This window comes from Budorcas taxicolor, chromosome 13, assembly GCF_023091745.1.
Source record: "Budorcas taxicolor isolate Tak-1 chromosome 13, Takin1.1, whole genome shotgun sequence".
Classification (NCBI taxonomy): domain Eukaryota; kingdom Metazoa; phylum Chordata; class Mammalia; order Artiodactyla; family Bovidae; genus Budorcas; species Budorcas taxicolor.
The window spans coordinates 62750180-62867838 of record NC_068922.1 but is presented as its reverse complement, the minus strand read 5'-3'; the positions used below and the strand labels follow the sequence as shown (position 1 = coordinate 62867838).

Below are 117659 nucleotides of genomic sequence, written 5' to 3'. Positions count from 1 at the left end.
ATAGAAAAATGGACAAACAATAAATAGACTATGCACAAAAAAGAAAATCTGAATAGCTAATAAACATTTTTAAAAGATGCTCAGTCTTTCTAATAATCAGGACAACACCAAACAATGAGTTGCCATATTTCATGCAGTAGATTGTAAATTCCACTGTGGGTCTCCATCCCAAAGAAATACTAGTTTATGTGCACAAAATGTTGTGTAGGAAAGAAGGTTATTCAAAAGATCTTCAAAAAGTGGAATTAACTAGAACCACCAAAGTGGAAAACTAGTAAAACAAACTATGGAGAATAATATGCAACATTTAAAAAGTAGGTAGATCTACTTGTAATAAAAGGTTGCCAAGACATACTTGTTAACTGAAAAAGCAAATTCAAGTTCCATATAGTTATTCTTTTGCTTTACTTCCAAGTTTTGAATAATTGGATGATTTTTCTTAACACCTACATATGATGTACACTCGAAAATTGTGCTAAATCTAAGCCCACATGCCAGAGCCAGACGAAGTGGATATAAATTATAGCTCCATACTTACCAGCTATACAGACCTGGACAAGTCATCCTACATTTCTAAGCCTAGGCAAGTAGTTCACAATAGTATCTAGCTAGAAACATGGTTGCATAAAAAGTACAATGCTTGGTATATTTTTAAAATGTTACACTTATTATTATATGCACTTTCTTTTTTTTTGTTAATCTCTTTTCCCTCCCAGTACTGAGCCTCTACCCTTCACGCCTGGAAGTTGTTAACACAAAGTAGGTGCTCAAAAAAAATCTTCCTAATGCATTCTATTACCATTTGAATCCTGCCATATACTGCCTAGCCTTGTCTTGGCACTTAGCTATTTGGAATATAATAATTGAGCAACATTTGAAGTATTTTTATGGTGTAGATATTTAAGAAATTTTTGCTGAATTAAAGGAAAATTCAGCAAAAGGAAGGAAGGAAGGGAGTAGGGACAATAATTAACCTGCCTAAGACCACATACTATGAAGTGGTTGCCTAATCAAAGAGGCTAAACATAGAATTTTCTGCCACAATATCACATTCAAGCTGATAAGTATGAATTTATTTATTAAACATGTAGTGAGAAACTAGCCTGTAACTCAGTGGATCTCAAAGTGGGCTACTGTCAAAATCATTTGGAAATGAGAAACTGATTGAGAAACACATACTCACAGGCCCTGTTGATCAGGAAAGCCCCCACGTCTGAAACCACAAGAGCTCCCCTACAGAGGTAAAAGGAAAGGAAAGGGGCTTCCGCTTCTTTCCAAAGCTACCCACTCCAGTATTCTTGGTCTTCCCTTGTGGCTCAGCGGTAAAGAATCCACCTGCAATGTGGGAGACCTGGGTTCGATCCCTGGGTTGGGAAGGTCCCCTGGAAAAGAGAAACGCTACCCACTCCAGTATTCTGGCCTGGAGGATTCCATGAACTGTACAGTCCATGGGGTCACAAAGAGTCAGACACAACTGAGCAACTTTCAACTCTTCCCAAAGTCTTGTCTGTCATTGTCAAGTCAAATCTTCTTACTTCTATGACAGCATCTCCATTGCTCTCAGGCTGTCGGACAGGATGTGAGTCCCATTGTGCACCAGGTCTCTAGCCTCACCTCACCTCTGGGAGCCCGCTTCCTCCCTCCACACTACCAGCCCGCACTTTACTCCTATACACCCGTTAGGTATCAGCTCATCTGGTACTTCCTCAGAAAACCCTCCAGACCTGTCAGACTTCCTAGTGTCCACTCCTGTAGAACTATGCAGCTCTTCTTCATAGCACAGAACCCATTTGTCATTTTGCATTTGTTTTTCCCATTCTTGGATTACTATCCATCTTCCTCTATAGACCTCAAGCTCCATAAAAATTTCCTTTTTCTTGTTTTCCACTATGTCTCCAGCATCTGGGACAGAGATGGCCCACCGTAAATACCTGTTAAATAAATAAGGGTAAAATTAAAGTGGAGGTGCAGAGTACATCATGAGAAACGCTGGGCTGAAAGAAGCACAAGCTGGAGTCAAGATTTCCAGGAGAAATATCAATAACCTCAGATATGCAGATGACACCACCCTTATGGCAGAAAGTGAAGAGGAACTAAAAAGCCTCTTGATGAAAGTGAAAGTGGAGAGTGAAAAAGTTGGCTTAAAGCTCAACATTCAGAAAACAAAGATCATGGCATCCGGTCCCATCACTTCATGGGAAATAGATGGGGAAACAGTGGAAACAGTGTCAGACTTTTTTGTGGGGGCTCCAAAATCACTGCAGATGGTGACTGCAGCCATGAAATCAAAAGACGCTTACTCCTTGGAAGCAAAGTTATAACCAACCTAGATAGCATATTCAAAAGCAGAGACATAACTTTGCCAACAAAGGTCCGTCTAGTCAAGGCTATGATTTTTCCAGTGCTCATGTATGGATGAGAGTTGGACTATGAAGAAAGCTGAGCACCGAAGAATTGATGCTTTTGAACTGTGGTGTTGGAGAAGACTCTTGAGAGTCCCTTGGACTGCAAGGAGATCCAACCAGTCCATTCTGAAGGAGATCAGCCCTGGGATTTCTTTGGAAGGAATGATGCTAAAGCTGAAACTCCAGTACTTTGGCCACCTCATGCGAAGAGTTGACTCATTGGAAAAGACTCTGATGCTGGGAGGGATTGGGGGCAGGAGGAGAAGGGGACGACAGAGGATGAGATGGCTGGATGGCATCACGGACTTGATGGACGTGAGTCTGGGTGAACTCCGGGAGTTGGTGATGGACAGGGAGGCCTGGCGCGCTGCGATTCATGGGCTTGCAAAGAGTCGGACACGACTGAGCGACTGAACTGAACTGAACTGAGGCACAGGCATCTGTGAGAGTACAAAGAGTCTTTCTAGTCAGCCCCCTTGACACCGTTTCCCAACACATGCCCTTGGGAGTCATATAAGCATCATCAAGAAAGGAGAGAATCAATGCATTCACTAAATAAATATTTATAATAGAGAAGACATCTGGAAAATTCCCAACCACTTGAAAACTAAAATATATAGTACTTCTAAATAACCAGTGGATCAAAGAAGAAGTCACAGGAAAATTAGTAAGTATTTACAATGCAAAAATCCTCAACAAGATATTAACAAATTTTATTCTACAATATACAAAAAGGATAATATATCATGGTCAAAGTGGAATTATCCTGGAAGTTCGAAGCTGATTTAAAAACTTTTGTTTACACAAAAACTTGTGCATGGTTGTCAATAGCAGCTTTAATCAAAATTAACAAAAACTGGAAATCTAAGTGTTCCTCACCTAGTGAATGGATAAACCATGGTACAATCATCATTCAAGCAAACATTATTTACCATTAAAAAGGGACACATTTCTGGAAGGCACAACAGCGTGAATGAGGGTAGTGGAGGGATGGACTGAGTGTTCAGGGTTAGTAGATGCAAATTGTTATACATAGAATGGATAAACAAAGTCCTACTGTATAGTACAGGGAACTATATTCAATATTCTGTGATAAACCATGATGGAAAAGAATATAAAAAAATTGTATAGGGACTTCCTTGGTGGTCCAGTGATCCATGCTTCCACTGCAGGGGTCACGAATTCCATGCCTGGTTGGGGAACTAAAATCCTGTATGCTGCAAAAAAAGGATTGAAGATCTAAGATTCCATGTGCTGAAACAAAGGCCTGGCACAGCCAAATAAATAAATGTTAAAAAGTAAAAGTGAAACCATTGAAGTGCAAGGTACATACACACCAATATGCACAAATCTCAAGCATACACGTTGATGAATTGTTTCAGGATTAACACCTTGTAACCACTACTTATATCAAGACAAAGTTCATTTCTACCACCCTAGAAGGCTCTGTAATGTCCCTTTTCAGTTAATACTCCTCCCAGAGATCATCACTATTCTATCACTTTAGCTATATGATTGTTTCTTAACAGCTTTATTGAGATTTAATTCACATACCACACATTCACCCATCTAAACGGCATAATTCAGTGGTTTCAGTATGTTCATAGAGTTGTACAACCATCACCAGAACCTAGCTTTGAACATTTTCATCACCTCAAAGAGACACGCCCCCATACTTAATAGCAGTCACTTCCCATCCTGCACTCTCTCATTGCTCTTTTAAAAAATCAACTTTCCGGGGGACCTCCCTAGTGGTCCAGTCCACTGTCTAGACTCTGCCTTGCAATGCAGGGGACACAGGTACAACCACTGATTAGAAACTAAGATTTCACATGCTGCTGAGCAACTAAGCCCGCAAGCTGCAACTAGGGAGCGCATGAGCAGCAAGGAGAGATCCCACAAAAGACAATGAAGATCCCATATACTGCAACTAGGACCTGCCACAGCCAAATGAATTTTTAAAAAAAAAATCAACTTTCTGGGACTTCCCTGGTGGTTCACTGTTTAAGACTCTGCCTCCATTTCAGGGTGCAGGAGTCCAATCCCTGGCCAGGGAACTAAGATCATGAGAACAAAATTGCGCAGTTGAATCTCCTTGCAATCCAAGGGACTCTCAAGAGTCTTCAACACCACAGTTCAAAAGCATTAATTCTTTGGCACTCAGCTTTCTTCGCAGTCTGACTCTCACATCCATACATGGCTACTGAAAAAAACCGTAGCTTTGACTAGACAGACCTTTGTTGGCAAAGTAATGTCTCTGCTTTTAAATATGCTATCTAGGTTGGTCATAACTTTCCTTCCAAGGAGTAAGCGTCTTTTAATTTCATGGCTGCTATCACCATCTGCCCTGATTTTGGAGACCCCAAAAATAAAGTCTGACACTGTTTCCACTATTTCCCCATCTATCTGCCATGAAGTGATGGGACCAGATGCCATGATCTTCGTTTTCTGAATGTTGAGCTTTAAGCCAACTTTTTCACTCTCCTCCTTCACTTTCATCAAGAGGCTTTTTAGTTCTTCTTCACTTTCTGCCATAAGGGTGGTGTCATCTGCATATCTGAGGTTATTGATATTTCTCCCGGCAATCTTGATTCCAGCTTGTGCTTCTTCCAGTCCAGCATTTCTCATGATGTACTCTGCATATAAGTTAAATAAGCAGGATGACAATATACAGCCTTGATGTACTCCTTTTCCTATTTGGAACCAGTCTGTTGTTCCATGTCCAGTTCTAACTGTTGCCTCCTGACCTGCGTACAGGTTTCTCAAGGGGCAGGTCAGGTGGTCTGGTATTCCCATCTCTTTCAGAATTTTCCACAGTTTATTGTGATCCACACAGTCAAAGACTTTGGCATAGTCAATAAAGCAGAAATAGATGTTTTTCTGGAACTCTCTTGCTTTTTCCATGATCCAGCGGATGTTGGCAATTTGATCTCTGGTTCCTCTGCCTTTTCTAAAACCAGCTTGAACATCTGGAAGTTCATGGTTCATGTATTGCTAAAGCCTGGCTTGGAGAATTTTGAGCATTACTTGACTAGCGTGTGAGATGAGTGCAGTTTTGCGGTAGTTTGAGCATTCTTTGGCATTGCCTTTCTTTGGGATTGGAATGAAAACTGACCTTTTCCAGTCCTGTGGCCACTGCTGAGTTTTCCAAATTTGCTGGCATATTGAGTGCAGCACTTTCACAGCATCATCTTTGAGGATTTGAAATAGCTCAAATGGAATTCCATCACCTCCACTAGCTTTGTTCATAGTGATGCTTTCTAAGGCCCACTTGACTTCACATTCCAGGATGTCTGGCTCTAGGTGAGAGATCACACAATCGTGATTATCTGGGTCGTGAAGATCTTTTTTGTACAGTTCTTCTGTGTATTCTTGCCACCTCTTCTTAATAGCTTCTACTTCTGTTATGTCCATACCATTTCTGTCCTTTATTGAGCCCATCTTTGCATGAAGTGTTCCCTTGGTATCTCTAATTTTCTTGAAGAGCTCTCTAGTCTTTCTCATTCTATTGTTTTCCTCTATTTCTTTGCATTGATCACTGAGGAAGGCTTTCTTATCTCTCCTTTCTATTCTTTGGAACTCTGAATTCAGATGCTTATATCTTTCCTTTTCTCCTTTGCTTTTCACTTCACTTCTTTTCACAGCTATTTGTAAGGCCTCCTCAGACAGCCATTTTACTTTTCTGCATTTCTTTTCCATGGGGATGGTCTTCATCCCTGTCTCCTGTACAATGTCCTGAACCTCCATCCATAGTTCATCAGGCACTCTGTCTATCAGATCTAGACCCTTAAATCTATTCCTCACTTCCACTGTATAATCATAAGGGATTTGGTTTAGGTCATACCTGAATGGTTTAGTGCTTTTCCCTACTTTCTTCAATTTGAGTCTGAATTTTGCAATAAGAAGTTCATGATTTGAGCCACAGTCAGCTCCTGGTCTTGTTTTTGCTGACTGTATAGAGCTTCTCCATCTTTGGCTGCAAAGAATATAATCAATCTGATTTTGGTGTTGACCATCTGGTGATGTCCATGTGTAGAGTCTTCTCTTTTGTTGTTGGAAGAGGGTGTTTGCTATGACCAGTGCATTCTCTTGGCAAAACTCTATTAGCCTTTGCCCTGGTTCATTCTGTAATCCAGGGCCAAATTTGCCTACTATTCCAGGTGTTTCCTGACTTCCTACTTTTGCATTCTAGTCCCCTATAATGAAAAGGAAATCTTTTTTGGGTGTTAGTTCTAAAAGGTCTTGTAGGTCTTCATAGAACCATTCAACTTCAGCTTCTTCAGCATTAGTCATTGGGGCATAGGCTTGGATTACCGTGATATTGAATGGTTTGCCTTGGAAACGAACAGAGATCATTCTGTCATTTTTGAGATTACATCCAAGTACTGCATTTCGGACTCTTTTGTTGACCATGATGGCTACTCCATTTCTTCTGAGGGATTCCTGCTCATAGTAGTAGATATTATGGTAGACTCAGTAGACCTAAAGAATTGCTGGGGACCCTGACTGTTTCTTGTCCAAACCAAATGAATTATTTTTCTTTAACTGGTGACAAGGAAGATGAAAATGGGTGGCAGAGAGAAATGTTCTCTGCCTGCCATCTGCCCTGACCATGCCCTTCCACTAACATAGGATAAACACAAGGCCTGGCCAGGTGACAGTCAACGAGGGGAAGCAGTTTAAAGGTATATGATCCTTGTTGGGTAAACAGGAGTCTGAAATGCTCATGGTGCTTTAGAAAGCCTATCTATACACCAGAGAAATACCTGGCATGGCTGGGAGTTTTCTAATAAGCAAAGTTTTTTCTCCATTGGAGGCTGAAGAGCCCAAGAGCTCCCTGAGGGAGAGATGAACAAGACAAGTTATATCATTAAAATTCACTACTGTTTATGATTGAGGAGGAAGTGAGCAAACTCAAGGTGAGGAATTTGAATACTACATAACACGGTCAGGAAGAAAAGGAAAAGCACTCAATTCTCAACACTGAGAATTAAATTTTTCTCACCATTTCACTGTACAGTCTTCTCAGACCATGCTGTTAATGTCTTCTGCATCCAGCCTTTTTTCACTATTATCTTTTTTTTTCTATCTGTATTTTTTCATGTCACTACCAGCAGTTTTTCATGTCCTAGAAACTACTCATTAACATTCTTTGATGGTCTCACAATATTTTTCTTGTGGTAGAATCCAATTTTTTCAATGACAAATTATGCCTTATTGAACACCACTGTGCATTAGCTTTTCCTCTTTTTTGATTCTTAAAGTAGGTTTTTCAGAGTGGAAGTATTGGATCAAATAACAGCAGGATTTTCAATTTTAATAAATCATTTTTTCCACCTGTAGGGTTTGAGCATGCTCATCTAACAATGGGTATGACAATCACTTTACAGCATTTCCAAATTTGTAGATGAAACTGTGGATGATTGCTAATGGCCAATATCCATTCCCGAGAGTGAGTAAATCCCCAAGACTCAGAAGTGCCCAATAGAAGTAGATGCTACCCCAAACCAGTGCACCTCCTGCCCGACAGGAAATGAGAGAAAGGCTTGCTCCTGTCAACGTCCACAACCAATCACCATTCCATTGACATCACCAGTAAACGCCCCTGAGTCCATGCCTTCCTCTTTATACTTGCTTCCACTGTCCAGGGTGGACAGTGGAAAATTTTTTTTTTTTAAGTTTTTATTATTTACTTTTGGTTGTGCTAGGTCTTCATTGCTGTGCATGGACTTCTCATTGCCGTGCTTCTCTTGTGGCTTAGGGGCTCCAGAGCTCAGTCGGGCTCAGTAGTTGTGTTGCCTGGGCTTAATTGCCCTGCTGCATGTGGCATCTTCCTGAACCAGGGCTTGAACCCACATTCCCTGCACTAGTGGGTGGATTCTTAATCGTTTGACCAGCAGAAAGTCCTCTCATCACTTCTTTATTTATTTTGGTCTCTTTTTAGACATTTTATTATGAACTGCATCATACCTATAGAAATGCACACGGCATTAGCATGGTTTCTAGCCCAGAGCCTGTGTTTCCTTCTTTCGTACACTGAACATTGACTTTGTGCCAAGCATTGTCCTGAGCACTGGGGTTACTACAGTGAAGAAGACAGAGAAGATGAGAAGGAATCAGATTCAAGGTATATTTTGAAGGCAGAGCCAACACTATTTGCTGATGGCTTCTTTGTGTGCATGATTAGTCAGTCATCATGTTCAACTCTTTTGCGATCCCATGGATTATAGCCCACCAGTTTCCTCTGTCCATGGGATTTCTCAGGCAAGAATACTGGAGTGGATTGCCATTTCCTTCTCAGGGGTTTTTCCCAACCCAGGGATCACTGTGGTGTCTCCTGCATTGCAGGCAGATTCTTTACCACTTGGCCACCTGGGAAGCCAGGGCTCCTTTGTAAGGTGGTGGAAAGAGAAGGATCTAGGTTGATTTGAAGGTTTGGGCTGGGACAGCTGAAAGGATGGGGCAGCCGTTGCCTAAGCTGGAGACACCTATAAAATGAACAGACGCATCCTGGAGACAAGGGTGAGTTGTTTTAGGGATGTTGATTTGGAGATGACAATTGACAGTCACATCAAGATTTATCAGAATGGCCCAGAAGTTCATTTGGGTTTTTCAGTAAGCTGGGATGGAAACCCAAACGAACTTTTGGGCCAACACAATACATTTCCAAATAGGAAAAGGAGTACATCAAGGCTGTATATTGTCATCCTGCTTATTTAACTTATATGCAGAGCACATCAGGAGAAACGCTGGGCTGGAAGAAGCACAAGCTGGAATCAAGATTGCCGGGAGAAATATCAATAACCTCAGATACGCAGATGACACCACCCTTATGGCAGAAGTGAAGAGGAAATAAAAAGCCTCTTGATGAAAGTGAAGGAGGAGAGTGAAAAAGTTGGCTTAAAGCTCAACATTTAGAAAACGAAGATCATGGCATCTGGTCCCATCACTTCATGGGAAATAGATGGGGAAACAGTGGAAACAGTGTCAGACTTTATTTTTGGGGTCTCCAAAATCAGGGCAGATGGTGATAGCAGCCATGAAATTAAAAAACGCTTACTCCTTGGAAGGAAAGTTATGACCAACCTAGATAACACATTTAAAAGCAGAGTCATTACTTTGCCAACAAAGGTCTGTCTAGTCAAGGCTATGTTTTTTCCAGTAGTCATGTATGGATGTGAAAATTGGACGGTGAAAAAAGCTGAGCGCTGAAGAATTGATGCTTTTGAACTGTGGTGTTGGAGAAGACTCTTGAGAGTCCCTTAGACTACAAGGAGATCCAACCAGTCCATCCTAAAGGAGATCAGTCCTGGGTGTTCATTGAAAGGACTGAGGTTGAAGCTGAAACTCCAATACTTTGGCCACCTCATGCGAAGAGTTGACTCATTGGAAAAGACCCTAATGCTGGGAAGGATTGGGGGCAGGAGGAGAAGGGGACGACAGACAATGAGATGGCTGGATGGCATCACCGACTCAATGAACATGGGTTTGGGTGGATTCCAGGAGTTGGTGATGGACAGGGAGGCCTGGTGGGCTGCGGTTCATGGGCTCACAAAGAGTTGGACACGACTGAGCGACTGAACTGAACTGACCTGAACTGAATACATTTCTTGCTACGGTTGTTAAACCCCCGGGCCCACCTGGTTTGAAATAGTCTGAATGTGACCTATTTACGCCTTTCAGTCTCTGGTGCAGCTGAGCCGTGTCATGGAGAGGTTGCTAATCTTCCCCTCCCCCTGCACTCCAGGCCTCCCATCTGGCACACCTTCCTCAGGTGTCAGCTGCGCTGGAAGCTGCTCATCTGAGGCGCTGATCTGTTGTGTGACCTTAAACCACCTCTGGATGATGGTGAGGATGAAAACCCGGAACCTCCCCCTCCCTCATCGACATCCGGGCTCGTGGAGGCTCCTGCTGGTGGCCGGCACAGAGCTGGGTGCAGCTGTTTGCTTTACCACAAGGACAATTTGCGCCCACCCCCTCGGTGCTCCAGGGCACAGCTCCACACCTGTTCTCCACCCTCTAGCCCAGGTGCTGAGAACAATAGAACACCCACTCACCAAGGTCATTACCTTGATGGGGGCAGGGAGAAAGACTGCAGAAGAGAGAGCCCTCTTGGGGAAAGGGAGAAAAGCTCAGGGGAGTTCGAGGACCTGAATCAACACAGTCTAACCTACCTTTCTTTGCTAATGGGGATGTTTAATATCTGTGCTGCCCAAGACAGCCACCAGAACACGAGGCTAGTGAGACTGAGGAACTGAAGTTCCAATTTAATTTAATTTAATTGTTGTTCAGTCGCTCAGTCGTGTCCAACTCTGCGACCTCACGAACTGCAGCACGTCAGTCTTCCCTGTCCTTTACAATCTCCCAAAGTTTGTTCAAAGTTATGGCCATTGAATCGGAGATGCCATCCAACCATCTCATCCTCTGTTGTCCCCTTCTCCTCTGGCCTTCGATTTACCTTTAATTGTAATTTAATTGTGTTAAGTTGCTCAGTCCTGTCTGACTCTTTGGGACCCCATGGACTGTAGCCCGTCAGGCTCCTCTATCCCTGTCATTCTCCAGGCAAGAATACTGGAGTGGGTTGCCATTCTCCTCCTGCATTGCAGGTAGATTCTTTACTGCTTGTTTAACTTTAAATAGCCACACATGCCTAGTGGCTGTCTTATGCAACAGCACCAGTTTTAACAGTTGGCTCTGGAAGACAGGAGGGTGCTACTCTGTTTAAGTAGTAACAGTTGGGACTTCCCTGGTGGTCTACTGGTTAAGAATCCACCCTATAGTGCAGGAGATGTAGGTTCGATCCCTGGTTGGGGAACTAAGACCCTATGTACCACAGAGCCTGTGCACTCAGGAGACCATGTGCCACAACTAGAGTATCCATGCATCCTAACACAGGCAGCAACTAAAACTCGATGCAGCCAAATAAGTAAATATTAAAAATAATAATAACTGTCATCTGTTGAGCACATATTTATGCCAGGTACACGGCATGCATTCCCTTATTTACTCCTCTGCTGTTTAGTTGCTCAGTTGTGTCTGACTCTTTTGCAACTCCATGGACTATAGCCTGCCAGGTTCCTCTGTCATGGGATACTGGAGTGCACTGCCATTTCCTTCTCTTCTTGACCCAAGGATTGAACCTGCCTCTTCTGCTCTTCTGTGTGGCAGGCAGATTCTTTACCACCGAGCCACCTGGGAAGCCCCTATTTACTCCCCACAACCACTCAATAGGAAAGGCGTTATTGTACCCATTTTACAGATGAGGAAACTAAGGATTTGAGTGGCCAAGGTCCCAGAATGAGAAAGTGCTAAAGGCTGAAAGGGAACACCCAAAGTCACCTCTCAAAACCCCTCACAAATAAAATAAACCCAAGGAGCCTGCTGGCTTTGCAGTTGTCTAGCCTCTACAAATGAATGGGGTGTGCAAATTGCTACAGGAATGCAAATCAGCCTATGGTTTGGGGGACAAAAGCTCAGACCCTCTGGTCACACCCTGACTCTAGGCTGCGGGTGGGTGGGGATGGAGGCTGAGTGACAAAGAGGGACCTGGGAGGAAGGAGTACTGGATGGGGGTGGGGCGGGCCAGCTGGTGTCGGGACTCAGGACATCAGCTGGCTGGCGGGCTGGCGGGCTCAGACAATACGCGGGGGGCCTAGTCAGAACCCTCCTCCTCGCACCCTGCCAGCTGCCGTGGGCACCTTCTCTGTCTCCAAAGCGGCCTGTGGGGAGCAGGAGAGCCTGGGAGGCTGGTGGAGGATGCTAGGGAGGTCTATCTCCAGTGACCTAGGCTGGGTAGAGGCGGGGTGGAGGCCAGGGGAGGTTAGGTTCTATGGAGGTCTCCTGGGTGCCAGACTTTGTGCTGTGGGATTTGCATATGTCCTTCCGTTGGCTCCTCCCAAAGTCCCCCTGGTAATAATAATAATGATTATTATTAACAATAGCAGCCCAGTGGGTCATGCTGAGCCCGCCTGGCTGGGTTGAAGGCGTTATCTCAGTTAATCCTCAGGACTGCTTTGGGAACCAAGGACTTCATTATCACCCTTTTCCAAAGGAGGAAGAGGAGGCTGCGAGTGGTTAAGTGACTTGCTCAACCTTGCAAATTTAAACAAAAAAGCCCCTTCTTCACTTCCATCTCCCACCCTTTCCATTTAAAACTTTTTTAGAGTTTTGCAGGTTATAGCTGCTTGCTGTATTGTGCTGTTTATACCTTTTAACTGTTGAACAGACCAAAGTCAGAATGTTACTTTGACACTTGAGACTTATATGAACTTTATAAATTCTATTGTATATTATATAATAGCATCCCTAAGTAAAGTTTTTGGAAACACATCCATGCTTATTGTTTACATATTGTTTATGGCTGATTGCTACAACAGCAGGCAGGCTATGTTTTACTATCTGTCCATTGACATATTAAAAGTTTGCTTACCCTATCCTCCCCTTAACCCTATAGATAACTCCAGAGGGAGGTTTGGTCTCCTGAGGGTCTTTCTTCCTCTGACATCCCCTGACCCTTGACAGCTATTGACCCTAGCATGTTACTTTCCATTCTACCAGCAGGAGTGTGATACGGTGTTCATACATTCATTTCACAAGTATATTGAAGCACCTTCTGTGTGCTATGCACTGGTCCTCGCATGAGGTACAAAACAGGTGTAGTCCTTATCTGCAGATATCGATCACACAGCACATCTCTAAATACAAATAGTACAGAGTGCTGTGGACAAGGTGCATGAAAGTTGAAGAGCATTTGACAGGTGAGCCAAGTTAATCTGCCCATCAGGGAGAACTTCCTGGAGGAGGTGATGGTAACATTTGAGGCCTAAAAAATTAGTGGTTCCTGATGTTAGGATATCTCCTTTTTGACTCACCTCTGTCTGTCCTTCATTTCAATTCCTTCCCCTCTCCTTGAAACCTATAGATCTTGACTCAAATGAGAAACCTGTCTTAGGCAGTGAAACACAGATAAAGGAGAGGCATTCTCCTCTCCATTGTAAGTTGAGGCAATGAGTGAGAGGCAGCATGCTGGAAGAGGAAGGTGGATAAATGGACAGTCACTCTTTTAAAAATTATTATATGATAAATGTGTAATAATTAAAAGTTTATTAATTCTGCAGTTGATTCATTTATAAACATTCACCAAATATTAATTGAGCATTTACTGGGCATCAGGCACTGTTCTAGGCCCTGGGAATACTGCAGTGAACCAGACAGATCAAAATCCCTGCCCAGTGGATCTTCTCACATTCTATTACAGGGGGCAGTAAGTAACGAATTTGGTCTGTTAAGCGGTGATCACCACCATGCAGAAAAATAAAACAGAGCAAGTGGCAGACAGACGATCTGAAATAAGGAGGTGAAGGAAGGCCCCTCCTGAGAAGGTGACAGGTGACAGTTTGAGCAGAGGGCTGAGCAGTCTGTGTTGGTATCTGGGGGAAGTATTCATTACCGGAACACTAAGCATGAAATTTGAATCAATGGCATTCTCAAGTCATGAAATTCTAAGTAATAGAATTCTGGGACCATGGAATGCTAATCAATACTTTTCTGGTGCCATAAAATTCCAGTCAATAAAATTCTCTGGTTGTGAAATTCTAACTCATAGAACCCTGAATCTGTGAAATTCTTATCAACTGGGAAACCTCCCTGCAAAACCAGCTACGGAGGGGGTGTGGCAAAACCTTAGTGATCAGTGGGAGTAACCAGGTGAAGGGAGGAAGAATGCTTAGGGGGAGGGGATGCACAGCATGTACTAAGGTCCTGTGCCAGGAAGGTGGAAAAGCTGGGATCTGGAACCTGCCCCTCACCCGGGCATTCAATTGAAAAGATAATCTATTGCAAAAGGATCCATTGCTTCACCTTTGAGTCATAACACCTGAGTTTCATCTGCAGCAAGGCTGGTAAAAATAACAAGCCCAGAGGTACACCTCTGGATGAGCCAGGCCCCAATTCCACATCTACCTTTATTTTCTTGGGCTCCAGAATCACTGCAGACAGTAGCTGAAGTCATGAAGTTAAAAGATGCTCACTCCTTGGAAGAAAAGCTCTGACAAACCTAGACAATGTATTAAAAAGCAACGTATTAAAAAGTGCTATTTTGTAAATAGCACTTTACAAAAGTCCTATAGTCAAAGCTATGGCTTTTCCAGTAGTCATGTATGGATATGAGAGTTGGACCGTAAAGAAGGCTGAGCGCCGAAGCATCAATTGCTTTTGAACTATGGTGCTGGAAAACACTCTTAAAGAGTTCCTTGGACAGCAATGAGATCCAACCAGTCAATCTTAAAGGAAATCAACCCTGAATATTCATTGTAAGGATTGATGCTGAAATTGAAGCTCCGATACTCTGGCCACCTGATACAAAGAGCCAACCCACTGGAGAAGATCCTGACACTGGGAAAGATTGAGGGCAGGAGGAGGGGGCAACAGAGGATGAGATGCTTGGATGGCATCACCGAATCAATGGACATGAGTTTGAGCAAACTCCGGGAGATAGTGAAGGACAGGGAAGCCTGGCGTGCTGCAGTTCATGGGGTCACGAGTCGCACATGACTTAGCGACTGAATGACGAGACAACAACACCTGCAATCAGTCCTGTGGCCTCTGTAGCCTTCTCCCTACTGCATTGAATGAGAGAACTCTGGAGTGACTTGTATCTGGGCTTCAGTCCTGCCCTTCCCCCTTGTGAGTATTAGCCACAGTAGGGTATCATCCAAGACCCCTTCTTCTCCCCATCCCCACATTTATTATTCATTGCTCCATCAGTATTATTATTAATGATAGCAATGGCTGCCATTACCCATGCCAGTCTTGAAACCAAGTGAGCTATAATCACTGCTACTGTAAGTCCCTAAACTGTTTGTTACTGCAAAATGAGTAAGAAAAGAATGTCTAGAAGTTTTATGGCAATTTGACATTGCTCTGACATTCGAGCATGTGATTATTTTTCAAATAATTCATTTTCATTGTATTTTATAAAATGTTGGTCCACGGGTGGATTGGAAACAGTAAGCTGGTCCCTTATCACAGATAGGAAAAGCTCTGCTTTATTCACATTAGCCATTCAAAACTCACAACAACCCTTGTGCAGCTGGTACTTTTTTTTTTTTTTTTTTTTGCTGTGCCATGTGGCTCATGGGGATCTTAGTTTCCTGACCAGGGATCGAACCCGTCCCCCCTGCAGTGGATGTGTGGAGTCCTAACTACTGGCGCGAGAGTGCTCAGTCACTCAGTTACGTCCGTCTCTTTTGCAACCCCATGACTGTAGCCCATCAGACTCCTCTGTCCATGGGATTCTGCAGGCAAGAATACTGGAGTGGGCTGTCATTTCCTCCTTCAGGGGATCTTCCCAACCCAGGGATTGAACCTGTGTCTTCTGTGTCTCTTGCATTGGCAGGCAGATTCTTTACTACTGAGCCACGTGGGAAGCCCCTAACCACTGGATTGCCAGGGCATTCCCAGTTTGTACTTTTATTATTTTCATTTTATAGTTGAAGAAACTGAGGCTCAGAGAAGTGGCATGCACACAGTGCCCAAAACCACACAGCAAGTGGCAGGGAGGGTATTCCAGGAAAGCTGAACTCTTGGGAATATCTCCCTCCTCCCTTCTGGCCTCCACTTCTCTAGCCCCGCTGCCATCTGGGTTCAGGCTCTTCACCATAACCTGGTCACTGTCACCTCCTGGGTACCTACCTGTTTCCTTCCCTGACTCCTTAGTGATGGTTGCAGCACCAAGACCTGCTCTGGTGACATTCCTGCTGCGGCTACCGTTTGATGCCTTCCCCCCCCAACATCTTCTGGGATGCTAAGAATGGTCTATATAGTTGGTAGCCACATGTGGAGATGGGGCATCTGAAACGTGGCAAATGCAACACTGGAACTGAATTGTTAGTTTTATTTAATTATAAATAAGTATGTGTGGCTTATATAGGCTTCCCTGGTGGCTCAGATGGTAAAGGGCCTACCCACAATGCAGGAGACCTGGGTTCGATCCCTGGGTCAGGAAAATCCCCTGGAGAAGGAAATAGCAACCCACTCCAATATTCTTGCCTGGAAAATCTCTTAGGCAGAGGAGTCTGGTGGGCTACAGTCCATGAGGTTGCACAGCGTCGGACATGACTGAGTGACAAGCACCTTCACCTTCATATGTGGCTAATGGTTACTGTCCTGGATAGTGCAGATCTTGAGAGGAAAAAGTCCAAACCTCACACAGCATTTAAGGTCTTCGGTTTTGGATAAGGAAATTGCTGACGGACTTCTGGTCTAGCAGTCATAAAGTGAGGCCTTTTGAGTCTGACAAATCTGTGTCCAGTAGCTATGTGGCACTGGGCATTTATTTAACCTCTCTGTGCCTCTAAGTCCTCATCTGTGAAATGCGACTAAGAGAAGTTCCTACCTCTGGGCTTAATTAGGTTCCACTTACAGTCTTTAGCATACTGCTTCCCTCTGCACCAGCCCACCAAGCTGCATGGCTCCATGCTTTTTCGGTCCTGTCCTCTCTGTCTTTTCTTCCTCTCTGCATCTGGGCAAACTGAGGCTCTGAGTGGGTTTAACTTTCCCAGCGGCCCCCAGGAAGCATCAGGGAGGGTAAGGTTTAGGTCACTAGGCCTCTTTAGACTTTACCACCTGATATCTGTGTGATCTCAGGCAAGGTACCTACCTGCTCTGAGCTTGGTTTTCACTTCTTCAAAATGGAAACAGATCAACCTTACCTCATAGCATTCTTTTTTTTTTTTCTTTTCTCAATAGCATTCTTGAGAGAATTAAGAATGATTAAGAATTAATAATGATTAAGTGAGACAACGTGTGCTTAATACATAGATAACTTCTCAAGGTCAGCTATTATTGTTGTTTTCTCCTTATTTTAATATTTACTTATTTAGACTGTATTAATAATTATTCATAATCTTTCTAGCCCAGCACTCTTTCCCCTGCTTTCAAAGAATGGTTTCTTGGGACTTCCCTGGCGATCCGGTGGTTAAGACTCTGCACTCCCACCGCAGAGGAGGTGGGTTCGATCTCTGTGAGTAAGAGCTCACATGCCACATGGGGTGGCCAAAAAAAGAAAAAGTGGTTTGTGGCCTAAAAAGTGAAAGTTGCCCAGTTGTGTCCAACTCCTTGTGACACCATGGACTGTAGTCCAGCAGGCTCCTCTGTCCAGGGGATTCTCCAGGCAAGAATACTGGAGTGGGTGATCATTCCTTTCTTCAGGGGACCTTCCCGACCCAGGGATTGAACTCAGCTCTACTTGCATTGCTTTACCATCTGAGCCACCAAGTCTAAGACATAAGCTGGCCTTGGAGTCTAAACTGATTACAGAAGGAGGAGCTGATAAGGGGGCGAGGGACAGGCGTAGAAGCTGGGAATCCGGAGGTGGCAATGACCCAGGGCCACTTCTTGTGTGTGTGTGTGTGTGTGTGTGTGTGTGTGTGTGGAGGCGGGTGGGGGGGGGGGTAGTCCTGGCTCTTTCTGGGCCCCAAATGGGTATCTGTTGCTGAGCAGGAGCCTACCTTGCTTATGGCTGGCTGGGCCTGGGAAGAGGCTTTGGGGGTCAAGAAGACCAAGATGAAGGTCCCACAACTGCAGAAGTATCTGCAACCTGGAAAGGTGCCACCGATGATCAGAGATGGCCTAGAAATTATGGCTCTGAGAGTTATGCCCAAGCACCTATGGCAGGTCCAGCCTCCAAGTTGAAGGAGAAGCCTCTCCCTGCGTTCTGCCCAGGACTGGGAGCAAGGCAAGGCCACTTCATTCCCTGGGAGACAGAGGGTACCAAGAATGTGCACTGGCTTAGTGTCCTAATGTGTTCTGAGTTCGAATCCTATGTCTTTCACTTAGGATTGGGGCAGTTGGGACTTTACAGCCATATAGACTAGACACTATTATTAGCTGTGTGACTTTGGGCAAATCTTCTGACTTATCTGAGACTCCATTTCCAAATAACTGAGCAGGAAGTACACTTACTCAAGGTGATTGTGAGGATTCAGAGCTTAGAGTGGTGCTTGGCACAGGACTGTGCTGTGCTGTTTAGTTGCTCAGTTGTGTCCGACTCTTTGTGACCCCATGGACTGCAGCCCTCCAGGCTCCTCTGTCCATGAGGATTCTCCAGGGAAGAATACTAGAGTGGGTTGCCATGCCTCTCTCAGGGGATCGAACCCAGGTCTCCCGCTTTGCAGGCGGATTATTTACTGTCTGAGCCACCAGAGAAGACCAAGAATACTGGAATGGGTTGTCTATCCCTTCTCTAGGGGATCTTCCTGACCCAGGAATTGAACCAGGCTCTCTTGCATTGTGGCTGTATTCTTTACCAGCTGAGCTACCCAGGAAGCCCTAGCACAGGACTAGCGCTCTTTAAATATTAGTTACAGTTATGGAGGTACTCAAACTTTCTGATCTACAGGGTCCTATTCCAGTGAACACTTGGGATTAGGATCAGGTCACATACAAAGCGGAGGCTGAGAGTTTCAGTCTGGGGTCAGGTCCCAGCTCTGCCATATGTGACTATGGGCAGGTCCCTGGACCCTCTGCACCTTCACTTTCTTTTCTGTACAATGGGGAGAACTTTAAAGTTTGGAAGTGCCTGGCCCTCCGTAAAGGGCTAGTGAGGCTCCATTTCCTTCATGCAGATCCTGGTTCCCGACTTTTGCAGGGAGATGTACTGGTTTTCTGGCCAGATTCCTTTCTTTGCACGAACATCCGCACAACTGTTACTTCCTTAATTCTAGAAATGGGATTACTAGGCCTCCATTTTCCCAGGTAACAGAATTGGGGCTCAGAGAGGTGAAGTGGTGTTTGTTCATTGCTGAACAGACCTAACTACTGGATTATGGATTTGAGCCAACCTGTCCTCCTTCCTTTAACTTTGGAAATGTTTTCTTTCTTTTTTTCTTTTTCTTTCTTTCCTTTTTACTTCCTCCCCCCCTTTTTTCAATATAGAAAAGCATATAAGATTATTTGTACTTAAAAAAAAAGCCACTTCAGATACCCAGTGTGTTGTGCTCAGTCGCTTCAGTCTTGTTCAACTCTTTGCAACCCTATAGACTTAGCCCACCAGGCTCCTCTGTCCACGGGATTCTCCAGGCAAGAATATTGGAATGAGTTGCTATACTCTTCTCCAAGAGATCTTCTCGACCCAGGGATGGAATCTGTGTCTGTTGTGTCTCCTGGACTGCAGGCATATTATTTACTCACTGAGCTACCTGGGAAGCCCCAGACACCCGTTAAGATGGCTATTGTTAAATAACAGAGAACAACAAGGGCTGGTGAGGATGTGGAATTCAAACCTTTGTGCACTTACTGCTGGTGGGAATGGAAAATGGTTCAGCTGCTACAGAAAATGACATGGTAATTTCTTGAAAAATCAAACATAGAATTACCAATGATACAGCAATTTCACTTCTGGGTATATACTTAAAAGTGCTGAAAACAAGATCTCAAACAGTATTTGTACACCCATGTTCATAGCAGCATCATTCAGTATAGTGAAAAAGTGGAAGCAAGCTGAGTGTCCATTGATGGATGAATGTATAAACACAATGTGGTCTATAAATACAATGGAGTGCATCACCGACTCAGTGGACATGAGTTTGAACAAGCTCCGGGAGCATGTGATGGACAGGGAAGCCTGGCATGCTGCAGTCCATGGGGTCATAGTCAGACATGACTGAGCAACTGAACTGAACTAACTATTCAGCCTTGGAAAGGAAGGAAATTCTAGCACATGCCACAACATGGATGAATCTTGAAGACATTATGCAAAGTGAAATAAGCCACAAAAGGGCGAATATGGTATGATATCACTTATATGAGGTCCCTACTGCTACTGCTAAGTCACTTCAGGCATGTCCGACTCTGTGCGACCCCATAGACAGCAGCCCACCAGGCTCCCCCGTCCCTGGGATTCTCCAGGCAAGAACACTGGAGTGGGTTGCCATTTCCTTCTCCAATGCATGAAAGTGAAAAGTGAAAGTGAAGTCGCTCAGTCGTGTCCGACTCTTAGCGACCCCATGGACTGCAGCGCACCAGGCTCCTCCATCCATGGGATTTTCCAGGCAAGAGTACTGGAGTGGGGTGCCATTGCCTTCTCCAATATGAGGTCCCTAGAGTAGTCAAATTCATAGAGACGGAAAGTAGAATAGTGGTTGCTAGGGGATGGGGGAGGGAAGAACGGGAAGTTATTATTTAACAGGTATGGAGTTTCAGTTTGGAAAGATGAAAAAGTTCTGGAGATGGAAAGTGGTGCTGGTTGCATAACAATGTGAATGAACCAGAATAGAGAAGCAGAACTACAGAACAGACATGTGGACACAGCAGGGGAAGGGGAGGTCGGGACATACTGAGAGATTAGGATTGACATACATGCACTACCATGTGTACAATAGATAACTAGTGGGAACCCCCTGTATAGCACGGGAAGCTCAGCTTGGTGCTCTGTGATGATATAGATGGGTGGGATGGGGGGTGGGGGGAATGGGAGAAAGGTCCAAGAGGGAGGGGATATGTGTATACATATAACTGATTCACTTCATTGTACAGCAGAAAATAACACAACATTGGAAAGCAATTATTCTCAAAAAAGGAAAAAAGAGCCACACACCTCTACACTTGAACATTATTAAACTGGTAAATTTCATGTTTTATATATTTTACTAGAATTTTTTTTAAAGAGTAAGCTTTTGACCAGTAGACAGTTTAAAAAAAACCCAACAATTTTTGGAAATGAAAAGATCACATGGGTACCTATTTCCCCAAATAATCAAATAGTACCGTTTTAAACAAGTTTTTTCAAATTGTTTTTTATTTTTGTTTTTTACAGAAGTGATAAACCAGTAGAGCTTCCACTCCATTGCATTCCTCTACTCCTCTATCCCACTGCCCTTCCTGCCCTCCACAGGGGAGTTTGGTTTTCATAAATGCCTGGAGTTTGGGTTTCCATGAGCACCGTGCATTGTTTATAATATACTCCTTTTTATGAGTTGTCCTAAAATCAGACACAATATTATTTGTGTGTTTTAAAAGTGTTACGTAATTTGTCATATTGTTCCCCACATCTTGCTGCAACTTGAATTTTTCACCTTATGTTTTTCAAGATCCATCCATTTCTAGTTCATTTTCTTTACCTCTAGTAATTTTGTCATATAAACAGACCACATTTTATTTGTCTATTGTTAACTTCTCCAGAAAGACCACCAGGAAAATCTTTTGCTCTTAGGTAAAGCTGAGTTAATGAAATCTGTTGCAGCAAGGGCAAAGAGTGGGTTTCCCTTGAGGCTCCGCAGTAAAGAATATGCCTGCCAATGCAGGAGACTCAGGTTCGATCCCTGGGTTGGAAGATCTCCTGGAGAAGGAAATGGTAACCCACCACAGTATTCTTGCCTGGAAAATCCCACAAGCCTGGCAGGCTACAGTCCACAGGGTTGTAAAGGAGCCGAACATGGCTTAGTGACTAAACAACAATAAGGGGGAGCAGTATCTCCAGAGAGTCTTAGCAGTGCCTCAAAAAAGGGTGATCAGGGAAGAATACTTACAGGGTTATTTATAGCTTGTGGGATTTTAGTTTCCTGACCAGGGATTGAATCTCAGCCCTCAGGAGTGAGAGCAAAGAGTCCTAACCATTGGACCACCAGGGAATTCCCAAGTAGAAGTCTTTTAAAGCAGAAGACTGGCTACGATTGCGCAAAGTTTGTGACAAAACAGTTTGGAGCTGGTGGACACCTGAGAAGAGGTTCTTGAAACTTCGACAAATGAACTGATGTCTGATAAGAGAGGTATTTGCCAAGGTGAGCAAACTGTTTGCCCAAACAAACTGGTTAGCAAGAATTTCCTGAGGCAAATAGCAAAGATACTTACTGGTTTACAGTCTTATCTTTCTGGGCAAGAATTTCCTGGAACAAATGGTCAAGTCCTGTTGACATAGGGGGGCCTCAGTTCTCAGACCCAGTGACTGAGTAACAGTAAGGAAATGGCCTAGGTTCTTATACAGTAAGTCTCTTGCCTAAGAACAAGTTGCTTTCAGAAAGCACATTCATGAGTCCAATTTGTCAGTTCAACAAAGTTAGCCTAGCTACCCAACTAACACCATTGGTTATATAGCACTACTCTGTAATAGGTTTATAGTACTTTTTACACAAATAATACACAACAAACCAACACACACACACAAATAAACATTTTAAATCTTACAGTACAGTACCTTGTAAAGTACGGTAGTACAGAACAACAGCTGGCATATAGGGGCTGGCACCAAGTGAGCAGGCAAGAAGAGTAACTGACTGGAGGATGGAAAGGAGGTGGGAGATGTTAGAATTGAAGGGTCATCAACAATAGGAGACAGAGGGCAAACTGCAGTTTCACTCACGCCTGACATTGATGCAATGCACATTCGTATCTTTGAAAGTTCGAAACTTGAAGGTTCATATGTAGGGGACTTACCAGAACCTATTGATGGGTGTTTGGGTTATTGCCAGTGTTCAGCTATTACACATGGTGTTGCAATGACATCTTGAGCATACGGGTGAGAGTTTCTCTGGAGTCGTTACGTAGAAGAGGAATTGCTAGGTAGCCAGATATGACTGTTTGCAACTTTCCTAGAGTCTGTGTTCTTTCTAACCTACCTCCCTGACTCCAGAAGAGGAAAATCTCCCTCCGAGACCACCAGAGCAGAAGGCAGGAACTGCCAGGGCTTTGCCCACACTGGCTGCCTGCCCACCTGCCTGCCTGCCCTCCCTTGTTCTAGCAGATTAACAGTGACCTGTGACCCTGACAGGCTGGCCACACTCCCGGCCAATTCCAGCCTGTCGAAAGGAGTCCCCAGGGGTAGTCAGGGCTTGGGGATATGTTGGCCAGATGGGCCTGGGAGGTCTTGGGTTGGGTTCATCCCAAGAGGCAGAGCAGGTGGGCAGCCCCCAGCACCCCACCCCCATTTCCCCCATCATGCATCACTGGGTTGGAGCTGGAGCCAGATGGTGGGGATGGGGCAGCCTTGTAGCTTCTGATCTGACAAAGGATCTTCTATACTGCCCCCCTGCTCCCTGCCTCCCGCCCCGGCCCTGACCAGCTTGGCTAATCTAGTCTCTGGCTGCCCAGTCATCCTCAGCCTTGGCCTGCCTTGCCCTGCATAGCTTTTCTGCTGAAACTGTCCCTCCCCACTGTGCTATTTGTGGAGGAAGTTTCCCAAGCAGTGTTCCTGGAGAGCCTTGAACTTGGAAACCCACTTACTATCCATCTGAGGGTGGGGAGAAGTGACTGAGTATGGCTCTGTTTTTATAACAGGTCACCAATTCAAATACACTAAGAAGATCAAGTGCAATGGGCCATGTAGGGATTGTGGCAAGCCAGTGCCTGGCCCTCAGGGAGCCCTCACTGATGGTCCCTCTGATTACTGCAGATGGGAAAGCTGGAGCCTACAGCGGAGGGTGCTTGCAGGAGAGTCTCATGGATACAAGAATAAGCCTGGGAGTCAGGCCTACCTGAATTAATCCAGATCTATTGCTGAGAATGAGTCCTTGGGCAGATCACCTAAACTCTCATTCCTCATCCAAAATGGGGCTAAATAAATCTTTATCATAGAGAACAGTCCTGAGGGAGAGGGAAGACAGGGCAAGGAAAGCATCTGGTACAGAGTTGGCCCTCAATCCATATGAACTAAATCTCACTATTGTCCCTGGAAACGAGTAAGAGGGTAAAGGTGCTGCTAGAGACAAGAAAGCCTCAGGGTGGGGAGAGGAGGATCCCAGAGCATCTGTAGGTGATTGATTCAGTGCTGGAGTCCTCCCCAAGGACGCCCCCAATTACAATTGTACAACCTTTTTCTTGGCTGTGACTCAGTTTCTTTATCTGTAAAATGGGTTAAATGAGAACTGTTATCTCCTAGGAGGCTATGAGGATGAAATAAGCTATGATCTGGAGGGTTTATGAACCATATTCAGTAAGTATTCATTACTATTAGGAGGTTAGGAGTCACCCCTGCTGCCTCCTCCCCCAGGCTGGGTTTCAGAGGGTCTCCAAGTCAGATCTTGGGCGTAGCTGAGGGAAGGAAGGGAACAAGGCTGCCCTGGTTGGTCAAGAGCCCTGGGTTTCCTCTGGATGCACCACTATTTTGCTGGGAGACTCTAGGTCTCTGGGGAGTGGATGGTTTGGCCTCTGCTGTTTCTCAGGAGTCTGTGGTTCCAGAATAGTCTCTGATGTGGGCAAAAGCATGAAGGGAGAAGGCAGTGGGGAGGGAGGTGAGCAGAGCTGAGGCACGGGGCTGCAGTCAGGCCGGCCCTCCTGCGGTCCTGCCTCCAGGAATCCATCTCTCCGCACAGGGTCTGGGCATGTTTCAACTGGCTCCTTGATGCCAAGCGAAGTCTATTAATATCAAAGTAATGAGGTAATTACTGTGATTTGGAAAAATTACTAGTGAGTGCTTTTGAGGGAATTTCAGACCAGAGAGGAGGGTGAATGAAACATCTGTGTGGAGAGGAAGGAAGGTTTATTCTGGACACAGCACAAGGATGGGTGAGCTCTGAGCCCAGGGGGGCTCCCTCCACTGCTTGGGACTCTTCCTGGAATGGGTGAGGAAGAGCTGTATGTATACATATTCCTCAGGAGGGGCAGAGAAGAGCTGTGTGTGTGTGTGTATATGTGTGTGTGTGTTGGGGAGGGGGCTGGGTGAAGAACAAATGGGGGAACCAGAGGCCAATAGCCTTTTCATACCCTAGTCTGTAACCTCTGGTCCTCATTGAATGATCTCCACCCCCAAGTCACCCCAGTTCTGGGACCACCGGCCAGAGAAGGGTTGCATGGGAGACTCCTGAATCAGAGAAGCTGAGAAGAGCGAAGAAGTCAAGGTTGTCCAAGGATAATTCTTGGACCATAGCATCATTGTCATCTGGGAACTTGCTAAAAATGCAAATGAGTCTATGGCAGACCCACTGAATCAAAACTCTGGGTTTATTAATGGCTGAATGGGGCTCAGCAATTGGTGTTTTAACAAGCCCCTAATAGAGGCCTGAAATGATAGACAGGGCTAGGCTTAGGAATTGAGGATGGAGACTGCTTTGAGAGGCTTTGAGGAAGCTGAACCATAGGAATTGATGCCAGAGTGGATGTGGAAGATAGCATGGTAGGATAGTAGTAGTAACAATAATATTGATAATAATAATACTAACAACTGAACATGTACACTTACTCTGTCTGACACTGTGTTAAGAATTTCTAAGTATTATCTTCATTTAACCCTCACAAAAACCCTAACAGGTATCTACTGTTATAACCCCAATTTTTGGATAGGAAACTGAAGAACAGAGAGGCTGAATGAATGTGCAAGGTCACACAGTGGGTCAGTGATAGAAAGAGTCTTCAGATGCTGGCTTTTTGCTTCCTCTCTTCTGCCATCCTGCTTTGGTAAATCTGAGGAGGTGTTTGGTGGCCAAAGTGAGCAGTAAGAGGAGAGGCAACTTTAAGGGAGGCTAACTCTGACTTCTAATTTTTGTTTTTGCTTCTTTCCCCACAGCTTGAGGGATCTTGGTTCCCCAACCAGAGATCAAGCCCAGGCCACCAGAAGGGAAAGTACTGAGTCCTGACCACTGGACCACCAGGAAATTCCTGACACTGTTTGTTTTTAAATTTACTGAGCACTTACTTTGTGCATTTGCTGTGCATTGTACACTTAATTGTCACCTTGATCCTCTAGGTACTGCAACTATCCCTATTGTATAGATGATACAACTGAGGCTCAGAGAGACAGGATCACCTGCCCAAGGACATAAACTGAGGGGTGCAACATAAATTTAGTGCAAGGCAACAGGTATTTGGAACCCTGACTTTTAATCCAGATAGTCTTGGTGGGTGCTTTCCTGGCTTCTGCCAATCTGGGAGATCCACCCATGTGTCCCCAAGCACCTAGGATAGATCTAGGCACAGAGTATGCACCAAGTGAATGTCCATTGAGTGACATCAATAACATTCATCTAAATGAAACAATCTATAGAAGCCAGAAGAAGGGATTGAAATTTATGGAGTTCTCCCATGTGTGAGGTACCTTACACAGGGCCCATTTAATTCTCTCAGAGCCCTCCAACCTTTTGTTTTATTATCTCCATTTTATAGACAAGGAAAGTAGACTCAAAGAGAAAGCTATTAGAGGTCATATGATGTTAGCAGGGCCTTCCCAGGTGGCACCAGTGGTAAAGAGCTCGACTGCCAATGCAGGAGACATTGAGATGCGAGTTCGATCCCTGGGTCAGTTAGATTCTCCAGTATCGTTGCCTGGAGAATCCCCTGGGCAGAGGAGCCTATAGTCCATAGGGTCGCAAAGAGTGGAACATGACTGAAGCGACTTAACATGCACATTCGATGTTAATGGAAGAGCCAGGGTTGAGGCCAAGTCAGTCTGACACCCAAATGGGTTCTCCTTCCACTGGGGAGGCGGGTGCGGTCTGTGACTGGGGGTTGAGAGCGTGCAGATGGGTTGGGTTCAACAAATGGTGACTGGTATAATACGGTTACAATAATAATTATCACCATCTGTGAAGTGAATTTGTAATTCTGATCTGCGGAAGAGAAGAAAATGCTTCAGAAGCGGCAATCTCAAAGATGCCTGCTTCCCACCCTCTTCTAGATTTCCATCTTTCTTGTGCCAGAGCTGGATGGCCAGCCTGCCCAGGACTCTGCTGCCCTGGCTCTCTGCTGCCCTCTGCTGGCACCTGACAGATGTGGTGCTAGGCTGTGGAATCCGCATGACCCCCAACATCAGCCTGTCTCCTGCGTATTGACAGTGTTCTTTGTGAGTGACCCATACTGGGCTCTGGAAACAGGGCTAGTGAGGCTCTCTAGGGCCTCCCTCCTAAAATACTCTCCTTGTTTCTAATCCACCCCCCCCCCCCCCAATAATGTCCATATTCTATTTGGTGGCCAGAGAGTTATTTTAAAAGCATGAATCAGTCAGCAATTTAGTGGATTAGATAACTCTGAACAACTCTATTTCTTTCTTTTTTTCTGAACAACTCTTTTGCTCAAACAAATCTAAAAGTGCTGGGTAAAACCTAAAAATGCACTATGAGCAGCTAAGAATGAAAGGGGTAGAGCAAAAACTATTTTCATACACAAGTATTTCTGCAACATCTGAGTCATGATGAAAATAAATCAACTCATGAAAATCAACTCATGAAGGATTGTTACATGCAAATCTCAGACATTTTTTGAAAGAGTTATTGTATCATCCATTTTAGACCTTTTCTATCATATTGGAGAACATGAGTCAAGTATGACAGTAGAATCTTTGGTTCTGAAAATTGTAAATTTTTAATTGTAGTTAAACTGAAACTATATAGATACACAGTTTGACTGAGACACAATTTGCATGCATGCTAAGTCACTTCAGTCATGTCCAACTCTTTGGGACCCCATGGACTGTAGCCCGCCAAGCTCCTCTGTCCATGAGATTCTCCAGGCAAGAATATAGGAATGGATTGCCATGCCCTTCTCCGGGGGATTTTCCCGACCCAGGGATCAAATCTATGTCTCATACATCTCCTGCATTGGCAGGTGGGTTCTTTACCACTAGCACCACCTGGGAAGCCCAAGATACAATTCATCTACCATAAAGTTCACTCATGTATAACTCAACCACTTTTATTATATTTACAGAGTTATGTGACTATCACCATACTCTAAATGGATTTTCATTACATTTTTATCACCTAAAGTGTTACTTAGCTATAAAAAGGAATGAAGCTGGATCATTTGTAGAGACATGGATGGACCTAGAGTCTGTCATACCAAGTGAGGTAAGTCAGAAAGAGAAAAACAGATACTGTATATTAACACATTATATGTGGATTATACGAGGAATCTACTAATATAGTACAGAAGACCCCATTTGCAGAGCAGGAATGGAGACACAGACTAGCGGACGGACCTGGACACAAGGATGGGGCGTGGGTGGGATGAACTGGGAGATTGAATTGATGTCTGCACTGCCGTGTGCAGGATAGCTAGTGGGAAGCTGCTGTATAGCACAGAGGTCTCAGTTCAGTGCTCTGCGGTGACTGAGATGGGCGGGATTGGGCGGGGGTGGGGAGGGGGAGAGGTCCAAGAGGGAGGGGATACATGTGTACATATAGCTGATTCACTTCATTGCACAGCAGAAACTAACACAACATTGTAAAGCAACTATACCCCAGTTAAAGAAAGAAAGAACTGTTTCACCCCTTGATAGACTCTCTTCATTCTCCCAATCCGAGCCTAGGCAGCTGCCCATCTATTCTCAGTCTCTAAAAATTTGCCTAGTGATATAGATTTGCCTATTTCTTCCACATAAATGGAATCATTCAGGATGTGGTCTTTTGTGACTGGCCTCTTTCACTTGGGTTTCCCTGATAGCTCACTTGGTAAAGAATCTGCCTGCATTGCAGGAGACCTTGCAATGCAGGGTCTTTGATTTGATTCCTGGGTCAGGCAGATGCCCTGGAGAAGGAATAGGCTACTCACTCCAGTATTCTTGGGCTTCCCTTATGACTCAGCTTGTAAAGAAACCACCTGCAATGTGGAAGACCTGGGTTTGATCCCTGGGTTGGGAAGATCCCCTGGAGAAGGGAAAGGCTACCCACTCCAGTATTCCGGCCTGGAGAATTTCATGGACTGTATAGTCCATGGGGTCGCAAAGAGTCGGACACAACTGAGAGACTTTCAGTTAGTACAATGGTTTTGAGGTTCTTTCTTGTTGTAGCCTGTATCAGTACCTTGTTCTTCTTTTATCGCATTGTTATCCACTCATCAGTTGGTTTCACGTCTCTCGGGCATATACCTAGGAATAGGCTTGCTGGATCATATGATAACAATGCTTCATAACATTTAAGGAACGGACTAACTCTAAAATTGAGATTGTTATTATTTTTTAATATTTATTTACTTAATTTACTTTTGGCTGCACTTGGTCTTCGTGGTTGCCAGTGGGCTTTCTCTCTTTGCAGCAAGCACAGGCTACTCTCTTGCTGTGGTGCGTGGGCGTCTCACCGCAGTGGCTTTTCTTGTTGCAGAGCACGGACTCTAGGGTGCATGGGCCTCAGCACTTGCAGCTTGTGGGCTCAGTAGCTGTGGTGCACAGGCTTAGTCGTCCCTCGGCATGTGGGATCTTCCTAGAGGGATCGAACCCATATTCCCTGCGTTGGCAGGCATGCTCTTAACCAACCACTGGACCACCAGGGAAGTCCCTGGAATTATTTTGTTAAACAACCTCTTAATTTTTTTTTAAATATAGGTCTTACCTTTTTCTGTCTTGTGATCTGAGGGTGCAGTTCCTTGACCTTCACACATATTTGTTGGATACATTGACTGTTTTGTTTGATGTTGACATAGGCTAGAGGTTTTCTTGATTTTTATTTTTTAATAATTTTATTTGCTTGTTTCTGGCTCTGCTGACTCATCCTGGCTGTGCCTGGGCTTTCTCTAGTTGAGATGTGCGGTGTGCGGGCTTTTCATCGCAGTGGCTCCTCTGGTTTCAGAGTACTGTCTCCAAGGCCCACGGGCTTCAGGAGGTTCAGTGTGGTGACTTGGTACTTGCGGCTCCTGGGCTCTACAGCATAGGCTCCATAGTTGTGGCACGTGGGCTTAGTTGCTCTGAGGTGTGTGGGATCTGGATCAGGGATCGAGCCCGTGTCTCCTGTGTTGGGAGGTGGATTCTTTACCGCCGAGCCACCAGGGAAGCCCCCTTGTTTTTGTTTTTTGTTTGTTTTCTTTTCCGACCCTGCCTCATGGCATGATCTTCGCTCCCTGAACAAGGATTAAAAAAATCATTCCTGAATATTCATTGGAAGGACTGATGCTAAAGCTGAAATGCCAATACTTTGGCCACCTGATGGGAAGAACTGGCTCATTTGAAAAGATCCTGATGATGGGAAAGATTAAAGGCAGGAGGAGAAGGGGATGACAGAGGATGAGGTGGCTGGATGGCATCATTGACTCGATGGACGTCAGTTTGGGTAAACTCCGGGAGTTGGTGATGGACAGGGAGGCCTGGTGTGCTGTGATTCACGGGGGGTCGCAAGGAGTCCGGCATGACTGAGCAACTCAACTGAACTGACTGACTGGCAATCTTGAGTCCAGCTTGTGCTTCATCTAGCCCAGGGTTTCTCATGATGTACTCTGCATATAAGTTTAATAAGCAGGGTGATAATATACAGCCTTGATGTACTCCTTTCCCAATTTGGAACCAGTCTGTTGTCCCATGTTCGGTTCTAACTGTTGCTTCCTGGCTTGCATACAGATTTCTCAAGAGGCAGGTCAGGTGGTCTGGTATTCCTATCTCTTGAAGAATTTTCCATGGTTTGTTGTGGTCCACACAGTCAAAGGCTTTGGCATAGTCAATAAAGCAGAAGTAGATGTTTTTCTGGAACTCTCTTGCTTTTTCCGTGATCCAGCGGATGTTGGCAATTTGATCTCTGGTTCCTCTGACTTCTCTGAAACCAGCTTGAACATCAGGAAGTTCACGATTTACATACTGTTGAAGCCTGGCTTGGAGAATTTTGAGCATTACTTGACTAGCGTGTGAGATGAGTGCAATTGTGCGGTAGTTTGAGCATTCTTTGGCATTGCCTTTCTTTGGGATTGGAATGAAAACTGACCTTTTCCAGTCCTGTGGCCACTGCTGAGTTTTCCAAATTTGCTGGCATATTGAGTGCAGCACTTTCATAGCATTATCTTTGAGGATCTGAAATAGCTCAACTGGAATTCCATCACCTCCACTAGCTTTGTTCGTGGTGATGATTCCTAAGGCCCACTTGACTTCACATTCCAGGATGTCTGGCTTTAGGTGAATGATCACACCATCGTGATTATCTGGGTCATGAAGATCTTTTTTGTATAGTTCTTCTTTGTGTTCTTGCCATCTCTTCTTAATATCTTCTGCTTCTGTTAGGTCCATACCATTTCTGTCCTTTATTGTGCTCATCTTTGCATGAAATATTCCCTTGGTATCTCTAATTTTGTTGAAGAGATCTCTAGACTTTCCAATTCTATCATTTCCCTTTATTTCTTTGCATTGATCGCTGAGGAAGGCTTTCTTATCTCTCCTTGCTGTTCTTTGGAACTCTGCATTCAAATGGGTGTATCTTTCCATTCTTCCTTTGCCTTTAGTTCTCTTCTATTCACAGCTATTTGTAAGGCTTCCTCAGACAACCATTTTTGCCTTTTTGCATTTCTTTTCCTTGGGGATCGTCTTGATCCCTGCCTCTTGACAATTTCTCAGACTTTCCTTATTTTTGATGACCTTGACAGTTTTGAGAACTGGTCAGCTATTTTGTAGAATGTCTCTCCATAGGGATTTGTCTGATGTTTTTCTCATGATTCAATTTGGGTTGCTGGTTTTTGAAAGGAAGCCCCACAGATGGATTATCTACAGAAAGAAGTATTTGATTGACAGCTGACTTCTCAATAGCTTCAGTAGAAGCCAGAAGACAGTATCCTTAATGCTGGGGGAAAAATCTGCCAACCTAGAATTTCTACTCAATGAGGCTCTTTCAATAAAAGCATAAAATAAAAATATTTTCAGGTAAAGGAAAACAGAGAGTTTACCATTAGCATACTCTCTCTCTCACTAAGGGAAATTCTCAAAGATTTTCTATTGTGCCTGGACTCTGCAACAAGAGAAGTCCCTGAGCACAGCAACAAAAAGCCCATCAACCAAACTAAAATATATACAGACACATTTATAAAAAATTAAAATATTTAGGGGAATTCCTTGGTGGTCAATAGAAAGTCCTCCTCTACAGAAAATCCCCCCAAAAGATGAAGCCCTCTTCACTGAGCCACCTGTCAGGGGCTCAGTAGTTGTAGCGTGCGGGCTTAGCAGCTACATGTGAAATCTTAGTTCCCCCAGCAGGGATCAAACCTGGGTCCCCTGCATTGGAAGGCAGATTCTTAACCACTGGACCACTAGGGAAGTCCCTCCCTAAATATTTCAAGTACTTAATGAAAATAAAGGGTAACTCCATAAAACAAACCATGTTAGTTCTCTACTAAAACCCTCCAGTGACAGCTTGGAATAACTCTGGATGCCTTCCTTGCCTCATGAGATCTGTAGTATCTGGCTCCCGTGACCTCTCTGCACTTTCTCCCTTGGCCATTAAACTACAACCACCCAAAGAAGCCAAGGTCTCTCATACCTCAGGGCCTTTGCACAGGCTGTTTCCTCTCAGCATTATTTGCTCCTTGTTAACTTTTACATCTTAGTTTGAATATACCTCTTCCCTTGACCACTTTCCAATAGGTCCTCCTTGCTGTTTTCCATTATTGTGCCCTGTTAATTCTTTTCAGGCACCCATCAGTTTTGGAAGTTATTTGACTTGTTTTCTTGCTTAATAAGGGCTTCCCAGGTGGCGCTAGTGGTTAAGAACCTGCCTGCCAATGCAGGAGACTTAAGAAACCCAGGTTTGACTGCTGCGTCTAGAAGATCCCCTCGAGGAGGGCATGGCAATCCTCTCCAGTATTCTTGCCTGGAGAATCCCCATGGACAGAGAAGCTTGGTGGGCTACAGTCTATGGGGTCGCAAACAGTCAGACACAACCGAAGTGACTTAGCAGGCACGCATGTTTGCTTAATAAAGATTCCCCCACTAGACTGTAGATTCCATTATGGCAGGACTATATGACCAGCACCTCATTGGCTCAGACTGAAATTTAATAAATATTTTTTGAGTGAATAAATTCAAAAGCCAGTGCCTGGCTCAGAGTAGAGACTTAATATTTTTGAATGAGTGAATAAATGAACTGATTGGGAGCCAGAATCTTAGCCATTGAACTACCAGGGAAGCCCCACATCAAGATTTTTGGATGCTAACATTTCTTTATTCTAAATTCCACAAGCCTACAATTTGAATTCCCCAAACATTCTGAGAGTCTGATTTTAACTTGGATCTTAGGGTAGCCCAGAAATAGCTAAAACTTTGGAATTAGAAATAACTTGGTTCCTATCCAGGCTCTCTCATTTATTAGCTGTATAATCTTGGACAAACTGCTCTCTGTCTCTGAGCCTTGACCTGTAGAATGGAGATGACAGTGCCTGCCTCACAAGGTGCAAGAAGATTAAGATGTGGTGTGTAAGGGCAGCACTTGGTTTGATTTCTATCCCACAGGATACCACAGTTTTAGATTTTGGAAACCTCCCACCCTCTTTGGATTCCAGAGATCCAAATATCTCCCTGGGTGCAGTATGGTGTCACAGCGAGCTCTGGTGCCAGATTTGCTGGGCTTAGTACTTTCTGTCGCTGAACCTCAGTTTCCTCATCTGCCTAGTGGGGATAATAACAGGACCTATGATTTTCTTGAAGGTTAAATGAGATGATCCACAGAAAGCATGCTGGTCATGTAAACTCTCGTTATTACAGCCTTCACTGGGTCTGGGAGGCCAGGAGTGTAGGAATCTCTGCTATTTGCCGAGGAGCTGAAGCACAGAGGCCTCCTTGTCTGGATGAGGGCCTGAGGTTCTTGGTCCAAAAGCCTGAGCCTGCAGGGCCTTCTATGGGAATTCGAGACTGGTGAACTGATCTGCTCCTCTCTCCTTCCTTTCCCCGTCCCTCTCTCTTATCTCTTGGGAGTGAACTGGTTTCCCTTGGGAGCTCTGCCCTGGGGTTTGGTGAGGAGCCAGTCCTGCCTGTATGTGTCTGGAAGGTCAATTTCTGAGCCACAGCAGAGTGGCAGCTGCGGACATAGTGGAGGGGTAGTGTATTCCTCCAGCTATACCACTGCTGCGAGTGGACTGACGGGGGCACAGCTGATTGGCATTGCCCATACTGCGTGATCATGGAGACACACACACACACACACACACACACACACACACACACACATTCTCTCTCTCTCTCACAGATACACAGAAAAAATACACGTACACATCTATACACACACGCATATATATGCACACACACCACTGTTTTCTCTGTCTTTACATTCTTCTTCCTTCTCTGCTAGCCTCCTTTTATTCTACACACATCGCCCCTCTCCTTCCTCCTTTCTCTTTAAAACCATAGAAAACAGTCCCCGAGGGGAGAAACTCTTTCTCACCAAGTTTGTCTGGGGCTCATTAAGTCTTTTTTAAGCAGGGCAGTACGTGGGGTGACTTTTAAGGATCTGGCTTTAGGATTTGGTCCTGGGAAAGGAATCTCATCTCCCCTCTGGTTTCTTGCCTCCTGCCTGATTCCACTTCCCTCCCCCACAACTCCCCCTCCTTCAGAATGAAGCTTTCAAAAGCCACATAAAATGCTGTTCTCTTTTATCATTGTTTAGCCTCAGTTTTCTCAGGTTCTTCTACAATCTTGAAGCACAACCATATTTTAAAAATATCAATGCATACACACACACACACACACACACACATATATATGTATATGATTCCATAGGAATGTGGGATCTTAGTTCCATGATCATGAATATGTGTGTATATATAGTGTTACATTTCTTTCTATCTTCCTCTCATTCTTCCTTCAGTTCTTTCTCACTTTGTCTCTTTCTTCTATATATTGGGTTGGCCAAAAAGTTCATTTGGGTTTTATCCAATATTTATCAAGTATCGGGTATTTGTCAGACCCTAGGTTTTCTTTGTTTTACTTGTGTCTATGGTGTTTTGATACTTATCACTCTAAATTAAAGCTATTTGACTGATACCTGTTTTCTAAGATTATTATGACTCACTTTTTTGTTTGTTTGTTTTTTGGTTTTTTTTGGCTGCCCCTGGAGGAATGTGGGATCTTAGTTCCATCATCAAGGATTGAACTTGTGTTCCCTGCTGTGGGAGCATGGAGTCTTTACTACAGGACCACCAGGGAAGTTTGATAACTCATATTTTTGAATGCTAATTATGTAGTACAGCAACTATTAAGTGGTTTATTGTGTCCTCACGTCTCATATTATTTTATGTATTCCTCATAATAATCCAAGGTAATTTTAATATTCCTATGTCATAGATTATGAAATGGAAGCTTATATGTTAAAAAAGTCACTCAGGACCACAGAGCTGGAAAGTGGCACAGTGTTATATGTCAATTATATCTCAATAAAGATAGGAAGAAAAGGCACAGTAGGGATTTGAACACAGAAAGTCAGAATCCAAAGCTCCTGCTCTTAAGCACCATGAGATCCTCCCCTCCACACAGTGGACTGTACGTCCTGCGAGGTGAGACACTGGCTAACTTGTTTACAACTACTTATTTATACAATGACCACTGCATCTGGCATAGAGTGGATAGTCAATAGGCATTACTGATTGAGCGAATGAACTGTGAAATCATCCTTTGGTGCTATGTGGGTTGCAGAAAGGAGTAAGGGGGATATAAGCTTGGAAGCCAGACAGACCCAAGGTTTGCATAGAGAACTGTTCTTACTAGCGCTGTGCCTCAATTTCCTCACCTATAAAATGGGGATAATATACAGACTGAGCAGAATTCATGTGAAGTTTAAATGACAATGTATATTGATCAGCCAGCTCATGTACCTATGTGTAGCAAACTGAACAAATGACACCTATTTTTATATGTACATGCGCAAATAATACATCTGCATTATGCATGTAGCCTTAGTAGGTTTTCAGTGGTATAGAGCCACTCCCCTATTGTTGGATACTTGGGTTCATCCCTGCTGCTGCTGCTGCTAAGTCACTTCAGTCATGTCCGACTCTATGCGACCCCATAGACAGCAGCCCCCAGGCTCCCCCGTCCCTGGGATTCTCCAGGCAATAACACTGGAGTTGGTTGCCATTTCCTTCTCCAGTGCGTGAAAGTGAAAAGTGAAAGTGAAATTGAAGTCGCTCAATCGTGTCTGACCCTCAGCGACCCCATGGACTGCAGCCCACCAGGCTCCTCCATCCATGGGATTTTCCAGGCAAAAATACTGGAGTGAGGTGCCATTGCCTTCTCCCTAGTTATTCGCAAATAGATGTTTGATGAGGACAATTTGTATATGTACCTGTTTTCTTTCTTTCTTTATTGGAGTAATCACATAATTGCTTTACAATGTTGTGTTAGTTTCTGCTGTGCAATAAAGTGAACCAGTGATATGTGTACATATATATATATCTCCTCTTCCTCTTGAACCTCCCTTCCCTCCCCCATCCCACCCCTGTAGGTCATCACAGAGCCCCGAGCTGAGCTCCCTGGCTGTACAGCTGCTTCCTTCGAGCTCTCTGTTTTATACATGGTAGTGTATGTATGTCAATGCTGCACTCCCAGTTCAGCTCACCCCCTCCTTCCCCTCACACCTTGTGTCCTCACGTCTCTTCTCTCTGTCTGGGTCTCTATTCCTGCCCTGAAAACAGGCTCCTCTGTACCACTGTACCTGTTTTCTTGTGAGCTTTTTTTTCCTTCCCCTTGATAGTATTTTATGTGGAAGATTCTACTTGCAGGGAATCTATACACTGATGTGGCCCTATTTATTGTCCAACAGCATCCCAGGTTGGAGTGGAAGATGGAAACAGAGTAGATATGAGGGCTGGTTGAGGTCTGTGAGGTAGTGTGTTTTTTCTGGTAATGATCACACCTCATCTGTCTAGTGCCCAGGGTCAGTGCCCAGGCACTGGTGTGAGACAAGACTAGGTTTGAATCCCAGCTCTGCCCTACTCACAAATGTGTGAACTGAGCCAATTAGATCTTCTGAATCAAAATTTTCCTTTCGGTATAACGGGAGTATTCTTAACTGTAGCTACTTCACGAGGCTACTGTAAAGCTAAGAAAACACATGAAAATGCTCAGATCTAGGCCTGGCCAATTCAACAAATAAATAAAAGTGGATTCAATAAAAAACAAAGTGATTATATTGATTGCATAAGATTCACAGAGTAAAATATATTTTCCCACTGATTTAATCCTGACACAGTCCCCGTCAGGGTTATAGGGGTTATTAGGACCCCCATTTCACAGATGAGGTAATTGAGGCCTAGAGAACTGTAGTGCCAGGACCAAGGTCGATATGGAGCTCACAGTTTCTAAACAGGGTTAAAAAACAGGTCTCCAGAGGTCCAGATCCAGAAGCCCTATCTTCCAGCTTTCTTCCCCAACACCAGGAGTTCTGGGTTCTTCTCTGTCCAGTGTGGAATTCAGGCTTTTCTGTATTCGACTGTGAAGAACAGGGGGTTAATCTCTTCAACTCCTTTCCAATTTCGACGTGGGGAGTGTTACCCCTTGCCCAATCCCTCAACAGCCAGCATCGCGCTTATCCCAGAGGGCGGGGCCTGTCAGCGTTAGACACCGCACCCCACACTAAGCCATACCCACAGACCGAAGTTCCTGCCCCACAGTCGGAAACCCGCAAATCTCCTGCACTGTACGCCCGCCTGCGAAGTCCCTTGCAGCTCGATGTCTGCCTCTTAAACTCAAGCCCTGTCCCTGCAGTCCAGCGCTCTGCCATATGCAGCCCCACTCCCGAGTTCAAAGCCTCGCACCACGATCCACGGTTCTGTCTCTTTTTCTCGTGATCCCACGGCTGCGAGCTACGGCCTCGGCCCGCGACGGCTTCGCCCGGCTGTCTCCTGCACAGGATCTTAGGGTCCAGCCCGGGACACGAAGCCGGGCCCCCAGGGCCCCGCCCACCCCACTTCACGCTCTCATTGCCTTAACTTTGGGTCCCGTCCGGACACCCTTATGTCCCCATGCCCATGTTGTTGTCGTCAGTCGCTCAGTCGTGTCCGACTCTTTGTGACCCCATGGACTGCAGCACGCCAGGCTTCCTTGTCCATCACCATCTCCCAGATTTCGCTCAGACTCATGTCCATCGAATCGGTAATGCCATCCAAGCATCTCATCATCTGTCGTCCCCCCTCATCCTGCCCTCAATCTTTCCCAGCATCAGCGTCTTTTCTAATGAGCCGTGTCTTCACATCGGGTGGCCAAAGTATTGGAGCTCCAGCTTCAGCATCAGTCCTTCCAATGAATATTCAGGGTTGATTTCCTTTAGGACTGACTGGTTTGATCTCCTTGCTATTTAAGGGACTGTCAAGAGTCTTCTCCAGCACCACAGTTCGAAAGCATCAATTCTTCGGCGCTCAGCCTTCTTTATGGTCCAACTCTCAAATCTGTACGTGATCACTGGAAAAACCATAGTTTTGACTATATGGACCTTTGTGGGCAAAGTAATGTAGTCTCACAGTATATCCTCTGGCTCTTGGAACCCGCCACAGCCCCTTCTGGCTTGCCGGTGACCACGCCCCTCGCTGTTAGCCACACCCACATGCAGCCCCGCCCACAGAGGCTCCACCCCCAGCGGCCTGGGGTAGGGTGGCGGCTGGCCCAGCTGGGCCCCCGCAGCCCTCAGCTCTGGGCGCTGGGTCGGAGCGGGCCGGGCACTGCGGGGGCAGGGCGAGCGCGGCGGCCCGGGGGCTCGGAGGCGAAGATGGCGTCAGGCAGGCGCGCCCCGCGCACCGGACTGCTGGAACTGCGCGCCGGGGCAGGCTCGGGGGCTGGTGGCGAGCGGTGGCAGCGGGTGCTGCTCAGTCTAGAGGAGGACGCGCTGACCGTGAGCCCCGCCGACGGCGAGCCCGGACCTGAGCCCGGTGCCCAGCGGGAGCCGGAGCCCGCGCAGCTCAACGGCGCCGCCGAACCGGGCGCCGCGTCCCCGCCGCTGCCGGAGGCGCTGCTGCTCCAGCCGCGCCGCGTGACGGTGCGCAAGGCCGACGCCGGCGGGCTGGGTATCAGCATCAAAGGTGGGCGCGGGGGCACCGAGGGCACGGGTCTTGGTGTCTGTGGGACCGCTAAGGCGCAGGGATCGCGGGGGCTGGCAGCGTATTGAGGACGTGGAGTTGGTGGACTTCTGTCCGGGGTGACGGCTTCTGGGAGGACAGAACCGAGGGCACCAGAGCACCAAGGTCGGAGAGGGCTTTGAGGTCTCATTCAGAGGGCACAGGTGTGGACGGCTTTGGGGGCACGCCAAGGACAAGTGGGTGGGGAGTTGTGTGCTGAGGCAAAGAGGTCTGAGACTGATTGCCTTTCAGGAGTTGCATAGGTATCAAGGACAAGAGGGACCCCAGTAGAGCAAAGGATAGAGAAGGGAGACTGAGGCCTGGGGTGCTACTAGGCAAAGGAGGAGGAAGTCTTCAAGAGATAGTCAAAGTAGAAGGGCAGGAGGGGCAAGGTCTGGAGTGGGAAGCGTTGCTGGGATGGCGACTAGGTGGAGGTGCCAACTGGGCTGGGCTCACAGACAGGGGGTCGCAAAGGACCTGGAAATCTGAGCGCCTAGGAAACCTGTATGTATAGGTGAAGAGTCTTAAGTGTCCACCATCACAGCACTGAGATGGGCTTTCAGTCCCCAGTACTGACAGCTTTCTTTAAGGTGTAACCCAGACTGAAGTCCAGAATCACCTGTGTGAACTTGTGTGGTAAGATCCCATGGACTGTAGCTTGGTAGGCTCCTCTGTCCTTGGGATTCTCCAGGCAAAGATACTGGGTTGCCATTTCCTCCTGCAGGGGATCTTCCCGACCCAGGGATAAAACCCATATCTCTCATGTCTGCTGCGTTGGCAAGCGGGTTCTTTACCGCTATTGCCACCTGGGAAGCCCTTTTCCATCTCTGGACCTGAGTTTCCTCAACTATGTAATGAGAGTAATGATAGAATTGGGATGTTTCTACGAAAATAGGTGTCCAAAATACTCAGTCTGCCAACACATAGGTGCCTAGATAGTTACTGCTGTTAGATGAGAGGAAAAATGAAGGTCAAGAAAGACTCCCAAAGTTAGTAACCTGGTGCTGAAAAGTCTGCACATCCCAGCCGCTGCATTCACCATTCCTTCCTGAGGGGGTGGGGATGGTGGTGACTTGGGTACCATTGTGTGCCGAGTGCTATGCCCAGTACTCTAGGCTCAGGATCCACTTCATCCTGACAAGAAGTACTAAAAGATAGGAAGTATAATCTTCATTTAGCAGGTGAGGAAACTGAAACTTGGAAAAGTAAAATGATTTTCCTAGGATCACACAGTCGGTGAGTGACAGAGCTGGCATTTGAACCTCAATTATCCAGCCACTAAAGAGTGTTCAGAGAAGTTGATTTTTCCCCAGGAAAAGGAAAGACAGTATCTGAACCTAGGTCTCCTGGTTCCAGAACCAACACTCTTAACCCTCTGGTAGGCTGCAAGTCAGGCCCTCAGATACCACGCTATTGCTCCATCCTCAAAGATGGAGGAAAGTTTAGAAAAACTCCAAACTTCCATGCAACCAACCAAAGGGATCTAAAAGGGGGGTAATGAGAAAGCCAGGGAGTGGACACCTGTTTTGCCCTCAACACCAGCATGGGTTAGGGCAACAGATCAAGGCAGAAATTGTACACTCTGTGTTAAAGCAGGAAGGAACTTAATGTTCATATAGCATTCCTTTTGCAGATAGACTGAGTCTTGGAGAGGAAGAGGACTTTTCAAGGTCACATAAAGTTATTCCCTAGCTTTACTCCCAGGTGGGGGTAAAGGGACTTTTAGGAGGTGTCAGGGGGAATGCCAGCTCCATTCAATTCTTTTTGTATGGAGACTGGATTCCTGTTGCTGTGTTGATCTTTCCTTTAGGGTCCAGCCCAGCCCAAGGCATCGAGGAATGGCCATGGATTCAAACTGACTTGAAGTCCCTAGTTTCTGGACCTGAGTTTCCTCAACTATATAATGAGAGTAATGATAAGTAATGATAGAATTGGGATGTTTCTATGAAAATAGGTGTCCAAAATACTCAGTCTGCCAAGGTGGAAGAGGGCAGAGAGATACTGGGTTGGCCAAAAAGTTCATTTGGGGTGTTCCATATCATCTTACAGAAAAACTCAAACGAACACTTTGGCCAACTCAATTTAAATAGAAGCTCCTTCCTTTCCTAGGCTTCGAGCTCTGTGCACTGCAGTGGGCAAACTGCTGGGCCTATGTGGGGGTCCAGAGAGGCATTCCAGTCCGACTTCTGCTACCAGTCTGTTGAGTGACCTTGAAATTATGACCTCCTCTCCCTGGGCCACTTGTTCCTCATCTTTGAGGATGGAACAATAGTGTGGTATCTGAGGGCCTGACTTGCAGCCTACCAGAGGGTTAAGAGTGTTGGTTCTGGAACCAGGAGACCTAGGTTCAGATATTGTCTTTGCTACTAATTAGCTGGGTGACCTTGGACAACGGATTTGTCTCCACACTTCAACCTTCCCAATAGGAATCTGAACATGCCTGTGTGATTGGGTATTGTGAAGATGCAATGAGACAAGATTGAAAGCATTTAACACGGTGCTTGGCACTTGGTATGTGGAACTAATGTGAACTGTTATCAATGTTTATTATTTTTAAAGGACATTCAAGAGTTTATAAATAAAGCAATATGGTAAAATGTATTAATATTTGATTTTTTTGTCTTTTTGCATCAGAGATGCAATTCAGATAGGCTTTTGAAATTTCTAGACTTTAAAGCCCTGGTTTCTAGCCTGAGACCTAGGTTGTGAAGCTTTCAGCTTTGTGGCCATAGCAGTAACTGACTTCTATCTTTATTCTCAATTAGAGGTTATCAGTGAGTTCCCCCATTATGGGAAACTCACTTAAAAAATAAGAAGTTATTGAAGCATCTTGTAAGTTCTTCCAACACTGGTGACCACCCAAAGCACTTAACCAAAAGATCCATTATAACATTATAAATTTAGAAAATGCCTTTTAGGTATTATTAGTGCCCCAAACTTCTAAGGCTCTTTTCTGAGATTCTCTTTGCCCCACACTGCTGCTTTCCCAGTACTGGGCTGGACACAGTGGGAGACCTTCAGAAATAATTTTGCCGTGTTGTGACTCGCAAGTGTTGGAATGTCTGCCTCAATTACTTCCTCTTTCTGTGCTTGTCCAGGGGGCCGAGAGAACAAGATGCCTATTCTCATCTCCAAGATCTTCAAGGGCCTGGCAGCTGACCAGACGGAGGCCCTCTTTGTGGGAGATGCCATCCTGTCCGTGAATGGGGAGGACCTTTCCTCTGCCACCCATGACGAGGCGGTGCAAGTCCTGAAGAAGACAGGCAAAGAGGTGGTGCTGGAGGGTAAGCACTGGGGACCCCAGGGGTGTTCAGTTTTTCCCTACAACCCCCCAGGCCAGTGGAGTCTGGGAGGTGGGCAGGGTTGAAAATAGAAACAGAACTTGGAGACCTGCCTTGAGACATTGGTGTGGTGGAGAGAGAGCCGCCTCAGAGCCAGACAGATCTGGACTTCATTTCCTCTCTCCCACTCCCTAGCTGTTTGACCTTGGATGAGTCACTTCATTTCCCTGAGCCTTAGTTTTCTCATTGGTAGGGCAGGGATATAACTTCTGCCTTGCTGGGTCGTGGGACTAGGATGAAAGGTCCATGGTAGGAACTGCCACTCGGTGAGTGACACAGGGGAAGAAATGGGTGGGGACTGGGGAACAGGAGACTTGGAATCTTGCCTGAGAAACCAGGGGAGCTCTCAACTCTGAATCCTCCTATCACCCAGGGGCCCTAGAACCCTGCGACCCATCCTGCCTTGGGAGGGTACTTGGCCTTTATGCAGCAGGACATTGGCTACTTCTAGCTAGGATCCAAGAGGAATATGTTTTGGAGGGGAGGGAAACTTGGTGGCTCCCTGCCCCTCTCCCCTCACTGTGTGGTCTTAGGCGAGACCTTTGCTTCCTCCCGGCCTCAGTTTCCTGTCACTTGTTATAGTCTCTTGCTGGGGTGGTGCCGCTTCTGCCTTTTGCCATCTCTGTCAGAAGGTTTCTGCTTTGCTCAGCCCATTCGTCAAATTCTACTCTGTCAGTTCCGGAAACCATGGGGGCCCAAGGAATGTGTCTTTGGCTCCTGGCCCAGAACAGGCACAGGGAGGTGGCGGGGGTGATGGAGAATGCCACGGCCAGCGAAGCTGCTGCACTGAGCCCCAGGCCCAGGTCCTGATAGGTTGCCAAAGATGTCTCCAAGAGGCAACAGAAACCAACAGGCTCTGGATGCCTGGGTGATCTTTGGCATTCTTGTGGCCCTGACCTCGATTCTCTCTCATTTCGTTTTATTTTATTTTTACATTTTATTATTTATTTAAATGTATTGTGTGTCTATTCAAATGCTGCTGTTGCATTTTTAAATATACACTTAAAGCTGACTCTGCGGGATTGATCCCTGAAAGCTTAAGGATATCAATCATATTTTAACAGCAAAGTTAAATAACGAGATCACACATAAAGGAGATGGATATAGGAGATTTTCTTTCCACATGCCTCATCACTTTGATATTTATAGCCAGCAATGCAGTTTGAAATAGTTGAAATTCATCAAAATGTCATATTTCGGTTGACTTGAAAAGCTCTTTTAGTCTCTGGTGTTTGAAAATTTAGTTCATAGATGGTAAAATTTCTACTGTAGACATGTCTCTAATCCACACTGAGGTCTCCCTCCCCTCCTCATCTTTAGGTAGAGAACGTCTCTTTCTGGGTTCTTAGTGTGGATCATTCTGAGAAGATAGTATCTTTGAGTGTTAGACATTTGAAGCATTTCCTGGTATTGGGGCTAATACCCAAGCCTCTGTCTACCTCATTCACTCCATTCCTTCCTCATTAAAGCCAAGATGCCTTTCCAGAGACCTACTATGTACCCGATGTGCAGAGCATTGGGGTAGAAGGTAAACTGGACCCAGGGCCTGCCTAAAAGAGCCCACTATTGAATGGGGGGACAACATATGAACACTGTCTAAAAATGGGACAACAGAGGATGAGGTGGTTGGATGCATCACCGGCTTGATGGACATGAATTTGAGCAAGCTCCGGGAGTTGGTGATGGACAGGGAAGCCTGGTGTGCTGCAGTCCATGGGGTCGCAAAGAGTTGGACACGACTGAGCGACGGAACTGATTCCACACAAGCCATTTAAAAATCAGCATCTACAATCCTGTCTGCTCTGAAATTAATCTGGCCTTGAGCAAGACCCACATCTTCTCTGGGCCTCAGATCTCATATCTGCTGGGGTTAAGCTAGATCAGAGATATCCAACAGCTTTCATTCTGAGTGTCAGTTTCCTTGGTGGCTCCTGGGAGTTCCGTATTTGGAAACATTGGGAGGTCTTATCTGAACTCAGCAGAAAGGAACTGGAATTAATTTGCAATGTTTAGTGCAGATAGAGAAGGGAAGAGATATGGTATACATACCATCCCAAGACTGAGGGTCTCTGGCACTTGTGTTCTCTAAAACTTTTCTTTGAGCAAGATCTTTCCTTGGCAAGCCCTGTTGCAGGCTGCTGGGTGGAGCCTGGCCTGCCTTTTGCCCAGCATAGGATTTGGCACATAGTAGGGTGGAGAAGGGGGTGGCTACCCATTCCTGTTTTCTTGCCTGGAGAATTCCACGGACAAAGGAGCCTGGCAGGCTACAGTCCATGGGGTTGCAAAGAGTCAGATTAATATTTTCACTTTTTTCTGTTAGTAACTCCTCTCCTGTCCCATCACATTTACATAGAATTGGTATTATTTCCTGCTTAAATGTTTGGTAGCAGTCTCCAGCGGAGAAGGTGATGGCACCCCACTCCAGTATTCTTGCCTGGAAAATCCCGTGGACGGAGGAGCCTGGTAGGCTTCAGTCCATGGGGTCGAGAAGAGTCGGACACAACTGAAGTGACTTAGCAGCAGCAGCAGCAACAGTCTCCAGGGAAGTTACCCTTATAGAAAAGTTTTTTTTTTATTTGCCACACTTTGCAACATATGAGATCTTAGTTCCCTGACCAGGGATCAAACCCAGGCCCCCTGCAGTGGAAGTGCAGAGTCCTAACCACTGGATCGCCAGGGAAGTCACGATTTTAATGTCCTTAATAAGACAATTTAGATGATCTGTGTTTTCCTTGAATGTGTTTTGGTAGTTTGCGTCTTACAAGGAATTTGTCTATTTCATTTAAGCTGCCAAATTTCTTGGCATAAAGTTGTTTATAATCTTCGTGTATTTTTCCTCCCTGTTGGATGAAAGCGCCCTCCTGCTTTCTCTTTCTCTTCTCCTCCCTTTATACTGCTCTACTCAGTGGTTCCAAGGGGATTCTGTCTCATGGAGCAGATAGCTAAGCAAACCTACCAGATCACCATTTTGTCATGGGTGCTGAGATGGAGTCTGCCTAGAAGTTGGAGGAAGCAGTGGTTTCCCCTCTCTAAATGGTCAGGAACGACTTCCTGGAGGAGGGATGCTGGCACCTGAGGAACAATAAGCAGAGGTGGGAATGGGGTAGAGAAAGGGCATTCCAGGAATGGAAGTTGTCAGAGCAAAAGGGAAGGGTGAAATGACTTGCCTTGCCTGGGGAACTGCCTGGGAAGTAATTCAGCTTTATCTGAGCTTAGGTGTGAGGAAGCGGGTGGAGAAAGAGGAGGCTATTCAACTTGACAGATGCTGCAGGGCCTTGAGTGCCAGAATAAAGGAATTTGGATGGAAACAGAGCTATTTCAAGGGTTTTTCAGCAGGGGCTCACACGGTCAGCTTTGGACTTTACAGCATCAACCTGATTTGGAAGGAGGCAATAATAGATGCAGAATGGCAGCAAGGAGGGAACTTCCCTGGCAGTCCAGTGGTTAAAAATCCACCTTCCAAAAAAAAAAAAAAAAAATCCACCTTCCAATGCAGGGGATGTGGGTTCAATCCCTGGTCAGGGAATTAAGATCCCACAAACCCGGAGCAACTCAACATGTGTGCGGCAACTGCTGAGCTTGCGTGCTGCAACGACAAGAGTCCGCGCACCGAAATGAAAGATCCCTCATGATGTGGTGAAGATTCAGTGCGCCCCAGCTAAGATCCGAGGCAGCCAAATAAATAAATAACTATTAAAAGAAAAAAGAATGGCAGCAAGGAGGCTGGGGCCATGAGCAGAAGGGAGATCATGATGGTTTGACCTAAGCAGGCTTGGATAAAAGAAGAGTCTCAAGCTGTGGGGCTTCCCAACTGGCTCAGCATTAAAGAAACCACCTGCAGAAGCCTCAGGAGGTTGAGGCTTTGATCCTTGGGTCGGGAAGATCCCCTGGATGAGGGCATGGCAATCCACTCCAGTATTCTTGCCTGGAGAATTCCATGGACAGAGGAGCCTGGCAGGCTGCAGTCCATAGGGTCACAAAGAGATGGACATGACTGAGCACGCATGCATGCACTTGATGTTGTAGCCTTCTTGTTAGTTTTTTTTTTCTATCTTCCAGCTTTTTCTTAGCTGAAGTCTGTCTCAGCTGCTCTCCAGTAGGCCTGTAGAAGGAGATAATTCCACCCAAGGCAGCAAAGGGCTGGGGGCGAGAACTGGGGTCAAGAATCTTTGAATTGCACGGGTGATCTGAAGAGCCTGGAAGATGTGAGGAAGCTAAGATGCTGGGTTGTGGCTGGTCCTTGAGACTTAGGGTAGTTTGTGGAGAACAGGCAGCTGCCCTAGTCTGGAACCAAAGCTCCTAGAAACCTCTCTGGGCCTAGGCTGCTCCCCAGCACCCAATCAGTGATCACATTGTTCAGAATTTCCCCGCCCTCATCCCACTTCTTAAGGCCACCTCCAAGGAGACAAGGGTTTCCCTGATAGCTCAGTTGGTAAAGAATCCGCCTGTAATGCAGGAGACCCAGGTTCGATTCCTGAGTTGGGAAGATCCCCTGGAGAAGGGATAGGCTACCCACTGCAGTATTCTTGGGCTTCCCTTGTGGCTCAGCTGGTAAAGAATCTACCCGCAATGTGGGAGACCTGGGTTTGATCCCTGGGTTGGGAAGATCCCCTAGAGAAGGGAAAGGCTACCCACTCCAGTATTCTGGCCTGGAGAATTCTGGCCTTTGCGACTGGGGTCGCAAAGAGTCGGACATGACTGAGCGACTTTCACTTTCACTTTCCAAGGACCCATGGCCTATCCTTTGGATGTGAATTTGGCAGGGTAGCAGGGCATCTTTCCTGAGGTCTGGGGCTTGGTAGGTACAAAACTCCCTGAGAACATCCTTGAAGGAAAGCTGTCACTGGCAAACTGCTGTTGCCAGCCAGAACCGTATATACCTGGCCTAAGGGACTCAGCAAGCCCAGCCTGCCTTCTGGACCTTTTCTTCTGTGAGGTCAGGATTTTGCACAAGTGTCTTGAGCCTATTCTCAGTTAAAGGGATGTGTTTGTGATCAGAGTCTGGGCCCAAGCTGGCAGCCAGTACTCGTCTGTCTGCTTCTTAGAGAGGCCCATTGTGTGCACGGATCTGGAGCCAGGCCTTTGGAGACTGTGCCTGGGGGAAAAGGGAGGGATGGTCAAATGCCTCCACTCCCTCCATAGCCCCTCAGCAAGGCTGGCAACAGGGAGCCTTTGATGCATTAAAAAATAATGCTAAAGGAAATGGATAAAGTCAATTTTAGTACTTTGTACAAAGAGAAGGTTCACCTCACATAAAGATCAGGCTTTTAAAAGATACAGGCAGAGAATAGTATGTACATAAAAATACAAAGAATAGTCAGAATTGCTATAATTCCCATTTTACAGACAAGGTCACCAAGATTTGTTAAAAATAAGTAACTTCCTTCAAGTCATACAACTAATAAATTGGCAGACTCGGAATTCAGACCTAAGGACTTCCCTGGCATGCTGGTAGTTAAGACTCTGTGCTTTCATTGCAAGGGGCAGGGGTTCAATCCCTGATCAGGGAACTAAGATCTTGCATGCTGTGCGGTACAACAACAACAACAAAAGAGAATTCAAACCTAGATTTCTCTGATTGCAGAGGCCACTGTTGACCCTGCCTTGGATAATACCCACTTCTCATGGTAGTTTGCAAGATTAAGAAATAAGGCATGTTATGTGCTGAGGCCAGTGTGCATAAGTAGGCACTCATTTATGTTTATTTTGTTTGCTATTTATAAGGAAGAGACAGTGCACTTGAAGTTTATGGCACAGTGTCTTCCACACGGTAAGCATTTGATCAATGTTAACCTTTGTTATCATCGTATGAGCAGCAGCAATTTTTGTTTTCTCCAGTAAACTTGAAGGTCTCTGACAGCAGGAATCGTGTGTAGTTTGTCTCAGATCCCCAGGCCTGGTGCCAAACCTAGATGCTGGTGAGTTTGGGGGAAGTGATCCCTAGGAGGGGACATCTCTGACTCTTTCTACTTTGCCTTTAACCTGTTCAATTGCAGTTGACTTTCCTAAATGTTTAAAAGGGGGTTCCAGGCTCATGCTGGATTTGACTGACTCCTGAGAGTTTCCATTATGAGTCCTCAGAACTCCAAGACCAGGTCCTTGCCAGCCCGTCCTCTGGCAGATGGGTACTGCCAGATATCCTGCCTGAAATTTGGCTCCATATATCACCACTGTCAAAAGTGGGATGTTGTTAACTGATGCAGCTAATGTGAGGTCACCCTGTTCAGTTTAGGTGAGTGTAGCTGTGCCTGAGAGGTGCCTGAGGGACTCTTGTCCTGGGAACAGAGGCGTAAATGGAGCCCTTGTCCAGTCCCCGCCATGACTGCAAGGACCTGTTGTTCTAATCATTGTTCTCAAGAAAACATTAATTTGGCTCTGCACATATATGGCTTAGGGCCATATGATTCCCCACAGACAAAACTTGGCTTAATCCAGCTCTGGCCTGTTCCTTGGATCTTTGATTAAAATGCTTGTGGGACACTGGGGGCAGGTTTTGGCCTCTATTAACAATAGAAGTTGGTTGCTGATGGTAGCGGAGGGAATTCTAACAGTAATGATAAGAATGTTAATAATAGTGATGGCATGTCTGCTGTTTATTGAGCACCTATAATGTCCTGGATACTGTGCTAAATGCTTTCTGTATGTTTTCTCATTGGAGCCTCGAAACCACCCCTATGATTCAAGATACATCATTCATCTCATTGTACAAATAAGAATATTAAAACTTGTAGAGGTGAAGCTACTTGCCCAAAGTTACACAGAGGCAGAGATGGAATTTGAAGTTAAATCTGTCAGATGTCAAAGCCCATGTTCTTAAATGCTTATCCTGCACTGCAAGCCATGTCATCCATGTGAGACTCAGTTTATTCAATTTATTCAACTGTTAAATAGAACAGTTTAACAATGGATCAGTCTCATTGAATCGGTGTGGTTAAGTGATGATGTGTCAGTGAGATTTGAGCTTTCATGCTTGGTATATAGTAGATGCTCAAAAAGTGTTTCTTTCTCCCCCTACTAAGATCCTAGTAGGCTTCTTGAGTTGATGACGGCCTTGTCTTTGAATCCTGGCTAAGATGGTTTGGAATGTGGTAAATTTTTGAAAAATAGAATTTTTAAAATGTCAAAAATAATATACACTTAAATTAAAAAATGGAGAAGGAAATGGCAACCCACTCCAGTATTCTTGCCTGGTGAAGTCCATGGACCGAGGAGCCTGGCAGGTTACATTTCATGGGGTCGCAGAGTTGGACATGGCCGAGTGACTAAGCACAAATAAAAAAAAACCCAGGAAAGTGCAAAGCAATTGTCTTCTCATAGATTAACGTTACCCATGGCTAATATTTTCACACACTTCCAGAGAGAAGTTTCCATATTTGTTTTTATCATTGAGAAAGTTGAGGACCTCTTTCCAACTCAGCTCATGTAGCTCTGTTTCATTTTCTTTAATCATTGCACAATATCCCATTATTGGGATTCAGATGTTCTTTTAACCAATATATCCTGAGCCCCTGTTCTATGCCAAGACTCAATGTAGGCGCTTGGGACAGAGCTGTGAACAGGACTGAGTGATCTGTCAAGGAACTCATTTCTTGTATTTAGCAATACCATATTCAAGGAATTCACGTTGTTTCTAGCTTCTTGCACCATAGACAATGGTGTCATGACCCCTTCGTGCACCTGTGAACATTTATCTGAAGAGGATTCCTGAAAAGGGTATTTATTGCAAGTTCAAAGTGTTCGTGTGCCTTTAGGATCTTGATAGATGGTGCCTCTTATACTGCACATATAGGGCTTCCCAGGCGGCGCTAGTGGTAAAGAATCTGCCTGCCAATGCAGGAGACATAAGAGATGGGGGTGATCCCTGGGTTGGGAAGATGGGAAGTTGGGAGGGCATGGCAACCTAGTCCAGTATTCTTGCCTGGAGAATCCCATGGATAGAGGAGCCTAGCAGGCTACAGCCTATAGGGTCGCAAAGAGTTGGACACGAATGCACAGGGTCTGGAAGGTAAGATTTTATTCCCCAGAGTGTTGCCCCAGACAACCCAGGCAGCTCTGCTGCAGGGCCTGCCAATGACTGGGAACTATTTATAGTCCAGGCTTGCTGGACTAACAGGACCTCAAAGGTCATCCCTTCCCAAGGGATGTCACAATATCCTGAGTGGACAGGTGGGAAGCCTGGACTTGAATCCTCACAATGCCCTACTCAGAGAGCTGGCATATCAGTGCCAATTATACAGGCAGGCAAACTGAGGCTCAGAGAGACCTCGGGACTTGCCAAGGCCAGAATGCAAGTGATAGGATCTGGATTGAAATCTTTGCCTGTCACCTGTGTTCATCTCCTTATTCTGTCATACTAAAAACAGCAGCAAAAATAATAACCAACCACATTACGATTTGTTGAAGACCTGTTCTGTGCCAGGCAGGGCAAAGTGCTTTACAAGTGTTGGATCTCAGTATGCTAGGAGGTAGATATATTTTACTCTCATTTTAAAGATGCAGAAATAGAGGCTTACAGAAGTCAAGTCACTTGTTCAAAGTCACAGAACAGGGAAATTAAACACAAGCCTGCGTCACTTGAGAGCCCAATTCAATGTCTCTAGCCTGGGAATGCTCAGGATTGTCAATATTCATTTATTTAATGTATTTCTTATTTACTGATTACCTGGATATGTCAGGCACTATTCTAGATGCTGGGGATATCCTAATAAATAAAGGAAACAAGCCCCTGCCCTCATGGAACCTACATTTTGTATTGAGGAGAGAGGCTGTTGACAGTAAGCAAGTGGATAGATCATATATTTTCAGGCAGGGGCAAGTAAGTGACCACCCACTGAACAGACAAGGAACAGTTTGAGCTTAGAGGACAGGCTTGAGCCAAGATTCAAAACCAAGACATGCACCTTTATTGAGCACCAGGATATGCACTGGGTGTGCTGTGTTGAGCCAGAATGGATTTATCCCCTTCTCTCTGCAACACATAGGTTCCCTTCCAATTGTCCTGGGCCAGGCAAAGGGTCCTGCCTTGTCTTTCTTCCTTGTGTTTCTTTACTTTTTTTTTTTTTGGCCATATCATGTGTCTTGCGGGATCTCAGTTCCCTGACCAGGGATTGAACCTGAGCCACAGAAGTGAAAGCCCGGAATCCTATCCACTAGGCTACCAGGGAACTCCCAGTTCCTTGTGTTTCTTGTGGAATCTATTCCTGGCTCCTTGGGGTCAGTGCTGGCTTCTTTCCTTGGCAGAGTCGGGAATCGGGGCCTCTGGAAAGGGCAGGGTGTCCTGTGTGTGTCTGTTTCTGCTTCCCTGAGGAGGAAGGGCCCAAGTGTCACTGTTTACCAGGTTCCTGGGCCAGAGGTTTGGCTGGAGAGGGTGTGGACACCAACTGGGTCTATACTTGGAGGCTCAAAGAATCCTGGCCACAGGGCCACATTCTTGCCCTCAGCTCTCCAGGCCACTGCCTTTGGGCAGCCCCGCCCTGCTTGGTCGGGTGACTAAGGCAGACATCACAGGCAGGGAGACCTCAGAGCTAGGCTATTTACGGCCACACTCTGGGGCCTTCAGGACCCCACCCCCACCCTGGGACAGGCCAGTTGGTTTGTGAAATGCCAGCCTGGTTTCAGACATCAGCTGGTGTGCTGTCCGTTTATGGTGTGTTCCTGTGGGCAAGGAGAAGGAGGACCCACTTCCAGGATGGCCTGAGCGAGAGAGGCCTCTAGCAGTTTCTCTGGTTTCAAAACTGACAAATGTCCATTTGCTGAGTACATAGCGTCAGAGATCCCTGCCGAATTCTGGGGCTACAGAGACCAATCAGTCAAGGTCCCTGCCCTCCCAGTGCTCTCAGCCTGGAGAAGGACACAGATTCCCACATGGACATATAGGGAAGTGGGGTCTAGGGACCTGCAGAGGTGGTGGGTATGCAGGATCTAGTGGGCACCTGGGACGGTTTTCTTGAGGGGCAATGTCTGGGCTGAGCTGGGACCTCCTGGGCTGTGGCAACTTCTCCTCGTTGAATGAATCTTTTCTGTCCTGGCATTCATTTCTCCATTCACAGAACACTGATTCTGAGTTCGAATCAAACCCCATTTGTGTCGTCTTTGTGTGTGTGTGTGTGTGTGTGTGTGTGTTGCTCAGTTGTGTCTGACTCTTTGTGACCCCATGGACTGTAGCCTGCCAGACTCCTCAGTCCATGGAATTCCCCAGACAAGAATCCTGGAGTGGGTTGCCATTCCCTGCTCCAGGGAATCTTCCTGACCCAGGGATCGGACCCGGGTCTCCTGCAGGCAGATTGTTTTGCATCTGAGCCAGCAGGGAAGCCCGCTCCCAGTTTGATGAGAAAGAAAGCCCCAACACACAGAAGCAGAGCAGAGTTCTAAGGAGTGTGGGCAGAACCTGTGTCAAGTGTTTTACATCATCTCATTTAATTCTACTGTCTCTCTAAGGGATACATTGTTATTCAGATTGAGGGTCAGGGAGGTGCATTACCTTGTTCAGGGGCTTCCCTGGTGGCTCAGTGGTAAAGAATCCACCTGCCAATGCAGGAGACATGGGTTCAGTCCCTGGGTTGGGAAGATCCCCTGGAGGAGGAAATGGCAATCCACTCCAGTATTCTTGCCTGGGAAATCCCATGGACAGAGAAGCCTGGTGGGCTACAGTCCATGGGGTCACAGAAGAATCGGACTCTACTTAAGTGACTGAACAACAACAACAGCAACAATGGCCACACAGCTAGACAGAGCTGGAATTCAAGCCTGAGAGTGCCTGTCCCCTAACCATGTACTAAGGTCATTCGGTGCAGAGGAAGCTGCATTTTCAAAGCTGTTTGGAAACTCCTACACCTTCTGAGAGCTCTGAGCAGGTCAGTATGATTGGATTAGAGGGCTAGTTGTGGCTGGAGGTGAAGCCAGCAAGGTAGGCAAGGCCCAGGTCCTGGAAAACCTTGAAGTTGGATGAAGAGTGCAGGGAGCCAGAGCATGGCTTTAAGCAGGGGAGGGGCGTAGCTAAATATAGTAGGGAGATATATCAGTTGCACCCTGAGTGGGGGTGGGGGATGGGTGGGTGCTGCATTAGTTAGGATGCTTTTGTCTGCCAGTAATAGGAACCCCATTCAGAGGCTTAAATGTTAAAGAAAATAGGTTTTCTTCCAGAATACCTAAAGTCAGCGTGGCTCCAGGGTAGATTAATTTAAGGCCTTGCATTCCTCAATGTGTGGACCCCAATCCTGTGGTCAAAGTGACTATCATTGCTTTAGAACAAACTCCCTGCTTTCCAGCAACTTCTAAAGGCTAGAGGAGAGGAAGGGAAGGGAGTATATTTTCCCTCACAGCTCATTGGACAGAATTCTATTATCTGATCCTTTCTAGGCCAATCACAAGTAAGAAGGATGGAATGATCATGATTTAGTCAATTCAGTCGCTCAGTCATGTATAACTCTTTGCGACCCCATGAATCGCAGCACGCCAGGCCTCCCTGTCCATCACCATCTCCCAGAGTTCACTCAGACTCATGTCCATCGAGTCGGTGATGCCATCCGGCCATCTCATACTCTGTCATCCCCTTCTCCTCCTGCCCCCAATCCCTCCCAGCATCAGAGTCTTTTCCAGTGAGTCAACTCTTCTCATGAGGTGGCCAAAGTACTGGAGTATCAGCTTTAGCATCATTCCTTCCAGAGAAATCCCAGGGCTGATCTCCTTCAGAATGGACTGGTTGGATCTCCTTGCAGTCCAAGGGACTCTCAAGAGTCTTCTCCAACACCACAGTTCAAAAGCATCAGTTCTTTGGCACTCAGCTTTCTTCACAGTCCAACTCTCACATCCATATATGACCACTGGAAAAACCATAGCCTTGACTAGACGGACCTTTGTTGGCAAAGTAATGTCTCTGCTTTTCAATATGCTATCTAAGTTGGTCATAACTTTCCTTCCAAGGAGTAGGCGTCTTTTAGTTTCATGGCTGCAGTCACCATCTGCAGTGATTTTGGAGACCCCAAAAATAAAGTCTGACACTGTTTCCACTATTTCCCCATCTATTTCCCATGAAGTGATGGGACCAGATGCCATGATCTTTGTTTTCTGAATATTGAGCTTTAAGCCAACTTTTTCACTCTCCTCTTTCACTTTCATCAAGAGGCTTTTTTATTTCCTCTTCACTTTCTGCCATAAGGGTGGTGTTATCTGCATATCTGAGGTTATTGATATTTCTCCCAGCAATCTTGATTCCAGCTTGTGCTTCTTCCGGCCCAGCATTTTTCATGATGTACTCTGCATATAAGTTAAATAAGCAGGGTGATGATATACCATCTTGATGTACTCCTTTTCCTATTTGGAACCAGTCTGTTGTTCCATGTCCAGTTCTAACTGTTGCCTCCTGACCTGCATATAGGTTTCTCAAGAGGCACGTCAGATGGTCTGGTATTCCCATCTCTTTCAGAATTTTCCACAGTTTATTGTGATCCACACAGTCAAAGACTTTGGCATAGTCAATAAAGCAGAAATAGATGTTTTTCTGGAACTCTCTTGCTTTTTCCATGATCCAGCAGATGTTGGCAATTTGATCTCTGGTTCCTCTGCCTTTTCTAAAACCAGCTTGAACATCTGGAAGTTCATGGTTCATGTATTGCTGAAGCCTGGCTTGGAGAATTTTGAGCATTACTTGACTAGCGTGTGAGATGAGTGCAATTGTGCAGTAGTTTGAGCATTCTTTGGCATTGCCTTTCTTTGGGATTGGAGTGAAAACTGACCTTTTCCAGTCCTGTGGCCACTGCTGAGTTTTCCAAATTTGCTGGCATATTGAGTGCAGCACTTTCACAGCATCATCTTTGAGGATTTGAAACAGCTCCACTGGAATTCCATCACCTCCACTAGCTTTGTTCGTAGTGATGCTTTCTAAGGCCCACTTGACTTCACATTCCAGGATGTCTGGCTCTAGGTGAGAGATCACACAATCGTGATTATCTGGGTCGTGAAGATCTTTTTTGTACAGTTCTTCTGTGTATTCTTGCCACCTCTTCTTAATAGCTTCTACTTCTGTTAGGTCCATACCATTTCTGTCCTTTATCGAGCCCATCTTTGCATGAAATGTTCCCTTGGTATCTCTAATTTTCTTGAAGAGATCTCCAGCCATTCTGTTCTTTTCCTCTATTTCTTTGCATTGATCACTGAAGAAGGCTTTCTTATCTCTTCTTGCTATTCTTTGGAACTCTGCATTCAGATGCTTATATCTTTCCTTTTCTCCTTTGCTTTTCACTTCACTTCTTTTCACAGCTATTTGTAAGGTCTCCTCAGACAGCCATTTTGCTTTTTTGCATTTCTTTTCCATGGGGATGGTCTTCATCCCTGTCTCCTGTACAATGTCCTGAACCTCCATCCATAGTTCATCAGGCACTCTGTCTATCAGATCTAGACCCTTAAATCTATTCCTCACTTCCACTGTATATTCATAGGGGATTTGATTTAGGTCATACCTGAATGGTCTAGTGCTTTTCCCTACTTTCTTCAATTTAAGTCTGAATTTTGCAATAAGAAGTTCATGATCTGAGCCACAGTCAGCTCCCGGTCTTGTTTTTGCTGACTGTTTAGAGCTTCTCCATCTTTGGCGGCAAAGAATATAATCAATCTGATTTTGGTGTTGACCATCTGGTGATGTCCATGTGTAGAGTCCTCTCTTGTGTTGTTGGAAGAGGGTGTTTGCTATGACCAGTGCGTTTTCTTGGCAAAACTCTATTAGCCTTTGCCCTGCTTCATTCTGTATTCCAAGGCCAAATTTGCCTGTTACTCCAGGTGTTTCTTGACTTCCTACTTTAGCATTCAAGTCCCCTATAATGAAAAGGACATCTTTTTTGGGTGTTAGTCTTGTAGGTCTTCATAGAACCATTCAACTTCAGCTTCTTCAGTGTTACTGGTTGGGGCATAGACTTGGATTACTGTGATATTGAATGGTTTGCATTGGAAACGAACAGAGATCATTCTGTCGTTTTTCAGATTGCATCCAAGTACTGCATTTCGGACTCTCTTGTTGACCATGATGGCTATTCCATTTCTTCTGAGGAATTCCTGCCCGCAGTAGTACATATAATGGTCATCTGAGTTAAATTCACCCATTCCAGCCCATTTTAGTTTGCTGATTCCTAGAATGTCCACGTTCACTCTTGCCATCTCTTGTTTGACCACTTCCAATTTGCCTTGATTCATGGACCTGACATCCCAGGTTCCTATGCAATATTGCTCTTTACAGCATCGGATCTTGCTTCTATCACCAGTCACATCCACAGCTGGGTATCGTTTTTGCTTTGGCTCCATCCCTTCATTCTTTCTGAAGTTATTTCTCCACTGATCTCCAGTAGCATATTGGGCACCTACTGACCTGGGGAGTTCCTCTTTCAACATCCTATCATTTTGCCTTTTCATACTGTTCATGGGGTTCTCAAGGCAAGAATAGTGAAGTGGTTTGCCATTCCCTTCTCCAGTGGACCACATTCTGTCAGACCTTTCCACCATGACCTGCCCGTCTTGGGTGGCCCCACATGATTAGCTAATGATCATGGTTAAAGCTAATGATCATAGTTAGCTTTAACCAGTTAAGATTTTCCCCCTGGGCTGGGGAGAAGCCCAGCCTTTAGGGCTCAGGGTTCTGTTAGCAAGGAGAAAAAAAAAAGTAGGGTTTTTTTTTTTTAATGGTTTAACTGACAGAGAGGCTGGGATGTGTCCCATTTCTATCATCCCTTGAGACATAGTCTTGGGGTAAGTCATTGCTGTAATGGTGAGGATGAGTCATTTTTAGCCTAAGTTCCCCGTCTTTAGACCTAGGCTTAGTTCTTTCAAAAAAACTCTGCTGTTGTATTCAATATAACTTCTTTTCCAGCACCGTCCCTCTCACTTTCACCCTTGTTTACCTTGAATCCTATCTGAGCAGTCTCTTGTGACAGAAATAACTTCTTATCTGGTTCTTCCAGGTAGCTGGGCCAAGAACTTCTTCCCCCTGCTTCCGGGTCTGTCCACCCACAGCCAGAGCATTCTGACTGGGCCTTGACTGCGGGCATCAGATAGCCAACAAGCCAGATGGCCATGGATGTAGCGGTGGCAGAGAAGAGAGGAAGAGAGGTTGTCCCAGGGCTAGCAGGCATGGGCGTTCTTCAGTACGGCAGCCAAGGGGACAGCTGACTGGGAGAAGAGAGACCAGTGCTTAGGCAAGACATTAAAAAAAAAATATTTATTTATTTGGCTGTACCAGGTCTTACTTGCAGCATGTGGGATCTAGTTCCCTGACCAGGATCAAACCCAGGCCCCCTGCATTGGGAGTACAGAGTCTTAGCCACTGGACCACTAGGGAAGTCCCTTGGGCAAGACTTTCAACCATCTTGACATATACACTGTCCTTCTAGTAGCTCATTTTAGAGACAAGGAGACTGCTGCTCATCAGAATTGGGGACAGTCCAGATGCTGGGTCAGATGTGGCGGACAACTTGGTTGCCTGCCTTTCAACCATTTCCCCTTCTTCCATGCTACCAGAGCCTGATTTAATTGGGTGGGAATATGCTCAGCCCCAGGGCTTCCCTTTGCCAACAAAGGTCCATCTAGTCAAGGCTATGGTTTTTCCAGTGGTCATGTATGGATGTGAGAGTTGGACTGTGAAGAAAGCTGAGTGCCAAAGAATTGATGCTTTTGAACTGTGGTGTTGGAGAAGACTCTTGAGAGTCCCTTGGACTGCAAGGAGATCCAACCAGTCCATTCTGAAGGAGATCAGCCCTGAGATTTCTTTGGAGGGAATGATGCTGAAGCTGAAACTCCAGTACTTTGGCCACCTCATGCGAAGAGTTGACTCATTGGAAAAGACTCTGATTCTGGGAGGGATTGGGGGCAGGAGGAGAAGGGGACGACAGAGGATGAGATGGCTGGATGGCATCTCTCACTTGATGGACATGAGTCTGAGTGAACTCCAGGAGTTGGTGATGGACAGCGAGGCCTGGCGTGCTTCAATTCATGGGGTCACAAAGAGTCGGACATGACTGAGCGACTGAACTGAACTGAACTGAACTGAGGGCTTCCCTGGTGATTCAGACAGTAAAGAATCTGTCTGCAGTGTGGGAGATATGGGTTTGATCCCTGGCTTGTGAAGATCCCCTGAAGAAGGGAACGGCTACCCACTCCAGTATTCTGGCCTGGAGAATTCTGTGCACAGAGGAGCCTGGCAGGCTACAGTCCATGGGGTTGCAAAGTGTTGGACATGACTGAGTGACCTTCACTTTAATGTTCAGTCAGCCCCAGAGGCTGACTTGTGATTGGTCTAAATCAATCATGACTACTTCCTCTTATTAATGATTGTGCTAGAAGTTGGCATGGCAGTCCAGTTGGGCCAATGAAATACAAGGTTTCATGGAAGTATTTACCTCTCTGATAAGAGGGAGGTATGAGTTGACAGTGCTTTTGCTGCCTATCTCCTTCCTTCCTGGTTTGGTCATGTAAGGGATCATCGGCTGGACTGTGTTGCAGCCATCCTGTGGTCATGAGAGGAAGGCCGGGAGAATGGTAGGGATGCCCATCCAGGATCCAATGTCATTGAGTCACTGAACCAACCCTGATATTGCTTTCCTCTAGACTTCTTGTCACATGAAATCATAAATATCTTTCTTGCTTAAGGCACTAATATCATGTATTCTATTATTTGTAGCCAAACCCACCTAATTGATAGAGTAAGAGGGACCAAAATATTTTATTATCAATCAACTTTAATTGATTGGTAATGGCTACCATGGACTTACCAGGTGGCTCAGGGGTAAGGAATCCACCTGCCAGTGCTGGAGACGTAGGTTGGGTCCCTGAGTTGGAAGGATTTCCTGGAGAAGGAAATAGCAACCCACTCCAGGATTCTTGCCTGGGAAATACCATGGACAGAGGAGCCTGGCGGGCTACAGTCCATGGGTTTGCAGAGTCAGGCTGAAGGACTAAGTGCAGGCACAAATATAATAGAAGCTCCTTGCTTTCTCAGGTAGCAGTTCAAATTTGACGTGGCATCTCCAAAGTCTCAGCATCCACTTACTTCTGTTTTATTGGTCAGCCTTTTGGAGTATGGCTCATATTCTCCTGGTCAAGATGGTGCTCCACCAGTCTGTGTTTCAGCTAGCTCAACCCTGTGAGGGGAAAAGGCAGGGAAAGGAAGGGTGTGCCCCCCTTTTTAATGGGCAGGACTTGGTAGCCTAACGCATCTCTTTTGTTCTCATCCTATTGGCCAGACTTGGTCACATGGGCACTTATAGCTGCAAGGGAACCTGGAAATTGAAGTCTTAAGTTGGAAGGTTATCACTATTTTGGAGGAAAATTGGCAGCCTCCACCACGGGACTATCTCACGCAGCCCCTCCTTTTAGCAGACGAGAAGACTGAAGAGAGAGAGGCAAACAAGGGGACAGTGGGGGAGCAGTTCTGTCTCCTGACTCCTGTCTTGGTGCTTGCTCACTGCCTTGTTGCAGTTGTTGCCCATTCTCTTTAAGTAGTCATTTTGAAACTCTAACCACTTATACTTACGGGGTTAGAACTTAGTCATGTGGCCATACCTAGCTGCAAAGGAGGCTGTGAAATGTAGTCCACCAGGTGGCCATGGGTCTATGAATAAGAAAGGTGAAAGGATGAATGTTGGCCTGCATCCAGGATTTTCTACCATGTAGCCCTGTCAGAGACATTAGCCTAGAGGAGGATAGTGATGTCAAAGTGTGTGTGTTAGTTGCTTAGTTGTATCCAACTCTTTGTGACCCCATGGACTGTAGCCCGTCAGACTCCTCTGTCCACGGAATTCTCCAGGCAAGAATATTGGAGTTGAAAAAAAAGACAAAAGAAAAGAGAATACTGGAGTTGATAGCCATTCTCTTCTCCAGAGGATCTTCCTGACCCAAGGATCCAACCTAGGTCTCTTGCATTGCAGGCAGATTCTTTAATCATCTGAGCCACCAGGGAAGGGGAGTGGACATACATTAAAATTTAATGAATTAGTGACAGTTGTTACATGTGGTACATGGGAGCCCACGTCATGGTGGTAACTGCTGACCTCTCCCCTAACCAGTCAAGTACATGAAAGAGGTCTCACCATATTTCAAGAACTCTGCCAGCGGGACCTCGGTTGGCTGGGACTCGCCTCCTGCCTCACCCCTTCAGCGGCAGCCTTCCTCCCCTGGCCCCCCACCCCGGGACCTCCGTGATGCCAAACACATGTCCTTGAAGATGGCATATGTCTCAAGGAGGTGCACCCCTACAGACCCAGAGACCAGGTAAGCCTAGCATAGGGGGTGGCTCAGACAGATGTGCCCTCATGTTAGGTGGTGGGGCCAAAGGAAAGATCCCTTGTGTTGCAAGTGACAAGCACAATGCCCAAACGCAGTAGGTGCTTAAGCAATGCTTGTTGAATGGAGACAAGAGTGAAGTTATGGGGATGATGGTGTGCTTTTCTTCTCTCTTCTTCCTCTGGGTAGTTCACATCTCAGGAGGAACTTGGTCTGCAGAGGAGTCCTAGATTCCAGTCTTGGTTTTCCTTGAACTGGGCCCTTTTCCTCACTAACCTTGAGATTCTCCCTTATGAAAGAAGGATGTCAGACTCAGTGATCCCCTCAAGTCTCTTCCAACTCTGCTGAGGTTCCAAGATACCTGGTAACTTTCACTCAGGGCCATGGAAGGTTACCATCCCTTACATCTGAGCAGCCCTTGACATTGATGATAAGATTGATACCAGCCAGCATTACTGAGTACTTATCATGCACAAATGAATATAACTCTCACAGCAGCCCTGTGAGCAGAGTCCTGTTGTTTCACCCTGCTATTGTAGATGAGGACAGAGGGAGGAAGTAACCTGCCCAAGATCACACAGCCAGGAAGAGAATGGAGCTTGCCTCATTCCAGGTAGCCCTCTCAGCTTCAGAAGCTACTTGAGTGATGGCAGTGGTGAATGCAGTCCAGTTGATCAAATGTCCAGCATTGGGGCGGGGGTAAAAGGCCTGTGCTCTGGGTACTAATTACAGCTGAGGTTTAAGGCCCAGTCAATGCCCAAATTGGCCAGGGAGGTCTGATTAATGTCCAGCATTCAGACCTCCCATCCCTACTTGATGCCCTAGCCCCAGCCTCGCCCATGAGGCAAGAACTAGTGATTCACAGGTTACTTACAGGTGCTCCACTTAGGGACCTTTTGTGTTGGGTGAAGGTGAGGTGGTATCAATACTTCCTGCGACTCATAGAACTTTAGGTTAGTTATGGTTCCCAGCCTGATCCCAGACATCACCTGAAGCATGTGTGTACTGTATTTCTGTGTGTGTGTATGTGTGTATGGCATGTAAATGCAAGTGTTTGTGTGTATATGTGAGCATTTGCACAGGCAGGGATGTAGATCTGTGCATATGTGTTTGTATGTTTTTGTGTTAATATCCATACATGTATATGCATGTATGTACATGTGCTTGACCTGTGCACACATGTGTAACTTGAATATAACTGGGGTTCCATATCAGCACAATATCCCAGTCAAAGGAACACCATTTGGTAACCAAAGCATAATGAACAACACTTTTACTTAGTGTTAAGATTACGTTGGTGTGCAAGCATCAGAAACCCCAACAAGCAATGGCTTAATAAATGAGGAGTTTATTTTCCACATGTTTAAAAAGAAGTCCAAGACTTCCCTGGTGGCACCGTGGATAAGAATACGTCTGCCAAAGCAGGAGACGTGGGGACCTGGGTTCCATCCCTGGTCCGGGAGATTTCTACATGCTGTGGAGCAACTAAGCCCGTGTACTGCAGCTAGTGGGTCCAGGTGCTGCAGCTACCGAGGCCCGTTTGCCTAGAGCCTGTGCTCCACAACAAGGAGCCCTGCCATGAGAAACCTGAGCACCACAATGAAGAGCAGCGCCTGCTTGCAGCAATAGAGAGAAAACCAGCACGAAGTAATGAAGACCCAGTACAGCCAAAAATAAATACAGACATATGTAAAAGAGAAACCCAGCAGTCAGCTATTTATGCTGCTACTGATGGTCAAGAATACCCTCAAGGCATCAGGCTTCCAGCTTCTTCTTCTGCCGTCTTTTACCATTTTTATTAAAAAAATTTTTGTTGGCTGCACCATGAAGCTTATGGTATCCTAGTTCCCAGACAAGGCATTGAACCTAGGCTCTTGGCAGTGAAAGCATGGAGTCCTAATGGCTGGTCTGGCAGGTAATTCCCCTCCTGCCGTTTTTTAGTATGGATTTTCTTCTTCTTGGAAATAGCTTGGTGCCTGCACCTCTATGCATGTGTCCATATTCTAGACAGGGAGAAGGCAAAAGACAAAGGAATTGTTCCCCTGGTATTTTGTTCTATTGCTGCATAAACAGCCATCCTAAAATTTAGTGGCTTAGAAGATAGCAGTTTAATATTTTTCACAGTTCTGTAATCTGGGCTGGCTTAGCCAGGCAGTTCTTCTGTTCCTTGTGCCATCTGCAGGGGCTACAAATCCAAGATAGCTGGTTCACCTATGTGCCTGCTTCCTCAGCAGGAGTGGTTGGAACAGCTGGCGGCTGGCTAAGCATTCCTCTTTTTGTAGGGCTTTCCCACGTGGCTAGCTTGTTTTCCCTCTCAGCATAGGTGACCTTGGGGTAGTTGGATTTCGTGATCGCTTAGGAATGCCAAAATGGCACTTCTGCCACATTTTGTTTGTCAAACCAAGTCGGAAGGTCAAGGAGAGGAGAAATAAACTTCACCTCTCGGTGAGGGAGTGCATATAGGGAGAGATGAGTTTGGTGGAGACCATCTTTGGAAACTAACGGCCCAGCTAGGAGCACTTCAGTTGGGAAGGGACTTCACTTTCTATTTCATCAGTCAGAATTGGATTGATGGCCAGTGCTAGCTGCAGGGGAGATCTGTAGTGGAGGAAGGCAGAGGTGAAGGCATTGGAATGGATATGTGCAAGCCATTCTCCAGTTTCTGCCCCACTTCACTGGTTACAGAAATTCCAAAGGGGGGTGAATCTTTAAAGCCCCACAGAACTTTCGAAGGTCCTTTCCCTGCCACTGACTCCTCTTGGACCTCCTTGAGACCTTCCCTTACACTTGCCTGTGTGGCTTTTTGTCTCCCCACGCTTTCCCTTCACCATACCCTGGCTTTTTCTTTTCTTTTTTAACCATACAGTGTGCCTTGTAGTGGCGCTTCCCTGGTGGCTCAGTGGTAAAGAACTGACCTGCCGATGCAGGAGACACAGGTTCCATCTCTGGGTCGGGAAGATCCCCTGGAGTAGGAAATGGCAACCCACTCCAGTATTCTTGCCTGGAAAATTCCATGGACAGAGGAGCCTGGCTGGCTACAGTCCATGGGGTCTCAAAGAGTCAGACATGACCCAGTGACTAACACTATTACTACTACTACACTTTTGAGTGTGTGTATTTGTGTGTATATGCCTGTATGTGTGTTGGAGAGAGAGATATAGTCTCTTATCCCAAGATAAGATAAGATAAGATAGATAAACCCCATGAGGCCCAACAACTGTGGCCAGAGCCCAGGAGCGGGAGTTGCTCCTGATTCTTTCATGGACATCCCCTGTGGTTTCCTCTGGTTTTGTGGTAGATGGGGGTTCCTTGGCTCAAGTTTTAGCGTTGGGCACCTGTCCAGCGGGACTCCCCTCTACCTCACTTGTGCCTGCAGGTATCTGGAGATCTGCTCGGCTGATGGCCGGGACACCCTCTTCCTGAGGGCCAAGGATGAGGCTAGTGCCAAGTCCTGGGCAGCTGCCATCCAAGCCCAGGTCAACACTCTGACGCTCCGGGTCAAGGATGAGCTGCAGGCGCTGCTGTCAGCCACCAGCACAGCCGGGAGTCAGGACATCAAGCGGATCGGCTGGCTGACTGAGCAGGTGCCTGCCGGGGCCCCGGGGACCCCTCCTCCCCTCTTCCCCTCTCCCAGAGGCGACCCCAATCCCATTTCCCCTCACTGCCTCACCCCGCCTTGGCCCTCTCACCTCTCTTCTCCCCTCCCTGTCCCCGCTCACTGGTGCCTTGCCTCCTGCAGCTGCCCAGTGGGGGCACAGCACCCACCTTGGCCCTGCTGACCGAAAAGGAGCTGCTCCTCTACAGCTGTCTCCCCCAGACCCGTGAGGCCTTGAGCCGGCCGGCGCGTACTGCCCCCCTTATCACCACCAGGTATTTGCGGGTAGGGCAGGCCTGTGTGTTCCACCCAGAGCTTGTGGGAGCGATGCTCTAGATGGACCTCAGAAGCTGGGGACTCCAGCCCCATTCTACGCTGAGTTATTCCCCAGGTGGCCTGAAGCGAGTCCCTGCCCAGTCTGGGCCTAGGTTTCCTCATCTATAAAATGGGGCCTCAGAACAGAAGGATATGAGGTCCTGTCAGTCACTCACTCATTGACACCTGCTCTGTCCAACCTGGTGCTGCCTGGTTCAGATGAAAGACAGTCCCTAGAGGTCTCTGTCCTCAGGGAGGACCCAGCCTGGTGCGGAGACTGGCCTGGGAACAGCCTTTACAATGCAGAGTATAGGAACCGCTTAACTCTACCTGGCCTGCAGGTGGGGGTGGGGCAAGGCTTCAGGTAGAAGATGACATATGAGCTGGACTTTGGCAGATGGGTAGAAATTTGCTATTTAAGGAAGGGTGGAGAAGCATCTTACACAGAGGGAACAATATAGTCAGAGGGACAGAAGCATGAAGAGCTCTCGCAGCTTCACAGAGCTCACTGAGTGTGCTGTAACCAGGGTGTAGACTCTGTCTGGGAAGTGGAGAGAAAGAAGGCAGGGAGTTGGCAGGCCCTGATCTTGCAGAGCTTCTGTTGCGTGGATAAGGACTGTTAGCTTTATCTTAAGAGCTGTGGCAGACAGAGTGAGAAGAGTTTTAACCTGAGAGTGAGGTGTCTCATCGGGTCCTGTTTTAAAAAGGATCTGTGTGGCTGCCGTGCAGAAAATATACTGGAGGAGGGGGATGGGAGCAGTTACGCTGGAGAGACAGTGGAGGTGGGTAGAGGCAGCAGATGGAGAAGAAAGGCCGCATTTGCATTGGAAACACATGGTGGGAAAATTAACCAGGCTTCGTACTTGCCAGATGGGGAGGGTGAGGGAGGTGTCCTGATGAATGGATGAACGGGAGTTTTAGAGCTGGTGTCTGGGTGGGCAGTAGGAGTGAGGGTGGGAGTGCAAAGGGAGGGGGTCGGATCAAGATGTTGAGTCCAAAGTGTCGGTGGGGGGTGGGTAGGTAGGGAGCTTGGGTAGGAAACTGGGGAACTTGTGAGTCTGTTGCTTAGGGCTGCCAAGTAGGAGACTGGGCATCAGAAACAGCTCCAAGGGGGAACTGAAGCTACAAGAGAAAGCTTGTGGAGTGAGGACCAAAGAGGGCGAAGGTATAGAACTCTGGGGTCTGCTGTCCAGAGAGGGCCAGTGAACTGCCCAAGGTTACACAGCAAGTGGGAGTCAGACTGAGAGGTGTGGGCCCTTGTTGCTCATGCCTCCTCACTCCAGGCTGCATTCCAGCACACGTGTCAGGAGCCTGCTGCCTACTAGGGATGAGCAGGTCATGAACGTTCTACCTAATCAAGTGATTCATTAATTCAGGCCACAAATGTTTACTAAGCACCTACTTTGTGCCAGGCATTGTTTTAGTTTCTGGGACTATAGTGGTGAACAAGGTAGACAAACATTTGTGCCCCAGATGATATTCTAGAGAAAAAGGCAATCAAAAGCCAACTGTAACAGTAAAGAGTAAGTATAATTTCTGGTACCATAAGGAAAAGTGTGGCTAGTGAGTGATAGGGGAGAGTGCTGTTTTATTTTTTGGCTGTGTGGCATGTGAGATCTTAGTTCCCTAACCAGGGATCAAACCTGGGCCCCCTGAGGTGGAAGCGCAGAGTCTTAACCACTGGACTGCCAGGGAAGTCCTGACGTGTCATTTTAGGCAGAGAAGTCAAGGAAGGCTTCTCAGAGGAGCTGGCGTTTGAGCAAAGGTCTGAAGGAGATAAGGGAGAAAGCAACGCAGATAATCAGGGAAAAGTTTGCTGGGCAGAGGGAGCAGCAGAGGGGCTGAGGCAGGAGTGTGCTTGGCGTGATTGAAGACGCTAGAGTGGCTGGAGCTGAGGGGGCCAGGAGGAGGGTGGCAGGAGATGGTCTCCTGTGACTCCATCAGTGACCGTCTGGAGGTCCTGTCCCCCCACTGGGTGGAAAAGGAGTCGCAGGGCCCCTTCCCAGGTCACTGCTCCCTTGGCCCAGAACTACTTCCCCGCTGCCCGGGGCCTCATGCTTAGCCCTCTGCCCCCTGCCCCCAGGCTGGTGCACTCAGGCCCCTCCAAGGGCTCGGTGCCCTACGATGCAGAGCTCTCTTTTGCCCTGCGCACGGGCACGCGCCACGGTGTGGACACTCACCTGTTCAGCGTGGAGTCACCGCAGGAGCTGGCTGCCTGGACCCGCCAGCTGGTGGATGGCTGTCACCGGGCCGCTGAGGGTGTGCAGGAGGTGTCGACAGGTGGGCTGGGTGGATCTGGGAGTGCCTTTCTGGTAATGAGCCGCTTGTCCCCAGGGGCATTCAAGTTTCCTTCTTTAGGATGCTTCAGGAGGGGGATCAAGAGTGGGATCTGGGGTCTCCGAGGGCCCTCTGTTTTGGATATGCAGGTGTCCTGGAAGGTAGTGAGACTCGTTTCCCAGGGGTTTTCTTGTCCTGGCTTTGTGACTCCGCTGGTGAGGATATGAGAGGTGGCACTTGGGGTAGGGTTGCCAGAAAAAGTACAGGACACTCACTTGGATTTGAATTTCAGGTAAATAGCAAATAATTGTTTAATTGAAGGAGATCCAAATTACCCATTGCTTATCTGAAATTCCCATTTAACTTGGCAAGAAGTCTGTAGGCATCTAAAGTCTCCAAAGGCCAGGCTTGGTGGGCCTACCTTCACAGGGAGTGGGCCTCCTGTCCAAGGCGGAGTTGAAGATTCCCCTGTCCTCCTTTGGTGCTGCTGGCTGTGGGTCTGGAAGTGGGGTATAGGTTTTCTGCCCACTCATCCTTCTGTGTTTTAGAGTGTGGGGGACTCTCTACAGGGTGGATGTACAAATGGCATGACAGACAGTGAGCTTCCCACCCCCGGTGGCATTCAAGCCCCACTTTTGGGGCTGCCAGTGGGGACTGGAGGGAGGGCTTGCAGTCTCTGAGGTGTCACTGCGCCCGTGCCCACGCCCTCCCCACAGCGTGCACGTGGAACGGCCGTGCCTGCAGCCTCTCCGTGCATATTGACAACGGCTTCACACTGTGGGCGGCGGAGCCAGGTGCAGCCCGAGCCGTGCTGCTGCGTCAGCCCTTTGAGAAGCTGCAGATGTCCTCAGACGATGGTGCCAGTCTCCTATTCCTGGACTTCGGGGGCGCTGAAGGCGAGATTGTGAGTGGAGGGGGTAGAGGGGTGATGCTCTCCTGGAGGCCAGGCTGGGTGGGCTCCTGACCCTTCTTTCCGTTCACCCCGTAGCAGCTGGACCTGCATTCGTGCCCCAAAACCATGGTGTTCATCATCCACTCCTTCCTCTCAGCCAAGGTCACCCGTCTGGGGCTCTTAGCCTAGAGGTGGTCAGATGCATTAGCCCTGAAGAGGGAGTGTCCACCACATGGCCTGACCTGGCCCTCCGCTGATTGCCTGCTTGCCGCTGGGCTGAGGGAAGGGAGAGGAGAAGAGCAAGAAGGCGGAGAACCAGCTTAGGACACAGCAGATCCCACCAGTGATGGGGGAGTGTCCCCGCAGCTCCCCCCATCCCCACCAGTGCCTTTCGTGGAGAGATATTTTGTGTACACAGAAGCCATTCCGAGTCTAGTATGTGCCCCTATGGGGATCCTGACCCCAGCTAACAACTGCTGGCCCGCCTAGAGGCCCCTAAACTGTCCCTAGAGGCCCCACCTGAAGCTGGAGCTCCCTGGGGCCCACGGTGAGAGACAGAGAAGCCTTTCATTCATTTCTCCCCTCAGCTCCACCACCTTGGGGCATCAGGTTCTTCTCTTCAGCCTCTCTCTCCTCCTTACTCGTGGATAAATAAACAGCCTGTGAGCACATAGGCAGCCTGGCCCAGTGTCTGTGTTTTGTGCCTTGGCCTGTGGGTCCTGTGGTGGCCCTTGTAGTCCCAAGATGGACCAGACCGAAGACTGGAGTCCCTTTCCTTAGAGAAGAACAGACCTTTAACCATAGGGTGAAGAAAGAGTCTATTGGTTATCTACTATTGCAGAACAAATGACCCCCAAATTTAGCAGCTTGAAACAATGAACATTTATTATCTTTCAAGTTTGGTGAGTTAGAAATTTGAGAGGGGCTAAGCTGGATTGTTTCTGTCTCAGGATCTTTCATGAGGTTATCATCAAGGTGTCAGTTGTACTCATCTGAAGGCTAGACTGGGGTCAGAGGATTTGTTTTCAATATTTCTAACTCATGGCTGTTGGCAGGAAGCCCTCGTTCCTCGCCATAGTCACCTCATTATGACAATGTGGCTGGCTTCCCCCAGAGTGAGTGACACAGACGAGAGAACCAAGAGGAATCCACTGTGCCTCTTATCACCCAGTCTTGGACATCACATACTGTCATTTTTGCTCTATTCATTAGAAGTGAGTCACTAATCCCAGCCCACTCTCAAGGGGAGAGGAATTAGGCTCTACTTCTTGAAAAAAGGGATGTCAAAGAATTTGTGGACCTATTTAAAAACCATCACTGAGAGCCTCTGGCCTGTTTCCTGCAGAAGAGAGGATGCTTGGTGTGTGCTTCTTGGAATGTTTCTTTGGAAGCTGTACCAGGCAGCTGGCTACATATGAGCCTTACTTGCTTGCATTGTCCAGAAAACCACCATGACAACAGTAATTGTAGCGTACATTCAGAGAGTGCTTGCTATCTGCTCAGCACTCTGCATGCATTTCCTTATGGGGTCCTCACCACATACCTATGTGGTAAGCACAACAATCCCCATTTCACAGGTAAGAAAACAAGGCTCAAAGGGGGAGAGACACTTGCCCAAAGTCACACAGTTATGAAATTCTGAGCTTGGATTCAAACGATGTCTTTCTGACTTCTGACCGCTTGTTCACCTTAGAGACTTTCTGGTCCTGCACTATCCACTAGAAATATAATGCAAGCCACATATGTAATTACTAATTTTCCAGTAGCCACCTTTTAAAAAGTAAGGAAAAAATAGATGAAGATAATTTTAATAATATGCTTTATTTAACCTAATAGAGGCAAACTGTTAGAACTTCAGTACATACTGTACAAATTCATTAATGAAACATTTTGCATTCTTTTTCTCATAGTTAGCCTTTGAAATCTGTGTATTTTATACCTACATCTCTATTCAGAGGTCAGATTTTCATTAGAAACCTTTGATTGGTATTTTCATAAAATTTACAGTTAAAAAAATTAGATTCACATAATCAAGTTATTTCCAAATATACTAAAGTTTTCCAATAACTGAATTGAGTATTGGTGTTTAAAATTAATCAGAATGGAATTAAGTTCAGTTTCTCACTCACACTACCTGCATATCACATGCTCAGTAGCCATATGTGGTTAGTAGCTACTGTATTAGACTAAGGAGTTCTGAGCACCCACATGAGGAAATTGAGGCCCACATGAATTCATGTAACAAGCCAGAACTAGAGCTGGTCCTAGAAATGTGGGGAAATGCAGGTAAGCAGAGATATTCCAGTTTTGCCCACCTCAATCTGCCTACTGTCAACCCACTGTTTATTCAAGAAATATATAGTGCACACCTAGTCTGTATTAATCCTTGGGGCCAGGAGCTGCTTTGCTGGGAGCAAGACTGACAGGTCCCCATGTGCAGGGGAAAGAAATTCAGCAGAAGCTCTCACAATCAAATGTGTGACTCTGATTGGGTAGACACATGGAAATATCAGAGAGGCCAGCTGGGACCTGACCTGCTCTGAGGGTGAGGGCAGGTTTCTCTAAGAGGAGACCTGAAGCTGATGTGCATCTGAAGGAGCATGCTAAAAATCAGACAACCCCAATCTCTGTTGCCCTAGAAACAAGCATTTATTTTCATGCTTCTGGGGCTGCATGTTGACTGCAGTTTGACTCTTAGAAGCTGGGCTTGGATGGGGGGCTTCGGTCCAGGCTGTGGGTTGGGCTGAGGTCTACTCTATGTTTTTCCTTCTGGACCCCAGGATGAATGAGCATCAACTCCCAGGGCAGTATGAGACAGTATGAAATCTGTTATGCATGCATGCGTGCGTAGTCACTTCAGTCGTTTCAAACTCTTTGTGATCCTATGGACTGTAGCCTGCCAGGCTTCTCTGTCCATGGGATTCTCCAGGCTAGAATACTGGAGTGGGTTGCCATACCTTCCTCCTGGGGATCTTCCCAACCCAGGGATCAAACCTGCATCTCTTACGTCTCCTGCATTGGCAGGTAGGTTCTTTCTTACTAAGGCCACCTGGGAAGCCCCTGAAATTTATTATGGAATGCGTCAAACTTCTAAAATCCGGGTTTGTTTTTTCCTCACTGCCCCCAGACACCACACTGGCCCAGGACTCCACAATCCCTGGACAGCTGCCACGGCTCCGAGATGATCCACTTATTTGTCTCCTCACTCTCCTTCCCTCAGTGCAGCATATTTTCCACACAACAGCCACTTTATATGCAAAGAAAGTGAAAGTCAGCAGGGATGACTAACTTGGCCATGGCTATCATAAGCATTGGAGCCTTAATATGAACTCAGCCAGTCTGACTTTGAACTAGTCAGTCAATGATAATAGGGCTTTTGAATCAGACTGGCCTGTGGGTGGATTCCAGTTCTGCCATATATTCGTTGTGTGAGCTTCAGCACATGACTACCTATTTGTATTTTCAGTTTTCTCACCTTAAAAATGGACCAATAATAGCCTCATAAACTTCTAATCAGGTATCAAAGAGATTAGTTGTAACAGGGGTTGTCAGGGCCCCCAGAGTCTTAGTAATTCAGAGTGGCTGGAGCCATTGTCTGCATCTTATAGTCAGAGGGCTTTCTCCCAAACCACAGCCTCCCCATTAACATATATAGGAGTATACTTCCACCATGGCTGCTAGTATATAACTACCCCTTCGGGTGAAATAATTCTGAGATCTGTGTTTTACTGTTTCCTAGATCTCTGCAACAGAATTAAGACTCAGATGCCCACTTCAGTAACTGGCTTGGTAACACATTCTTTATTGGATGTCTCCCCTTCTCTGTCTCATTTTCTGACTACCTTATGAGTGTTTTCTGAGATCACCTGCATGCACTCAAATCCTTTTTTCAAGATCTGCTTCCGGGGAACTCAAACTAATACATAAAGCAGTCATTTATTCATTCAACGCGTACTTATTAAGCCATACAATGAGTCAGATTCTGTGCTAGATCCTGGGGATATTGCAATGAACAAGACAGATTGTGTTCCTGCTCTCAGGGAGCTGAACGTCTAGGAGCTAGGGAATGCTAAGTAAGCAAATAATGCTATCATTATGGATAGCGACAAGTATTGTGAAGAAAATGAAGTGATTAAAAAAAAAGAAAATAATGTGATAATAATGGGAGCATTTTTAAATGGGATGGTCAGAAAGGGTCTCTCTGGAGAGCTGGTCTTTAAGCTGAGACATGCAGGACGAGAAGGCACCAGCCTTGAAATAGTCTGTGGGAACATCCCAGAAAGAAGCTAGTTAATACAAAGGCTCTGAGATAAATAGGTGCTTGGGGTATTGAAGAAGCAAAATAAAATTATGTAGTTGAAGTGTATTCAACTAGAGAGATCATGCTAGGAAAAGAAAGAAATAAATGGGTTGGAGAAGTAAAAGAAAGCAGTAGCTAGCTCATGCAGGTCCTAGGACACAGCAGGAAATTTAGATTTTATTGCAAAGGCAATGCAAGCCACCGGGAATTTTCAGCAGAAGAGTAATGTGATCTGATATTCCTTTTTTTTTCCTGCGGGGCTGGGCAGCTTTTGGGATCTTAGTTCCTTACCAGGGATCCAGATCAAACTCTAGCCCATCGCAGTGAAAGGGCAGAGCCTTAATCACTGGACCGCCAGCGAATTCCTGTGACCTCAGGATAAAAACGAATATATTCCCTTAGGCTCTGTGTGGGATATAAGTCAGTAGGAGACTAGGTTAAAGACAGGAGCAAGGAGACCAGTTAGGCGATTGCAGCCGTTTCTGATGAGATAATGGTTTCCTGAGATAGAGTTGCAGCGGGGGCAGAAAGGGAGGATAGAAAGTGACAGATTCGAGACTTTTTGGACTTAGAGCCGACAGAACTTTCTGACTGCAGAGACTGAGGGGGAAGAAACAAAAATGAGTTTCTCTTAGTGCAACTGGGAGGATGCTTGGGTCTGAGATGGGCAAGACAGGGCAGACACAGGTTTTGGTTGAGGATGTGTGTGTAGAAATGACGAATTCTGTATTAAGTTAGAGGCGGTCGATAGGTACCCAAAGGGAGGTGCCCCATAGACAGTGGAACTCTGGGTCTGTGACTCCAGCAGGGGCGGCAAGAGGGGGTGGTCTCTGCTGGAAACATGAATTGCCAATTATTTATAGCGCAGCGCTGTCCAACAGAAACAAAAAGTGAGCCACGTAAATAATTAAAAATTTCTCAGTAGCCATAGTTAAAAAAGAAAAAAAAAAAGGAAAAAGAAACAGTGGAAACTAACTTAAATAATATACTTAGCCCAATAGGTCCTAAATATTATCTCAGCACGCAATTCATGGGGTTGCAAAGAGTCGGACACGACTGAGCGACTGAACTGAATCAATATAAAAATTATCGATGAGACAGTTGGCCTTCTTTCTTCGACATTCACTGTGTGTTTTACACTTAGAACATAGCTAACGCGCACTCGTTATGTTTCAAGCGCTCCGTTGCCATACGCAGGTTAGGGGTTACCACTTGGTTCAGGGCAGCAGAGGAGGATTTTCAAAGCCAGAAGCTTAGGCGCACCCCGGACACTATAAACGACGCACTTCTGCCGGACGGAACACCTCGGACCGAATTTGCGGCGCAACGGAAGTTGCGTGTATCCGCGCGCAGCCGCAGACGGACGAGCCGGGAGCTTGCTGGTTGAGAGGACGGACAGTCCACGGCTGGAAGCTGGGTAGTCGGGCTGCGGAAGGTGAGCGGCGCGCGTTTAAGGTGGCCGGCGCCCTCGCCTGTGGCCCATGACTGGAGCTAGAGGGGCCACGGTGCCCCGGGAATGCTCAGTGTCCAAGGGGAGAATGGGGCGGTGGTTATGGCGCGCGCCCTGGAGTCAGACTCAGGGGTGTTCTTACCCTAGCTTCGCTGCCTATTCGTTTGTGACCTTGAACAAGTCACCTCTCTTCCCCTTGAACCTTAGCTTTATCACCTGTGAAAAAGTGGGGATGATAGAACCTGCCTCACAGTTGCTGTGAAGATCAAATACGGTAATCGGTGGAAAGCGCCTCGCACCGCCTATCACGTTGTAATCACCTAGTAAAAGGTTTGGGATGCTTTATTGTTAACTTATGTTGACAAGAGGCTACCGAAATCGTTGACATCGTTTTTGTCAACTACAAATTAACGTAGTGCCGCACAGAGGCGCCTACATTGTGCTATGTAAGCATTTTATTTGTATTACCACATTTCATCCTCACAAAAGCCATGGAGATAGATGCTGTGATAGGTCACTATTATTCCTATTTACATATGAGGAAATGGAAGGTCCCAAAACTTTGATTGCAGGTGCCGGAAGTTACCTGGTGAAGCAGTTGGGTCAGACTCTTAAGACCTTAATCACAGTGTTCTATATCCACTATCAGGGAAGTGGCCTTGCTGCAGTCCATGGTATCTCAAAGAGTCTGAACACTGAACAACAACAACAACAACAACAATATCCATCAACAAAGGAGGTGTGGGCTGCAGAAGTGCGGTTATCGAACACTTAGTGTATGCAAAGTTAGGTTTTGATATCATTAATTCTCAGCTCTTTGAGAGGTAGGTATTACCTTTTCCTTATTTAACAGAGGTGGAATTGGTGACTCAGATAGGTATTTGACTTGCCCAGGGTCACACAAGTAAGGGGCAGAAACAGGTGACTTTAAAGCTCACACTGAAAGTCTGCTGTTCCCTGTCACTTGAAAGTAGGTTGGCATTGCTCCTAAGTGCTGGTAGCATGTATGTTAGGTGATCAGATTGGAGAATTAACAAGCCCCGTCTGTCTCATTTTATATGTACAGCACCTGCCATGTTACTAGAATGGGAGATACTAAGGATGTAGAAATGAATGAGCTTTGTTTCCTTCTTTCAGGGACCCCCGGCTTATAACAGCTAAGCAGCAATTAACAGCAAGGTGTGATGAGTCTTGTGAAGTTAGAAGAAGTCTTTGGGAACCCAGAGGAGGACCTCTAGACTTTGGCGGTGGTGGCCTGAAAAGGCTTCCAAGAGGAAGTAAACTAAAAGTAGTGTAGGAGTTGGTTAAGTCAGTTGAGATAAGATGTACCATCCAGAGAAGCCAGCACGTGTAAAAGTCTAGAAGCTAGTGAAGATCAGTACAAAGATGTCTGATGTGGGTGGAGTGAGGTAGTCAGGCTGGAGATGTGGGGTCCATTAAGACTATGTTGTGGAAAGCAAGTCTCCTCCTTTTTTATTAATGCTTTGAGTCACCTAGATTCTTTCCTGGGAGGCAGCCATTGTTTCTCACTCTTTCTCAAGATACTGTGTGCATTTACAAATATGTACCTGAATTTTCATGCTTTCCTTCCTACACAGATCTGTGGATGGCCTACTATATCTAGTATAGCACTTCGCTTTCCTGCTTTTGTCATGCAGCCTGACTTTCTAACAGTTGCATCTTATTCCATTGTATGGGTATGGTATGACTTATTTACCAGTCCCCTGTTGATGACGTTTAGATCTTTTCCATTTCTTTGCTGTTAGAAACGCTACTGCATCAAGTATCCTTAGGCATAAACCTATGTATACGCAAGGGTCTATCTGTAGGATAAATACCTAGGAATGGAACTGCTTGGTCAAAAGGTTTGTGTGTGTGTTTTCTTAATTTTTATTGGAATATAGTTGATTTACAATGTTGTGTTAGTTTCAGGTACAGAGCAAAGTGAATCAGTTATACATGTACATATATGCTCTCTTTTTAAAATTCTTTTCCCATATAGATCATTACAGAGTATTGAGTGGAGTTCCCTGTGCTATATGGTGGGTCCTTATTAATTATCTAGGATTTGTGTGTTTGTGATTTTGATGGAAGGTGGCAAAATGGTCACTGTAAAGGTTGTGCCATCTTCTGTGCCTCCCAGCCATGTGTGAGAGGGTCTGGGTGAGAAGTTTGAAGGCAGTAATGTGAAACTCTTGGAGGGTAGAAGGAGTCACTGATCAGGCCTATGGTGCCCCCATGTTAGATACTTTCGTTTTGAAGGAAGACAGAGGAAGATGCCCTCAGTAAGTGGTTTTCACAGTGTGGGGAGGCAGTGTATCAGGGCGGTTAGGGGCACAGTCTTTGTGGTAATTGTTGTCGTCGTTCAGTGGCATTTGTGTCAGACTCTTTGTGACCACGTGGACTACAGTATGCCAGGCCTCCCTGTCCCTCACCATCTCCTGGAGTTTGCCCAAGTTCATGTTCATTGGATTGGTGTTGCCATCCAGCCATCTCTTCCTCTGACACCCTTTTCTCCTTCTTCCCTTGGTCCTTTCCAGCATCAGAGACTTTTCCAATGAGTTGTCTGTTCGCATCAGATGACCAAAATACTGGAGCTTCAGCTTTATGTTAATTCAGACCTTTGTTTGGATCCCCACCCTGCTGCTTATTGGCTGTGGGAGCTTAGGTAAGTCCTTCACCCTCTCTGTGTCTATTTCCTCCTCTCTGAATGGGGATAATAATACTGTTTGTTGCCTATGTTACTCAAGATTGCTGTAAAGATTTAAAGAATTAATACACTCAAAGTCCTTGGAACTGTTTCTGGCTCGCGGTGCTGCTTTGTTATTTTGTCAGGGCTTCTCATTTCATCTCTGTCACTCCTCTGTTTTGAAAATAGGCTGCCTGGATTTGCATCTCATCTCTAGCACTTTTTATGATATTTGTCAAGTTGCTTCAGTTTTTCCATCTTTAAAATATTATTAAGGGGACAGTATTATTAAGAGTACATTCTTGGGTTTTTATGAAGATTAAATGTATTAATATATTTCAAATGCTTAGAGCAGTGCCCTGTGTATAGTGCTCAATAAATTTTGGTGATGTCTGTCATTCTCTTGCAGACTGTGGGCTCCTTTAGTGCCATGCATCCTTTACAGTGTGTTCTCCGAGCCCAGAGGTGTCTGAGGTGGGGGCCTTTGGCCTCTGTGTCCTGGCTGCTGCTCAGGACCTGCAGGGCACACAGCAGTGTCCCCAGCTCTGCATGTCCCAGTCCAGAGAGGCAGCAGGAGGATGGAGTTTGGAAGGATTTCAGCTCCAGGCTGGCCACTGGACCGACTTTTCAGGATTTTTTAAGAAGTGCTTCAGTTCTTCCAGAGCAACCGTCTTCTTCAGAAGTGGAGGACCCACCCCCATATCTCACGGTGGATGAACTTTTAGGAAGGCAGAGGAGAGGTTGGTTTAACTTTACTTCTCTTTGGACTTCCTGGTTTACTCCCTTTCAGTGCTCATGGCCTGATTGTTAACAGATCTTTTATAGACCTGGGTTTGGAGTTAACAGGGTTAACTCAGTAGAAGGTTAACCCTCAGTAGAGGGTTAACAGAGTAGAAAGGCTGCTAAGTTATGGAATCATCAACCTCTACCAAGCAACAATAATATAAAGAAACCTAACAGTTCTGATGCACGCAACTTGCGGGTGGAAGTCCTGGGGAGTCCTCTCTTTGGTTACCTTTGGAAACCCTGCAATCTCTGTTCTGAGTTTTAGATCATCCTAAGTTACAAGGCAGGTTTCGCAACTGGTGCTATAGAAAATCATTAAGCTTAGGCAGAGGTTTTCTTAGAAACATAATGCACTCAGTTAAAGTGCGTTAAAATTTGAAAAGACATTAAAAGACAACCAGACCTCTCCCTTTTTGCCCTGTTTCAAAAAAAGCTTCTGTTTATAACTCTTAATGATTTGGTCGCATTCATATGGTGCAAATTACTTGTAACATGCTATTTTCATTTAATATTCTTCCACATGCCAGTCTTCATAATTAAAAAATTGTTGCAAAAAATCACATGCTGTACCATGATGTTTTCCAATTGTTGGGACGTTAGGTTGTTTCACAAATTTTTATATTATAAATAACACTATTACAAGTGCCTTTGTATGTATACACACACAGATACACATAGTCACATGATTAGAGATAGTTTTGCTTCTTCAAAAATTTTTTTCTAGAGTAAATGTCTAGGCATTGAATTGGTAAATCGAGGAGCTTGTATACCTCATGACTTCTCAGATTTTTGTAGTCCTTTAAAATTTGTTATTCCCTTTTGTCTCTCCCTGACATAAGTTTTGTGTTTTCTCTTTTTAGACTAAGAAAGTGAGCCAAGGAACGTTTAGAAAATTTCCTGATTGTTTATTTTTTAAAAAAATTACTGCTATTTTCTATTGGTTTTCATGTGATTGTCCTTCAGCTCTTAACTCCATTTAGAATTTATTTGGGTTTGTGGATTAAAGTGTGTTGGTGGGATAGGGATTGATAGAGGGATTTAGTTTGAAGGGGTTTGCTTGGGTGTGAAATTGATGTTCTTAAAACTTGGTGCAGATGTATTTTATGTCATGTTAGCCATGCTTACTTTCATTTAAGATGTTTGGAGTTACTGTAGGAAGTTGCCTCATTTTTATTTTGTGGCTTTATTGACCCTCTAGCCACCGCTGTTATCTCTAGAGGCTGGAGAACCTCATTCTGTAGAACTGTATTTCCTGAGTCTTAGGAGCATGTTTTCCCCATTTTTAAATGATCTGACTTACAGTTGGTGTGTGTAATGAAGTATTTCTTTTGCTCTGAAAGGCTTCATTATTAATAATTTGGGGGTCCATCTGGCAATTAATGGTGTCTCTGAATTGAGGCACCAGGGGACTTAAGCGACTAACTAGGTGCCTCAGGTGTTTCTGGGGCATTTGGGGAGGCAACCTTTTGGGACGTGTGGTCCCCTTTTGTCTTCTTACCTGTGGAATTGCCCTCTCATTGCAGTCTACCTTGAGACCTATGGCTGCCAGATGAATGTGAATGACACAGAGATAGCCTGGTCCATCTTACAGAAGAGTGGCTACCTGCGGACCAGTGACCTTCAGGAGGTATACACATTTCCCTCTTTCCCTGTTTCCTGGGCCTGGGTGAGATTTTGCATTTGTGTTAGTTCTTAGGTGGAGTTTCAGGAACAGGCTGTGGCCTTGTGAGAATGAGTTCCCTTCAGGGAAGTGAGGAGTATGGGACCGAGGTGTACTTTTGTTGCAGTTATTTTTGAAACTTTTATGGTGGTGCCCACCTTCAGGCAAGGAACTAGGTTGAAAATGGGCTGCGAGGAGAAGGCAAATGGGGAGTTAGTGTTTAATGCCTATTGGTTTTAGTTGGGGAAGGTGAAATAGTTCTGGAGGTTGATGGTGGTGATGGTTGAACAACAGTGTGAGTGACATAATGCTACTGAACTATATACTTAAAAATGGTTAAAATGGTAAATTTTATGTTGTGTGTGTTTCACTGCAATCTGGGGGAAAATAATGGACTGTGGGCAATGATTCTACAAGGCTGATTTCAAAGATCATAATTTTCCTCTTTTTCCTTGCTGTCTACCCAGGCTGATGTGATTCTCCTTGTCACATGTTCTATCAGGTGGGAATTTATTCTTTACCTAGAGAGTGAATAAGTCTTAATGTAAAATGCCAGAGCCAGCAGTGCCAGGGTGACCCAACCCATGGAGATGAGTCAGCAGGTTTGCAGTTTCCCAAGTGAATATAGTACTGATAGAATGGTCAGGATTTGCTGAGCGTATACCTTCTGTCAGGTCCTGTGCTGAGCACTATCTGTGCACTGACTGATTCTCATAACCACCCTACGAGGTAGGTGCTGTTATCAAACTCATTTTATCGATGAGGAAACCGAGAGTGTGCTGAGTTGCCCAACATTTCCTGGGGTTTTTCTTGCACATGTTTATGCTGTACCTCACATCATAAGGGCTAGGTCCAGTCAGTGGCTAGGGACAGAGCTCTTCTGACGGAGATGGGTGGCATCCATCACAAGTGAACAGACCCTGTTTATTGCTTTGTTTCTGTGTACATGGCATGTTAGTGTTGTTTCCTCAGCTGGCTGTATTACCAATCAATCCAGCATTTTTGTTTTGAGGGTCTTGCAGGACATTGAACTAGGTGCTTTGGGAGATTCAGAAATGAACCTTTCCTCCATGGAGCCTGACTTTATAGAGCTTAGTCTGATATGGGAACTAAGACAGATACACAGATAGCTCTAACATCTGGCAGAAAGCACTAGGTAAAAAAATCAAACAGTAAAAAGGAGAAATTGCTGAGTACAGGGAAAAGAATAGTTAAAGTGATAGGAGAGCAAACTCTCCAACCGAGGAGAGTTTCGGAAGTCTTTGTGAAATAGGTTGTTTTTGAGTTTGTTTAAAGGCTCGTCAGGATTTGCAGATGTGTAGGGAGGACTCATTTTAGGAATGGTTTCGGCTGCACCGTTTGTGAAATGTTAGTTCCTGACCAGGGATCAAACCTGCACCCTTGGCGGTGAAAGCTTGGAGCCCTAGCCCCTGGACCACCAGGGGACTCCCATTCTCCCCAGTGTCATGCTCTCTCAGGTTGCTCTGTAGTTTACTTTCTGGAGCCCTAGCCCCTGGACCACCAGGGACTCCCATTCTTCCCAGTGTCATGCTCTCTCAGGTTGCTCTGTAGTTGACTTTCTGGAGCCCTAGGCCCTGGACCACCAGGGACTCCCATTCTCCCCAGTGTCATGCTCTCTCAGGTTGCTCTGTAGTTGACTTTCTGGAGCCCTAGCCCCTGGACCACCAGGGACTCCCATTCTCCCCAGTGTCATGCTCTCTCAGGTTGCTCTGTAGTTTACCTTCAGGTTCAGGTCTGCCTTTGTTGATCTCTGTAGGGAGAAGGCTGAACAGACCATCTGGAATCGTTTACATCAACTCAAATCCCTGAAGTCCAGACGGCTCCACTCCCGAGTGCCTCTGAGGATTGGGATTCTAGGTATCTGGTAATTTGCAGGTTTTGTGAGTATTTTGAGACTTGGGCACCATGTAGCTTCATATGCTATGGTTTCTCTTAGATGCTGGATTCTCAGTCTTAAACATCCCATTCAGCCCTTGTACTTAATGTCAGAAGCTGTAGAATTAAATGAGATGAAGCTCCTAAAAGGACTTTTCTTCGTGCCTTGAAAGTAATAGGTACTCAGAAAGTGATCTGTCCTTCCTAGTCTAATGTGGCTTGTGGTAGCACAGAGTAATGGATAGGAGAGAGTTTGGAGTCTGAAGGGACAGTTTGAATTTATCAGGTAGGTATCTTTCATCTTGACTCCTAAACATGCCCAAGTGAAGATCCAGCTATGCACTGACCAGTATGATAGCCACTAGTCATATGTGGTCATTTAAATTTAATTACACTTAAATAATATTAAAAATGCACTTCTTCAGTCCTGCTAGCCACATATTGACTGCTTATTAGTCACACTTGACTAGTAGCTGCCAGTTTGAACATCATAGATAAAGCACATTTCCTTCATCTTAGAAAGTTCTGTTGGGCAGCTCTGATCTAGAGAGCTGGGAGGCATATTTCAAAAATAAATATTCTGTACCTTCATGGTCCCAGAATTTAGTCAATGTATTTAACCTTAAAAATAGATTCTGTCCATTGTGGAATAGTTAAGTCCTCTTGATGATGGATCGAAACAAAGGTTGGAGCTTGTTCTCTTATACAGATTTATGTACTAAGTGATGCAGAAAGATGGACGGATTAGCTAGGATATTTTGTTCCATTTCAATTCCTTCATTATAGAAGCCCCTATATGTATATCTATATATGTATATATGTATATATCTATATATATATATATCTGTTTGGAGTGTTAGAAATCTCCAAAATAGTTTTTTGTTTTTTAAATTGTAGTAAAGTATATGTAACATAAAGTTTACCTTTTGAACCTCTTCCAGAGGCACAGTTAGTTCAGTGGTATACAGCATATTCACATGGTCGTGCAAACATTACCACCATCCATTTGCAGAACTTTTTCTTCTTCCCAAGCTGAAACTCCATACCAATTAGGTAATGACTCTCCCATTCCTCCCTCAGTTTAGTCACTGGCAACTGCCATTCTACTCTCTGCCTTGATGAATTTTACTGCTCTGAGTACTTCATAGAAAAGGGATCTACAAAAATATGGTATTTTTGTAACTGGCTTAGCACAATGTCCTCAAGGTTCATCCAGGTGGTAGTGTGTATCAGAATTTCCTTCCTTTTTAAGGCTGAATAATATTCCATTGTATGTACGTATGACATCTGTTTATGGACATGGGTTGCTTTCACTCTTTGGCTATTCTGAATGATGCTGCTATAAACTTGCTTATACAATCAAGAATTGTTCTTAAATGTTTTTAAAGGGTATTTTTAAGAAAATGGACTTTCAAATTCTAGTTTTTTACTAATAGCAATGGTTTTCTTGGTTATGGAAGATACCAGCATAGATGGATAACTCATTTCTTGTAGGTTTTGATAAGTATTATGAGTGATAGCAAGAGTTCCTAGGTGGGTGAAGCACTCGCCTACCAATGTAGGAGATGCAAGAGGTGTGGGTTCGATCCCTGGGTTGGGAAGATTGCCTGGAGGAGGGCATCACAACCCACTCTAGTATTCTTGCCTGGAGAATCCTATGGACAGAGGAGCTTGGTGGGCTACAGTCCATGGGGTCACTGATTTGAACACGAGTGAGTGACTGAGCACACACGTACACATGGGCAACAAGAAAGAAAAAGAGTGTAAGGGCAGTAGTATATAGGTAAATTTTATTTAAAAAAATAAGTTTTTGACACAAAATAGTTTTATTTGTAGTACCAAGTAATTTTCAATTGAAAAAAGAGATGGTTCATGTCTAGAAATGTTTTTGGATGGTGGTTTAATTTTTGTCAGGCATGTAATTGAATTGCTGTAGAGCCCTTTTCCTGATTTTCTTATATAGAGATACGCAAAAAAAAAAAAAAAGAAATATGCAGGTTCCAGAGGTATAGAGTGTTGGGCAAATTTAAGGGATGATGCTAAATTCCTAGAGAAGTTTCTGTGCTTTTGTCTTTGATCCACCTGGAGAGAATGTGTATGGAAAGAAGTCATGAGACCAGATGAATTTGGAAACGGGTCTCAGCTTATTTCTTTTCCCTCCCAGGCTGCATGGCTGAGAGACTGAAGGAGGAGATCCTCAACAGGGAGAAAATGGTGGATATTTTGGCTGGCCCAGATGCCTATAGGGACCTTCCTCGATTGCTGGCTGTTGCTGAGTCAGGCCAGCAGGCTGCCAATGTGCTGCTGTCTCTGGATGAGACCTATGCTGACGTCATGCCAGTCCAGACGAGCCCCAGTGCTACCTCTGCCTTCGTGTGAGTCACTGACCAGGAGATGGGGAGTCAGCTTCTCTTTCCTTACTTTTAAAGTAACATCTTACCTTTATTACATTAAAAAACAATGCACGTAGTAAAACTAAAGACAAAAAATGGTATAGTAAGACTCCCTCAGAACGCTCATCCTCAGTCTCCTAGACTAACTCTGAGGCAGCCATGTTGGTAGTTCCTTATGTAATCCTTTCAGAAGTATTTTTTGCACATGCATTCATATGTATAATATGGACTGTTTTCTACCTTCCCTTATCTTACTTTTTTCACTTAAGAAAATGTCTTGGGCTTATCTGATCCTTTTTCCCCTCTCTTGATCTTTTAACTTAAAAAGATCTGATGACAAAATAGTTCATATTTGTTGAAGAATATGTGGAAAGATAGAAAAACATAGAGAAGTGAGTAAGAATTACTTAACACATTTTACCACCTATTGATAAACACTATTATCATTTTGGTGTATATCATTCTATTCTTTCCTCTGTGTTTGCATGTGTATGTTTTTATGTATTTATTCATAAAAATTCGCTCTTGATATACTTGGTTTTATACCTTTTCTTATTTAAAATGATGAACAAAAAAAAAGAAAAAAAGAAAATGATGAACATTTGTTATATCATGAAATTTTCTGTAACAGATTGGCGAATAGGCTTATAGCCTGTTCTTGTAAATAAAGTATTACTGTAATACAGTCATGCTCATTTGTTTACATATTGTCTGTGACTGCTTTTGCCACTACAGTATTAGTGTGGTTTATAAAACCTAAAATATTTACTATCTGGGTTTTTTACAGAAATAGTTTGCAACCTCTCATTTTAATGGCTATCCAATATTCTGTTATTGGAATGCTTAATAAAAAAATTAATAGCTAATATTTACTTGAGTTCTTCAGTGAACATCTTTAATACATATCTATCCATAATTGTTTCCCTAAGATAAATTGAGGCTTTCATATATAGGATGCAAATGAAAGAGAGTGATGTAGCTTAGATACTTAGCATATGGATCAGAAATGAGTGAGAGATGCAGAACCTTACATTTTAAATCCAGGGTCTTTACTCGTTATGTACTCTTGGGTAATAATTATTTTTTTCTGGTCTGGATTTAAAGAATTCAAAAATATGTAAATATGAACAGTAGAAAGTCCAAATGTGCAAGATCTGTACGCCATTCCTTCACTACTGTGGTTCCTTGGGGTAACCACCAGTTACAGTTTGGTTTACATCCTGTGATTATCAGATAATAATTTTTTTTTTGGCCATGTCATGTGGTTTGTGGGATCTCAGTTCCCTGAGCAGGGATTGAACCCAGGGCATGGCAGTGAAAGCCTGTAATCCTAACCAGTAGGCCACCAAGGAACTCCCGATTAATGGTTTTTAAAGATAAAAATGTCTGCTTTGTTGCTTCTTAGATCTCAGATTGGTCCTGTGTGAGCATGTTACCAAGAGAATTCAGAGCTAAAGGATAAATGCCAAGGGAACTGTGACCTTCTCCTTGGGTTGGACCAGATCGTCCTGCTCCTTGACTGAGTTCTGGCGCTTTCCTCCCCAGGTCGATCATGCGAGGCTGTGACAACATGTGCAGCTACTGCATTGTTCCTTTCACACGTGGCCGGGAGAGGAGTCGGCCTGTTGCCTCCATTCTGGAGGAAGTGAGGAAGCTTTCCGAGCAGGTGAGAAATTTTCCAGCCCTTCTGACTGTGAGTGTGTTTGTTGGAGGATGAGGACAACTTTTCTATAGTTTTACAGCCTGTGCTGTCTCTCAGCTGTACATGTTTAGAGCCATACCTGACCAGAAAGAAACTCGTGGGTGTACATCTTGGGTTGCTGCCCACTAAGTATAGGCAGATCCACAGAGAGGTTTCCTCAGGAGAGAGTTCAGTAGAATGGAGAGAGCATGAATGAAGTGGTTATGAATTTGGGTTCCACCATTCTCTGGCTTGATGTGTGTGTAGAGAGAGCAGATGTGTGAATGTGAATGATAAAGAAATGAGGCACAGTGTTAACAGTTACTGAATCTGGGCAAGTAGTTTATGGGAGTTTTTTATGCCATCTCAGTTTTTCTGTAAGTTTGAAATTACGTCAAAGTAAAATAATAAATAATCTTTACAGCAACCATTTTTATTTTACTTTCTGAAATTTTACAGTGCAGATTTTCAAACACACAAGTTGAAAGATTAATAAACATGTTTATTGACATTTTTTCGTATGTTTTTTATCTGCCTATCTCTGTAGATACATAACTATATTTTTTTCCGAACCATTTGAGAGTAAGTAGTAGTCATCAAGCCATTTTGCCCTGTGTCTGTCAGTATGCGTCTTCTCAGAAGGAAGAATTTTTGTCCCTTCATAACCATAATACCATGATCATAAGTAGGAAACAATTAACTGATATTTTCTAACATGTAGCCTATATTCAGAATAATTATCCAAAAATGTCTTATTACTGTTCTGTTTTTAAGCCAACATCCCATTAAGATTTGTATAGTTTCATTTGATTGTATGTAATATTTCTTCAATCTCTCTTAACCTAAAACAGTCCTTTCACTTATTTGTTTTTTTGTCTGAAATGATGCATTAGACATACCTCCATTTGTTTGGTTGCTTCCTCATTTTGTTATTTAAAATATTCCCCTGAATTGTGGTAAACTGAAAGGTGTAAAAGCTTGATTGGATTTAGACTAAATATTTTTGGCAAGAATACTGCATAGATAATGATTATATAACATTCAAAGGACAGAATGGTATCGTATATTTGATTTTTGGTGTTATAAATTAGCTGTTATTTTTGAATATTGGGTGTGCATCCAGCTTTTTTGCTATTTTTAAAAATGCTTTGAAGATTTTTACATATGGTTTTATCCTGAAGTTCAGTTCTTTGGACATGATGCCCAAGATGAAATTATTGAGTTAAAGAGGGAGTGTATTTATGGATGACTCTTGGCAGGTTTAGCTAACTTTAGTTGGAGATTTGGCATAACGCCGCCAAACAAGTTTTAAAATTGCTTCCAATATATTTATTTTTCCTTTTTCAGGGGCTGAAAGAAGTGACACTCCTTGGTCAGAATGTTAATAGTTTCCGGGACAATTCAGAGGTCCAGTTCAACAATGCAGTGTCCACCAACCTCAGCCGTGGCTTTTCCACCAACTATAAAGCCAAGCAAGGAGGCCTTCGTTTTGCTCACCTTCTGGATCAGGTGTCCAGAATAGATCCTGAAATGAGGATTCGTTTCACCTCTCCCCACCCTAAGGACTTTCCTGATGAGGTAAATATTGAGAGTTTACTGTACCAGATTGACATCAGTATCCCTAAGCATGAAGGCTGGAGCCAGTAGGGTGTGGCAGAGGCATCTGTCCTCAGAGGTCAGGGGATCCTGAGCTATGTTACTGTATTGCCCTCTGAATCTACCCCCGTATGGAAAGATTTGAAGTCCACTAAGGTGGAGGAAGGTGTAGGATTGATACTGAGACCATCAGTGGACCATGAGGGCTGTGCAGAGAGAGGTTTTATTACAAGATAGTATGGGAAGGACAGGTAGGGAGGCAATGTGATGCAGCAGAAAACAATTTAGACTTGGGCCTCAGACAGAGGTGAGTTCAGTCCTGGCTCTTTTCCACCGCTTTGCCAGTTCAGTTCAGTTGCTCAGTCTTGTCCGACTCTGCAGACGGCAGCACACCAGGCTCCCCTGTCTGTCACTGACTCTTTACCAGTAGAGATGACTTTTTCAGCTTGTCATCTTCATTTGTAAAATGGTTAATAATCACTGCCTGCTTTGCGTTGTTGGGAAAGTTTGTTGTTTTGGTGAAATGTCTGTCTTTTGGCCCCACCCCTACTTTTTCCCCTCTGAAATATTTGTCTTATTGAGTTGTGAATGTTCTTTATGTACTCTTGGTACGAATCATTTGTCAGTAAATTTTTTCAAGTATTTTCTCCTAGTTTTAGTTTCTTGATGGTATCTTTTAAAGGGGCTAATTAGTTTATAAGCTAGGTGAGACAAATGCTCTTTTTCCTTTCTGGTCTGTGTTGGCACTGTCCCTGTATAGCCTCGTGACCTGAATCTGACCTCTGCTTGCTTTCTTCACTCTTAAAAAGTAGTAAAAGTAGAGAGATACCGTCAGGTGAAATGTCTGGGACAGACGGAACATGGCTTGAGCAAAACTAAAGAATTTGGGTGGTTTATATATTTGGTTTTGTCAGCCTCTTAATTCTTAAAAATTAATCTTGTTGGAGAAACAGTGGGAGTGATATTCCTTTCTGCAAGATTCTTTGGTGAGATTTTGATGACCTTTAATGTGTTCTATTTGACCAGGTTCTGCAACTGATTCATGAGAGGGACAATATCTGTAAACAGATCCACCTACCAGCCCAGAGTGGAAGCAGCCGTGTATTGGAGGCCATGCGGAGGGGGTCAGATTTGCTTGGGGAGGGGCATTCCATACCAGTCCATGTTTAAGGACCAAGCAGTGTCTAACAGCCTAGAATGGTGTGTGGCACATGGTAGCTGCTCAGTAAAGATTTATTACATGAGTAAACTGATGGACTTTATAACTTGCTTTGTTCTGAGGATTGGATCACTCATTTGTTTAGCATGTGTCTTACTAACCACCTACTGTGTGGCACACTGAGATTTTTAATCTTTATAGCTTCTATTACTTACTTTGGAAATAGTATAGCAAAGATAAGACCGAAAGAAGAAAGTGACAGATGACACACTGTGTAAACTAGTGATTTACCTTGTATTCCACATTGGCAAAGAATCTTAGAAACATTAAGTATTCATTTGTCTTCATTTCTTAGTTAAATAAAAATGGTTATTTAAAATTAAGTTCTTGAATTAAAATTTTATAGGCTCTGGATTAGGTTACAGTATAGTATTTGAATCTGCAGGGCTCTTTAGGATATTTTAACTTACTCTTGTACTGTCCTGTGTGAATGTAAAGTGATTATGTGAGGTAATTCATAGTGTTATCTTCTTATAGCATTCATTTAAAGAAGATTGGTTCATTTGAGCTTTTCGTTTTTTTATTGCAGGTATTCAAGAGAAGCTTATGTGGAATTAATTCAGCATATCAGAGAGTCTATCCCAGGTACATTTAAGAGACATATTTTGCTGAGCATGTTACTTTACCAGTGACCCCCAGTCTTTTTGTCTGGATATAGGCAACACTTGTGGTAGTACATGGTGTTACCTTCAACACTTCTTTTGCTGTTCTTCATTTCTCTCTTTCTGTTACTTCTTTCTGACCAAATATCTTGGTCTTGCTAGAAATACTCAGAGATGTGGATTAGCTTGTGGCCTCAAACTAAAGAGATTCCTTTTCTAGAGTCTTTATGTTTCTGAACATGAGACAGACCTTGTTTCTGCTCGTTAGCAGCAAAGTTATGGTCTAAATTAGTTCTGATTTGGGAGCAATTGATATCTTTTTTTTTTTTAAACTTCTGTTTTGTTTTGGGGTATAGCCAGTTAGCAGTGTTGTTTGTGGTAGTTTCTGGTGAATAGCGAAGGATTCAGCCGTATGTGTATATATATATATATTCTCCCTCAAACCCATCCCATCCAGGCTGCCAAGAACATTGAGCAGAGTTGTATGTGCTATACAGTAGGTCCTTTTTGGATATCCCTTTTACTCTGTAGTTTTTCAGATGTGTTGACAGTGTCTACATTGTTTTACAAATTTGTAATTACTGTAATGTGTTTTGCACCAAAACTTCCATTTGGGTGGGACAGGATAGTGTGGAGATTCTCTGGGCTGCAGTTACCTCTTCTATAATGTGGAACTAATAGTACTCACCTTATTGGATTATTGGGATAATTAAAGTGTTTTGGAATGTTGTGTTTAATTTCAAAAGTATATGTTTGTATGAGGTACTCAAAAAGTTCTGCATGATAGATCACATGCTGGGCCACAAAGCAAACCTCAGTAAATTAAAAAAAATTGAAATCATATCAAGCATCTTTTTAATTTTTATTTTATTTTTTTTAAATTTATTTATTGGTTTTGCCATACATTGACATGAATCCACCACGGGTGTACATGCGATCCCAAACATGAACACCCCCTCCTACCTCCCTCCCCACAACATCCCTCTGGGTCATCCCCGTGCACCAGCCCCAAGCATGCTGTATCCTGCATCGGACATAGACTGGTGATTCGATTCTTACATGATAGTATACATGTTTCAATGCCATTCTCCCAAATCATCCCACCCTCTCCCTCTCCCTCTGAGTCCAAAAGTCTGCTATACACATCTGTGTCTTTTTTGCTGTCTTGCATACAGGGTCATCATTGCCATCTTTCTAAATTCCATATATATGTGTTAGTATACTGTATTGGTGTTTTTCTTTCTGGCTTACTTCACTCTGTATAATCGGCTCCAGTTTCATCCATCTCATCAGAACTGATTCAAATGTATTCTTTTTAACAGCTGAGTAATACTCCATTGTGTATATGTACCACAGCTTTCTTATCCATTCATCTGCTGATGGACATCTAGGTTGTTTCCATGTCCTGGCAGCTATGTTCAGTGCTGCGATGAACATTGGGGTACATGTGTCTCTTTCAATTCTGGTTTCCTTGGTGTGTATGCCCAGCAGTGGGATTGCTGGGTCATATGGCAGTTCTATTTGCAATTTTTTAAGGAATCTCCACACTGTTTTCCATAGTGGTTGTACTAGTTCGCATTCCCACCAACAGTGTAGGAGGGTTCCCTTTTCTCCACACCCTCTCCAGCATTTACTGCTTGCAGATTTTTGGATCGCAGACATTCTGACTGGTGTGAAGTGGTACCTCATTGTGATTTTGATTTGCATTTCTCTAATAATGAGTGATGTTGAGCATCTTTTCATGTGTTTGTTAGCCATCCGTATGTCTTCTTTGGAGAAATATCTATTTAGTTCTTTGGCCTATTTTTTGATTGGATTGTTTATTTTTCTGGAATTGAGTTGCATAAGTTGCTTGTATATTTTTGAGAGTAGTTGTTTGTCAGTTGCTTCATTTGCTATTATTTTCTCCCATTCAGAAGGCTGTCTTTTCACCTTGCTTATATTTTCCTTTGTTGTGCAGAAGCTTTTGATTTTAATTAGATCCCATGTGTTTATTTTTGCTTTTATTTCCAGAATTCTGGGATGTGGATCATAGAGGATCCTGCTGTGATTTATGTCGGAGAGTGTTTTGCCTATATTCTCCTCTAGGAGTTTTATAGTATCTGGTCTTACATTTAGATCTTTAAACCATTTTGAGTTTATTTTCGTGTGTGGTGTTAGAAAGTGATCTAGTTTCATTCTTTTACAAGTGGTTGACCAGTTTTCCCAGCACCACTTGTTAAAGAGATTGTCTTTACTCCATTGTATATTCTTGCCTCCTTTGTCAAAGATAAGGTGCCCATAGGTGTGTGGATTTATCTCTGGGCTTTCTATTTTGTTCCATTGATCTATATTTCTGTCTTTGTGTCAGTGCCATACTGTCTTGAAGACTGTGGCTTTGTAGTAGAGCCTGAAGTCAGGCAAGTTGATTCCTCCAGTTCCATTCTTCTTTCTCAAGATTGTCAAGCATCTTTTTTAGCCACAACTCTATGAAATTAGAAATCAGCTACAAGAAAAAAATTGTAAAAAACCCAAACATGTGGAGGCTAAACAGTGTTACTAAACAACCAGTGGATCACCAAAGAAATCAAAGAGGAAATCAGAAAATTCCTGGAGACAAATGAAGATGAAAACATGATGATCCGAAATCTGTGGGACGCAGCAAAAGCGATCCTGAGGGGGGTTTGCAGCAATGCAGTCTTACCTCAAGAAGTAAGAAAAATCTCAATAACTTAACCTTATACCAAAAGCAGCTAGAGAAGGAAGAACAAACAAGACCCAAAGTTAGAAGGAAAGAAATCATAAAGATCAGAGCAGAAATAAATGAAATAGAGACAAAGAAAGCAGTAGAAAGGACCAATGAAACTAAAAGCTGGTTCTTTGAAAAGATAAACAAAATTGATAAACCTTTAACTAGACTTATCAAGGAAACAAGGGAAAGAGCTCATAAAAAAAATAGAAATGAAAAAGGATAAGTTGTAGCTAACACCACAGAGATAGAAAGGATCATAAGAGATTTCTTTAAGCAACTGTATACCAATAAAATGGACAGCCTAGAAAAAATGGACACATTCTTAGAAAGGTAAAATCTTCCAAGACTGAACCAGAAAGAAAGAAAATATAAACAGATCAGTCCTAAGTAGTGAAATTGAACTGAGATTAAAAAACTTCCAACTAAAGTCCAGGACCAGATGGCTCCACAGATGAATTTTATCACACATTTAAGAGAAGAATTAACACCTATCCTTCTGAAACTAGTGCAAAAATTGCAGAGGAAGGAATGTGCCCAAACTCATTCTATGAGGCCACCATCACCCTGATATCAAAACCAGAGAAGAAAAGACACCACCAGAAAAAAAAATTATAGGCCAATATCACTGACAAACATAGATGCAGAAATCATCAGTAAAATAAGAGGAAACTGAATCTAGTAATACATTGAAAGGATCATATACCATGATCCAATGGGATTTATCCCAGGGATGCAAGGATTTTTCAATATCTGCAAATCTGTGAGACACCACACAAATTGAAGAGTAAAAACCATATTATGTCAATAGATGTGAAAAAAAGCTTTTGACAAAATTGAAACAACTATTATGATAAAAACTCTCCAGAAAGTGGGCATAGAGAGAACCTACCTCAACATAACAAAAGCCATATATGACAAACCCAGAACTAACGTGATACTCAAGAGTGAAAAGCTAGAAGCATTTCCTCTAAGATCAGGAACAAAACACTTTTATTCGACATAGTTTTGAAAGTCCTAGCCATGGCACTCAGAGATGGAAAAAGAAGAAATCCAGATTGGAAAAGAAGTAAAACTGTCACTGTTTGCAGATGACATGATACTATATATAAAAATCCTAAAGATGCTACCAGAAAACTACTAGAGCTTATCAGTGAATTTGGTGAAGTTGCAGGATACAGAATTAATATACAGAAATCTCTTGCATTTCTATACACTAGGAACAAAAAGATAGCAAGAGAAACTAAAGAAACAATTTCATTTGCCACTGTATCGAAAAGAGGAAAATACCTAGGAATAAACCTACATAAGGAGGCAAAAGACCTGTACTCTGAAAAGCATAAAACATTGATGAAAGAAGTTGAAGTGATACCAACAGTTGGAAAGATACACCATGTTCTTAGATTGGAAGAATAGTATTGTCAAAACAACTACTACCCAAGGTGATCTGCAGATTCAGTACAATCCCTATCAAAAGAGCAATCTCTATCAAATTACCAATGACATTTTTCACAGAACTAGAACAAATAGTTTTAAAATTTATTTGAAAACAGAAAGACCTCGAATAGCCAAAGCAATCCTGAGAAAGAAAAACAGAGCTGGAGGAATCAGGCTCCCTGGCTTTAGACCATACTACAAAGCTAAAGTCATCAAAACAGTATGGTACTGGCACAAAAACAGAAATAATAGATCAATGGAACAGAACAGAAAACTCCAAAATAGACCCACACACCTTTTGTCAGTTAATGTATGACAAAGGAGGCAAGAATATACAGTGGAGAAAAGACAACTTCTTCAATAAATGGTTCTGGGAATACTGGACAACTATATGTTAAGTTAGTATAAACTGAATTTTAAATCATAACTAGGCTCAGACACATGTATATTAGGAACCATTACAGTCAACACATTCTTGCCAACAAGGTGTTTCTTTGTTCCTATAGCATAAAAATCAATGCTTTAGGATTTGACGAACTCTTGGAAAGCATTTTCTGCCTCCTGTTGGTTTTGGAAATGTTTTCTCTGCAAAGTTGTCAAGATGCTTGAAGAAGTGGTAGTTGTTTGGTAAGGGGTCACATGAATATGGCAGATTAGGCAGAACTTTGTAGCACAACTTCTGAAGTGTTAGTTGTCTCATATGTACTTAGGTTTTCTTGTGGAGAAGAATCGGGCCCATTCTGTTGACCAATACCGGCTGTAGGCATTGCAGCTTTTGGTGCATCTCATCGATTTGCTGAGCATACTTCTCAGATGTACTGATTTTGCCGGGGTTTGGAAAGTTGTAGTGAATCAGACTGGCAGCAGACCACCAAACAGTGACCATGACTTTTTTTGGTGCAAGTTTGGCTTTGGGAAGTGCTTTGGAGCTTCCTTTTGATCCAGCCACTGAGCTGGTCATCTCTTGTTGTATACAGTCCACTTTTTGTCACACATCACAGTCTGATCAAGAAATGGTTTGTCATTGTTGTGTAGAATAAGAGAAGACAACACTTCAGAACAATGGTTTTTTAATTTCAGGTCAGCTCATGAAGCACCCACCTGTCGAACTTTTTCACCTTTCCGATTTGCTTCAAATGCTGAATAACCATAGACCAGTCAGTGTTGAGTTCCTCAGCAACTTCTCATGAAGTTGTAAGAGGATCAGCTTCAATGGTTACTCTCAGTTGTCGTTGTCAACTTCTGGTAGCCTGCCACTATGCTTCTCATCTTCAAGGTTCTCATCTCCTCTGCAAAACTTCATAACCACCACTCCTTTGTACATTTGTTAGCAGTTCCTGGGCCAAATGTGTTGTTGATGTTGTGAGTTGTCTCTCCTGCTTTATGAGCCATTTTGAACTCAAATAAGAAAATTGCTCGAATTTGTTTTTTTGTCTAACATCATTTCCATAGTCTAAAATAAATAGAAACTTTTATATAAATATAAAATTTTTATATAATATAAAAATTTAAAATCAAAATATAAATACATTTTAAAAACTTACTTAAATTTTATTTAAATTTAAAAAATTTAAAAATTATTTTAAAAATATATTTTTATATTTTTTAAAATGTAAAATTTTATATAAACTTTTATATAAATATAAACTTTTTTAAGTCTAAAAAAATAAAAAAATAAAAAATAATATAAAGTAATAAGTCATTAGCCCAAAAAACATAAAGTAAGAATGCACATTAGAATTATATGTAACATCCACGTTTATATAGAATGTATTCATGTCAGATGGCAAATTCAAAAACTGCAGTTACTTTTGCACCAACTAATATAAAAGAATGAAATTAGGACATTCTCTAATACCATACACAAAAATAAACTAAAAATGGATTAAAGATCTAAATGTAAGACCAGATACTATAAAACTTTTAGAGGAAAACATAGGCAGAACATTCTGTGATATAAATCACAGCAATATCTTTTTTTTTGCATACTGCTTGGCCTGCGGGGTCTTAGTTTCCCAGTCAGGGGTTGAACCTGGGCTATGGCAGTGAAAGCACCAAGTTCTAACCACTAGGCTGCCAGGGAATTCCCACAGCACTAGTTTTTGCATCTACCTCCTAGAGTAATGAAAATAAAATAAAAAATAAACAAATGAGACCTAGTTAAACTTAGAAGCCTTTGCACAGCAAAGGAAACCATAAACAAAACAAAAAGGTAACCCACAGGATGGAAGAAAATATTTGCAAATGAAGCGGCCAAGAGGGGATTAATCTCCACAGTGGCCAAACAGCTTGTGCAGCTCAGTATCAAAAAACAAACAGCCTAGTCAGAAAATGGGCAGAATACATAAATAGATATTTCTCTAAAGAAGACATACAAATGGCCAGAAAGCATTTAAAAGATGCTCAAACATCGCTAATTATTAGAGAATTGCAGAGGGAAACTACAATGAGGTATTGCCTTAACACCAGTCAGAATGGCCATCATCAAAAAGTCTTCAAACAGTGAATCTTGGAGAGAGTGTGGAGAAGAGGAAACCCTCCTAAACTGTTGATGGGAATGGAAATTGGTGTAACTACTATGGAGAACAGTATGGAGGTTCCTTAAAAAACTAGGTATAGAACTATATCATATGATCTAGCAATCCCACTTGTGGCATATATTTGGAAAAAAAACATAATCCGAAAAGATAAGTGCATCCCAGTGTTCATTGCAGCCCTATTTACAATAGTCAAGATACGGAAGCACCCTAAATGTCTCATTCCTTGATAGAGGAATGGCTGAAGATGTGGTACACACACACTGTGGAATATTACTCTGCCATAAAAAGGATGAAATAATGCCATTTGCAGCATCGTGGATAGTCTGAGAGATTACCATACTAAAGTGAAGTAAGTCAGAGAGACAAAGACAAATACATGGTATCGCTTATATGTGGGATCGAAAACGGTGACACAGATGAGCTCATGAAACAGAAACAGACTCACAGACTCTGAAAACAAACTTACGTTTACCAAAGAGGAAAAGTGTTGGGGAGGGCTATGCTAAGACTTTGGGATTAACAGATCAGTTCACTACTATATATAAAACAGATAGCAACAAGGACCCACTCTATTAGAGCACAGTGATCTCAATTTTGTGTAATAACCCATGTCAGAAAACAGTCTGAACTAGAGTAGATACATGTAAGTGTGAAACGGAATCACTTTGCTGTACACCTAAAACTGACAACGTTGTAAGTCAGCTATGCCCCAAGATAAATAGAAGATTTAAAAAAAAAGTAAAACAGGACAGATTTGAAAATATGGACTCCTACTGTGTCCCTGTCCCTCAGTCCCATGTTTGAAGTGAAAAATGCCTTTTCTAATATGAAGCTGAGGGGAATGTAGACTGAGAAGCCAGGCTTTGGCATGGGAATCTTGTCAGTGAGCACTCATGTCCCTCCTCTCTGTATTGATGGTTCTATTTCACTTGCACACGGGTTAAATAGCTCCGGGAAGGCTGTATAGTCGCAAGCCCTCCCTCTGAGATCTCCAGTGCCAACGGCCTCTGGAAGGTAAGCAGCAGTGACATGCTGTCCTTTGTTTTGTGTCCCAGGTGTGAGCCTTAGCAGTGATTTCATTGCTGGCTTTTGTGGTGAGACGGAGGAGGATCACCTTCAGACAGTGTCTTTGCTTCGGGAAGTTCGGTACAACATAGGCTTCCTCTTTGCCTACAGCATGAGACAGGTGAGTCCCGGACGGGGGGAGGAGCTCTTTCCAATTCTGAGACATCATTCCTGACCAGTTTCTGATTGATTGTGAACTGCTGGAAGAAAAGAAAGTGACAGCAAGGCTTTTCTTGAGAAACCACAGGGATCTTACCATTCATTATTTTTTTTTTCTAATAAACCTATTTACTCTTTTACACAGTCCAGCAATTTGAGATGAAAAACAACCGCTTTTGCTAGTATTTCTCATCATTAGAATATTTTAAAAAATTAATTGGTTAATTAATTTTTGGCTGTGCTGGGTCTTTGTTGCTGCACAGGTGTTTCTGTAGTTGGGGCGAGCAGAGTCTGCCCTCTGGTCGCTGTGCACAGGCTTCTTACTGTATAGCATGGACTCTAGAGGGTTTGGGCTTCAGTAGTTGCAGCTCCCGGGTTCCAGAGCACAGGCTCAGTAGCTGTGACACATGGGCTTAGTTGTCTCGTGTCATGGGGGATCTTTTGGATCAGGGATTGAACCTGTGTCTCTTGTATTGGCAGGCAGATGCTTTATCACTGAGTCCACCCTTTATTAGAATATTTAAAATTATTGTTTAGAATTGGAAAGTGCAAGGAGGGACGCCGTTCTTTTTAAAAGAAACTGCAAATCCTTTACTAACATGCAGAACTTCTTTTTTGGCCTAGAGATGTGATTTGTTTTATGGAAGCTCCTTGTTGCCTTTCCAGCCATACTCAGCCATTAAAATAAATACTTATTAGTATTTATGTACTTGGTTGCGTTAGGTCTTGGTTGTGGCACATGGGGTCTTGGTTGTGGAACATGAACTCTCTAGTTGTGGCACTCAGGCTTAGTTGCTCTGTGGTGTGTGGGATCTTAGTTCTCTGACCAGGGATCGAATCCATGTCCCTTGCATTGCAGGGAGGATTCTTAACCATTGGACCACCAGGGAAGTCTCATCCTCAGCCATTTTTAATTTCCATTTTTCTAGGCCAAGTGAACCCACTGATATCTGCTTTAGAGTTTCTCTTATAAAACGATTCCCAGGAAAACAAAGCAGAAGGAGATGAGAAAGAAAAGGGCAAGTGATGTGTATTTCTTGCAGAGAGGAATAGTCTTGGTTGCCTGCTGTTTTCTTGATAGCAGGAATGAATTGCTTGGGTCACTTATCATCTTCCCAGTCACCTCAGGGGTCACTTGGTTTGTGTTTGAGCTGGAGACTCAGGGGCTTCCATGGCCAGGGAAAAGCTGTCTGCTGAATGATTGAGCTATGAATGTCACTCAGCTGTCTCTCATCAGCCAAGCTAATTCATGTCTTTTAAAGCCCACTGCCAAGTGTTCTCGGAGAAGGCAATGGCACCCCAACTCCAGCACTCTTGCTTGGAAAATCCCATGGATGGAGGAGCCTGGTGGGCTGCAGTCCATGGGGTCACTAAGAGTTGGACACGACTGAGCGACTTCACTTTCACCTTCATGCATTGGAGAAGGAAATGGCAACCCACTCCAGTGTTCTTGCCTGGAGAATCCCAGGGATGGGGGAACCTGGTGGGCTGCCGTCTATGGGGTTGCACAGAGTCGGACACGACTAAAGCGACTTAGCAGCAGCAACAGCAGCCAAGTGTTCTATAGACAGTGTAAGTGGGCCAGTGTGTGTATTGATGCCTCTTACAGAATTGTTTCAGGGATAAAGCATCGGAGGAGCTGTTGGCTTCCAGTTTGCTTCATTTCTGTGGATGTCACAAATATGCAAGAGAAATTTCTCTGTAACTCTAGAGTTGGAAATGAGTTTTCAGTGTGTGGTGGAAGCATGTCCTATGGGCACTGCTTATGAATGTTGATTTTGGAATCTATTTAACAATTCCTAGATTAGAGTGAAAGTCATAGAGACTTCATCAAGTAGCATAGTGGGTAAGAACAAACAGTTGAATTGTGCCTCTCCCATTTAATAGCTATGTGACCTTGGAAAAAGTCTTTGCTTTCTTCATCTGTGAAAGGGAATAACATTAATACCAACCTTATCAGATTATTTTGAAGTAATACGTTAGCTCAATTAAATATATATAAAGCACTTAAAATAGTGCTATATACTAGTTAAGAGCACAACAGAGGTAAGTTATTATTGTTAGTAATAAGAATTAGAGTAAGCTCTGTAAAATAATTCTGTTTTAGAATTCTCTACCCATTCTTCATTTCCCTCTGGATTTGGTAGTTCTCTTAGAGGATTAGAGTTAGGCAGATTGGTTTAAATGTCCAGACTCTGGTGTATAGACTTTCCTCTTTTGTTTAGTTCTGTGGTTCTCCAGCTCTGTTATGAGCTTGTGTTAATAAAGATACGTATAAACGTGTGTATGTATATATTTATATATAAAGATGTATGTACACTATGATTTTGGATGATTTAAAAGTTTTTCAGGGATAAATTTTATTTTTTGACTAGGTAATACATGTGCATGGTATAGAATTCAAAACATCAAAATAGTGTGCAGTGCAAAGTAGTTGTTTTTTCTGCCTAGATTGCCTGGTTTTTCAGTTCCTTCCCTGAAGGCAACTGCTCTTAGCAACTTATTGTGTAACCTTCCAGAGATAGTTCATGTATTTATAAGTATATTTATATGTATCCTTTCTATAGCAGAGTTGCTATACATGATGATCTGTGCCTTGCTTATTTCTGTTCAGAGTATATTTTAGAGAGCAATCATATCTATATATACAGAGCTATCTCATTCTTTTTCACAGTTGTGTAATATTCCATTGTGTAGATAAACCACAGTTTATTTCACAGGTTCAGGTCAGTTCAGTCCAGTCGCTCAGTCGTGTCCGACTCTTTGTGACCCCATGAATCGCAGCACACCGGGCCTCCCTGTCCATCACCAACTCCTGGAGTTCACTCAAACTCACGTCCATCGAGTCAGTGATGCCATCCAGCCATCTCATCCTCTGTCGTCCCCTTTTCCTCCTGCCCCCAACCCCTCCCAGCATCAGTCTTTTCCAATGAGTCAACTCTTCGCATGAGATGGCCAAAGTACTAGAGTTTCAGCTTTAGCATCATTCCTTCCAAAGAACACCCAGGGCTGATCTCCTTTAGAATGGACTGGTTGGGTCTCCTTGCAGTCCATGGGACTCTCAAGAGTCTTCTTCATCACCACAGTTCAAAAGCATCAATTCTTCGGCACTCAGCTTTCTTCACAGTCCAACTCTCACATCCATACATGACCACTGGAAAAACCATAGCCTTGACTAGACGGACCTTTGTTGGCAAAGTAATGTCTCTGCTTTTCAATATGCTATCTAGGTTGGTCATAACTTTTACTTACGATAAACATTTACTTGCTTTGCATCTTGTGTCTTTATAAAACTGCTGCTCAGAAACCTGTACATGAATTATTTAATATATGTGTGCTATAAAAGCATCAAGAACAGTTTTGAGTCCGTGATTTTCATGTGCTAAATTTAGAGTTTAACTCTTGTAAAAGTGTGACTGTATTGCAGTTACCTTTTTCTCTTAGAAGGTCTCTGAACTAGAGAACTGTTGCGGTGTGGCTTGAGTTCCTGTACATGTATCTGTAAATTGCAGGTTGGATGAGCATGTCTGTCTTAAAAATGGATTCTACAAGTCCTTGGTGACCTTTATCTCTCTCTTTTCAAATAGAAGACACGGGCATATCACAGGCTGAAGGATGATATTCCAGAAGAAGTAAAATTAAGGCGTTTGGAGGAACTTATCACTGTCTTCAGAGAAGAAGCAACAAAAGCCAACAAATCCTTTGTGGGTTGTACCCAGCTGGTGCTGGTGGAGGGGGTGAGGCTATGTGTATATGTGTATTTTTTGTTTTTTGTTTTTTAGAGCACAGTGTATCTCCCTTTATTTAGATCTTTGATTTATCCTGTCAGTTTTTGAAGTTTTCAGCATATAGCTCCTGTACATGTTTTGTTAGATTTATACATTTTTTTTTTTTGCTATTGTAATTGCTATTGTATTTTTCATTTTGGATGTCCATGTGTTCACTGTTAGTATGTAGAAATAATTGATTTTTTGTTTTGAAATAATTGATGTTTATATTGTAGCCCATGATCTTGCTGAACTCAGTAGTCCTAGGAGTTTTTTGGGTAGGTTCCTTGGGATTTTCTTAGCAAGTTATCATATTACTGGTTTTTTGTTTCTTCCTGTTGTTCTAGGTTCCTTCTTTTATTGTTTCCTTTTTGCTTAGAGAACCTTCTTTAGACATTCTGGTAGTAGATTCTCTTCGTTTTCCTTCTTCTTGGAATGTTGATTTCTTCTTCATTCCCGAAGGACATTTTTCTATTTAGTGGAAGGATTGGGGAAAAGTTTTTCTGCTCCATCTTTCTAGAAGCAGTATCGTGTGTATTTTGAGAACCAATTTTATTGTCTGTTTTCAGTCCTTTAAAAAATCACACTGTCTTAGAAATATACTGTGTTTCAGAAAGTTTGGGCTTCTGTAGTCTTCCATGGTCAAGCTTGGGAATCTAGCCATCATTTCGAGCGCTAAACAGTTAGGATAAGGGGTGTTAGGGAACCTGACCTTCTGTGAAGCTGCATATTTCAGCTCTTGAAGAGAAGGGGAAGGAGAGAGACAGCACCCTTTCTGTGACTCCTCACAAGTTCTGAGTTGAGAGAGTCCTGCTCCATACCTTAGGATATGGCAGCTTCAGAATCACCAGTTGCTTGGTATTTGTGTTTGTTAAGACTCTCCAGTAATGAGTAACTGTGGAAAATTTGTTCAAGCCAAAAGTAATTCTGCTTTGTTGTAAGACTTCAGGAGTATATTGTGGAGCCCAAGGGTAAGAATACTGCCAGGTGTCTGGATGGGACCGTACTGGGAAGCCCCTAAGGCTCAGACTTTCTTCTCTTCTCCTCAGGTCAGCTTTTCCTGATTCTTCATCTGTGTGGCAGAGTACAGCAGCCCTGTGTTTCATGTTATATAGTTCCAGCTGTTCACAGACCAACGTTGTGTTTTTCAGCTCCAATTCAGATTTCCAGGAGAGGGAGTCTGATCCGCTCAGCTTGGGCTAGGAGTCTTCCTGTGGTCTGGTCCAGCAGTTGCTGTTGGTTGATGATACTGAGCTGGTGAAATATCTCCAAAGTGTTTGCTTTGCTATTTAGGATATCAGCTATGATTCTTGAAGATCTCTGTACATGAACGTGTCTATTAGCAATCCTCATTTTGTCCAGTAGGAATTAGGTCTTACTGTATCCCCAGCTCTCCTCATACAAGATCTGGTACAGAATAGTGTACTTGCCTTTTGATTGAATGAATAAGTACTCAGAGGTTACTAATCTTTGTTCATGACTTTATTGGCCCCATGGAGAGCACATGGTAATTGTTTCAACCAAAACAAGGGTTTTTTTTGGTCTTTATTTTATTTATAATTAAATGAAATTTAATTAAGTTGGCTGCACGGGGACTCAGTTGGGATCTTCAATCTTTGTTCTGGCATGCTGGGTCTTTTTTTAGTGGCACGAGAGATTCTTGGTTGCAGCACAAGGAATCTTTGATCTTTGTTGTGACATGTGAACTCTTACTTGCAGCATATGGGATCTAGTTCCCTGACCAGGGATTGAAGCCGGAACCCCTGCATTGGAAGTGTAGAGTCTTAGCTACTGGACCACCAGGGAAGTCCCAACAGTAGTTTCTTTATTATTTTCAAATATCTAGTCAATGTTCCAGTTTCCCTCTTTGTCTTATAAATGTTCATAGTTGGTTTATTCAAATCATGGAACATGAATGCTGTCTCTTTAAAAAAAAATTACTGTAAAGCCATCACAAACCTTGCAGAAAAGTAGCATTATAGTACAAAGAACTTTTTTCTTTGGAGCATTTGAGAATAAGTTGCTCTGATGCCCCCAGCTCTCCAAACGTTAAAGTGTTTATTTTGTGTGAACAGGAGCATTCTTCTGAATAGCTATAGTACAACCATTAGAGTCAGAAAATTAAGCTTGTTAGGTTATTACCATCCAGTCCTTAGACCCCCCACTTAAGTTTCTCCACTTATCTAAGAACTGTCATTTATAAGAAGAAGATTCAGTTCAATATCACATGTTGTGTTGTCATTTTATCACTTTTTAGAAATTTAATGGGGGCTTCCCTGGTGGCTCAGAGGTTAAAGCATCTGCCTGCAATGCGGGAGACTTGGGTTCGATCCTTGGGTCGGGAATATCCTCTGAAGGAAATGGCAACCCACTCCAGTATTCTTGCCTGGAGAATCCCATGGGCGGAGGAGCCTGGTGGGCTACAGTCCATGGGGTTGCAACGATTGTGTTTTGGCGTGCCTTTGTTTGTGTTTTGTTTGGAATATATCAAGGCTACATAATTTGTGGGTTTATACTTTTCATTAGATTTGGAAGATTTTCATTTATTACTCTTCAGATATTTTTCTGTACCCCTCCTGCTTTCTCCCACCCCCTCCCCTTTCTTCTCTCCTCCAATCACCCATATATCCAACCACTTGATATTGTGTCCTAGGTCACTGAGGCTGTTCAGATTTTTTTTCTGTCTTTTTTTTTTTTAATATCTGTGCTTCACTTTGAATAATTCAGTTTCTATTATTCTGTCTTCAGTTTTGTTATTCTTTGACAGTGTCTTATTTGCTATTATGTATTGAGTTAATACATTGAGATGTTGTATATTTCATCTGTATAAGTTACATTTGGTTTTTTAAAAAACATCTTCTAGTATTTCTCTCCTGTTTTCTTGTTTTCTTTTGAAACTTAGTATTTGAACTTAATTATAATAGTTGGTTTAATATCTTGTGATAATCCCATCATTGCCATCATTTCTAGGTCTGCTTCATTGACTTTTTTCTTGATTATGAGTCACATTTTTCTGCTTCTGGGCATATCTAGTGATTTTTGATTGGATGTTGGACATTGTATTGTTGGACATTATTTTTGAATGTCTGGGATTTGTGTTGGGCTTTGTTTTAATAAGCAGTTTCATTACTCGTGGTTTTGTTTGATCCTTTTAAGGTTTGTTTTTAATCTTTGCCAGAAAAGTGTTTTTATTCTTGGAAAAGTTTGGCCTTAGTGTTAGGTGTGGCTGTGGATTCTAGAGTCGCCGCTGTGTGTCCCAGGGAATCAATGAGGACTATTTGTTCCCAGATCAAATGATTCCCAGCCCAGTGTGAGATCTGGGAGCTAAACAGTTCTCAGCGAACCAATTCTTTGTCTGACTTCATGGATTTTCAGCCCCTCTTCTCTAGAACGTGCTCTACAATTTCCAGCTATTGCAGGTTCCCTGGACTTTGGTCCATTTTCCCTCAGTTCAGAGCAAACCGCTGTGTTCTGCCTGAGGTCTCCCAGCTTTGCGTTCTCAGGTCTGGCACGTATCTTCTGGTAGATAATGCAGGGGTGATTCTCTCCATTTGTTTTCCTTCTCTTGGAGATCATAGTTTTCCACAGTCTGTTGTCCAATATCAGAAAACAGGTTTTTCGTATATTTTGTCCAGTTTCCTGGTTATTTAAGGGCTGAGGATGAATTTCGTTCCTGTCACTTCCTCATGACTGGAAGAGAAAGGCTTGTGTATGTTCTGGGAATTAATACCCAGAACTGCATACTGCATACTGATTTTATTATTTTCCTGGCCCAGTCATTTACACGTTAGAATGGACGCTCTGGCTTCCAGTCTTCCATTCACTGAGACAGGTAACCTAGGCCAGACAACCCAAGAACATTCTTGAGTGATTGCTTTGAGACTCTGTGAAGTGAGAGTCATTTTACTGATTATATCACCCATATGCCATTGGCATCAAGCCTGTTGGAGGTTCATTCCTGTGAAAGGTAATTCTGTAATCAAAGACTCGTTGATCGAGTCATTTATTATATTGACAAATTGTCAGCAGAACTTTATTGAGTTTCTGTCATGTGCCACTTCCTGACCTTGTTGGTAAAGCAGCGGTGAAGCACTTAGTCTTAGCTGATGCCTTGGTTAAAAAGTGCTCTGTGGCTCAGACCTCTGGGGATCTGAGACAGACCAAGAGCTGATGACTGACAAATTCGTAACCTCTCCTCTGTTCTTTTGCAGCCCAGTAAACGCTCTGCTACTGACCTGTGTGGCCGAAATGATGGAAACCTTAAGGTGATCTTTGCTGACGTAGAGATGGAGGATGCCACTGACTCCGGGCTCAGGGTCCGAGCTCAGCCTGGGGACTATGTGCTGGTGAAGGTAAGGAGTTCTTTTTGTGCTTTTGACTTGTGCTGTGAAATGGGAGTTGGATTGGATAATTTGAGGGAATGAAGTTTTTTTCCTGGAGAAATGCTTTAGTAAGATAAAAATCTCTTCTCAACCCCACCAATGCAAGGGCACTTGAATTAAATTTTAGACTACTCCTAACTAGGCTTTCTGTTTTATCCTCTTCACTAATGCCCTGAAAGGATTATTTCTGGGAATTTAGTGAGGTTGGAATAACAGTAGCAAGTAGTTTTCTGCTGGAGAGAGGCCAGGAAGAGTGAGTTCTTATGTGAGTTGATAGTTCTTTCTGGCAGAGATGAGCATTCCCTTTGAGGTCTCTGATGCCCCAGACGTTCCTGACCTACAAGTTTCCTGCATCCCTTCCCTGGACTATAGGTCTAGCTGAATGGCTGTGGGATTTTTCCCTCTCATTTCACTGAAGATATTCCCCCTTCCTGAATTCCTTCTCTCTTCTTTTCCTTCTCGTACTACCGCAGGTCTGCCGCTGCCATCTTCCCTTTTTTCCCTTGTGTCCACTTGGCCCCAGTGCCAGAGGCTGGCAGGACATGTGCTGATGAGGTGGGCAGGAGCACAAGTACTTTTCCTACACTGATCTCTGAAGCATCTGCAAAAGACAGGTGGCGAGAGGCTGATTCTTCTACTGATGTTGTTCAGAGTTATATTCTCTGCCCTGTCACCCTCTACTCTTCCCGTCCTTGTTACTTCACTTCCCGCTTGAATCATCATGGGAGCCGTGGTTCATGGTATGCAGCAGACGGAGTCTCATTTCCTTGGTGTGTAACTTCTGTAGATTGGCCTGGAAATTTTACCAGCACTCAGAACTTTTCTGTTCTCTCCATCTGACAAAATCAGTGATTTTGTAGGTTGGGGACTTCTGTGATCTCATTCCTTTCTGGCCTTGTTCGGACAGGGGATTGTCTTACTTTCCGCATTGCCTAGAGGTTTCCTCAGGGGAGGAATTCCTACTAGGTAGCAACCTGATTGATGTGGAAACGGTCTCTCATAGGCTTTTCCACTTGTTCTTTCTTTCTTTTTGACACTGTCTTGTTTTCTTCATCTTCTGAATTTTTGCTTCTTTGATTTTCAGTTGATTTTTCATACCTCTTCCTATTCTCTTTCTATTGTAAATAAAGGCTACTTGATAAAAGGGATGAGGTTAGTGTGTTGGGTTATAATGTTAGTATGATATTCTTCTGTAAAATGGAAAAATTCCATTTGTCAAGAAAGACAGAAAGGTGATACTTGGGACTGTTTTGTTGTTGTTCCAAAGTGACATAATAAACCCGACAAGTAAGATTTAGTGGAGGGAGCAAAATAAAGGAGAAACTTTGGAACCAGGGGTCTGTTGGCTGTTTCTGTCACTCGTATCTGCTGTTCTCATCTTTTTCCACTGAGAAAGTCTCTGGGCTGTACTAGAACCACTTCCTCATAAATTCCGTTTTCTTGTTGCCCTTTCTTCTGTGGTGCTTATTTGGCTAGACTCCAACCTTGGTGAAAATGGTTATTTGCTTACTTTGTATCTGTGTGAAAACAGCTGAATATTGTTGGGGAAGAGCACCCAGTTAATCTGTATGACATAGGTTAGGTCCGATGATGGTGACTGAAAACTCAGAATACACTGGCTTAAATAAGCAGAAGTTCTCTTTCTCATAAAAATCTAGATATATGGAAGGTCCAGGACTGGTGATTGTGATGGCTCCATGATCACCAAGGGTCTCAACTGCTTCTGTCTTTTGCTCTTCTCTGTGTGGCCTCCATTCTCAAGGTCATCTTATGATTCAAGATGGCTGTTGCAGCAACTATGTCCATATCCTAGCTTGTAGGAAGCAGGAAGAAGAGAGGTGAAGGGCCTGCCCTCTTCCTTTCAAGACACTTTGCAGAAGTTGCACAAAAAGGCTGCAAAGAAATTGAGAAGTATGGTCTTCATTCTGAATGACCATGTGCCCAGTTAAAAATGGGAAATTCTGTTACTGAGGAGGAAGAGGAGAACTGTTGGGGGACAAGAAACAGTCTCTTCACAGAAACCAACTGCACTCAGTTCACATTTATGCCATGAAGTTCAAATTGAATGCTTAGCATGGCCCTGAAATCCTAATTTTACAGTATTTTCCCAGTAAATCACTGCAGATGGTGATTGCAGCCATGAAATTAAAAGATGCTTACTCCTTGGAAGGAAAGTTATGACCAACTTAGACAGCATATTAAAAAGCAGAGACATTACTTTGCCAACAAAGGTCCATCTAGTCAAGGCTATGGTTTTTCCAGTGGTCATGTATGGATGTGAGAGTTGGACTGTAAAGAAAGCTGAACGCCAAAGAATTGATACTTGTGAACTGTGGTGTTGGAGAAGACTCTTGAGAGTCCCTTGGACTGCAAGGAGATCCAACCAGTCCATCCTAAAGGAGATCAGTCCTGGGTGTTCATTGGTAGGACTGATTTTGAAGCTGAAACTAATACTTTCGCCACCTGATGCGAAGAGCTGACTCATTTGAAAAGACCCTGATGCTGGGAGGGATTGAGGGCAGGAGGAGAAGGGGATGACAGAGGATGAGATGGCTGGATGGCATCACCGACTCAATGGACATGGATTTGGGTGGACTCCGGGAGTTGGTGATGGACAGGGAGGCCTGCTGTGCTGTGGTTCATGGGGTCACAGAGTCGGACACAACTGAGCGACTGAACTGAACTGAACTGAACTTTTCATTCTCCCTAAATCTTCACTCATGTCTTTAAATTCTAGTCTCAGCTGATGTCTTTGTCTCATCTTGTATAGAGAAAATAGATGCAGTCGCGTGACATCTCACTGTCTCCTCGTTGTTTGCACCCACTCAGGCGCATCTCCGCCTGTCCCTGCTGTCTGCTCATGTGGGCTGTGTAGGAAGTGTCTGCATCTTCTGTCACACTGCTGCTTGTGCTTTTTGCTTCCATCCCTTCACATCCTCTCCAGATTTGCATTTTTCTTCTTTCTCTCTTGTGTCCTAAACTTAATGTGGCCAAAATAGAATGAATTCTTCCCACTTTCCTGCAATTTTCTTCTTTTGAAGCCTCTTCCATCTCAGCAAATAGCACCACTCAGTTGCTAAAACCAAATATGTAGGAATCATTCTAGATATTTATTTTCTTGTACTCCCCTTCAGTAGTTCATCTGTTTCAGCTCTACCTATGGAATGTATCTTGGATCTCTTTCTTTTTCTAAGCTGTCATCTTGGTTAGCTTAGATTAGAGCAGTTTTCTTGTTTCTGTATTTTGAAAGTGAATTATTTTATTAAAGCATATCATAAATGTAGAAAATTGCTCAAAAGTGTACTTAATACTTGATGAATCATCACAAAGTGACCCTACCCGTGTGACTGCCTCCTGAATCAAAAAACAATATTTTCAGAACCACCAAAACCCCCCTCATGTTCCTACCATATTCTTCTTCCCTCCATCCTAATTTTTAATACCATAGTTCAGTTTTGCTTATTTTTGATATAAAATTGAATCATACAGTGTTGATCTTTGATAACATGGATATTGTACAGTTCATCTATGATAATATTTACCCATATTATATGAATATACCACAATTTATGTATTGTACTTTTGATGGCCATTTTGGTTGTTTTCCAGTTTGGAGCTATTACAAATAGAGCTGCTATGTATGTGTTATAGTGCATTTCTATGGGGTATATGGTTTGAAATTGCTGGGAAACTGGATATATATAATAGAAAGAGCCAAAATGATTATACCATTTTGCACTCCCACCAACAGTACCTGAGTATTTCAGAGGCTTAGTATTCCTGCTTTCATTCTTGCCCTCCTCTAGTCTTCCTGCCCCATAGCAGTCAGTTTGATCTTTCTAAATCAGATCACTCACTCATTTGCTTAAGCCCTCCAGTGGTTTCTCATTGGAGCCACAGGGTGTCCAAGGCCTTTTATGGTCTTTCCCAGCTACCTTTCCAACTTCATGTCCTCTGTCCTCTTTTTATTCTCTTTCCTCTAGTCTTGGTGGCCTCTTTTTTTGCCTCTCAGACTTAGTTCTAGTGTTAGGGACTTTGAAAATGCTGTGTCACTTAGGAGAGTCTTGATTGTTGCCTGGCTGCCTTCTTTTAAACCTTCCAAATTCTCTTAAATGTCACCTCCTTGAAAAGCTCACTAGTGCTGAAAGCAACTTTCCTCTGCCTTGCTCTTGTCACTCTTTGGGCATTAGCCATTTTATCTTCATCAGTTCAGTCCAGTCACTTAGTCGTGTCCGACTCTTTGCGACCCCATGGACTGCAGCACACGAGGCCTCCCTGTCCATCACCAACTCCGGGAGTTTATTCAAACTCATGTCCATGGAGTCAGTGACGGCATCCAACCATCTTGTCCTCTGTCTTCCCCTTCTCCTCCCACCTTCAATCTTTCCCGGCATCAGGGTCTTTTCAAATGAGTCAGCTGTTCGCATCAGGCAGCCAAAGTATTGGAGTTTCAGCTTCAACATCAGCCCTTCCAATGAATATTCAAGACTGATTTCCTTTAGGATGGACTGGTTGGGTCTCCTTGAAGTCCAAGACTCTCAAGAGTCTTCTCCCAACACCACAGTTCAAAAGCATCAGTTCTTCGGCTCTCAGCTTCCTTTATAGTCCAACTCTCACATCCATACATGACCACTGGAAAAACCATAGCCTTGACTAGACGGACCTTTGTTGGCAAAGTAACATCTCTGCTTTTTAATATGCTGTCTAGGTTGGTCATAACTTTTCTCCCAAGGAGTAAGAGTCTTACAATGTCATGGCTGCAATCACCATCTGCAGTGATTTTGGAGACCAAAAAAATGAAGTCCGTCACTGTTTCCATGGTTTCCCCTTCTGTTTGCCTTGAAGTTATGGGACTGGAAGCCATGATCTTTGTTTTCTGAATGTTGAGCATTAAGCCAACTTTTTCACTTTCCTCTTTTGCTTTCATCAAGAGGCTCTTTAGTTCTTCTTCACTTTCTGCCATATAGGTGGTGTCATCTGCATATCTGAGGTTATTCCTGGCAATCTTGATTCCAGCTTGTGCTTCATCCAGCCCAGCGTTTCTCATGATGTACTCTGCATATAAGTTAAATAAGCAGGGTGACAGTATATAGTCTTGACATACTCCTTTCCCTATTTGGAACCAGTCTGTTGTTCCCTGTCCAGTTCTAACTGTTGCTTCCTGACCTGCATACATATTTCTCAAGAGGCAGGTCAGGTGGTCTGGTATTCCCATCTCTCAGAATTTTCCAGTTTATTGTGATCCACACAGTCAAAGCCTTTGGCATAGTCAATAAAGCAGAAATAGATGTTTTTCTGGAACTCCCTTGCTTTTTCCATGATCCAGCAGATGTTGGCAATTTGATCTCTGGATCCCTCTTTCTCTGGTTCCTTTTCTAAATCCAGCTTGAACATCTGGAAGTTCATGGTTCATATACTGCTGAAGCCTAGCTTGAAGAATTTCGAGCATTACCTTGCTAGCATGTTAAATGAGTGCTATTGTACAGTAGTTTGAACATTCTTTGGCATTGCACGTCTTCGGGATTGGAATGAAAACTGAACTTTTAGTTTTCCAAATTTGCTGGCATATTGAATGCAGCACTTTTTAACAGCATCGTCTTTTAGGATTTGAAATAGCTCAACTGGAATTCCATCACGTACACTAGCTTTGTTCGTAGTAATGCATCTTGACACAATAAATGTCTTAGGAAGGTGTTTGACTGGTACAGCCTGGATCACAGTTGCCTTGGGTTGGGAGGGCAGCGTCTGTTGTGGGCTTCCCAGGTGGCACTAGTGATAAAGAACCCATCTGCCAATGCAAGAGGTGCAAGAGACTTGGGTTTGATCCCTGGGTCTGGAAGATCCCCTGGAGGAGGACATGACAACCCACTCCGGCATTCTTGCCTGGAGAATCCCATGGACAGAGGACCTTGGCAGTTCATAGGGTCGCAGAGTCAGACACGACTGAAGTGACTTACCACGCATGCATGTCTGTGTTAGGCAGCTCGTACATGAACCTTATGGTTGCCTCTGGGGAAGACCATCTCCCAAGAGAAAAGGGAGTAGTGGCTTTTTGGAACTGACCTACTTTGGACTTCTTAAATTATATACATTAGTATTGTATCGGACATCCCTGGGGGCATAGAGGAACCGTGCAGTCTTGAGATGCTGGGCTGTCATCTCCCATTAGATTCCATTTGGTGGCCTCTCCTTTGGACCATTCACATTAAGTCCCTGTAGTTCAGTCCCAGTTACCTTGCTTTCTTCTGATTGGTTTTCTTTCAGATCACCTCAGCCAGTTCTCAGACACTTAAAGGACATGTTCTCTGCAAGACCACTCTGAAGGACTCCACAGCATATTGCTGACCTGAGTGGTTGGCGTCAGTCCTTTCTGGCAGGAAGAGAAACATGACTGGTCACTAATGAAAGACGAAGCTTTGGAGCCAAGCCTCAAGTGGTGAAGCAACTTTCTATGAAATGGAAGATGCATTTTCTTGCTGCCTTGTGAACAGCTTTTACAGTCATTAAATTTACCTAAAGTAGTTCATTTTTGTCTACTTTTACTTCATTTTTGCCTTGGTGAGTGTCTCTGAGATTTTCCCTAGTTTCCCAACTCGGTTTCTATTGTGGACTGTAACACTTCTCTGGTTTTCTCTCATGTACCCTAGGAATTGGAGACTAAAGGGCCAGGGAAGGTGGAGAGAACCATTTGCTTAGGAAAACCTACTCTAGATCTTTCTAACATTTTGATTTGATAACATTGACTCAGCTACCTATCTCCTCACTTTATTTTACCTGAGAAATTCCCTCATGGACCCTTTTTTTTTTAAAGCTTGTCAGATTATTCTTTGCCTTCAGGGGTTTCCCTCGTGGCTCAGAGGGTAAAGCGTCTGCCTTCAATGCGGGAGACCTGGGTTCGATCCCTGGGTTGGGAAGATCCCCTGGAGAAGGAAATGGCAACCTACTCCAGTATTCTTGCCAGGAGAATCCCATGGATGGAGGAGCCTGATAGGCTACAGTCCATGGGGTCGCAAAGAGTTGGACATGACTGAGTGAATTCACTTTCACTGACAGCATTTGGAGTTTAGAAAACATCATTACCTTCTAGTAGGCTCTTAGGAGTCATTATTGGCTCCTTAATCTGCCAAGATTATGTTATTCTATGGGGATCATGTGGAAAAATCCAAAAGATGGTGGTATAGAATATTTGGAGTCAGAAGGACTTTGGTCTAAGTTCCTGCTCCATTGCTTCAGAGTTGTGTGAACTTGAGTAGTTATTATTTATCTGTGCCTTGATTTTCTCATGTGACATGGGATAATAATACAATGCTTATCTCATCTGGAGTTCAGTGAGATTGTACTTGTGAGGAACTTAGCACTGTCTGTGGAACACAGTAAAATCTTAACAGATGAAGAGTGATCATTGAAAGATTTTGCTTCTAAAACACACTGTGTATATTAGGATATGCAGAGGCTTTTGTGTGTATGGCTATGATCTCCTTTTTACCCCTTCCCACTGACCTGGATGGCAACCTTTAGGAATCCCAGGCTACGAACCTCTTCCATACCAGTTGGCATGGCTTGAAGGAGTTGATTTCTGTCCTCAAGATCCATCTTCTGGGTCTTCCCTGGTGGTCCAGTGGCTAAGACTCTGAGCTCCCAATGCAGGGGGCCCAGGTTTGATCCCTGGTCAGGGAACTAGATCCCACATGCCACAGTGAGGTTGAAGATACTGTATGCTGCAACTAAGACTTGTCACAGCCAAATAAGAATAAGTAAATATTTTTTAAAAATCCATCTTCTATGCAAGAAATATTTGTTATGGCTCTTCACCTCAGTTCTTTATTCAGAAGACATGAAAAACTTTTGGAAATTTTATTTTACTTTTTATGAAAAAGCAAATCATACATGTGGTAAATAATTCAAACAATATAACAGGTATCTGTAATTGGTCAGATTACTTTTTTCCTGGATCAGAAAAGGCCAGCATTTGGGACTTCTCTGGTCCAGTGGGTAAGACTGCAGTCACAATGCAGAGGGCCTGGATTTGATCCCTGGTTGGGGAACTAGATCCTGCATGCATGCTGTAACTAAGAAGTCTCACATGCCACAGCTAAGACCCAGTACAGCCAAAATAAATAATAGACAAATAATCATTAAAAAAAGAATGGTGCCTCATGTATAGTAGGTGAAAGTGAGAAGTGAAGGTGTTAATTACTCAGTTGTGTCCAACTCTTTGCAACCCCATGGACTGTAGCCTGCCAGGCTTCTCTGTCCATGCAGTTTTGCAGGCAAGAGTACTGGAGTGGGTTGCCATTTCCTGCTCCAGGGTATCTTCCTTACCCAAGGATTGAACTTGCGTCTCTTGCATTTCCTGAGGCGAATTCTTTATCACTATGTCACCTGGGAAGCCCTTAATGGTTGCTTTGAGGATTATAATATCTTAATTTATTAACAGCCCAACTAATATTAATTTAGTTTCAATAGGATTCAAAAACATTGAAGGGTACCATTCCATCCCTTTTTGTTGTTATTGTTCTAAAAATACATCTTAATGCACTGTGTACCCCTTAACGTAGATTTATAATTTTTGTTTTACTTAATTCACTTCTGAATCATACAGGGTAAAGAAAGAGGAGTTACTGTTGATTTTCAGAAACTCACATTTGCACTCAGATTTAAATAAAGGAAAATTAGGTTCTTCCTCTTAATGGGAAGTGGCTGGGTTCCTGAAGAGTATGTGGGATGGCAGGTCTTGGTGCCATCTTTGGAATATAGTCTGCCACAGATCTCATGGCAAGAGAAAGAGTTTGGTGATGAGTTGGGAGAGTTGAAAAAACTGGGAACTTAGTGTAGATGAAATATTGTCAGGGAGGGACAGACTGGTCTAATATGAGATGAGATGGGAATGGTTGGCTTTAGGTGCATTGTCCAGAACCTTTGAGGCCTGGTGGATTTTATTTAAATACAGTGGGGAGGCATTGGATGGTTTTTAATTTTTTAAATTTTATAATATTTTTGACTTCAGAGAAGTTGCAAATGAGTTCATAGAGCATTCTCCTAAGTCATCACGCAGCATAGTGTTTATTTGTCAGAGCTAAGAAATTAATATTGGCACGTTGCTGTTTTCTAAGAGCAAAAACTTCATTCAGATTTCACCAGCTTTTCTTCTAATGAATGTACCTTTCTATTCCAGGATCCAATCCAAGATACCACATTGCATTTAGTTGTCATGTCTCCTTAGTCTCCTGTGATTTGTGAGAGTTACTCAGTCTTCCCTTGTTTTTTGTGACTGATGCTTCTGAAGAGTACTAGTCACAAATTCTCAGTTTGGATTTTTCTGGTATTTTCTTATGATTAGTACCTTTATTATCAAATCATACCAGAGTGTACATGATATAAACATCATTGTTGAAGTTAATCTTTTATCACCTACTAGATGGTGGGGATTAAGCCCAAACTCCAAAGTGGGGGGTTATTTACATGTATTATTTGAAATTCTATAGGAAAAATGCCTCTTTTCCTCTATTTATGAATTTATTCCATCATTTATGTCAGAATGGACTCATGGGTGTTTATATTTTGGTTTATACTCTGATGTTTATTTAATTTTGCTCAAATTGATCTCAGTTTGGGCATTGGGAGCTCTTTCAGGTTGACTCTTGTGCCCTTTTATTTTTCTTAGTTTTTGTTAATGTTTTGTTTCATGTTTTTAAATCAACTTTAAATTTTAAAATAATTTTACAGAATTATTGCAAAAATGGTGCAGAAAGTTTCTCTATACACTGTACCCAGTTTTCCCTATTCTAATATTTTATTATGGTTCATTTGTTACAGTTAATAAATCAAATTTTCCCTAATCTCTTTTTATTTTTCCAGAATCCCATCTGGGAGGCCACATTACAATCATATCTTTTTAGGCTCCTCTTGACTCAAACTTGTAATTTTGATGACATTGATAGTTTTGAAGAGAACTGGTCAGATATTTTGCAGTGTCCCTCTGTTGGGATTTGTTACGTTTTTCTCGTGTTTAGATTGGAATTACATGTTTTGAGAAGGAAGACCACAAAGATAAAATACCATTCTCATTCCATCATAAGGGTGCATACTATTAATATGATTTATCACTGTTTATTCTAACCTTGATCACTTGGCTTCAGGTAGTGTTTGTCAGAGTTTTTCATTGTACAGTTGCTCTTTTTTCCCTTTCCATACTGTGCTCTTTGGAGAAAAGTTGCCATGTGCGGCTGAAGCTTAGTGAATGGAAGTCCTGCCCTACCTCCTCAAGGGTGCAGTAGCTGTGTCAGTCATTTTGGCTGCTTCTGCACGGGAGATTTGCCTGTTCTCACTTGTATATTTACTGAATCATTTATTTATATTAGTATAGGCTGCTAGATATTTAACACTCTGGGTTATAATCCGGTTGTTCAGTCACTAAGTCGTGTCTGACTCTCTGTGACCCCATGGGCTGCAGCATGTCAGGCTCCTCTGTCCTTCACTATCTCCCAGAGTTTGCTCAGATTCATGTCCATTGAGTTGGTGATGCTCTCTAACCATCTAATCCTCCGCTTCCCCCTTCTCCTTTTGCCTTCAGTCTTTCCTAGCATCAGGGTCTTTTCCAATGAGTTGGCTCTTTACATCAGGTGGCCAAAGGATCAGAGCTTCAGCTTCAGCACTCCTTCTAATGAATAGGATTGATAATCCAGTACTCCTTTTTATATTTCATTGGCCAAATTGTTGTAGCTCTGGAAGCTCTTTCTCGAGCCCTCTATCCCTTTGACACACTTCCGCCTTTGTATGAGTTACCTTCTTCCTTGCATCTGTGCTGTTCTGGGTTATTTTTCATATTTCGTTTCTAGTCCTAGAATTAACCATTTCTCCAAGGGGACTGATTAGGTTCCTTTGATAAAGAATGGTATAGAAATCAACATCTGGGTACTAGATATACTCGTTGCTAATGTGATTTGGAAGGTTTCTTGTTTTTTATTTATTAAAAATTTTTCTTATGTGTACCTTTTTTTTAAGTCTTTATTGAATTTATTACAATATTGCTTCTGTTTTATGTTTTGTTTTTTGGCTGTGTGGCACGTGGGAGCTTAGCTCTTCGACCAGGGATCCAACCCTCACCTTCTGCATTGGGAGGCAGAGTCTTAACCACTGGGTCACAAGGGAAGTCCCATTTTTTTGTTTTTTAAATGGAAGTGGAATTCACGTAACATAAAGTTAACTAAGTTAAAGGGGACAGTTTAGTGGCACAGTGTTGAACTACAGCCTCTATCTAGTTCTAAACCATCACTCCAGAATAGAACCTCATACCCATTAAGAGTGTGACTGGGTCTTCGTCATGTGCGGTGCTGTCGCCCAGTCGCTGGCCTTGCTTCCCTTTCTGATCTTTTGTGTCTAACAACCTGAGCTGTTTTGGTTCCGGAGCACATAGTTGTGCAAGACACTGGCATAGGGCAGAGAGTCTCTGCCTGGTATAGAGTTCAGAGTTGTGATTCTCATTATCCCTGTTGTATATTTTTCTGGGTTTCTCTGCATTTACTGACCTAACATTGATTGGCTTTCCGCTCACAGCCACTTGGCTTGGCCTGTAGTCCCTGAGCTGGGATCTAGATCTTTTGCTGCCCTATTTATGGTATTATCGGACTCTTACCTGCTCTGTTCCATCCAGCTTTTAGCATTTGGACTGTGCCCTTGGTGGCTCAGAGGCTTCCCTGGTGGCTCAGAGGTTAAAGCGTCTGCCTCCAATGCTGGTAACCCGGGTTTGATCCTTGGGTTGGGAAGATCCCCTGGAGAAGGAAATGGCAACCCACTCCAGTATTCTTGCCTGGAGAATCCCATGGACAGAGGAGCTTGGTAGGCTACAGTCCACGGGGTCACAAAGAGTCGGACACGACTGAGTGACTTCACTTTCACTGTGCCCTTCGGTTTTTAACGTGACGATGGGGAAGTTGGATCCTAGCCCCTGTGTGATTTTCATCTTGGGCCAATGGACAGAAGAGAACGTTTGGGGAGGGGAGGCCTGAGCTATGGGAAGAAAAATCTTAATCATTGTCAGGATTGTTCCCTAGAGCACTCTGTAAAGTAATCCTGAGTTTTGTGGCCTCATCACTCATTACTAAATTTTTGTCCCCAGTAAGAAGTGCTTTTACTAGTCATAAGCACACAATGGAACTCCTGTTTGTAAGAATTAAAGACATGTCACTTTTTTTTTTCTGCATGAAAACAGGTTATTTATTGGTGAGATAATTAGAAAAGTCCCCCCTATCCCTGGATTCCTGCCTTTCTTAGACTTGTTAATTCAGGGTATTGGTGAAATTCCAAAGCATAGCTGGACATGTTGAGAACACTAACTCTACTTAATTCCTTAGTCAAAAAGATGTCTTTTCCACAGTGTTTCATAGAGAGGGATTACAGAGTATCTTTGCTTTCATTCTGAAACATTCCCTGGCTTCCAGTGCTGGGTTTAGTTTGTGGCTTGAAAATCATTCTGTGGGGAGACAAAAGACAGCTAGTTATACTCTTAAATACATAAGCTGGTGCAGGCACAGGCTGAGCCAGCCAGTGTACTCCATCCCCCTGACCGCAGCACTGGCTTTAAGGAAGGGGATGTGGAACAGTTCAGGCCAATGGGAGCCCCAGATGTTACTTCTGGATGACTTTCATTTGTTATTCCCGAAACAGGGTGAAGTTTCTGGTAGTGAGGGACCCCCAATGCAGAGCCAAAATAGAGCCCACCCCAAAGCATTTAGAGTCAAGAGATGGATTCTGGTGTCACATTTGGGCCACTGCTGAAGTTAGCACCATCCTTGGGTGTTAGGACCAATAATTCTGTGTTGTTGCTTGAACCAGTTTTGGTTGAGCTTCCTGTCGCTTGCAGCTGAAACACAATTGGCGTTCATCTGATCCAGTCCCTTCACTCGGGCGGAATGGGGGAGGCTAAGTGATATGTCCAGGCCCCTCATAGTTACGGAGCATAAGAGTAGGAGGTAGAAAGTTAACATTGAGGCAAGTGCTGATTTTACCAACCTCTACACTGTAGTAATTGATTTGGTCACAGATTCACTTTGGGGGATTAAGTAAAAATTGGAATGTAAGACTTCTGAAATGTGAGCCAACGTGAAAGAAATTAATGTTCTCTCAGTCAGATGGCATACTCATTAGACATGTTTATCAAGAATGGGACATTGTAAGGGTGATGGAGATTCTAAACTTTACTCTCTCGTATATCTTCTCTACTTCCACCCCTCTTTCACTGTTTTCCTGGTGGCAAATTTACATAACGTTTCCATCCTTTTAACTGTTTTTCAGAAAGCAAGTTCTCTTTTCAGTTTTCCCTAAGTGTGAGGTTAGATAGATGGGAAGAAGGGGAAATCTGAATCAGGGTGGTAAAGAACAAGAGGCTTTACAGTCACAAGGCGACAGTGTGGATGAATTAGGAATATGTAGTGGGGCTGCAGGGCTTCCCGATGGCCCAGTGGTAAAGAGTCTGCCTGCCAGTGCAGAAGACATGGATTCAATACCTGGCTTGGAAAGATCCGT

The 117659-nt window shown here is 44.0% G+C and overlaps 2 protein-coding genes across 3 annotated transcripts; both read left to right on the top strand.

The window, feature by feature from the left end:
- Nucleotides 1-38596: 38596 nt before the first annotated feature.
- SNTA1 (syntrophin alpha 1) lies at nucleotides 38597-68467 on the top strand. 2 transcript variants are annotated; one of them, XM_052650879.1, is made up of 8 exons: nucleotides 38597-39068; nucleotides 42203-42388; nucleotides 60490-60694; nucleotides 64083-64290; nucleotides 64446-64576; nucleotides 66700-66896; nucleotides 67610-67797; nucleotides 67882-68467. In XM_052650879.1, the coding sequence occupies exons 1-8, from the start codon at nucleotides 38597-38599 to the stop codon at nucleotides 67972-67974; spliced, it is 1680 nt and encodes a 559-aa protein (XP_052506839.1). In that variant the 3' UTR covers nucleotides 67975-68467. The 2 variants fall into 2 exon arrangements, with proteins under 2 accessions (XP_052506839.1, XP_052506840.1); XM_052650880.1 differs by having other exon boundaries at nucleotides 38649-39068; nucleotides 67943-68467.
- Nucleotides 68468-73446: 4979 nt separating this feature from the next.
- Nucleotides 73447-110661, top strand: CDK5RAP1 (CDK5 regulatory subunit associated protein 1). Its single transcript, XM_052650788.1, has 15 exons — nucleotides 73447-73520; nucleotides 76076-76203; nucleotides 76634-76964; nucleotides 78534-78637; nucleotides 79138-79172; nucleotides 80448-80548; nucleotides 82731-82941; nucleotides 84505-84625; nucleotides 85988-86218; nucleotides 87263-87360; nucleotides 87985-88040; nucleotides 95818-95948; nucleotides 99574-99723; nucleotides 103965-104105; nucleotides 110400-110661. The coding sequence occupies exons 3-15, from the start codon at nucleotides 76655-76657 to the stop codon at nucleotides 110478-110480; spliced, it is 1770 nt and encodes a 589-aa protein (XP_052506748.1). The 5' UTR covers nucleotides 73447-73520; nucleotides 76076-76203; nucleotides 76634-76654; the 3' UTR covers nucleotides 110481-110661.
- Nucleotides 110662-117659: the final 6998 nt, after the last annotated feature.

Bases quoted from the DNA above. Each gene is read 5' to 3' on its own strand.
- CDK5RAP1 (XM_052650788.1), top strand. From the start codon at position 76,655: ATGCATCCTTTACAGTGTGTTCTCCGAGCCCAGAGGTGTCTGAGGTGG. The intron at 79,173-80,447 runs GTGGGAATTTAT...TGATCTCTGTAG, and splicing joins CTTGTCACATGTTCTATCAG to GGAGAAGGCTGAACAGACCA. The intron at 86,219-87,262 runs GTAAATATTGAG...CTATTTGACCAG, and splicing joins CTAAGGACTTTCCTGATGAG to GTTCTGCAACTGATTCATGA.
- SNTA1 (XM_052650879.1), top strand. From the start codon at position 38,597: ATGCAGCCCCGCCCACAGAGGCTCCACCCCCAGCGGCCTGGGGTAGGG. The intron at 39,069-42,202 runs GTGGGCGCGGGG...GTGCTTGTCCAG, and splicing joins GCTGGGTATCAGCATCAAAG to GGGGCCGAGAGAACAAGATG. The intron at 64,577-66,699 runs GTATTTGCGGGT...CCCTGCCCCCAG, and splicing joins GCCCCCCTTATCACCACCAG to GCTGGTGCACTCAGGCCCCT.